The sequence below is a fragment of the Cydia fagiglandana genome, chromosome 3, assembly GCF_963556715.1.
Source record: "Cydia fagiglandana chromosome 3, ilCydFagi1.1, whole genome shotgun sequence".
NCBI classification, from domain to species: Eukaryota; Metazoa; Arthropoda; class Insecta; order Lepidoptera; family Tortricidae; genus Cydia; species Cydia fagiglandana.
In genome coordinates, this window is record NC_085934.1 from 9,775,731 (window position 1) to 9,919,909 (window position 144,179).

At 36.1% G+C, this 144,179-nt stretch overlaps 1 protein-coding gene across 1 annotated transcript; it reads right to left on the reverse strand.

The window, feature by feature from the left end:
- Positions 1–44,261: 44,261 nt before the first annotated feature.
- LOC134680107 (lachesin-like) lies at positions 44,262–96,032 on the reverse strand. Its single transcript, XM_063539155.1, has 8 exons — positions 95,936–96,032; positions 57,897–58,003; positions 55,590–55,775; positions 53,229–53,421; positions 49,392–49,520; positions 45,944–46,063; positions 45,000–45,170; positions 44,262–44,518 (listed from the first exon to the last, which is right to left on the reverse strand). The coding sequence occupies exons 1-8, from the start codon at positions 95,994–95,996 to the stop codon at positions 44,277–44,279; spliced, it is 1,209 nt and encodes a 402-aa protein (XP_063395225.1). The 5' UTR covers positions 95,997–96,032; the 3' UTR covers positions 44,262–44,276.
- Positions 96,033–144,179: the final 48,147 nt, after the last annotated feature.

A 144,179-nucleotide genomic window follows, 5' to 3' on the forward strand; every position in this document is an offset into this window, starting at 1 on the left:
TAAAAACTCAACCCCTAAAAGGGGGGGTAGCCACAACACTCGCTTGATTTAAGTTTGCCCCTGAATCTTATGGCGCTAGTTAGGAAGGAGGGGCAAACTTTTTTCAAATATGTGCTACCACTATTGAGTACCCTGGTAAACTAACAGATGGCGCTGAATTTAATACGTAGTGACATGAATAGCCACCGAGGAAGGTTTTTGCCAAATTAACTCTAAGTTTAGATGAGGGGGTACGGACATCAACAAATTTAATTGAATAATTATGTCGATTAAAAAATATACAACAAAATTAAACGACAGTAAATTAATTACCCCTCATTGCACAGTGACATCTTTTTCACGACTACCCAAAAAAAAGTGAGAGAGAGTGTATTGTGTTTTCAGCGTTCGTGTTTGTATGTAGGTATATATTTATTTATCTGGGTTTCACTCTCTCTCACTCTTTTGCGGTTCGGCGTTAGGTCTTATGCGAGGCCTTCTGCCTTACGGCAAAGTTGATCTTCTGCCTTAATTACACTTGGGCGTGGATCCAAGCTTTCCTCTTCGCAGCTGGGCCTACTGCCTTGCTCACACTTCGCCAATTCAATTCTCTTGGTCAATTCCAAGCTCTGCTTTCTTGTATCTTTTATGCATGAAAACAACCTCGCTGAAATCCTTAAATATCGAGCCCTATGCGAAGCTAGGCTGGTAGAAAACTGTCCCATCCCTTCTTTGTATGAAATCCTGGATTCGCGCCTGGTTGGGACTAAAAGTAAAATTGCGTATATCGATAAATTTTCGCGCTCGCTTCGCTCGCGTTTTTTATATCTTTCTAAGGTATGATAAAGGTGACATTCGGGTGGCGACTGCAGCAGCATTACTCTGTTGCAACGTTACTGTCAATTTTCGTCATAAAATGATGTGACCGATTTCCATACTAAAAGTAAAAATGTACAACTGTCTATCATATTGCGTTTTTATATCGAAAACATTTCGCGCTCGCTTCGCTCGCGTTTTCAAACACTTTCTAAGATATGATAAAGGTGACGTTCGGGTGGCGACTACAGCAGCATTACTCTGTTACAACGTTACTGCTGCAGCACTGTCAATTTTCGTGATAAAATGATGTGACTGATTTCCATACTAAAAGTAAAAATGTACAACCGTCTATCAAATTGCGTTTTTATATCGAAAAATTTTCGCGCTCGCTTCGCTCGCGTTTTCAATTACATTCTAACCTAAGATATGATAAAGGTGACATTCGGGTGGCGACTGCAGCAGCATTAGGTACTCTGTTGCAACATTACTGCTGCGGCACTGTCAATTATCGAGATAAAATAATGTGACTGATTTCCATTCTCAGCTGTAATGCGGCAATGAACTGCACTCATGTTTTCGATATAAAAACGCAATATGATAGACAGTTGTACATTTTTACTTTTAGTATGGAAATCGGTCACATCATTTTATGACGAAAATTGACAGTAACGTTGCAACAGAGTAATGCTGCTGCAGTCGCCACCCGAATGTCACCTTTATCATACCTTAGAAAGATATTAAAAACGCAAGCGAAGCGAGCGCGAAAATTTACCAAAAAAAATAATGTAAACTTAATGACCCTAGGGAGAGGGGGCACCATGGTCTAGAAATGCTTAGGGCATTAAAATATCTTAATCCGGCACTGCTTCGGAGTTAACCCGACGTACGTGTCGCGCTGTACGCGTTCCAAAGCCGGGCGCCTTCGGCGCCCTCATACTAAAAGAATCTGGCGTAGCCCGACAACGTGGCGCGCTGCACGCGGTCCAAAGCCAGGCGACTTTGACTTTCTCATACTAAAAGAGACGTACGTGACACGCTGTATGGTTACCAAAGCCGGGCGCCTTCAGTGCCCTCAAACTCAAAGAGTCGGGCGTAGACCGATGTACTTGACACACCGTGCGTGTTCCAAAGCCGGGCGCCTTCGGCGCCCTCATACTCAAAGCGTCGGGAGTAGACTGACGTACGTGCTGACACGCTGTACGCGTTCCAAAGCAGGGCGCCTTCGGCGCCCTCATACTAAAAGTCAGGCGTAGACCGACGTACGTGACACGCTGTACGCATTCCAAAGCTTGGCGCCTCCGGCGCCCTCATACTCAGAACGTCGGGCGTAACGTACGCGTTTCAAAGCTGGGCGTCTTCGGCGCCCTCATACTAAAAGAGTCGGGCGTAGACCGACGTACGTGACACGCTGTACGCTTACCAAAGTTGGGCGCCGAAGGCACCCTCATACTCAAAGCGTCGGGCTACGCCCGATGCACGTGGCACGCTGTACGCGTTCCAAAGCCGGGCGCCTTCGGCGCCATCATACTAAAAGTGTCGGGCGTAGACCGACCTACGTAATACGCTGTACGCGTTCCAAAGCCGGGCGCCTCCCTCATACTCAAAGCGTCGGGCGTAACCCGACGTACGTGACACGCTGTACGCTTGCCAAAGTCGGGAGCCGAAGGCACCTTCATACTCAAAGCATCGGGCTAAGCCCGACGCACGTGGCGCGCTGAATGCGGTCCAAAGCTAGGCGACTTCGACTTTCTCATACTAAAAGCGTCGGGCGTAATTGGACTACTACAAATCGCGCTCTAAAAAGTATGAAATAATAAGATAGAATTATTTTAAGAAATTATCATGCAGGAAATTATAAATGTTATAATTTTTTGAATAAAAAATACAGCGTAATGTAATTTACAATTTTTTATATATTTAGCAGCTTACTGACACAAACCGAATTCTACGCGGGCGGAGCCGCGGGCACAGCTAGTAGTAGATATGTATAAAATATTTTGAATATAAAATAGGAGAAAGATAGTAGAATCGGTTTATATATTATGTACTTTATCGGTTACATTAAGTACTTCCCATAAAGTCTAAGAATTAACATCAGCAACAACGGCGAGCATCTGACAACGGGAAAAATGTAGTGCATACATGTGCTTGTACAATTGCACAGTTTGTTGAAGTTACTGCGCTGTAAATCGCTGAGAAGTGTTAGTAAAGTTCCAGTTTTTGTTATTACTTCATAAAGTTTTTTTAAAGCTTCCCTGAGACTTTATTTGTGGTCTCTGCACTAGTTTAATACACAATTTTTTTACCTCAGTGTTGAAAAATCAATTGTCAGTCTCATAAAAAAATAGCACCTATAGGTACAGTCAACTGTAAAAATATGGGTGCACAAATCATCTCAATAATATGTTCCGCAGCTCTTCTGTCAGCGAATAAAGAACTATTGGACATATTTTTGAATAAGTTGGCTACACCCATATTTTTACAGTTGACTGTACCAATTCTCGTGATTAGGCAGCCATGTAGACTCTGGGGCGGGACCTGCTTGGCTACTTAATCTAAAATGCTCATGGATATTAATATACATAGTCGTAATAACTAGTAGTCTCGTATTTAATACCTAACTAAATTAAACCAAAGCATAAAATATTTAGGGTTAGTTTATAATAATGTCATGATTTTTTGGAAGATTAATCGATTTTAGTGATAATTTAATATTATTATATATTTCATAATAATATATTTTATATTATAATATAATGATGAACAAACCAAGTGTATAAAACCACTTTTTAATACAATATTAGAATTTTAAGTGTTAGAAATATGAACTAGCTCCTCTGAACGGAATTAGTAATTGATTTGTTTGACCTTGCTCTAGGCAAGGTCAAAAAAGGCTAAGCAATTTATCATAAAAATGTTCCTAATCCCACCGAGCCTCGCGGCTGCCAAAGGATTCGCTCTTTAATTTATATAGACGTACAAAATTGGAACGTTAACGCGATGCACGGCAGTTATACAGCACAATAGGCAGCGAGTATTTGCGAGTGTAAATTGAAACATGTCGAGAGTTAATTGCGTCCAGCCCCGCGAGGGGACGCGGGATTAACCTCAGCCTTCGCCCTCGCCCCTTGCGACCTTCGGGGGTGGTCGAAAATGTAAGCGGCATGCGGTTATGTTTGCGTCAATTTATTTTGTTTTGATTTCCCGGTGTCTGTGAACGGATCCAATTATTTAAATTAATTTAGTATTGTTAAATTTTATTCTTCAATTCAAATAATACAATTCGTCTGATGATAAAGCGTTGTAGGTCTCGTACCTAATCCGTTAATAATAAGAGGTTGTTTTACATTGCACCTAAATTAATTTTAATAAGCATACTTAAAACTATCTTGTATGAAAAAATCTCAAACCGCCATTCGAGCTCTGTACCTACACAAAGTTAACTTTTCGCCGACTTTGACATGACAAAATTCGGGGGTGCCATTATAATACTAGGGGTTGAATAATATTATGATAACATGGCACTCCTACACATCATTGTGAAATCTGTGCAGTTTGATCGGTCCGACTTTAGTTAGGATGGTATTCCACCTGTCCAATTTCTTTGTCCAATGTCATTGCGTCTCACCCTCTCATTAAGCAAAATGTGGACCGCAATACACATTGGATAAAGAAATAGGATAGGTGGAATACCATCCTTAGGTACCACATTTTTCTTTTAGTTTGCAGTATAAGGTACATATTTTTCTAAAGAAGTAAAGATAATACCATAACTAATATACACCCGCTTTCGCTTGCCGCTTAAGACTCAGTACAGGGAAGTATCTGCGCCGCGTGTCAGCGAGGAGTAACATAGGCCTCCTCCAGCACCGGTTGAGTTTGTCATAATTTAAAAACCCTCCGCAAGAAACTAGGCTACAGTTACATGAAATTTTGACGAAAAATGTTGTGGACTTTCTAATATGCTTTCCAGGACTTCTTTCCAGGAAGACGACGATAGAAAATATTCAAAAAATTACTAAATGCTATAATTTTACCAAATTTCTACTAATTTCATACTTAAATATGATTACTTTATTAGCTTCAGTACCTATATAATTTAAGTTTAGGTATTAGCTATTTATATACTTATTTTTTATTGACACAAATTCTAAATGAATTATTTTCATTGTATTTACTCATTGTAAAAATAGTTTGGTACTTATAATGTTCATATTCATATATTCAAATTCTTTTTTTTTGTGTTATATTGGTAGATATTTTAACATTTTAGTTTTCACTGTAATACAATTTTGGGGATAATTATGTGTTGGTATTTACTAATTATATTAAAATAATGTAAACAATCGATTAGTTTAGTAACACATAACACGAGACACGCCGAATCGCAGTCCATAACACCAACATTAATTAAGGGATTTTGTGTTAAGTTGGGAGTGGAAATTGAAACATGTCGGAGTTAATTGTGACTTGACTCCAGTCGTTCGTCGTTTCCCTACAGACCAGCAACACATAACCTTTCAGCCACAACTCACCCTGGCTTAGTTTCTCTATCCCTATTATGTTTAAAGCCCAAATGAGGGATAGAATGATCGAGTGAAGTTAAAGATCAAACGTTACAGAACTTTAAGTTGTGAAGGAGAGGCAGAATTATATATCGAATGTAACAGGGCACAATGCTAACTTTAGTGTAATTAGCAACGGTAATGGCGTATCGTAACTACTGATTTTGATTTCCTGAAGTTCTGATTACTGTGACAATCTTGATGTGATTCAAGAGATCTTATTTATTTACTGATTTGTAACGAAATAGGTATATTTGAAGTAAGTTTAACCTAGTAAACCTGCCTCGAGGCTGGCGGTTCTTGGTTTATACCCTCGTTTATTTCCTTCCATGTATAGACATCGGCTTATGTAAGTTTGTGCTCCGCCCCTGCATTTAACCAGTAACAATAGGTGAACAGAATTTAATTTACCTAAATCTGTTACCGTAACTGTCTAAATTATTTGAGATTGCGCTAAAATGAACGTTAATATTCAGGAATTTTTACTTATGTATGTATTTCTAAACGCTTTTGCAATACCGTGAAATAGGGTGAGTAGGGACAAAACCGACGATACTATACGACGATATTTTACGATAATGGCACTTTGATTTTTATACATATACTTAGATAGTTTTTTAATTTCATAATTTTGAAGATAAGTAGGTACATAATAGTGCGAAATCCTACCTCACCTCGTATTGAGGTAAAGGATAGGGTTATAGAGGATAGCAATGGGGTGAGATGGGAAAGTGTATGGGGAAAAACTTTGTGAATTCCTCCTCCTCCTTCCCACTCTTCGCTCATCCTTATCACTCCCCTTTCCGCATAATAGGTCCCGGCTACCCTGTTGTTATAATTTGGCTACTCAGTGTTGCCACAAGAAATAAATATGTCTAAAAGTACAATTACTCTTAGAGCAGCCTGAAGCAGAAAATCCAGAAAACATGCGCGTCTCTTCTGCCCCCTCAATCCCTATTCCCCCCCTTGTATGGTACATTAATTAGATATGTTACAATATAAAATGTCTAACAGTTGATGACATGCATTGTTTTGATCTGTTTCCCTCCTCCTTAAGTCGTTCCCTCACTGCAGAATCGTGGCTTCGACGGAAACGTTGCAATAGGCTTCTCCATTTATTGCGGTCTTCAGCTTGATGGAGAGCCTGAGTCATCGGCATCTGCATCAACCTTGCCGCTTATAATAAGTTTTTCCCTTAGAGGATATAACCAACGGAGACGCCATGTCTATAATTTTCGGTACAAAATAGTCTGCCGTTTTTTGCGGGAGAGGGGCACATCAAATGTATACGTAACGTCAACATAGCCATGTCAGATAAACGTCAGTCCATACATGTGTTTGACATGTGGTTGACCATTGGCCGCCTTTTTTCGACAGAGGGGAACGCCTGTTAATGACCACTCCGTTGGTTATATTCTCTAAGGTTTTTCCAGATTATTAGTACTCCGACGTGCTGTGTGTGAAGTGAACATTTATAATATTAAATATACCGGGTGTGGCCTGTAATATGAGCAAAAAATTAAACTGTAGGCTGCACTCCTCATACTGACCAACATTTGTTCAGCGACTTTTAAAAATAACTTGTGGTTTGATTTTTAATACACTTTAAAGTGTATTCTAAGACGCAATGTATTGCGAATTTTGTTATGTTTAAGGTGTGACAAGCAATGCCAATCACAATGATATGGCGTGGCGATGGCGGCCATTGAAGATAATATTTATTTTATATGAAAAATAGAGAGTCTTAATACTTCATAATTTTTAAAAGTTGTTGAACAAAATTGTCACCGTTTGAGGAGTACAATCTATGTTTTAATTATTTGCTCAAATCTTACACGCCACACCCGGTATATATATTTACTTAAATATAAACTCTAAAATTGTTGTTAGAGCGCATTGATTAACTAAGTGTAGCATGCATTATACAAGTATGCATTAGATTATTAGTCAAATAAACTCACTGTTAGCAAATCGCACATTTGTAACTTGTCATCATTTTGATTACTGTGGGATTTCCGTGATTATTTCTGGGAATTTTGTATCCATATGAGCCACCCCTTCGCACAACTTAAATGTTAGCACAATTTGGACCGAATGGAATGATATTCATTATCATTAAACAAATTAATAAACATCAAATCTTTAATAATATAAACTGAAGATTTAATAATATAAACTGAAGATCATAAACTGCATAAAGGATTACTCACGTTATACCGGGCCGTGTCCGGGCCGGAGTTTCCGGCGCATCGTTTTCCATAATAATATTTACATAAAACAACAAAAATAAAGCTAAAAAGCATGTAATTTAGATCTTGTTCATTTAAGTTGTATGAATTTTGATTTGGGATTTCGGTACGGAAAATTTCGTAGTACCTACATCCTAATCATTCCCCCATCCTGATGACTTGCGATCTCGCATAATTGTAGTATGTAGGTATCTCAAACATTAGTAGGTAGGTACCTACAATTTGGATTAATTTCTGTAGTAAATTAATAAACACAATTTTATTTTTATTTAAAATACACAATAAGGTGGTGTTACTAGTGCTCGACATGCTGATGCCCAATAGATGACACCCAGTGGTCACCTTTATTGACTATGACTTATACGTTTCAAGGTGACGTACTGGGACCGCGTCGAGCACCAGGGGGCTGATTTTTGATTTTCTATCACTCGATTTCGTCACTCGAAAATCGGTGGAAAACGGCTAAATGCTAATTTTTGAAATACGAGCAATCGAAATTTGGAATCTATTGGTATTGACCACTCGATTTCAATTCTATTAGTAGAATTTAAATGCCTAGTAGTGGAGATATTATTTAAAGAAATACACGAAATCATGTGGTCAAAATTCAAAAATCGCCCCCCAGTACCACCTTAAATCGATCAGGGGAGTCCCGGTAAAGAAGTTTTCGTGGCATCACTAACCACAATCCCGCATCCCAATGACTTGCGATCTCGAACAAGCACAATTCGGACCGATGTCGTTACTCATACATCTGGTGTACGAAACAGTGATTACGAGTTAAAAGCGATTAGTTAGTCGCACATAATTACGCATTCCGTTTGTCCGGTTAATCCGGCCTAATCGGATGACGTTTGATGAAGGTCTAGCCTCGAATAGTCGGATGTCACCTTGAACGCCGGGGGCAATTTGCAGACTATTATCAGCATACTTTAAGTTTGCGGATTTGATATAAATTTTAATCTCTCTTTGGTTAAATCGTTTATTTTGAAGGTGAACTTTTATTTAATCTTAAAGGCTAAGTTAATAGACTTTCTCAACGTTTAGGTCCTTTTGATGCTAAATAAAAACTATTTTTTCACTTTTCCCTTATCAAAGTTTAGATACCTAACTAATTAAGTCTCTTTAATCGTTTTTGTACCATTTCGTTATGTCTCTTGTCAATATTTCATTACAATCATTACCTACTTTAAAATATCCTTTTCTTAATAATTTCTTCTTGTGATATTTCTAATTTTCAAGAGGCCGTAGATATTTGCCTTATTTCTCATAATATTAAGTTTGCATCCAGGCTTCTATTGCTTGAAAACACTTTTATATTATGTAGATAAAAATTAAGTAGCTACTGATAGTAAATACAAAGAAAGAGAAGAAGACAAATTTAGTTATGGTCCCGAGCTTCCGAGGTCCCAGTGACTCAGGTCTCAGGTGACTCTGTCGACGTGTACCAGAAATCAAAACAAGACACAAAATAAATAGATTGGAAATATCAGACTCATGTAGGTGACTGAAAATAAATCTGTGCACATTCGCCCTTTGTGGTTTAACGGTTCATAAACCTTAGGCAGAAAACTCAGGCTTTGAGTAAGTTTTATAAACCTCCACATAGTTATACCCATTTGTCTAGAAAATCTAAAAATCTGATTAAAAATCCGTTTCAAGTCATTAATTATTATAAAGTTTAGAGACATGGTAGAATTCTGTCGGGTATTAAACTTGTAAGTACTGTCAGTATCCATTAATCCATTACGTAAGTAACTATGGTCTTGGCCGTAATTTTAATCGCTTCCCGAAAACACTAGACCTAGCCTAGCCTTAGAACGACCAGTTTAAATTGGACCTCCAACGGTTATAGTTCTCAAGGATCTCTAAGTTACTGTTATACTGGTTTGCTCAAGTCCCAACGCTAGCTCGGTGTGCTACGACAATACGGAGCCAGATGCTGAAAGGTGCCCATATAAAGGTCGGAAATGCCCCGTTACGCGACTTTTACACTCTCGCACCCTTTTATTGTTCAAGTGTGAAACCGGCAATAAGCCGCCCACGCAACGGGAAGTGGCCAAAAAGTGAAATGGGTAAATGTAAAAATAAAGTAGAAAAAAAACTGAAAGCACTTGATAGGTAATGAATTGTTTAGGGGGGAATTTTAATAATCTGAGATTGGAGTAAGCATGTCAAGAAAAAATTACAGGTCTAAAAGGTGAAATTATCACCTTGTAAAGTGGGATAGGATTAATGAAAACATTACTAGGTAATATAACCAACAATAGGAATAATTTTACATGGTATGATTAAAGGTAATATAAAATACATTTAATATAAAAACCGGGCAAGTGCGAGTCGGACTCGCGCACGAAGGGTTCCGTACCACAATGCAAAAAAAAAACAAAAAGAACAAAAAAAAAACGGTCACCCATCCAAGTACTGACCACTCCCGACGTTGCTTAACTTTGGTCAAAAATCACGTTTGTTGTATGGGAGCCCCATTTAAATCTTTATTTTATTCTGTTTTTAGTATTTGTTGTTATAGCGGCAACAGAAATACATCATCTGTGAAAATTTTAACTGTCTAGCTATCACGGTTCGTGAGATACAGCCTGGTGACAGACGGACGGACGGACAGCGAAGTCTTAGTAATAGGGTCCCGTTTTACCCTTTGGGTACGGAACCCTAAAAACGATTACCCAATATAAATTTTATGCAGGTATGACATAAAATATGATATTAAGCACATTAGGAAAATAATTTATAAAAAAAACCATTGAAGACTGAGATGAGCACGGAGATGAGATTATGTAAATGACTGTTTTTTACATTTTATTTATAAGTGTGCTTTTATTTACACGCGTGTATAATTTATCCTGCTATACCCTGTCAGGGTCCATGTGGCACTTCAATAATCTGTAACAACATACATATGTAATACCATGGTTGGCAATAAACGATTATGATTATGATTATATCTTATTATTTTTTTCCCTTGATCGTTTTATTAATACAAATAATGGTATCGATCAATACCTACTATATCATTATAATATAATATAGAATGAAACGTACACTACACAATTATGTTTAAAAGAGTTTCCATCACATGCTGTGAATACATTCAGCACTCATATTATTTTTAGCTTCCCAACTCCCCAAGCATAAATTAAATAATAACCACAACAACCATCATAATTATTTACCTGACACATTAAACATTTCACTTAATATACTGAGCAACCCAGTGCGCCATCATTAGCCGCCCGGGTTCGGGTGAGCCCTGTAATGGTAATGACATTTACACGCACCAAGACACTGGAAAGCTTCTTATGAAGTATCGACGTAAAATATGTATATTTATTCAATAAAGCCTCAAGAAATATTCGCTAAGGCTGCTTGAGAAAAACTGATGCGATTTTGCCTTTTGTTCCCATTTTCCGTCCCATATTTTTGTTTTCAACTTCACTGAATATTTTTATTACTTTTTCTTGTCTCTGAACACATGAGTTATTTTCACGCTGTGCGAGGTTTTTGCGCAGCTTCATGACACGAGGCTCTTTGTATACGGGTGGAACGGGGAGTAATTGACCACATTGTAAAACACACCCACTATACGATACTGTGATTATTGGGTAGGTAGGTAATTTTAGTTTAAAAAAATTGGCAAATTGGCACGACCATTTATTTGCTTTATGGTGGTATTATTTACGATACTTAATTTGATAGAGTTTGTGCGGAAAGAGAAGAGTCGTGAAATGTATGGGCTCTTCTCTTTTCGCGCAGACTTTAGGTAACATTGATTGAAACGGTTGATTGAAATTGATGTCATCATTATATTCAGAATCTTTCCTTTTCAGAGTTTATGACGTAAATTAGAAGATAATTTAATATGACTTATCTTATCATCCATTTTATTGGTTTCAGCAATCAGCCAGATAAGTCAATCAATCTAAAAATTCAATCAGCAATATTGAAAAATATACCAACTTATATATTATGAAGCTACTCTAATTGCTTTTTTATTTACTGTTATATAAAAGGAACACTAAAGTGAACCAAACGAAAATAAAATAAAAGCCACAGCATATACCTATACAGATACGGATATGATGGCAGTGTACAGATATGATGGCAGTGGGTACTTTCAATTTTTAGTAGCTCATATTTTATCTGAGCTAATAGATTCCATTAAGTTGAAAATAAAATATCCATACTAGCTGCGACCATACACGCTGTACGTCTGCAATTTGGCATTGGTGGCATTCGACCCAATTGATGCTGTATAATCCAATTTATTTTAACACTCTCTAGTCAACGGAATATTGGTTGAATAACAGCATAATTTCAGACAACAATCGAACAAACAAAATGTAAAGCACGTCGCAGTCCGCATTGCAACTATTGCAAGCCTTGCATATCGTGAGCGCGGACGCGGGGCGGCCGGCGGCAGATGGCCGCCAATAATTCCCAGTAGAGACGTGAGATTTCTACTGACCAACTAAGTGATTCTTAGACAATTTGTATTGAACGTTTATATACGTATACACCGTGAAATTTTGTTGTTGATACTCGTACACCCAAGAAACTGTACTTATATCTACCCGATTCGAACTTTAAGATAAGTCAAATATTAATTATGTCTACTTATATACGATATGGATTAGATATGTCAGTGTCGAAAGTGTCGCTCTTCAAACAAAAATTGGGCCGAAAAACCATTAAGTAGAAGGGGGTTTTGTATAGGTATTGTATTGTTATTCATTTATTGAGCATAAGGTATAATATAATACTGGTATTGGAAAGGTACCTATTGAAGAAAGGTCATATTAAGATAGAACAGTTCCCTGCAAAACTGTGTCTATAGTTTGAATGCATGTTTAATTTTCTAGACACTTAGGTAGCTAAGTATTCCACTTAATTCAAAATTTAGCCAAGTTTATTTCATTTTATCTAGTTTCCAGGGACCGACATAAGTATCTAGATACGTATATATTATTAAAATGTGCTAAGTGTATAATTGGATTCAGTGAACCAAATACTTTTATACTTAGTTGGTGAAATTGGAATATATATATTAGAATATTTGCGCAAATTGAACGCCTTTGTTGTCTATTTATGGGAAGCTGCTCAAGCTAAAATTTAGTGTGTGTTTTTATTTTCAATACGAAGTTGGATATAGGTAAACATAAGTATGTTCGATTTCATAAAAGTGTGTGTAATACATTTAAAACATAGGTAATTATAATCGTGTTTAATAAATTATATAAAAATATCGGCCGAGTACGTGTCGAACCACGCCATACAACCACAAGGGCGTCTTTGCGATACTTTTAAAGACCTATCTATCGAATGATGTAGGTACCATATACCATACGTTAATTTTCACTGAATTTTACGATTGTTTCTCTGACTACTACTACTAACTAACTTCACTTCAATTCGATGACTAAAATATCACTAATTGGCCTGCGAATTTCCTTGTCCAAATACTATTGCCGCGATTATTTATAGACTTCTTCAGTTTTTTATTCCCTACCTACCCTACCTAGTATACCTACATTTACTACATAATAATACTATATATTCTATATTTTTGTTATTTAGATCTACAAAGAAGGTTTAATAAAATGTATTTATCGATATTTTATGGCTTCTTCTTCTATACTGATTCATTTGATTGTATAGCTTTTGTTAGTCAAGACTTGGCCAGATAATCTGAAGTACGGACGAATTTATCAGTGGTTCAATACGAAGCCAAACATCCGTGACTTGACTATAGTAGTCTACACAGTAGATTAATCTCGATTGTCGTGTAACATCGTCTGATATTGACTTGGAGAATATATTAAATCATCAAGTGGACCAAAGGATCAGCTCTATATGTCAACACACCATGTTGGGCTTTGACATGGGGATATATTTATACAAATACCTTAAATATTAATACGAGAGATATTAATACTATTTATATTTGTATTCATAAATGTAACTAGGTTTGAACGATGTTTGAAAAGTTTCTATTACATCGCTCCGAGAAATATGGTCATAATCATAATTAATACCTATCTAATATGTATTTATTTTTATATAATGTTAATGAGTCAACAATGTTAAAGCAATACTTACACAAAACCTAAAACTAACAACTAAAACTAAATATAAAATATTTCTCCGAGGCTACCCGCTTCTACTACCTATCTAATTAACTTAATCGACAATCAAAAATTATTAAACAGATTTAAGAATAAGTATAAGATAAGAAAATTAGGATTCTCTCCTTATACATCAGAAATATAATTGCCGATGTCAGCATTTCTACCTGATTCTAAACGATGGTTGATAAATATATTTTCTCCTACTATTACAATGCTGCTTTTAATTTGCGGTGTTTTTTCATAACGTTGCCAAGAAATCAGAGAAGATTTATTTGTGCTAAATTAGAAACACTGGTTGTCATGAAGCTAAAGTGATATTATGTAGAATAGTTATCTAGGATATCTACGCTGCAGTCGCGGCCACAAACTGCACCCGTCATCTGGCACACGTGCATCCCCCACCTGCGCTGCGCGATGCAAATTCGCTGGATGTTTTATACGTTCGGTTACGGGCTACTTTCTGGAGTTCTTACGACCGGCACGGAATACGTATTTGTTATAGTACAGGTTTTTTCGAAGGCATCACTTAATAGAATATTGGTATATATTTTTTAATGTATTTTAATTGTGTCTATAAAGCGTGGTACGAGTATCATTTAATATCTTTTTTTGTTGCAACTTATGTATGTACCAGGATAAAAAAAAACTACCGACTTCTTTTAAGTTGCTTAACCACCATGAGAACTAAAACTAGAAAACAAAAATAATGTTGACTGACTCATAACTAAAAATAACTGAATACAGGTTTAAGCATATAATAAGCTTATATTTTCATGATTTGTTAGTAGGCGGTTATTAATTTCAAATCTTGTTTAAGTGAACCATTTAACAAACAAGGTTAGACGTAAGCGTAATTATTTTAAATAATGGTTCTGTTCTAACAGTTATGTGATTAGGGGAGACCAAGGAGAGTTGAAACGAATTTTACTTTGTCGGTTACAACTCTGGTTCATTAGAAGCTAGATTTACGAAATCTGTGTCATCTGACAGCAAATTTTATAACCATTTACCATCCGAAATAGGAACACCATATTGTTCTTTGGAACTATTTAAAAACATTGATTGTCTACTCCATTCGATGATGTTGACAATGTGATGTAAAAATATATTCTTTTGTCCTGACTGGAATCTAGAGTTTTATTTATGGATAATTTTCATACATTATATTTCTGCATCAATCCGATTTGTTTCAACTCTCCTAATACCGAGGTAACTTGAAACAGGTACTGAGGTAAGTTGACACACATTTATAATTTATGGATTTAAACAATAAATTACAAAATAGTGTATTCATTAAAGATGTTCTACAAAAGTTTTTAAAATATAATATGCGGCAGTGCAACCTGAAAATATTCTAATTTTAACTAATATTTTTGTTGAGTAAACTAGTAGTTAATAACGAAGCACATAGACTAGGAATCCTCTAGACCGAGTTTAGAGCTAAGTATTATTTCATGCAATCGATGATGCCAAAAATGCGGGGGTGCGCGGGACGAGGTGAGCGAAGTCCCGTGCCGTGATTGGTCCGTTCTAAGACACGGACGTCACACAAAGATGCTTTCGACTCGAACATGGAGTAAAATTACCGTATGCGTGGCAGAGGGGGTAGCGCGACTATTCTCGGTCTAGAGGATTCGTAGTCTATGCTGAAGCGTTATGAAATACATGTATTTTTCAATATGTTTTCAATTGGTAACCTAGTGCTAGAATAAAATTGAAAAATATGATTTTACCAATCTGATATGTTCATATGAACAGCATCTGAAAAACTCAAACAAAAAATTTACGAGGCTAGTTGCAACAAGGTGTTTCAACCTATCTCACACTTGTATTTTTCAGATGTTAACATTTCTTTGTACGTTTAGTTTACAAAATATGGCTCCAAACATACACGGTGTAACATGAGGAAACCGAATAATTTTAACAGGGTATTCCTGATCATATTTAGTGACAAAAATGTCCTATAAAAACTTTTTTGAAATTCGCCTAGTTTCAGAGATAATATTAATTTAAAAATAAACAAGTTTTTGTTGTTACATAGTGTAAAAGGCCTTTTTGATGGTAATGATGCTGCTATAGGACGTAGTCTAAATATCCTTATTGATAGATGTCAAAAAGTGACAAGTAACACTTTGCATAAAGAAGGTTTTACGAAAAAAAAAATGTAAAAATCAATTTTAAGTAACAAGTTTACCAATAACATTTATTTTTATGTACAAATACATTCAAAAAATTAAAAACACAAAACAAATATTTTTTTTTTGGCGAAATTGACCTAAACTCACGTTAAACTTTTTCCTTCTTTTGAACTCAGAAATGCGTGGTTAAAATTATTCGGTTTCCTCATGTTACACCGTGTATACTAGCAAAATGCCAAAACTGATAAAGAAATTTGCCTTGAAAAAATGTCGAGAAACTTACTTTTAGCAGGCGTGTCTCACTCCGCGATTTCGTCGCTTTGCTACAGGTTGACCCCAATTTTGGGGTTTGCCATAAGCCGCGCGTGGCACTGTCGCCACCTACCGGCCATATCTGTCCTGATCGTAACAGACGCGTTTTCATAGAGAGTGAGTCTTCTGTACCCAGTGGCGTGCAGTGGAGATAAGACTTAAATCGGGCTCTAGAAGAGTCATTCTTGAAGGAATGTAACGCAAACTATAGAAATCGGCAACTTTTTTTTTGGTCATTTTGTATGGACTGCCTACCCTAGTGCCTACCTTTTTTTGTATGCACTGCACGCCACTGTCTGTACCTAGTACTATTATTTATTCTGTGCTTTTAGCAATATTTTGGCTCTAGCCGCTGTAAAACTGCTCATCTGAGCCCTAACCCATGTATGATGAAGTTAGTAGAATGGAAAATGAACAATATTTCTCGGGAGTCTAGAGTATTTAGTTGGCGAGATATACATAAAAACGCTGTGTCAACTCACCATGGTATTAACTTCCCTCGGTCTCCCCTGCATTTACTACGATATTTTTTTTATATGCTGAAATCAGGATTTGATTATATGTTCTAATACTGAAATTTGTGTTTCGAGCCTTCGACCATCACTGTATTAGTAGCTAACCTTCATTCTTTTTTCAAATTCCTGTGTAATTTTCCCCTCAAGAATTATACATATATGTACAGTTTTTTTGTGATCGCTGTACTACGCTGTACCTATCAATTTAACATAATAGCGTACCATCATTGACGTTTATTTATAATATTCGGAGTATTAGTGCACTAAAAGTAGTGCAATTATTGTAATATTGTAAATCTATCCTTTACTAAGCTATTGTGCTTTGAGAACAACCAAACGCCGGGGACTTTAAATTCTGTTTATAGATGGGAATGGCAGTAATTATATAAGTCTATTATTGACAACTTTTAGTCTTACGAACCAAGGTACTTAAAAGAAAAGGCCAATATTCTTTAAATAGATAAAGGTTTCAAACCAGCAAAGGTCGTAAAAGACAGACCCCATGGGAACTATATGCCTCAACCTAGGCTGTTATTATTATTTTAGCCTTTCTTTTTTAATGCAATTCACTTCGCAGCTGGTTCTCTGCTTATATTTTTTTGCCTTATTTAGGAAATCTTCAATAGACGTTGCAGCTAAGGAGATACCTAATTAAAAGAACTTATTGGACTCTAGACAGTCTATGGCATTACGCAACTTATCGTCCCAATAATCGTTGAGAACACGTCCTCGAATGAAGAGGGAAGAACAGGCGCGAGTAATTAAATCTACTCCGATCGCAGCCCTTTTGGCATGACAATGAGTACGGCGGAGCGTCATAAAGGCGAGCTGAACTAATGGCGCGTGCATAATCCGTACAAGTCTCTCTATTCAATAGCAACTGGCAAATTTTTTGAGCGATGATTTACGAAGTGTCTGCAGATGCTCGCTGGCGATGCAGCTTCGACGCTAACTTTATTTTACGACCGTGGCTCAGAAATATTTTAAAGTTCCGTAAATAACCAGCACATATTTACTGCACTTGCTGTTTCTTGAAGAATATTTGTTTAAATGTTATACACTTTTTTGTTAACAGAAAAAGCAAAAACTAAAAAAAAGTAGACAGGCGGAAATATTGTCGTTGCCTCGCTGGCTGAAGCGGAGACCAATGTGAATTTTACTTTGACTTGACAAACACATATTATCAAATTATATAATTGTAAGATAACTAGTATGAATAGGTGACGAATTTGCGACTTTCAATATCATTGTTTCATTCCACCTGCACTTTACTTTCTTATTTTTGGAGACGAAGATTATTTACTCCCATTTAATATATTTGCCATATATATTCCCCGCAAAAGTATGTCAGCAATATTGGAATGTCAGGTGTAATATATTCAATAACAAAACTTATACAAACTATTATTAAAATTAAGTATAGACTAAATAAATTAAAACTAAAACTAATAAAATAAATAAATAAATAAAACTTACCCACCTACCTTAGATCCCCCAGATCTGTCCCCTGCGGTGTAATATGATTGTAATTTTAATATTTAAGAAGCTTACGTTACAGCCACACTTGTAGAAGCGCCGCTTCACTGAGTCAATTAAACGATTCCATCCGAGATTTCTGTTTGTGGAGTGACAGCCAAGCGACGCGTCGCAGCCGCCAACTCCGCCAGAGAAACATATTATTTTCCACCATCCCAACGCGCGAGGTAGCGCAAAGTTATAATTGATGTAGTAAATCTATTATCGTAACGACTTGCACGAAATTGAGTTGTAAAAACAAGTTGTTAAAGATAAATTGGGAAAAAACCTAATGTTGCCCAGTTTTTTATTACCTGTCATAAGCGCGTTATGATTATTTGACCGTTCGAAATATTTTGCAGTAAAATTTTAATGCGCTCTTTCCGACCAACAAAATTGCTCCATGTAAATTTATAAGGATAATGACGTAACTTTATGAAACAAGAAAAAACGTAATACATTCTGATTTATGTTCTCATAGTCGTTATCGAGTTAGTATACGATTATAGTATGTAGTAGGTGTAACAATTAGGTAAGTATAGCCGGGGTCCACTTAGTGGCAAAGCCATCATTTTGCGCGTAGGAGCAACCATAATCGTATCGCATGCCGTAGACCACACAATAGTAATTAAAGGAAACGTAATAGAAACACATAAACACTAGGCCGGCCATATGAGGCTGGCTGCCTACACACAACCCGGAAGCAATTCCTGTCAACACAAATTATGTTATGTGGTTAGATTAAATCGATTATTGACTAATATCATTCATGTTGTTTTTAAAAATAGATTTATAAAGCGAGAAAAGGCTTACTGGGACCAGGAGTCTCATTTGAACTTTAGAAATCTCAAATTAATTTAATATTGCTTTGGCAATGTATGTATACCTAATTATTTGCGAATAGTAGTAATAATATATACCGAGCTTGGAAATTGAAGAGGCGCCTTCCTATGGGCAATATTTAAAAAATGGAAATTACTTTTATTGGGAAAGGCGTATTATATCACATCAAGTTCCAATTAATAAAATCCGAAGCTGAGTTACGTTAATACTTCATAGTCCAATTTTTGATTTAATAATATATTATTGATTTACTAAAGAAAACACCTACATGCGGCTGCTGGAAAAAAATGCGCGTACGAATATTGATTATAAAAAAAATCGAGCGTACCTATATTAAATATAACGCGTCAGGTACACATTTATCACATCATTATTTCAACCAATCCGCATAAAATAACGGCGTTTTACAAATCTTTCGGACGGAATTATGGTTTCAAGCAAATAAATCATTAAAATATGCATCCATAAAGTCGGAGTCGTATTTGCTTTATTAAATTTCACTCGTGAGACTCGAGCAGCAAATTTACTTCATCTCAAAAGGGTGTGTTTGTTTCATTTATCTTAGGCTAAGCCGCGGATTGTATTTTAGCGGCCTCTCGAAGCTTGTTGTCTATTCTTAGTTTATCTATACAATTATCCCATTTAGTTTTCTTTATTGGCTTGTGTTTTATTTATACAACTCATGAACAATATACTTACTCATTTATATACATATTATTGTAATATATAAACACAAGTAGGTATTCTAAATACCTAACACAAATATAAAACAAATATTGCTATGCTAATGTACTATTTATTCAGAATATATTGCTTTATATTTACATTATCAACTGAGATTGTATTTTTAATGTAAATTGTAAGCAATTTTTAAGGTTCCGTACCCAAACTCAAAATGATTTGTCATGTCCGTCTGTCCGTCTCTCAGTCAGTTACGCTCGCAGTACCTAAAAAAAAATTAACATTTTCCTGACCCAGACTTCCGAGATATAAACGATGTAATAGTTTTTCAAGAAGTGATAAAACAGCGACCCGGATTAGCGGACAGTCGTTAAACGGATGACTTCTTAGCACAAATCTGTCCTGGAGATATCCTCAAAATGGGGTGAAATAGAATCGAACGCAAGATCGCTGAAGCGAAAAACGTAATATTCCGTTTCAATTATTCTTGCGGATTTGTAGCAGCCACGTCCCTTCACAATGTGACGAGTGAAGAGCGAAACAAATAAAGCGGAAGACTGTGGCCCGACGTATGACGACGTATGTACACATGGGACGTTACTTTGTAAACAATATCTTGAGTACTGCAGATTTTTTCAGAAATTATTTATTTCGTTCATACCTCACGATTTCAAGGAGCTTTTTTTTGGTTTCAGCTTACATCAATAAATACCTCCATTAGAATTTGAACCTATGGTCAACTATATGGCAGGCAATAACATTACCGGCTAGGTTGTGTAAGTTGGTACTGCGATGAGATGTCACTTTGAACCTGAATAGGAGACTCTCTGAAATTGCCAGCATATATTTCCTATATCGAGAATCGTGGTCGTGTTCGTACACTGATTCACTGTTGCTTCCTGCTCTTAAATATTGGTTATGGTTATTCTAAAATATGCAAACCGTTTGAATCTTTATTGCCTTTGAATGGAAGATTTAATGTTTATTACATAAGAAATTTTGAAATTTTATCCTAAATGATTAGGATTTATTCCAGATTTGCTAAACATGCTACGAACGATGGTGGTTGGTTATACTCGAGGTATCATTATATGTATTAGATTTTCGATCACACCTTGATCTACCCCACATTTTGTAGCAAACCGCTGATAAAGAAGGGATGATGTTAATACAGGGTGATTCAGGAGACGCGAGCAGGACTAACACTGCGCGTTTCGTAAATTATAAGCAACTGTTTCGTATCAGTATTAGTGAGATTAACGTTAATTTTCTAGTCGTGTTGAAAAAAAAAAGTTATTAATTTATTTACGACATGAATGGTCACCCTACAATTAGAATACTTAACTACCGATATTCTGTGTCAAATTGAATGTCATCACGGTCTGCTTACTTTTGAAAACTCGTATCTCACTCAAGTTTGACAGTTTATTTTCTTCGTATTCATAATGCTGTCATTACGGTTAAAGAGGTTTTATGTTTATTAATTAGGTCTTGTAGGGTGACCATGATTGTAGAGAATTAAATTTGCCCTCGCCAAAAAGTTAAAAAATAGGAAAAAGTGTGGTTGTTTCACCTAAATACTGTGGGACTTAGTCAATCTGTGTAAGAATATGTCCTATAATATTTATTTTATTTATTTATTTATTTATTTATTTATTTAAATACGACGGTGATGGATCAATTAACAGTTACTGAGTGTGCAGGATTAGTCCTGCTCACGTCTCATGAATCACCCTGTATAAGTATATTCGGGCATATTACTCGTATGTATGTGTTGTATTATCGTGGACTATAAGCATACACGTCTAGCAGTCTTTCAGCTGTATTAATAAATACTTACCCACATACATTTAAGTAGGTAGCAATGTTGTGATCTTATAATGTCTCAACCTCTCTCATATAATCTCAATATAATGTATCTGGGAGGACGAGCTCAGCTCGGAAAACATACAAAAACTCAATAATGCGCGTTTTTTCAGAGATAAGACCTCGCTACATCTATTCATCGCCCCCGAAAACCCTCATATAGCAAAAATGTCATCGAAATCGTTCGGGCCGCTTCCGAGATCCCCGATATAAATATATACATATAAATAAACAAGAGTGGCTTGTTTAAAGGTACTAGGTTATTTTTCTTACGATTTGTTAAACAACACTACAATTTTTAGATAATTTGAACGCTAGTGTATTGACTCTTTGATCGCGTCAGCAGCAGCGATGTGCGGCGACGAGATAAATTGATCATTCGGGCATTTAAAAGCAAACTTAATTGCATTAACCTGCTTTTAGCACTTGCCTTATTAAATATTTTATTTTCTGATGCAATTTGCGCTGATGCTATTTATTGACGGAAAATTATACAATTATGGAATGGGTTTTTCTTAATTCCAGTAAAAATATTAATAAATGAATTATTATTTTTGTTTGCAATATACAAAATGGCTACAAGTAGGCGTGGCAATATAAATGCGCGTTAAAAATAAGACGTGAGAATATGTATTAAGGGGCCCACTGATTAACAGTCCGCCGCACGGTATCGGCCTGTGAGTTAGAACAAAATTTTGACAGTTCCGAACAACCGACAGGCCGATACCGTCCGGCGGACAGTTAATGAGTGGGCTCCTTTAGGAAGAAACCTATGAATCCGCATAGAGCTCATGATTTAGGATGGAAGGGGTGCCTATGGCGAGCGGTACGGTTGTGGAAAGCAGCTAGGTATCAAACCCATCTTCTGAGCATAATCCATACCAGCGGTAGGAAAAGACGCTATTATTTTTACCTAAGTAAAATAGATAGGTAAACTTTATTTGCTTCATACTGTTAGTCAATTTGGGATCAATAGTTAGACGATTTGTCTTTGTACCGAGCCAAAAGGCCGTAACTTGGTAGGTATGCAAGTGGACATTTCCAAATATGACCGCTAAACTAATACAATTTTAGTTTAGCCATGAAATTGAAACCTAACATATGATTACTAAGAAACAGGAAATTAATCTTTAATGTCAGTAAAACACTTTATAACAACCTTCTGCCCGGTTTGTAATATGCCATTTCGCCATAATCCTGAAAGCGCTGCACTGCAATTTATTCATATTAAAACGTTAATCGACCATTACCAAGGTGATGTTAAGCGCTTAAGTATTAAAACAGAAACGTGATATCATAGTGTTTAGCCCTTTCATGTGTGAATTAATTGTAATTACAGGGTTAACGCCTTGTTTGTGCCGTGTTATTCCCCCAGGGTGCGTCGAGGTGTGACGTACAGGGTAATAGGTTTTGTTACGTGCTTTTGCCGACGCACCGACTTTAAAAAGGAAGATAATCTCAATTACGAGCGTTGGTTTTTTTTTTGGGCTTTTAATCTGTTTTTTTTTGTTTCAATCATTTGTAATTGTAGTGTTTTTATTCAAGCGGATATACCGGGTGTGGCCTGTAACATGAGCAAATAATTAAAACATAGATTGTACTCCTCAAACGGTGACACTTATGTTCAATAACTTTTAAAAATTATGAAGTATTCCCATACAACCATTTCCAGTCGCCGTTACGACACGGTGTAGACACATCTTGTGTCGACACCGTCTGTTTCGGTCACAATTCCAGTCGCAGAGTCGTCGCCGTGTCGACACAGTTACCAGAAATGGGGAAGGGTCGACACATGACACAAAGTGACATAAAGTGTGGTCGCCGTGTGCACACATTGTTTCGGGTTTGCGACTACTTTATGCCAAAATCATTCGTTCATTCGTTCATTTTGTTCCTGTCAAATGGAAACTGTCAGATGGAAAAATAGTTAAATAAAAATAAGTGACATTAATACGCCATCTCTAAAACGGATTACAAGACGTAATTATATATTGTTTGCATTTATATTACAATAGGACTTAAATTATTATGGGGAATTAAACTGCTCGAGTGATTTGATAAACTAAGTGTAATATAATCAACGCGCCACCACATTGTTTTAGTTTAGCCGGAAAGGAAATTGTTTACTTCTCAGTGCTTGTGTTCATAAATATATTATTTGATGCATTTTTAGTACTTCGATGCGTATACTATACTTAAATAACAGAAATAACGCTTTACATATTACGAAACTTGTTAATTATGATGTATAAATATGGTTTAAGGCTGAGAAATATTGCAGTCACAAAGTAGTCGCAAATGTTTCGACTTTGTGTCGACTCTGTGTAGACACATGACACGCGCTGTCAAAAGTAATAACAAAGTTACTGGATTTGCAAAATGGCTCCTTGTGTTCATTTGTTTTCAGATATTCTCAAAGTGTAAAAATGACGTGGTCAGAGATGGGACTTAATAGATTAACTGTTTATTCGACTAATTAATGGAATAAAAAAAGTTAATCCTCAAATTTTAATCACGATTAGTTTAGTCGACCTAACATAGATTGAAATTGAATTAATCTGAACATTAATCGAATAAATTATCGATTAAATCTCGGTTGGAAGTTGACAGGGGGCCATTTTTGTACGTAAAAATAATAGAAATGTCTTGCATGCAGATGGTAGCCAAACACTTTGTCATAAAAGTCGAGATGGGTGTCTATTTATAGGTTTTAGGGAGTGCCGATTTCGAAAATGATGACCATTTTGGAATCCAAAATGGCGGCCATGCACTGTGTCACAAAAGTCGTCATGGATGTCGTTTTATACGTTTTAGGGGGCCCCAATTTTGAAAATGATGACCATTTTGGAATCCAAAATGGCGGCCATGCACTATGCCATAAAAGTCGTCAGGGGTGTCGTTTTATAGGTTTTAGGAGGCGCAGATTTCAAAAATGATGACCATTTTGGATTCCAAGATGGCGGCCATGCACTATGTCATAAAAGTCGTCATGGATGTCGTTTTATAGGTTTTACGGGGCCCCGATTTAGAAAATGATGACCATTTTGAAATCCAAAATGGCGGCCATGCACTATGTCATAAAAGTCGTCATGGGTGTCGTTTTATAGGTTTTAAGGGGCGCAGATTTCGAAAACGATGACCAATTTGGATTCCAAGATGGCGGCCATGCACTATGTCATAAAAGTCGTCATGGATGTCGTTTTATTGGTTTTAGGGGGCCCCGCTTTCGAAAATGATGACCATTTTGGAATCCAGAATGGCGGCCATGCACTGTGTCATAAAAGTCGTCATGGGTGTCGTTTTATAGGTTTTGGGGGGCGCAGATTTCGAAAACGATAACAATTTTCGATTCCAAAATGGCGGCCATGCACTATGTCATAAAAGTCGTCATGGATGTCGTTTTATGGGTTTTAGGGGGCCCCGATTTAGAAAATGATGACCATTTTGAAATCCAAAATGGCGGCCATGCACTATGTCATAAAAGTCGTCATGGATGTCGTTTTATAGGTTTTGGGGGGCGCAGATTTAAAAAATGATGACCATTTTCGATTCCAAAATGGTGGCCATGCACTATGTCATAAAAGTCGTCATGGGTGTCGTTTTATAGGTTTTAGGGGGCGCAGATTACGAAAACGATGACCATTTTGGATTCCAAAATGGCGGCCATGCACTATGTTATAAAAGTCGTCATGGATGTCGTTTTATAGGTTTTAGGGGGCCCCGCTTTCGAAAATGATGACCATTTTGGAATCCAGAATGGCGGCCATGCACTATGTCATGAAAGTTAACATGAGTGTCGTTTTATAGGTTTTGGGGGGCGCAGATTTCGAAAACGATAACCATTTTCGATTCCAAAATGGCGGCCATGCACTATGTCATAAAAGTCGTTTTATAGGTTTTAGGGGGCCCCGATTTAGAAAATGATGACCATTTTGAAATCCAAAATGGCAGCCATGCACTGTCATAAAAGTTGTCATGGGTGTCGTTTTATAGGTTTTGGGGGGCGCAGATTTAGAAAATGATGACCATTTTGGATTCCAAAATGGTGGCCATGCACTATGTCATAAAAGTCGTCATGGGTGTCGTTTTATAGGTATTAGGGGGCGCAGATTTCGAAAACGAAGACCATTTTGGATTCCAAGATGGCGGCCATGCACTATGTCATAAAAGTCGTCATGGATGTCGTTTTGTAGGTTTTAGGGGACGCAGATTTCGAAAATGATGGCCATTTTGGAATCCAAAATGGCGGCCACTCACTATGTCATAAAAGTTGTCATGGGTGTCGTTTTATAGGTTTTGGGGGGCGCAGATTTAGAAAATGATGACCATTTTGGATTCCAAAATGGTGGCCATGCACTATGTCATAAAAGTCATCATGGGTGTCGTTTTATAGGTATTAGGGGGCGCAGATTTCGAAAACGATGACCATTTTGGATTCCAAGATGGCGGCCATGCACTATGTCATAAAAGTCGTCATGGATGTCGTTTTGTAGGTTTTAGGGGACGCAGATTTCGAAAATGATGGCCATTTTGGAATCCAAAATGGCGGCCACGCACTATGTCATAAAAGTTGTCATGGGTGTCGTTTTATAGGTTTTAGGGAGTGCAGAATTCGAAAATGATGACCATTTTGGATTCCAAGATGTCTGCCGTGCACTTTGTCATATAAGCCGTCATAGATGTTGATTTATAGGTGTTAGGAAGAGCAGATTTCGAAAATGATGACCATGACCAACAAAACTTGTCGTTGGTGTCGTTTTATAGGTTTTGGGGAGCGCAGATTTAGAAAATGATGACCATTTTGGATTCCAAAATGGTGGCCATGCACTATGTCATAAAAGTCGTCATGGGTGTCGTTTTATAGGTATTAGGGGGCGCAGATTTCGAAAACGATGACCATTTTGGATTCCAAGATGGCGGCCATGCACTATGTCATAAAAGTCGTCATGGATGTCGTTTTGTAGGTTTTAGGGGACGCAGATTTCGAAAATGATGGCCATTTTGGAATCCAAAATTGCGGCCACGCACTATGTCATAAAAGTTGTCATGGGTGTCGTTTTATAGGTTTTAGGGGGCCCTGATTTCGAAAATGATGACCATTTTGGAATCCAAAATGGCGGCCATGCAGTATGTCATTAAAGTCGTCATGGCTGTCGTTTTATAGGTTTTAGGGAGCGCAGATTTCGAAAATAATAACTATTTGGGAATCGAAGATGGCGGCCATGCACTATGTTAAAAGTCGACATGGATGTCGTTTTGTTGGTCATGGTCATCATTATCGAAATCTGCTCTTCCTAACACCTATAAATCAACATCTATGACGGCTTATATGACAAAGTGCACGGCAGACATCTTGGAATCCGAAATGGTCATCATTTTCGAATTCTGCACTCCCTAAAACCTATAAAACGATATCCATGACGACTTTTATGACAAAGTGCACGGCACACATCTTGGATTCCAAACTGGTCATCATTTTCGAAATCGGCACTTCCTAAAACCTATAAAACGATATTCATGACGACTTTTCTGACAAAATACGTAGCGGCCATCTTGGATTATAAAATGATCATCGTTTTCGAATTCTGCACTCCCTAAAACCTATAAATCGACATCCGTGACGACGCAAGTTATCTTTATTTTCAGATCTAACAAATTGCTACAGCATACAAAGGACAAAAAAAGAAGCGAGGAGGTAATGAAACAAGCAAACATACAGATGATTCCTCGACGCAATTGGATGCTTCTTAAATTGTGTCCAGATTTATTTGTCATAAAAGTTTTTTTTTTTCACGTATTACTCTCACAAGTTCCGTGACATTTCGACCTTGTAATTTTTTAAGTAAATGGTTTTGTTTATCTGTGAGGATCTCACTAGAATAATATAATCAAGGTATGTTTATATTTGATAATTGAAATAGTAACGCAAAAAAAAATTATATTTGTGTCTTATAATCCTACCGAAGACTTTTATTTTTCCTTTTCCTTCTACACAAGTTTGGTCAAGTAATAAGAATTTAGGGCTCTCAATTTTATTTTGACTTCTACAACAGTAAAGCTACGAGGCCATGTTTGGTATCGTTTTCGTATAAATTCGCAGTACCAAATTTAGTTATGGTATCACATTGACACCATTCCAAAGTAAAAACATATAAACTTACTTTCTCTTAAACTCCTCTTCACGCTTAAACTGCTGAACAGTTTTAATTTAAATTTAGTACACATATATTTTGAGTCCCGAGACAGGACATAATAAGTTATCTCAAAAATCATCCTTCAAAGGTGTGAAATGAGGTGTAGGGGGGAATTCAGAATTGACTTCTTGAAGTTAATACTGTTTAAGTTTAGGTTTGAAGTCATGTTTTTTTTTATCATTTTTAACTAAATCAAAGACGTAGACCTTCCCAAATTTAATATAAATCGGTTCAGCGGTTATTGATTTCCCGTACAAATTTCCACGCCACTTTTCACACCTTCAAAAGATGATTTTGGTTATAAGATCTATCCTATGTCCTGTTCCGGGATGCAAACTATTTCTATACCAAATTTCAACGAAATCGGTTCAGCGGTTAAGCGTCAAGAGGAGTTTAAAAAAACCGACCAAGTGCGAGTCGGACTCGCGTATTAAGGGTTCCGTACATTAAGTCCGACTCGCGCTTGACTGCACATTTCTAATAGGTTTTCCTGTCATCTATAGGTAAAGAACTATTTTGTGTATTCAGACAGACAGACATACAGACGCACGAGTGATCCTATAAGGATTCCGTTTTATGCTTTTGAGGTACGGAACCCTAAAAAAGATTTTTTTAATTTTGTGGAATGGTTTCCATGTTAAATGGATTCAGCAACCCAGATTTATACGAAAACGATACCATACACGGCCTAGCACCTTCACTGATGTAGATATATCAAGATAAAATTGAGAGCCCTAACTAAACTTTCAAGAGCGGATATCTCAAAAACTATTCAACATATCGAAAAAATTGACTGAATAAACTTGTAACAAATTAAATTAACTTTCATTTTGTATAAGTGGCCATGTCGCTAAGATGCATAGTTTCCGAGATATAATCGAAAAACCGGAAAATGGGACATTCAAAGCCCCCTCTCTTCCCCCCGCTCAAGGGCTACGGCCGGGGACTTTTGATATGTTCACCTCCTAACTTGTCCAAACCAAGTTACAGAGTCAAAAATTGTGTTCCGAGCATTTCCCTCTACAACTTTTTTGAGCATTCGTTGGCTGACCTAAGTAGCTTATTGCATTTCTTTAAAAACTTTTCTGTAAAAGGTTGACGGGTGTTGGGTGTTTATATGGTTTTGGTCGATTATTATCATTTGCATCGCCCATGATGACTTACTAGAATTACTTACGAGCACACGAGACACTAATAGTAGTTTGACAAACCTTGGTTTTCAAGAGGTATTTTATATTGACATTTGCTGTCACAAATTTGCTGTCAGATTTAGTCGCAAACCGCACGCAAAGTGCACACAAATGTGTCGACACCTTGTTACGGAAAAGTGTACACACGGCGACGACACTTTGTTTCGAAACAATTCTAGACACATTGTGTGGACTCTGTTACGACACATCTGACATTTAGTTACCACTTTGATGATTCTGCGACTGGAATGGTTATATGGGTTTAGACTCCCTATTTTTCAATCAAAATAAATATTATCTTCAATGGACGCCATCGCCACGCCATTATCATTGTGATTGACGTTGCTTGTTATGCCCTAAACATAACAAAATTCGCAATACATTGCGGTTTAGAATAAACTTTAAAGTGTATTAAAAATCAAACCTCAAGTTATTTTTAAAAGTCGCTGAACAAATGTTGGTCAGTATGAGGAGTACAGTACAGCCTACGGTTAAATTTTTTGCTCGTATTACAGGCCACACCCGGTATGGCTTAATATTGTTCCGTTTAGGCGCGATAATAATTATGTCCTTAAATGACTTTACACTGATTTTTTTATTTTCAAAGTAGTTATAATGTTGTATTCCCTTGAACTAGAGTCAGACCGAGAAAAGTTTGCAACGATAAAAATCACTGCAAAATCGCTGCAGACTTTTAATGGTTTAACAATAACATAATAAACTCGGAGAAAGGGATGAAAAATAAGCGTGACGTCGTTCAAGGTCATCTTATCGCGCTTCACTAGAAAGTCTTTTTACAAAAAAAAAATATAATGATAAGACCCCAAGTATAAATATTTATTGAGTGACGACAGTTTTTATTTGATAATCGATAAACAATCCATTCCATCACGTGTTTACCTACATGATTATTTTATGGACAAACACATAGCGCACGATTGTTTTCTCTCTATATACCTATTTATTAACTCACACAGCTTACGGTACTGCTGACGTTGTGATACTAAACTTGGGCCAAATTCGACATGTACAACTGTCAGATTTCGCATCCACGTCAAATCAACAGTTGATTTTATTGGATACTGAGTGTTGATTCCATCAACGGTGGATAATATCATTTGGTACAACCAAAACTAAGGCCCACTTGCACCATTCCACTAACCCGGGATTAAGCGGTTAAACTGTTAACCAAGTGTCAAATTGTACTGGTAACCATGGTAACGCCAGGCTTAACCGGTTAATCCCGGGTTAGTGGAATGGTGCAAGTGAGCCTAAGGGTGGTTCGGTTTGGTTTGCTTGTCACCCTAACTGTGGATTGTTAATGTCAAATTTTGACATTTTACGTATTTGAGAACTTATGATTTTTCCCACATCAACGGGAGATCAACACGATACGTCAAACGTCGCTTGTCGAATAGGGGTCCTTATTACGTCCCAATCGATTTTAGCTCTTGAAGTAATGTAACAATACGTTGTAAACACATATTGTCTGGGTAATTTTTATTTTGCAGCTTATTTTCTAAGGTTTACTCGGCACAATCATTATTATGTAGTAGTTATTATTACGTAGACAATGCACGCTTGGTAAACGAAACACGCGATCTCGTCGGCTTGTTTGGAAAAATGTAAGTACCTACAACATCACTGTTGAAGATTATAACGGTGCGATTCGGGCAATGAATTAGGGATTCACTAGATATGTAATAGTAAAGATATGTGACGTTCCACGTCAAAGGGTACCATTGCCCCGGCTGGATATTGGAGCGGCGTTAATAATATCGTATTTAAGCGCCAGCCGCCATAATGATTTCCCGAATCGCGCCGTAAAACACTACAGTTATTGTATAAATATTATCGTAGTTTTAGTTTTGTAATCATTTAAGCGAAATATTGACTTGCCCTGTCAGCTGCAGAAATAATTTAACCAAACTTCGTATAAAGCATCAGGTTTCATAATTACATGTTTTTTGTGACAGCTTACAAAGCTGGTTTTAATTGTTGTATTTTTATTTATGTAATCTAAATCTACTAGCAAGACGCATGAGACGCGTTTTTAGCTTTGTGAAGGGCAATGTCATAACTGGCTAAAGGATGACTTACGCTAGTTACGCTAGACCGGGCCGTGCCCGGACAGAGGGGCTACCGCGAAAACCGAAATTCGCAAATTGCGGGGATCTTTCTCTTTTGCTCCAATGAAGGCGTAATTAGATTGACTGAGAAAAATGCCCGCAATTTGCGAACTTTGATTTTCGAGGTTAGAGGCGTCCGACATGTCATTTTCTATGACGGCTGATCGGTGATCACGTGGTACTTTCCATAGAAAACGAAGCACCGGAAGCTCCGGCCCGGCCCCGGCCCGGTCTAGTGTGAGTTAACATTAACAGTGCGTTTCCGTGCTTTGAAAGACACGTTACTATTGATCTCGGTATTGTCAAGGACGATAGTCTAGTCAAAGGCCTTTGAATAATATCTTGAGATCCATGATGGTCATTATTTAAGGTAATTATCGTAACTGCACGGTAGGTTACCTTTCTATACACTCAATGAATATTTAGATAAATTTACTTATTTTATTAAAATTTTCTACGTGTTGTCCGACACAAAGGTATCATCAAAATGGTAAAGGATTGTTTGGCTCATTTTGCTTGTCCGATGCTTATCGTGACACACCTTACCTTACCTTACCAACGACCCGAAGTGGATCTTGGCCTCCGACACCAAAGACCGCCATGTTACTTTGTCCAAAGTAGTTTCTGTCCAGTCGACGGCGCCGAGTTCGCTAAGGTCTTTCTGCACTTCGTCTCTCCAGCGGTACCTGGGGCGTCCAGACGGCCAAAGAACGACGACGAAGGGACGGGCAAATAAAAGCTTATCGTAACGTGATAGTTTATATTATTGATGACTGTATTCCGATCCCAATATCTATTTTAAGTAAAAAAAACTCCCTATTTAAAAATCCGTATTACGAGTACCTTACGTAGAGTCGTAGAAAATTATAATATGACAATTTCAATTGTACGAGTAGTACCGAGGTAGTACCCGTTCAATGATCGTCCCCTTACCGATGTGAATATCTATTAGACATTCCGATCGGTTAGTTTAATCGTCTCCTAATCAGTAATCAGCTTCAATAGACCCCACCTGAGTGCCTGTCGTCCTAGAATGTCAATTATCCTACTCCCTTCCGCACAATGAACTCAAATACCCACAGTAGGTTTAAATTAACATATATTTACCAGTGATTACGTTTTTATTTTTTTTATTACCAAATTAAGGTTTATCTCATAGTAGTTATTTATATCGACTAGCATAATAAAATCATATAATAACCTTGGCCTGTAGAATAACTGCTTCGGCTATGCGTATCGAAAATAGACCAATAGGTACAGTCGACGTCAAAGATATGTTTACATTTTTCGCCTTATTACAAAGGATTAAGATCCAAAAGTGTAAACATATCTTTGACGTCGACTGTACCAATGTCAACCAGTATAGTCTCTTGACACCCACCAATCCCACCATACAGGGAAGTTTGAATCTAGTAATCTAGTTGTATTTTTATTTTAATTGAATTTAATTTTTTCATACACTTTACGAGACAAAAAATGGTTGATATCAACCATTAGGTATCGCTTAGTAAAGGAACAGCAGATTGGCTAAAGTAAAACTTTTATTGAAAAGATGAGATAACATACAATTTGCAAAAGACCTCTGTTTAAATTTTTATTGTAGGTAGGTAGATATACAATGTATTTAGCACAATAACAAATAAAACCTATTTGTTTAGGAGCTGGTCGGCCGCTGACTTATCCGCTTTGTCACATGTAGAGACAGTTACCAACGCAGAAGCCGACCGCTTGTAACATAAATGTGTTCAGAGGTAGTCAAATTGTATAAACTGACAGCCTTGTAATTTCGGAAAAGCATGAGGCAATTTGTCTAATGGGTAAACGCCGCGAAGAAATGTTGCCGACTAGTTCCGGAGCAAAGTAAATCTATTTAAATGATTACAAATCTTCAAGGTCGTCTGATGTTCGCTGAACGAACTGAACTCTTACTATTAGAACCGTATTAGGTACCTATACATTTTTAACTTAAGGCTAGGAAGACTAGTTGGTAGTGGCTTCGATTCTCGGTAAGAGTATATTTTATGCACTTATTTTGTGCATAAAAATATTTATTACTACTACATACATAGGTACTACTTAGTATTTTTTATGTGTTTAACTATTAATAGGTATATTATATTTATGTAGGTACATATATCGTACTCTAGTCTAGGACCCACGACAATGTCACATTTTGATAAGTACGTCAAAAATGTTATTACTGTTACCTATTAGATAAAATATTCACAACATACTTACGATAAAAATATGGGCCAAGATTTTTCTATCAGATGGACGAATAGTTTTTGTGGCTTTAAATTAAAAACCTCGCTAGACTAAAGGATGACTCACGTAAGACCGGGTCGTACCCGGGTGACGCGACCGAGGTGTCATTTTTTATCACCGCTGATCGGGGATCACGCGGTGCTTTCCATAGAAAACGAAGCGTCGGAAGCTCCGGCCCGGTCCCGGCCCTGTCTAGCGTGACTCACGCTGCGTGAGTCATCTTTAACTCAACTGTCAGATATTACAAAATTAGCATGCTCCAGTAGCAAATTCGAGTATGTAAAATTTAAAGAATTTTGAACATCCAATTTTTTTTTACTTTTTTGCGCTTAGTATTTTTTTGACATTTAAACATGATTGAAGTGCCTACTGCTTAAGAAGCTTCAGTGCATCGTGGTCCCCTTGTTTGCCGGAATGATATATTGCCCTTTTCGTGATGAAAGTACTTTCACGATAAACTTTTCCTGATCAACTACAATATGTAACTAAATCATACGTATTTAAATCGTTTACTAATTTCAAATGGTACATAATGATTTAGAAATTTAGTGCTTTAAAATAAGATATTTTTGTAAAAAAACAATTTACAAAATGTGCCCATTTTTCTTTGTCCGCGACACTGTTTGGGTAGGATCGGTTAAATTATTTTTCCCCCTCTGTAATTTCGTGCTAAATTTTACTTCCCATTAAACCTTTTTAGGAGATAATTTCCGGGATAAAAATATTTTTTACATTAATTCAAATTATAAGCAGTCTTTATGCAGAAATTCACCCAAATCAACTGAGAACTCCCCCTCAATCCAGGTTTCATCTCCATTTGCGACCTTCTTACCCAGGATCCCGCATAGGACACCTTAGACTCTTATTGAGTTTAGTCCGGGTTCTTCATGAGGTTCACTGAACTGAAGTTTTCCTCCACTGAAGTGTAATAAATAAGTAAATATCAAGTTAAGTAATATTTATATCATATATAAGTTCCATGAAACTTTTACATTCAGGTCCAAACCCACATCCTCAGGTTTGGAAGCTGCACGCCCTAAGGCTTGGCTACCAGCAGTCAATGCTGCTTAAACCAGTTCATCCCTTTATTAATACCTTTTGAAGTGACAAAAAACATAGTTATAACACAAACATTTATTATTGGAGTATTCCAAGAATTGTCTCGTGCATACGTAAGCCTCATTTAATAATAGCTTTTTATTATACTATGTAGGTACTTACTAAATCACGGCGCGATTCGGGAAATGAATTAGAGATTTACTAGATACGATATAGTAAAGATATGTGACGTCCCGCAGCAAAGGTACCTTATGGCGGTTGGTGCTTACTCTATTATTAACGTCGTTCCAATATCATCCCGGCGCTACGCGACGTAAGCGCCAGATGCCATAAGGTACCTTTTGCCGTGGAACGTCACATAACTTTACTATTTCATATCTAGTGCATCTCTAATTCATTTTCCGAATCGCGGCGCCAGTCGCCATAAGGTACCTTTTGCCGTGGAACGTCACATATCTTTACTATTTCATATCTAGTGCATCTCTAATTCGTTTCCCGAATCGAGCCGTCAATAAATGTTTACCCAAAGCCGAACCTGTTTAACAATTTAATATAGAATTCATCTTATTCTGCTACGACCTTGAGCATGAGCGCCAATAAGCGTTACGCCACGCTGATCGGTGCTGATGAAATTCAATCAGGAGTCGTCTCATAAGGCATTTCGCTCAGCCGTATTCGAACAATGAGATACGTCAAATACTAGATATTGAAACGGTATGGATTAAATATGTCAGTGTCAAAGTGTCAAAATTGACATTTCTTCAAACAAAAACGTCACTTTTGACACTTGTTTGACACTGACATATCTATTCCATGTCTTTTCAATATCTAGTATTTGACGTATCTCATTGTTCGAATACGGCTGGCTCGCACTTATGCGGGCGCGTAAGAATAAGATGAAAACTATATCAAATTGCTTAAACAGAATGAGCTTCCTTTGTCACGGAATAACAGGCCTATTTGAGTATTATTTATTAGATCTGTTTCTAATATGATTCGTCAGTGTCAAAAGTGGCGTTTATGGTTGAAGAAATGTCATTTTTGACGTCGTCAGATCAGTATCATATTGGAAACGGATCTAACTCGAATTGGCTTGTAGTTTTTATATCAGAAATGAAATTCTTAATACACATTTTTCCAATTGTATTTTACGCATTCAAACCATGTCAACAGTAGCTCGACTGTATTTCCGGTTATTACTGAAGAGTTCCAATACCCACCTCCTGGCTTCCGGCCCGATCTGAACTTTAAGATACGTCATTTAATATATCTAGAAACGATATGGATTAGATATGCTAGTGTCAAATGTGACGTTTCTTCAAACAAAAACGTCACTTTTAATACTGACACATCTAATCCATATCGTGTCTAGATCTATTAATTGATGTATCCTAAAGTTCGAATCGGGCAGTTCATTATCTAATCAGTGCAATGGTACTGAATTATTGAAATGATGTTAATAAAAATGTGCTATAAAATAGACTACTTACACATAAAATCACATTTTAAACAGTACTAGTTACCGGTAGACAATTCCGTGTGATTAATTTCATTCTTAACTTATTTTTAAATTACACCATGGCACAGAGCTGTGTTGCTATTCGTAGCCGTAGCTTTGTAGTCGTAGCAGGTCTACGTGACTCTACCGTAGCGGACATTGCAGTGACGAGTACGCATAATTAGCTAGCACGCTTGGCCTCCATTCTAAGCGTGTGAAGTTGTCTTAACCAGGACCAGCATTAGAACTTTTAAGATCTTACCTAGATTTGATATTAATCTCGCACCAAGGACCTCTAGGACTAGAAGAAAGTAATAGATGACATAAATACAATCGAGTATTATCAGAATTAAATTTGAACTCCTCGTAAGTCTGCTAGAATAATATTCTAAAACTGAAAGAAAATAAATAAAGGGAATTTAATAAAGCTTTTGTTGGAAACAGCGAAAAATCTAATTACATTATTACAAACTACAAATAAGGGAAATATGTATGTAAAATGTGTATCTTCTTCTTCCTCGCGCTATCCCGGCATTTTGCCACGGCTCATGGGAGCCTGGGGTCCGCTTGACAACTAATCCCATGTAGGCACTAGTTTTTACGAAAGCAACTGCCATCTGACCTTCCAACCCAGAGGGGAAAATAGGCCTTATTGAGATTAGTCCGGTTTCCTCACGATGTTTTCCTTCACCAAAAAGCAACTGGTAAAATATCAAATGATATTTCGTACATAAGTTCCGAAAAGCTCATTGGTACGACCCGGGGTTAGAACCCGCGACCTCCGGATTGAAAGTCGCACCGCTACTACTCTTACCTAGCCTAGCTGGCCTAGCCCACCAGCTATTTTTTAAGGGAAATATATACATATAGTTACGGAAATATAGGGCTTTGAAAGTATTATATGATGTCATTGATATCATTAACAATCGTAGGTCTGATAATCGTTAAAACATACAATTAATTACATGCTTAATAATACCGTCAACTTTGTCTCATGTTGTTATTTTACAATTTATATAACATAACTCACTTCAATAGTTTCCACATGGACTTCAGTGGGTATTGGGTTCAATTCTATTAAAAGTTTCTCAATACCAGACACACTGTTTGCCGGCTACTTCATTCAAACGGAAAACAGACTGCAAACTTGAGCGTACCGTCATTAAAATGTATATTAGTGCTCTTCAACTAAAATTTTTAATTACCTTCCATTTGATTTTTCACAGTTGGAAATATTCGTCAACGATTTCTGATCTTTTTTTTTAACGAAAGACAATTCTTGTTCCTTCTCGCAGAGCCACAACACCCATTACAATTTACCTAGTATTTACTAACTTTAATATAAGCGATGCGATGCCATTGAGGTAACTATACAACTAATTGGGTACTTATTAATTAAATCGTCCTGATTTACAAGGAGGTACCCGAGCTTCCCGACTGTCCAATGGTCCCCTACCTCCTCTACTGGTACTTGTAATTAGCTGAATGAAGTTAGTTTTCTAAATCTCCTTATAATACAATAGCTTGATGACGAGGAACTGGCGTTAGTCTTTTTGTCAACACGTAGAATTTTCATCCCACTATTACGAAGGACGAAAGATGTTGCCATCATCTATGGCAACACAGTTTCGTCGTATGAAGTTGAATATGATCAAAGTGAAATAGATTCTACAAAAAATAGGTAGCTTTTCAAAACCTTTTTTTTGCCTGAGATATAATAGATATATAAAGAATAGAATAATATCTTATATAGATATTATTTACCTATCAACACTAACCTTATTTAGCTTACTTTAGGACTACGTCGATTTTAGCAATATTGTTCCATAAAACTTATTTATTTAGTTTATTTTAACTCTTGTTTAAACAATCTTAGTGTATATTTCAACAATCTTCACACAATTTGTGTGACCCAGTTTGCTGTTGAAGTTATTTATTTACTTTAATTCGGGGCTATGGGTTATCTTCAAGTGACCCGTTATTTCTTTCGCTCTCGATAAAGCTGAGTGGACATAAAAAGTCAAAGTCACGTAGGTTGTTTACGGACGCAATAAAAGATCGGTTGGTTAAAAATTAAACAGCTTTCGGCTCTGTACATTAAAAACGTCTATAATATCCATTAGTATAAGGAGTAGATACATATATTCTATCGTAAAAAAGTTTAAATTCTACTAGAAGTACTAGGGGTGCGAAAGTCTAAAATACAATGTAATAAAACTAATAATGAATCCAAAATTCTACTCTAGACTCAAATAAAAATGTTTACTTGATTTATAAATATCACGTTTTTTACCTTGCAATATTAATTTTGTCGGGCAGTCGTAGAAAAACATAAAAGCTTTTCAGTTTTCATAATAAAGAAACATAGCATAATTAAGCTCTTTATTTAGGTTCGTGGATTTGTTGAGTTTTATTAAGTAGAACTAATGTCATAATTTGTTTTGATGTATTTAAACTAATCATCATTATGTTATTAGAAACATACAACCATACATTTTACATGTAGTTTACAGTAACACCTTTTAGACTGCAGTTAGAGGACGGTAATACAGTAGGTAGACATTTGTAAAAAAAGAAAAGTGGCCCTAATTATCTAAAGAAACATTGTTTTTTTTAAGCATTAGATTTTAAATTAAAATATACTTTTTATGATATTCTTTTTATGACACAGTGTTTATGGAAGCATTCGATTTTAAATAACAATATTTTTTATGATATTCTTATAAATAATTTACACGGCGTCACTCAAGAATAAACTAATTTATTGTTCCTCTCTGCTTTTTCACATCGTAGTTTTAATATGCCACTTTGTTTGATGATATTACTATGCTTGAAAAAAAAACCAATATACTCAATTGTAGGTAGCATTGTTATCATTTTTCATACCTCAAGCCTGTATTGTTATTAACACCGGCACGGTTGGTTACCTCTATAACTCGATTGATAGCAAGGCACTTTGACACCGCGGCGGCCGGAGTGCTGCTCGTAGCCGCAATTAAATTAAATCCTAAAATTGCTACAAGCGCTATGCGACATGGCAAGTGTCCGGTACAGATTGCCTCGCTATTTAAACTATTTGCAGAACAGCAGTATTATTTTGATAATATTGTCTTCAGTTACCACGATTATTAAATGTAAATGAAACGCGTTTTCTGATTATGGAGAAATAGAGACCAAATTTTTACGGTTTACGTAGTGGAGGAATTCATTATCCTAGGCATGTAGAAATTATAAATGATTACTAACCAAATAATAAACAGAAAAGGAAACATGACGCCAATGGATCGAGTCATAATAGGTGCATTTCACCCCCAGATAAACACTCTATTTTTTGGCAATACGAGGAAAATAAAAAACATGACTAAATATAAACTTTTATAGAATTTCTTGAGGGTTCTTTCAATTTAGGCAAAAGGTTATTTACGGAATAAGAAGTAAAATTATGAGAAAACAATTTATAACTAAAAAAAATGCAACCTTTGTCTCTTATCCTCTCCTTTTTTGTAAACAAACTTATACACTTCTTCCTCTTTCTGTGAAAGTAAGTAAATCAGAAAAGAATAAATCCGCTTATCAGCTCCTGGAATAGTCCCTATGCAATATATGTCCCTAATCGTGAATTAATTGGATATTCAGCTCTTGAGCCGATACAATACGAGTCAAGCAGCTATTTCGTACGTCACCCATAATCCCTTTTCCCTTCCCCTTGAATTATACGCCAATTTCCCGTCATAAGTAGAGAAAATCGAGTCTTGATTGCAGTCACGTAAAAACACTTGTTACTCGCGAACGACAGACGGCATCAATCACTCTGCTTTGCCATGTTTAGATTGGCCAAATTAAGGCCGTTTGTGAGAGCACCCGCCTCGAGGAAAAATAATGGCGATTATTCAACTCTTCTGTTCGCTACATTCGTTAGGATTGTTTGAGGAGTACACACGAACATGACACAGCGAATAAATCTTAACGGCAATTTTGACGACGGCTAATAGCCGGGTCCACACAGAGCGAGCGTAAGCGCACGTCTACACTGGCGATTTCCTCGCGCACAAAATGGCCAGGGTAGATGTGGGCGGCGGCGCGCATCGCGTCTACACTGGCCGTTTTGTGCCCGAGGAAATAGCGCGTATGTTCGCTCTGTGTGGACCCGGCTATTCACGTAATATTGTAAAAAAAGAATATTTTATCAAAAAAATCTTATTTTTTGATAAGTAATACTTTAGAGCTATAAGTAGAGTCTGCAGAGAGAGATGAACCTCCGGCATAGAAATTTGTTTACAGGGGGGGTCACCTCTCTCTCAGCTATTAGCTTAGCACTCTTGCATACATTTTTGTATGCACTTGTAATAATCTCTCATAAGGAGTACCTACCTATATCTGTTATATTATTTAAAAAATGTATAAATAGAAACGCTCATGCGATATATCTGGTACCTAATGTTCTCATATTAACATTAAGCTCTCCAATTGATTATTAACACGACTATGAAAGTGTTCACCAATTTTATTAACACTTAAATAATCATTTCTAGGATGATGTACAGGTAATTATGTGGGTCAATCGTTCATACATTATCATCTAAGCCATAAGAAGTCCACTGCTGAACATAGGCCTCCCCCTTGGACCTCCATACGTGCCGGTTGGAAGCGACCCGCATCCAACGTCTTCCGGCGACCTTAACAAGGTCGTCTGTCCATCTTGTGGGTGGACGTCCTACGTTGCGCTTGCTAGTCCGTGGTCTCCACTAGAGCACTTTTCGACACCGATCCCGACTTTTCGATCCTTATACCTAGCTACGAGTATACTGAAAGATTTCCTCGTTATGACTCGATCCATTGCGGTCATATTTTGTAAAATACATTATAAAACGTGAAAAAGTTTCAGAGATAAAGTTTAGCAAGAACGCAGCTGTACATTCAGGTCGAGGGTTGATGCACAGTTACACATTCAAACGGCGTATTTTCGCGTTTCAACGTGAATTCATATTTAACATACAATTAACAGGAAAATCTCAACGAGTATTATAATATGATGTCAAAGTTTTACAGTTAAATATAGGATTTATCCGGATATCAACCTTTATTTGATTCGAGAAAGTGACCTATGTTTTTAGATATTTGAGTCGAGATATATAAATACGAAAGTCAGACTTAATTAAAAATATGAATAGCTTCTAGCACGTTCAAGCTAGTTTAATTTTAAACAGAATATATATTATTTTATGCCAACGTTATATTTAATTACTTAATTAAATGAGCAATAGTAAAACTTTATTGTTCTTTAAGTTGTGTTGTTTCATTTATACAAGCTTGTGTATCTTGTTATATAATTAACAACCAGAAAATGACATGGGCAAAAACATCTACACGGTGTTAATTAATTACCTTACCTTCGGAGGAAACTAAATGGCATAGTTTTTTTTTTCTTAAAAAATGTTGTCAACACAATTTTCACCCCCATTGTGGTAGAATTGAAAAAAGAAAATCTTATTGGAGTGCTATGACACGAAGAAAAATTTCAAGTACCTACCCTAAACCTAGACTGGGCGTTGTCTGTCTGCCAGTATCTGTAGGTATGTATAATCGAACTGTTAAATATGTTTAGATTACTATTGTAATGTCGAGTATCGGCGACAGGAGGCCTTAATATAATGTAATAAAACACATGTCACTTACGGCTTTGATTTAATCATTTGTTTGCAACGATTAGGATTGTAGACTTACATTGTTCATTTCAATTTATACATATCATATGTACCTAGTTACACTATTTAATACTTAGCTCAGATGAATGCGCCCTCAGTGAAGTGCTCGCATTGCTACCAGCTTTGACTTATTACTGTTTAAAGACACAGGAAATAATTCTATGCAAGATTTAACTGGTTCCATTTATATATTTACTGTTTGTAATTTACATAAGCTGTCAACGTTGCAACATGGCTAAGCGGCGGAAACAAAGAACGTTCTGTATAAATCCAATACACTGACTTCAGCATTTCTATATTACAAAATCAAGTCTATATTATTTGAAAGTCTATAATATAGATACGTGTTCACTATTAGGATCTTCTTTTTATTTATACACGGTATTATTCGTAAACAGATTTTAAATTTATTTATTCTTTTGTTATTTTTACTCTCGAATTTTCCGATCACAATGCGTTCTACTGCCGTCGGAAGTAGCGGTATCATTTAAAATTTATTCGGTAACATTTCTATCAGTACCTATATCTCCTGATAATTATGTATATCACGTCGTGGTCACCACTTTAGAAGTACTGGGTTGGGTGAGTAAAAGACACCGTTGACTGGTAATCTTAGACTAATTTATTCAATCATACCTAAGCGTTTTATACATCCTGTTATCTTTACATCACATCTTTAATTTGCGGCGATACACACAATATCTCAACTGGATCAGCGCGTGCTCTAATCTATCCTAAGCTATCGAAACGCGCTGATTATATTTTGCTGACCGCCATAGACACCATTTAGGAAATATATGTAAAATATTGCAAAAATTTCCCATCGCTAGTCGCAACCGTTTTTAGGGTTCCGTACCCAAAGGGTAAAACGGGACCCTATTACTGAGACTTCGCTGTCCGTCCGTCCGTCCGTCCGTCCGTCCGTCCGTCTGTCACCAGGCTGTATCTCACGAACCGTGATAGCTAGACAGTTGAAATTTTCACAGATGATGTATTTCTGTTGCCGCTATAACAACAAATACTAAAAACAGAATAAAATAAAGATTTAAATGGGGCTCCCATACAACAAACGTGATTTTTGACCAAAGTTAAGCAACGTCGGGAGTGGTCAGTACTTGGATGGGTGAGCGTTTTTTTTTGCTTTTTTTGTTTTTTTTTTTTGCATTATGGTACGGAACCCTTCGTGCGCGAGTCCGACTCGCACATGCCCGGTTTTTTTTATAAGAATTTCTCTGTCATTCTCACCGTGATCGTCAGTGTCTTGGATCCGTACAGTGATTACATAATTAGGTATAGGTACATTAATTACATTTCCGACAGTTATCTAATTAGATATTTAGTATTCTTGATTCAATTAAGATATTTAAGAGCCCTTCAACGTGCACACTAGCGCCACTACTAAATTATCGTGATTATTTAAATTTTACGAAAGATATTTAAAAAAGGAGGCGGCTACGGAATGTATTGTGTATTTAAGTACCTTTTAAATACATCAAACTAGTTTTTATGTTGCTGGATTCGTCGATCTAGGAACTCAAAACAAAAACGGCCGTTTTTACTTTGGACGCATAAACTGACAAATCCAGCAACATAAAAACTAGTTTGATGTATTCAAAAGGTACTTAAATACACAATACAGTCCGTAGCGGCCTCCTTTTTTAAATTTCCTTCGTGAAATTTAAATAATCACGATAATTTCGTAGTGGCGCTAGTGTGCACGTTGAAGGGCTCTTAACATTCCCAAAGTATTATAATTGAATTACACGAGTTCCATAAAAAATATTTATCAATCAAATTATAAACTCTACTTAAGATAATGTTCGCAATATACAAGGCCCATTAACATTAATTTATAAACTGCCTAAATTTACACTGCTCCTTTATAATATTTAACAAATATGTAGATATCTGAATAACTATTATAGACAACACTGTAGATATTCCCTTAATATAATTTATATACACATTAAAACTAGTTATTATCACGTTACATGCTGATGGAATTATGACACTGGTATGCAGCTTTTATTGTAAATACATTGTTCCAAAATAAAAAACTTTTTATTAAAACTTAATTTAATCACAAAGCTGCGATGCACAATTTGCGCGAATTTCCTCCGTATTTTAATTACTGATCATCTCCATTTCGCTTGATAGCGATGACTGATTTTTGAGTTATATCTGATGTATTCAATTAATCATACCCTGTTAATGTAAACTTAATTATACTGGTTCAAATAAATTTTACTTCTAAAATATTCTTCGTCGTTATTTCGTTATTTTTATTCGGTTTGGCATTCTTATGTTTAATTATATCAATAATAAACTAGGAAATCGTTTGTAATCGTTAAAGTAGTACATTACCATGCATACAGTTTTTTGAAAATACATATGGGCTTCCGAAGGAAAATTAAAGTAGCTATGAATTGTTTTTTTAGTAACAGGTTATTTGTATATATTCGTAACGATCGCGATTAGCGCTTATCGTCGTAGGTAAGACAAGAGAAAATAATTTCCAATATACGTAAACTATAATGTCTTATCGACGTCGATAAGTGACTAAATTCACGACTTCTAGGCCTATTAAAATAACACAGATAATTACGCATAATTACACCACTAGTGTTTCGAGTAAAGTTAGGAAGACCGCTATCGTGAAAGCGGGTTTGGCCGCGTCGTTAGCCGCCGTAACGATCTTCCCGTCGTTTGCGTACCATTTGTTGGCCCGGTCGGGTACCCGGTTGCTCTTCTCGTCGTGTTCTTCGTCCTCGTACACTTCTGTTCCGTAGTCGTCGTCTGGCACGATCCGCTCGTCCGGGTACTGGTACACGTGCCTGTCGTTTCCAGGTATTTCTGTGTACAAATCGTAATATACAGTTCGCGGAAAGGGGTACGATTCAATTTGGAAATTGATAACTTGTATGAGCAAATTTTTGTGCATGTCAAAATGTAGAAAGATCCATGACTCTATGCTGATCTTAAAGGATATAATATATACTTTATAATGTACACATAGTGGTCACAAACACATCAGTTGCACGTGTGTGAGCAAATGTAACGTCGGCGTTGTGTAAGCAAATTAAACTACATGTTTCGTACCAGAGCATTAATTACACATATGTTCAAGTAATCCTATTTCAAGTTATAATTTATCAAGTCAATTAGGCTGCAAAGCGTTGTACATGTACATGCATAAAAATAAAATTAACATAAAACATACATCCTAAACATCTTCAATTTTTCCGCTCACAGGTAAAGATTAAAGTTATACAGTTAAGTACTTCAAACTGGGAAACGAGGAAAACCTCATTATAAATACATTAAATGCACCTACCATATAATCTAATCTTGCTTTCCACATCGCCGAGTGAATTCTTGGCAACGCAGATGTAGCTGCCCAGGTCGTCGCGTCGGATATTCTTGATCGTCATCGTCATCTCCGCCTCGAACATGGATTTCTGCCTCACCGTCATCTCGTGGTGTTCCGAGGGTATTATCAACTCACCTGCGAAACAATTTATTGCTAAAACACCCGCCTTCAAATTCAATATTAGGATTTCACCTTGCAAAGAACAAGTTTTATGAAAAATGTAAAAACTTGCTTCAGACACCTAGAAGTTTTATGGCTTTCTTGTAATTTGTTTTGCTTTAACGCCGTCTTGTCCGGTACCTTAAGAGAATTCCTGCTAGTTTGCGATTATCTTTTGTGCATTCGACTACTTAATTAACGAGATCCTGCCATGTCTATATTTTCGACATCCACCGAACAACATTATTTCAGATTATTTTTTTATTTTATTACACTAATAGAGTTAACAATATTGTTTATCTATTTTCGAAATGAAATAACGAGGAAGGTTTTATATTTTCAGAATTTTTATAGTTAAAAGTGTCGGAAATCAGATAATTCTGATCTGGATAGTTCGGGCGCTGTTCTCTGAATATTTTTTAAAGAGGACATAGGATAATGTAGCTTATATTGACTGAGTTTTCAGTTTTAAAACTAGTAGTATCTAAGCTATTTTAAATAAATAAAAATATATGGGAACGAATAAACAAACACAACATTTATTTTTTCGAAATGGCCGATAAATAAATGAATAAAAATATTAAAACAAATGTACCTAGTCTTGTACTCGTAGTAAGATTAATGAAGCTTGTGTTGTGGGTAGCAGACAACGATATATAAAATAAATATAAAACTTAGAAAATACTAAAAGATTCTATGGGCAAAAAGTAATCTAAAAATATATCTAAGTATGCAGGAAAAATAGTTACCAGGGTCTTTAACCCAGTAGTTGATAGATTTGGGTGATGACTCCACGTAGCATTCAAGCGTGACGTCAGTGCCGAGCGGAGCGCCTACCAACTGGTTCGGTACTTGAATCACTGGGTGAACTGCATTACAAAGGAAACATTATTTTTTTTTTATTTTTTTTTATTTATTCAGAACACATACAGTCATATAAGATACATATGTTAGAGGTGCGTAATACGCACATAAATCTTAATACTAAAAAGACCTGGAGGTTCATAAAATATACATGTAACTGAAAATTGGTATACAATAGGTACAAGCATAAGCCCAAGGTAGGATACATACAACAAGAAGCAAGAATAACTCATTAATACTTACAGCAAAAAGTCGGAATAATAATAATAATTACAGCGAGGGTCAAGAAAAGAAATATAGAATTCTGAAAATAGGAAGCGTAGTACAGAAAAATAGATAAAAATCAAGGAACAATAGCTATCAAAATAAAATCTCAGAGAGTAGGTAGTTACAGCAATAATATTTTTTCCTTTAACATGATTTTAAGTGTAGTAAGTGATTTATGAAAGGGATCAATCCTGCCTAGATGTCTATTACAATAGTTGGGCAACATGTATTAATGTGGATCAAGCTTTATTAAGGCAACCGATATGGTGATTGTCCGTCAACGTATTTTGCTGAAGCGCTATACTGAAAACAACCCGTGGGGCGAGACTTTATTATAGGCCCGTAACAAATGGACTAAATTGCAACTGTAACTGGTATTGGAATTGCGTACTAACTATGAAGTTGGATATACAATTCACCAGCCTCGACCCATAGTTAATATTCACATACATATTTGTTATATGGTATAGAGATGTGCAACACGCTTCACTGAGTTGAAAAGATTGATTCATATCTTTCGCTCGCGGTGATATATATCACTCATTTCGCTCACTTGTGGATCTGTAGACTATATTTTTCAAGAGTGAGTAGAGGGAAATGTCCTGAGCGAGTTAAATCATCAGTGAGTTGACGAGTGAGTGAGTTCAATCAAAAGATATAGTTCATTTAAAACACTCACTCGTGAACGACACATGTCTAATAGGGTACATAAACACTCAAAAAGTTTTGAGAGAGTAGACACAGGGGTATGTCAAGATCGTCGTTATATGTACTACTAAAGGAGTACATAGCCTCTTTATGTAAGTCTGCGGTAGTGTGGTATTTATATTATGGCTCTCGTTACTCGAGGCATCATGCTCGGCGGGTGCTTGTAGACTAGTTAATCATCTCACATGTAGACTTTGTAGATTACGTTGATGGGGCTAATAAATAAGGGTATCATTATAAAATGTAAGCATAGTATACGCGTATTAGAGTTAACAATGGTTTCTATATCATCTTGCCCATTTTGTACATTTAGAAAGTACTAAAGGGGTCCTGAGTTAGCTCAAGAACCTATTTTCATAAGCTAATCCATTTTTACAGGATGAGTTTGCTGTTACTTGAATACACATCTACAAGTAGAAACAGATAAATAAAAATAACAAAACAAATATAAATTTATTTTACAAGTCATCATATTAATATGTGCGCATATTCATCAATGTAATTTACGTAAATCATCAAATATACCTTTACTGTACCCATCGTATAACACTTAAGCACCAAGGTATTGAATAAACATGAATAAAAAATACGGTTTAAATAATTTCATACAGTACAAAATACAAATTGAGTATTCACAGGTAAACCAAGCTTAATGACCGTTTAGCAAAAACTCCTAAAGCCTCGCGGTTTTCGACCTTTATGTAAATACCGTGTTCACTCCTGTGTACTCGTGTACTCGTGTACTCGTGTTCGAACCTAAGTAGGTTCGAGGTGCAAAATAAATACTACATAAGGCTGTCTGACTCACGACGGGTAAGCTACGGGCGATCGGCTGTTGTTTCTCTTGAACAACAAACAATCTCGGCAATTGTTTGCCTTCGCCTGCAGTGTAAGCAAGTAGTCAATCTTTGAGAGAGTTTGTGGTCGAGAATGGTCTCAAGAAATGGTCATGTATTGACAAATCGAGGAATGGACTTTTGCTCAAAATTGGAATTGTATCGGAAAGTGGACAAGGGTACATTTTATCAAAAGGTAACGGCAATTTAATTGTAAATAGGTTATGAAAAGCATTTAACTAGCAATGTTTTACTTTAGTCGCTCGTAAACTGATATTTTATTGGCGGAAAGGGGCAGACTGGTAAATAAATTGACGCTGACTGGCAAACAGATCGAAGCATGCTTAAGGCACACATAAATGTGCATATTTCGGTGTAGTAGTCAAAATATGAAAATATGTTCAATCGCCTCGTCGTTGAATCGACCCCGGTCTACCCTAGCATTAATATACAAGTACAGAACACTATAGGATAAATTTATAGTAGGCGGACTATGAGAGTCCGCAGTGCAGTTAGTAATTAAATAGTTTGATTTCTTGAATCTAACTAAATTATATTAAGACGGCCGTTAGATGTAGGTTTTATTTATCAGTTAATAATTATTAACATATGGTAAAATGGAGAAATCTTAAGTTTAAAATATTTTTTGCATTTTTTATACTGATATATTGAACAGAAATAATAGAGCGCAATCCTATTTACCTAATAGGTATTACGAATATTGCTTCTTAATCTTGTAAGAATTCGCTAAGAATCATTATTTTTCATTTTTCCTTGATGAGTTAGATCGTAATAGTCCTTCGCTTATAACTTAATCTCCGTATGTGAGTCAGATGCCTTAGCTAAGTGAGCGGGTACTTACTTCACATCGGTGCCTTGTGCAATCTCTATTTTGTACGTTATTATCAAACCACTACTTTCTGCACTGGCAAGATACACTGCACTAACATCATATCAAGATCGTATTTTTTTTTATTTGGATGCGTCTGCAAGTATCCATCGTAAGTACAAATTCATGACTAAGATGCATAGATTCATGGACAATATATGATAAGTATAAGACGAATCCTTGTCTAACAAAATATATTGCGCCGCACAGCGCCATTTATTTCAGCTATCAAACTTGGGGCACGATTATTTCTTTCTTAGACTACTCACCTCACACGGTCTCTTTGATTATAGTTATAATTATAAAGATGAATCTTTCTTTATAATTACGAGTATACCATCTTTGTACAGGTCTACCTAATCTACTTCATTGGAGCATTCCATGAAATTGTCTACCGTTGTCCCGTACAAACGCGAAGTTTCTGAAGATTTAAAAGTATAAGAGTTTCCTTTTCTATATATGACAAATGGTCAAAAATATGCACAGAAAAATAATCGCCTGCTTTAAATGCCGAGAAAAAAGTCGCAACACCGGAAATACAGAGCGTTTGTACGGGACAGCCCGTGGAATGCTCCTATTTCTCTTGAAAGGTTCATAAAAATAATAACAACCACAGTTAAAATATGAACTTACAGTGTACGCTGATGTGAATTCTCTTGCTGACCGTAGGTGGGACGCCATTGCCCGCGATGCACAAGTACGTGCCCATTTCCGAACGGGATATCTTCGTAAGCTTGAGTACCTCGCCGTTGTATGTGAGTACTGAGAAAACAATAAAATAGTTAGTAAAAATTACATAATGGGGAAGACATATATTATATTATGTCCCTGTTAAAAAATAATGTTTTGAAACATTGCTACCACGGATTTAATTTACGTCATTTTATTATAGGTAAGTAGTTCCCAAATTCACCGTGTTATTTTCGCTGCCATTACTACCAACAAGCTTTACATTTCCTAAAATGTGACATGAAGTTTGTATTTTGGACTAAGAAAGTCACCAACTCTCCTCTTCATCGGGTTGGCTGGAAAAGTAAGGTAAAGTTGCATATCTAGAATATGTTCACAAACGTGACAGATACGAGTTCGTGCTACTGAAAATAATGGAAAAAGTTACCGGGAAAAGAAATACTGGCGCTCGAAAGAAATTGTGTTTGACCGTAAACATCGGGAAAACACATTGTTACTGAATAATAAAAATCGTTGCACAAATAATTAATGCTATCCATAATCTTACTAGACTGTAATTTATTAAATAAAATTGTAATAAGTTTTGTATATTACATAACACATATACGAGTAAGTACTAGTTTCATAATAATTTAAAAATAATTATCAGTACTTGATTTAATTGTTAAGTTTACTCTACGTAGGTAAAAGTATTAAGTATGTGAAAAGGTTTGTAAGAATTTCATAAAAAAATTGTGTATACACCAGGACTTAGTCAATCTCGAGCAGTGGCGGGTCTAGCGATAAATAATGGAGTTTTCGCGAAGTAATACTGTCAGTTCTGGTACCGCGTACATGTGTTCTCGCGCAGACAGTGCTTGATTCGCTTTACTTTAAGCACAATAAATCATTGTTTAGCTTAAATAATAGGCTGTCACTGTCTCGTACGCAACCTGCTTAAAATACTTGACGGAGATACCCTGCCTCAAGTAATTAGAAGGAAAAACAGAATTCAAAAGTTCCAACGGTTTCGATGGCGCTTCAAATTTTTTCAATTAACCATTAAAATGGTTTCAGAGTTCACACAATGAGACCTAGGACTCTATTCAGCACGGAACTCTACTAATTACGACAAACTTTAAACAATACTGGACGAAACTCATCCCGAGAATAGTCGTCGCGGTTCATTGTGCCTTGAATGCGGTCACATAGACGTTTTATTATACATATTCCTGAAAAACAATGCCCTACTCGCAGCTCGAATAAACAACGACAAATGAAATATTTTTGTTTTGCGTGTTTTAATGGTATATTGATTATACTGCGATTTTGTGAAACAATTATATATCGCTTCTAATTCGATATCTAAGAACAGATAATCAAATCGTAAACGTTGTGATACAGTTGGTATACTATAACAGTGTATGGTTTTTATTGTTTTTCATTCTGGATGACCAAAATTATGATTACAGTATTAGGTATCGGATGACAAAATTCTTAATTAGCTGAAAGATGGAATAAATGGACGTCGGACTTTCAATCCGGAGGTCGTGGGTTCTTCCTGGCTCATACCAATGACTTTTTTCGGAACTTATGTACGAAATGTCATTTGATATTTACCACTAGCTTTTCGGTGAAGGATAACACCGTGAGGAGACCTGCATACATCTGCGAAGAAATTTAAATGTGTATGTGAAGTCCCCAATCCGCATTGGGCTAGCGTGGGGACTATAGCCTAAGCCCTGAGGCATGAGAGGAGGCCTGTGCCCAGAAGTGGGACGAATATAGGCTGAATTATTACTATTATTATAGCTGAAAATTTATGAAAGTAATATTAACACTATGCTGGACAATACTCCAGACACAATGGAACGAACAATGCCATTAAGCCTACATATAAGCGTCCAGTGTCCACATATGTGTTAAATATTTAAATAGTTACCTATACCTATATATTTAGTAACAAGTAGTAAGTTTAGTTTAGTTTAGTTTAGGTTAGGTTAGTTTAGGACATGTAGGTAAGTTACTTAAAAATCTGCATTAATATTATGTTCGATGATATCTTACATAACTACTAGGTTTTCTCTCCTATATTTCAAAATTTTCACTGTAAGCACTGCGCCGTATGTTTACCAAGCAGCAATTTATTTCCTTACATGTAATATTGTGCTCTCGCAGACTTCGTAATTTATGGTAACTATGTTAATATATGTATCTGTAATATGTATTGTGAGGTTGTCATCATATATGAGGTTTCAATTCAATTTATTATTCTGAGGTCGCATGCCCCAGTGTTGATTTTATCGGGGATGTTTTCTGCTTATTTACGATGAGTCGGATTGCTATTTTGGCACCAATTATTTATGCTTCGAAATCATTTCTAAACGAAATCCCGATCAGCGCTTTAAAGCCTAAAAAAAACAAGTAATTGTAATTTTAGTCACATCAAAACCTCAATGAACTTGATGAAACTTGGAATAATATCTTCATCGACTCTAAAAACATTGTGGCTTCCAAATGACTAACATAATTACTTAATTCACACATTTTACACTGTTTGAAATGGTGTGTATATGTATTTTAAGTATAACACAATTACACATTATTATACATTGAGTTTATCTATTAGGTTTAAAATAAGGTCACCCGTGGCCAACTAGTAAATTTTTTGATACCTATAACGTTTCTTGGATGTTTAGCACATTAACTAACAAAACAAATCAACTACACATTAAAATATCTACTTACATAAAAATACGCTTAACCTGGCATATCATTTGAATTTATTATTTCTTAGAAATCGCACACTGTGGATTCATCAAGTTTATCATGCAGGAACGCTCGCATTAGGTGAAATGAGTAGGTACTACGGACATCGACATACTTAACGTAATCAATTGGGTAATATATTTTGTTCCCACGTTTCAGCCCACGGTTGTATTGTATTGCGGTATCTCATATCTATTGGTTTGGCTGATTTTATTAGCATCCAGACACTTTAATATCAATTGGTAAACATAAATGTGCTGTTAACATTCTTTGTTTATATAGATAAAAATATCTGTATTTATTACAGTGGCAAAAGTAGTTATCGTAAGATATTCGATCATATACATATATAGTTAAATTTAATCTTAATCTAAAACTAGAAAATTAAGACAAATTCGATCGCATCCAATTTAAACTAACTAAAGTCAACAAGAAATTAATATACAGCTAATATAAGAGTATCGAATACACATATATTTCTTGAAACAAGAGAGATAACACAGTTTTAGCTTCAGCTTAGGATTAAATACGTAACTGAAAGAAGCTTTGTATTAATATACGACATCTTTGAAAATTCGCTTTTGTGCCACTTTTTTACTTAAATCAAATATAATCGCTAATGTAATGTAAAAGTTGTACCTACGTACTACAAAGAAACGAAATAAATCTAAATGTGATGTACTAAAGTGAATTGAAAATATACGTAGATAGCTTAGACCGATATTCATTACCCAAACACGAGAAGCTAGCCACTCTTTCAATAGGGCTTTCACTTAACTTAAAAAATAATAAATTCATTTACTGACCCAAAAAAAAAACATAATAATAACAGCTGGTACTTATCCTTCAGATCCACAGTGCAGGCTTCGTCATCATACTCATCCACCTCAGGTTTCGTCAAAATAAAGCGTATTACATTTTCACATAATAATATATTATGTCATCCGCAACACGCATCGTCAAATTTAAATGTACTCTTTATTTTGTCATAAAAAGTAAGTACTAGTAGTATACATCTCTAAAATGTTATACCTTTAGTCTTAGACCCCGTATGGTCTCGTACTACGATTTCCTGGCCATCCTCGCGTTTCCACATGACCCGCGGCAGCGGCACCCCGCGAGCCTTGCACGCCACTCGGGCGGTACCACCTTCCGGCACCATCGTGTCACCAGATGTCTCCTCTGGCACGAAGTCTGGTGGTATCACCACCTCTAGGAAGCCCATCTGTAAAGTGACTTGTGTTAGTTCAAATGTTACTGTAGCCGTACATACAACTTGACGTTTACGTTAGCGACTGCGTAAACTCGAACGCAGTCCATCTCGCTCGAACTGATGTAGTGGTTATGTAGTTATGTACCTATAGTTATAGACGTTATAGTACATTTGTAAGTTATTTTTATAGAATGCACTTCTTGCTTAATTTTAATGATGAAAAGTATATGTAAAATAATGCATTTTAAATATAGAATAGTAATGTACCTATTATAATATGACGTGTAAAATTATATTGATTTTATGAATAAATAATTGAATTAAATTGAATTGAATTGAATAGTAAAAAATACCCACACCCACACACAAATATCTAATACTACAATCAAAATGATTACTGAATATCGTTTGGTTAGGCTGCGTTTCCACCGGAGATGTGCGAGGATGCGTAGCGAGGGAAGTGTTTTTTAAGAACCAATGGAAAATTGCAGACTAGAGCTGCGCTGAGCAAGGATACGTAAATCAAGTATATCTATTGGTTCTTAACAAACACATCTCTCGCTACTCATCCTCGCACATCTCTGGTGGAGACACAGCCTTAACATATCGTAACAAAATTGTCGCATCACTGATACTCATTATTTGAAAATAAAAATGTATGTACAATGTATACCTAGTATTAAATGTCTAATATTGAATGGAAAATGCTCGCTACAAGTGCCAAAGAGCCGTCATACACGACATTACGAGATACGAAATTCTTTTAAAGTAGGTAATGAGCATATGTGTATGTAGTAGTTAATGGACTTAACTGAGAGCACAGGCGTTTCCTTTGTGAACCTGCTTGCGCGCGCATGTTGGTAGACAATTAAGGGAAAATATAATGTTACTTCTAACATGTAATTGGGAAAGTCTATTATCAGAATGAACATACCCGCTTCGCAAATAAGCATCAAAAATATGGTTAAGACTAACTGCCGGATTCGAATTTTAAGATACGTCAATTAATAGATCTGGATACGATATGGATTAGATGTGTCAGTGTCAAAAGTGACGTATTTGTTTGAAGAAACGTCACATTTGACACTGACATATCTAATCCATATCGTTTCTAGATCTATTAGTTGACGTATCTTAAAGTTAGAATCGGGCCGTATGGCTACTATAGTAAGTTTCATCTTTCATCCCCCATTTCATCCCCTTAGGATATAACCCTGCAGTCACAATTAGCCGACTCTGAAATACCGGAGAGAGCTCTTTCCTCTCGTTAATAGACACCTAAACGATTCATGCATCGAAGCAAAATGATGAATAGCGAAAAAGACCCAATTTGCTCCACAGCGCTTGAATACGGCTTCATTTTCGCATTTTTGGAATATGAATTTCATGTTAAACTTCTGACGTTTATCAGTACCGTTTTACTAGTATACTCGTGCACCTACAAGTACTTATATTAGAAGTACGGAAAGGAATATTTTTGTGAAATTACTCAAAATCCTTAATTCAGCGTTTATGATTGATTTTTAGGGCAGGTGTCTTATGCTTTGTATTTAAACGTAAGTGATAATGATGATTAGATCAATTACAAGGGCACATAAAACTAAAATCAAATCTCAATAGATGTAAAGTTATTTCTATTAGGTACCGTCTACCGCATAGACAGTGTACATTTTGAGATCTAACATTTAACCAACAAAAAATCACAACGGACAGGCAGGGAACAGCCAAAATTTACTTTTAATTGGCGAGTTTTAGTGAAAAAATTAAAAACAACTTATTTTTCGGTTGAACTTCAAAATAGCGAAGACGTCACGGAAATGTTTTTTAGATTTTTGCCGTTAAATGTTGTTCAAACTGTAAATTCATAGCTTATATTATGCAGTAAATTAGTCTGTGCGGAAAGAGAAGAATCGTGAAATGCATGGGCCCCCTTACATTCTACGACTTCTCTTTCCGCACAGACTCTAACGTGGATGCGTGCACCAAAAGAAAAATTAGTCTTGAAGCGCGTTTAACCACTCTTGAGTCAACAACCGGCAATCCATCGTGGCTATTAAAGACCAGCTATCATTTTACTACAAGCAACTACCGAACAACGTCATGTTCTAAGAGCATACTTTTTTGCGAAATCATCATAAATTTGATGAAAACCCATTTAAAAGAAGAAGAATATATCTCACTTGACTCTTCATAGGATCCGTGTTGATCTGACACATGTATTGCCCCCGATCTTCCTCTTGTACACTCTTGATGTGCAGATACCACGTCGAGTGGTCCGCGTGCGACACGGATACGCGGGGGTTGTGTGTGATGACGTGCTCGTGGATGGCTTGGATGGCTTTCGTGTCTGCTTTCACCCAGCCGACCTAAGAGAACAACACAAATGAAATATGATACATGTGTACATGACCACACGCAGCGTCTATTCTTAGAAGGACCACACTAAGTATTTATTAGCCCTTGAAAACTTATATCTGGTTCTGGGTAAAAAAAAGCCACTCAATTTTAACTTTAATATTTTTTTGTAGTCATTTTAGCAGCTATTAGAGCTTTAACAGTATTACTTTATTAGTACTTTTAAAGTAGATAGTTAATTTACACGCACCCAAAATACCACTATATTGGATGCATCACTTATAACTTTCAAAAGAACTTTCTAAATAATTTAAAGAACTAATGTTTCTTTAAATTATTTTCAAAGTTCGTTTGAAAGTTATAAGTGCGGCGTGAAAAAATCTGAAACAAAATAATAAATATCTACATTTATGTTCCAGAAATGTTTTAGTTAAAACAGTTTTAATTAAGTACTTATTGGAAATGTACCGCATAAATAATATTTCTTTGAGGTGAAACTTATTATCAATTGTTTTTTTTTTTAGGGAGCGAAGGAGACACCGAGAAATGAGAAATACATACCTTAATTTTGGTTCCTACAAGTGTATTAGTTCGACATCAAGACTTTTTTTAACTGTATTACATTTACTTAAAGAATATCTTTTCTCATTCGCTCTTTTTCATCACAGACTGTTTTCTCATATTTTATTATCTTTAAAAAATATCTTATATGTGATATTTTTTGCTAAGAGAGACTATGAAATATATATGTAGTTTTCCAGTCACTCTTAGCAACAGATAGCAGAAAGTGTTCGAGGAAAGGAAATATGTAATAATCCCTTATAAATGGTAAAAAATAAAACAAAGGCCTGATAAAAAGTGCTAAGTATAAAGCTGATGCAATATTAATTATATGCTCTCTATACGATTAATAGCTACAGTGCTACATACAACTGGGGCCAAATTCGACACGTACAACTGTCAGATTTCGCATCCACGTCAAATCAACAGTTGATTTTATTGCATACTAAGAGTTGATTCCATCAACGGTGGATATTAATCATTTGGTACAACCAAAACTCAACTCTAAACTACGGGTGGTTCGGTTTGGTTTGCTTGTCACCCTAACTGTGGATTGTTAATGTCAAATTTTGACATTGTACGTATTCGAGAACTTATGATTTTTTCCACATCAACGGGAGATCAACACGATACGTCAAACGTCGCTTGTCGAATAGGGGTCCTGTAGAAATGTACTGCGGGCACCGCTATCAACCTTCTAAATGGTCTTTAGTTTACGTTTGTTGTTTGACATTTAATTTTGACGTTTGTATCCGACTAAAATCCGCTACGAATAACTCTAAAATTTTGGCCAAACGCCTTTAAAACATGTTCTATGTTAATTATGTTACCTTCCGATTTAACTTGAATCTGTCAAAAATGTGATTGTTTTGAGTTGTGACAATTCAACTGGTATTGCTACTATGTTTCGCCTTTGAGGGCCACTAATTGCGCCATGTGCATCCGGGGTTAGCCACTAACTCGGGGTTAACCGGTTAAACCGGAGTTACTAGTACAATTTAACCCTGTGTTAACGGTCCGAGTAGATTGAAAATGTTACATTCATTGCCACAAACGGCAAAAGGATAATGTAATAAATAATTTATCATGTCTCAAATAAGTATAAAAATACATAAGGCTTAAGCATATTCAATGGCATAGAGTTAATCCCGACAAAATACAGTTATTTCGTAGCTTTACAATTTACTGTTTTATGAAACCAATAAATTATGAATGACTACACATTGAAACGAGTGCTTGATATTAAGGTGAGCTATTTCTGTAACTTGAAACATGTAATTATATTGAGGCAATAAATTACGACTACGTACGTGGGAGGTGATCGGGCGGTGAAAAGAGCGTTTGAGGGAAAACCGATAGGACGCCGCCCGGTCGGTCGACCTAGGTATCGATGGGCGGATGTGGTGGACGCTGATCTCCGCGAGCTCCGGGTTGAGAACTGGCGAGAAACGGCACAGGACCGGGGTCAGTGGCGAGCAGTCGTGTTGGAGGCCAAGACACACTTTGGGTCGCTGCGCCAGAGGAGTAAGTAGTGAGTAAGTAGTAATAAATTTATTATAACTTGTACTTACTCTATAGTTGCCAAGGTTGACGACAATACATTTGAAAGTAGCGTCGCGCCCTATTGGTATCGTTAGATTTGTGATCGGCTCTCCAAATTCTGGCACTTCTACTCCCCCTGTAAACAAAAATCTAGGATGAGATATGTGCATAAAAATATTAAATAAGTAGGTATATTTGGCAAGAGTCACTTGTCAGTGGAACAGAGGCAGAGATAATCATATTTTTATCTCTGGTAAATAAATATAAAAATCGAGCGTGCTCACGAAAAAAAATAGACAGTTTTAAGACTTATGAGTATAAAAAGGCAAAATTAAGAAAGTTTCGTCTCGCTTTACCGGTAGAAAAGCACCATTAACGTATTTAAAGTTTTCTTTCTACACTGGATACTTAGTGAGAGTCTAGTCATAGCCCCTTCAATTAACTACCAACGGAACTTGCTAATGTTTTATTAGTTTTTGCACTGGCCAGGCTAGAGAGCGTTCTGCCGCTTAATTTCAGTTTTACATAAATAATCCGGTTTGGGTTAGCCAGAACTGGAATGTTCATACGCTAGTAGTGTAAAAGGACTGGTTCAATTAAAAATGTAATACTTAATTTACAACTGAAGTGAACGCATTCATAGAGGCATAAAGTTAAAGTGATTGTAAATCATAATATCTTTGTTTTAAATCGTGTTGTAGGTTGTTAAGTATTTTGAATACTTAATTTATATTAGGTACCTTCTAAACATAATTTTAGGTTAAAATGTAAAACGAAACGTGATTTATCTTTAAATACAATTCGCTAATATTTAATCGCTACAGACTGACTTATAGAGGAAGCAAGTTCAACAGAAATGGTATAACATGCTTCTTCACATGACTATTTTATGAAAGCACATAGGTACTATTCTGCATTATATTTGCTGCTCATGTTCGCGACTGCATATCAAACATTATGCGCTATGCGGCGCGAATTAGTTCGCAAGACAATCGTTTAAATTGCACGCCCGCAGAGACTGATGAGCGACGAACTAAGTTTGCCTGACATTAGTTTGTGGGGCGTACGCTAGTGGGGCTTATCGCGAGAAAACCGCCAAGTTGCCACGAGCTCGTTGTCGGCGCTCGCGATACTGTCAACCACAGTTGCACCTCACTGCTAAAACCTTGCAACAAAGTGTCAACTATCCACTTCAACTTGGACTACTAGCGCAACTTCAGAAATGTGACACGAATATCTTCAAAGATCGTAAGTAGGCCGGGCGCCGCGCTTGTAATTATTGTGCTGCTTATTTACATATCAATTATTCAACTGTTAAAAGCTGTGCTCCATTAATGTCTAAAAATAGTCCAATTTGTGTATGGTTGAGTTGTACCTACATTTCGATTACAGACATTATATTGTTTGGTTTGTCAAATGGAAAAGTTGTTCCGTTATCAAACTAGATTAGATACCTACCTATAGATGCGCTTCGACTTGATTATATTAGTTATTGACATAGAGTTATATATTTGACAGAGGGAATGTCATTTAAGACAAACTGTGACACTGCAATGGCGGACGGTTTGAAAATGTGCGTGTAGACGAGTGATACCATGTAACACAAATTCTCCCCTAATGGTGAGACAATCTTTTCAATATCGTCCTTGTTTTCAAATATTAAAATAGGGCAGTTTTACGTTAGACAATAAAAAAAGTGTGTACCTAACTGATTTTATAGGTCTTGAAAATGCGAATTGTTGCACAATTACTTTGTGCAAATATTATTTTCAATACCTAATGACATTTAACTTGTAACATATCTGGTTTCAAACAAAAAATAAATATAAGGTAAATGTACTAGTGCTCGACATGTTAATGCCCAATAGATGACACCTTGCTGTCACCTCTATTGAAAATGACTTAAGTTTCAAGATGACATGTACTGGACTGGGACCGCGTCGAGCACCATGAGTATGTTTACCTTACATAACAAATAAACGTTAACTATCAAACATTATTCATGTAAACGTCTTTAATCTCCTTATTATCGTGAAATTACCATACCGACCTAGTTTGAAATGCAAAATCAATAATTTAGCTATTTACCTAAATATCCTAAATCTCTTATAATACATAATGATTTAATAAGAAGGGAATCAATTACCCTACTTTCGGGAAATTACCCTATTCAACTTACTGGTCACACTCCTGTTTCACATTTATAAACAATGAAATATGGAGATTTTATGTACTATACCGTGATAATTGATAAAATTAGCTATGAAAAGTTATTCCGTCACTTTTTTTCTTTCGATCGGTACAATTCTTGCAGGATTTAACTACGCATGCCGGCATATTTAACATTTTATTTGGACAAATTTACTTCACTGACGTTTCGAACCGACTGACGGCAAATTGGTGGATGAGGGCATTGAGATAAGTGTCAATGTGTGTGTGTCACGCGTAAATAATAGAAAATTGGTGGATGATGGAATCACAGTTTTTGTCTTAGCAAAACTACGTCCGTAGTATTCTAGGTCCATGGTTATTGATTGTATTAGAGAAGTAAAGTCTAAGAAATAAACGTGCCCCGTAGTTTGACAGTGGAAACAGTTGACGTTGTATTGCGCCATACGTTTTGTAGTCATTGAATTGTCAAACGTCAGTTTTTGTCAGCTGCATAATGTTCTGAGCCGTGTAGCACCATCTAATGTAGCTGTCAAATTAAAAACTCAAAAAACTGTTTTAAACTTTACTCCTCTAGTAGAATTAATGAGTATTTTATTATATTAAAACCTATAGGTACTTATCTTGATAACTGCGTAGGTATGTGTATACGTAATCAATTGACCTCTATACAAAACGACGTTTTAAATAGGTATCGTGCATAATGCATAAGCCTGTGTATTTAATCAGATGAATTGCATCTACTTAATACAATAAATGTTCATCACACTTTAATAAGATATTAAGTATCAGAAGAATGATAGTGTTACTTTATATTGGCACTTTGTTCCCAAGTGCAGTATGCTAAGAACATGACCATATCGGCCATAATATAACGTGGCTAAGTAATTTTGCAGCTGTGTCCGAAATATGGTGAGAGGAAACTAGATATGGCGCTTTGTCGCTTTTATGACCGTCCAGAGGCAGCGAAATAGCGCACCTCGTGTGCCACCATTCATTCCGCATTTTTCAGACATTCATAAGGCATGTTCTAGAGTTCCCTCCAAAACGGAAGAAGCTTATAAATCTTGTTAGTCGACTTTAAAGTGATCGACTGCATTCTTACAGGTATATTCCAAGTTCAGAAACGTGGCATGTGTAATAAACTATATGGCTGAGCAGTAAATACCCAACGGTGAACCTCATCGTATCGAAAAATAAATATTTTCAGTGCAAAGCGAAAAAAGAGAAGCCATATGTTTTTACGATATTTCGGAGGTATGTTATAGAGAGATTTTTTTCATTTTTTATTCGGCAAACGGCCCGTTTTATAACAACTACCAAGATGTGAGGTTAGTGAACGGTCATGGAGGGCAGTAAAAAGTGTCGTTTTGCCCCGACAGCGTTCACAATATCGTCGCAGTCTGGGACGCAGTAAAATGTTTACAAAATACCTCGCTTTGTTGGTGCCTCTGGAAGTGTTTCATATTGCTTTAGTATTACCATTTTAGTGTAAACTGAGTCAGCCACTTCCCGCACCTGCCGGTAATCTCTATTTTGGACGGCAAGTATTTACGTGTATTTGCTTGTTGCCCTTGTGTAGGTAATCCCATCAAAAACATAAATGTAAAAAAGGAGAGCCAAGTTCAATACAAAAATTATGCTTGGCTGTGGGGTTCGCCGCAAAAAGAATGGAGATTTAAATGAGTGCCAAGTTCTATGCAAAATCCAAATATGTATTTATAGGAACAAAATAACATTATAACAAAGTATTAAACTCTATTTCTTTGCTTTATTGGATACCTATAACAATTGCTGTTATTTAAAAAAAATGCGAGATCTTAAAGCAGGTTAGATTTGACTTGGCCAGTTTTCATTACATCAGTCATTTTATAAAGTTATTCAACATATATATTTTGTAATTCTGATAAAAACTGGCCAAGCCAAATCTAACCTACTTATTAAACTCTATTTCTTTGCTTTATTGGATACCTATAACAATTGCTGTTATTTAAAAAAAATGCGAGATCTTAAAGCAGGTTAGATTTGACTTGGCCAGTTTTCATTACATCAGTCATTTTATAAAGTTATTCAACATATATATTTTGTAATTCTGATAAAAACTGGCCAAGCCAAATCTAACCTACTTTAAGATCTCACATTCTTTTTAAATAACAGCAATTGTTATAGGTATCCAATAAAGCAAAGAAATAGAGTTTAATACTTGTTTATAATGTTATTTTGTTCCTATAAATACATATTTGGATTTTGCATAGAACTTGGCACTCATTTAAATCTCCATTCTTTTTGCGGCGAACCCCACAGCCAAGCATAATTTTTGTATTGAACTTGGCTCTCCTTTTTTACATTTATGTTTTTGATGGGATATCAATACTTTTTGTAAAGAAAACTAGGCAGGTATTGAGATTTAATGTTTTTTCTTGTGTTTCCGCTGCATGTTTTTTACTTCTGTTCTTTGTATTAATTATGTGGTGCCGCGCGCCGCCAACGACACACCGTTGGCCGGTTGTTTAGCGCGTATTACAGGTTTTTTGTATGGGGACCCCCCCCTATTTTTTAACTTTTTTTATTTTTAGATTTTTTCCTACGCTTACACACAATTACCGAGCTGGATTCCAAATTTCATCCTTCTAGGTCATCTGGAAGTAGGTTAGGTTTAGGTACTATATGTCAGTCACAATAAAAAAGAAATTTGTATGGGAACCCCCCCTATTTATTAACTTTTTTTTGTTTTTAGATTTTTTCCTACGCTTACACACAATTACCGAGCTGGATTCCAAATTTCATCCTTCTAGGTCATCTGGAAGTAGGTTAGGTTTAGGTACTATATGTCAGTCACAATAAAAAAGAAATTTGTATGGGAACCCCCCCTATTTATTAACTTTTTTTTGTTTTTAGATTTTTTCCTACGCTTACACACAATAACCGAGCTGGATTCCAAATTTCATCCTTCTAGGTCATCTGGAAGTAGGTTAGGTTTAGGTACTTATATGTCAGTCACAATAAAAAATGGTTTTTTGTATGGGGACCCCCCCTATTTTATAACTTTTTTTAATTTTTTGATTTTTTCCTACGGTTTCACACAATAACTGAGCTGGATTCCAAATTTCATCCTTCTAGGTCATCTGGAAGTAGGTAAGGTTTAGGTACTTATATGTCAGTCACAATAAAAAATGGTTTTTTTGTATGGGGACCCCCCCCTATTTTATAACTTTTTTTAATTTTTAGATTTTTTCCTACGCTTTCACACAATAACTGAGCTGGATTCCAAATTTCATCCTTCTAGGTCATCTGGAAGTAGGTTAGGTTTAGGTACTATAGGTATGTCAGTCAGTCTTAAAATTTACGACTTTTTGACCTTCATATCTTTATAACCGTTTGAGCTAGCTTCATGAAATTTGGGCTTCTAGATGTCCTTATGGATATAATTAAACACACGTAGTTTTATGTGTTTACGTTAAAGATGTTTTGAGTTATAGAAGGGTCAAAAGTGGCACCAAGTGGTTCGTGTAATATTACACTTGGCGCTGGCTAGCCAGTTCCTTTGCTCGAACTTGGCTTGACACGCTGCCGCGTGTCTAGATTGTTAAAAGTTTAGGTATTTTAACCAATATTTAGTAGCAGATATAGAGGCCAGTTCGAACGTAGGTACAATTGATAGTATTGATACGTTGACCTCAAAACGATATCTGAATGACGTCAGTTAGAGTGGGACCAAGAAAAGTCTGCAACGATTTTGATAGCCCACGCAGTGCAAATAGAAGTTTGACGTTTAAAATAACCCTTGCACTGCGTGGGCTCTCAAAATCGCAACAGACTTCTTGGTCTAACTCTAGTATTCAATCCAACGTGGCAGGTTAGTACACTGACGTCCGAATGATGTCGTTTAGTTATCGTGCATTTTGCGTCATTCAGATATCGTTTTGATGTCACATGAACGTTCGAATTGGCCCACCTTTTGATTAAGGCATCTGAACCTAATCAACGGTTTGGATTGTTTTAATGATTATCCTAGAAAAGTTGTTTAAACTTTAAATAATACCTCTAAGTTTTCACTTATTGAAGTATTTGCAATTGCATACACCTAAAAGTTTATAAGTACTTCAACTAGCTTATACAGGGTGGCTAAAAAATAAGTGCATGAAACAGACTCTAGTTTTTTAGGGTTCCGTACCCAAAGGGTAAAACGGGACCCTATTAATAAGACTCCGCTGTCCGTCCGTCCGTCCGTCTGTCACCAGGCTGTATCTCACGAATCGTGATAGCTAGACAGTTGAGATTTTCACAGATGATGCATTTCTGTTGCCGCTATAACATCAAATACTAAAAAGTACGGAACCCTCGGTGGGCGAGTCCGACTCGCACTTTTCCGGTTTTTTAATTCCTAATATAATTCTAAGTACCTACCTGCCCCAATTAAAAATTGTCTTTTTAAATCAACAACATCATATTACTTGTATTTGGTAAGCACAATCGGCGAAAAAACTTTAATGTATCAAAAATTACATCCCTATATGCCAAAAAATCTTAGTTGTTATATTTTAACAAATGACCTAGCACAAATTAACCTAGCTTTGTTACACAAATTGGATGTTCCGACGCTAAGAAAACAGTAGATAAGCGAAACCTAAAGTCGTAATTCTAACCTCATAATGTAATAGAGGTTTAGAGGTCGGCTGGTTTACTAGCTTCTGAGACGAAGATCGAGTAAAGTTTGGCTTGCCAATGTGCTGTTACTGCCAGATGGCTGAACATTTACATTAAGAACTTTCTATTATTGGACTTGTATGTTCGGTTGTTCCTACTAAGTGGGTATGGTGTATGTACAAAGAGTATGGCGAGTACCTAAGCATAATATGTGTATTATAAATCATCATCATCATCATCTCAGCCATAAGACGTCCACTGCTGAACATAGGCCTCCCCCTTGGACCTCCATACGTGCCGGTTGGAAGCGAGGTATTATAAATACCTATCATAGAAATGTAAAATATAAAATCACAAAACAATGAAAAAACATATAAACACATTATACCTCTAAAAAAAACCTAGCCTAGGGTGCTGTCAGCAGCGGGGTAAGGTCCATGCTGACGGTGGTCAGGGCCGCAGAGAGCGGAACCGGCGGACTATCCGCGCCGTGTCCAAGATCACCGCCTTCTAATTCTGACCCCTTGATCCAACCACCTAACGAGAGACCCTCAAGATGTTGGTCGAGATTTTTCGCTATTAGATAATTATTATGGTTAATTGCAATAAGTATGGGCATATTTTTCATCTAGTGGATATACTTCACTGAGGTACTGCAACTGAAAGATACTCGTATAGGTATGTACTTATGTAAATGAAAAGGATTAGGTAATATGTACCAGGTGTGGCTCATTCCGCGTTTTACACTTCTAAGTACTGACTAGTTGTAGCGAGTGAACCTTATATACTTTATGGTGGGCGAGCCGAAGATGTTAAATTTGGAGTTACTCGAGCGTCGTAGAGGTATTGGTCGTCGGTATTGGAATCGTAAAATCATATGATAGGAAGGTTATAAAATGTTTTCTTTTCCAGTGGTCAGGGAAGCGTTTACAGATTTTTTAAATTTGCGGGGGGTTGGACAATGTTGAAACCCTGTTTTCACATTTTCAATGTGAAAATCGGGCATCGAACTTGTGATTGTTAAATTAAGAAATGCGTACAAATAATTGTCAGACTAAGCAATAGCACAATTAAAGCATTAACTTGGACCAAAGTGACCAAATTCACAATCTACTTAACAATGTTTTCAACCCTCTACCAACCCCTATCACCCGACGGATCAACAATATCAACATAGACGGCTAAAAGTGGTTCAGCTAGACTCCACGGGTAACAAGGTATCATTCATATCTTAATCTGATACGCACGAGTAACTACAAAAATCACCTCTTGGGCTCCCCCTACCATTAATTTTATTACCTACTTATTGTGTTACGCTAGTGAGGACAACAGGGCAATTTCTTAAAGCACCCACTAAGAGAAATCTGAATCACAATACAGGTATGTTACATTAGATGACTTGTGTGAGTGAATCCGCGTGGGGACTACCCTCTCGCGCATGAGAGGAGGCCTGTGCCCAGCAGTGGGACGTATATAGTCTGAATTATTATTATTATATTTATATGAGTGAGACGCTACTGGTGTTGCATTATTTATTTGGTATGAAATAAGTCAGCTTGGGACTATTATGTACTTCAGAGTGATCAGTGTGGTACGCGTAGATATGTTGAATGTTTATTGCTTAATATGTTACATTGTTAAGCATTATTATTTTACAATGTTTCACATCCAAGTTTTGAAAATAATTTTAGCGTTGATACGTTCATAAATTCAATGAAATTACCCATCTTTTTGTGCTTCAAAGGGGCCATATATTTCCCGGAGGAGACAGCGCCTAGCTATATATAGGGCATCACGTGAATGATAAATCAGTATGGCAAGCAATATTAAGCAGAGAGCTTACAACTAGGTACACGTTGTGGATAGATGGATATCTATATATTAATATCTATCCATACTATGTAGAAATATCGGATATAATCGGTTTGGGTCTATAACACAAAAATGCTATTATACCTACTAGTAAACACAACTTCCAACGTATTTTTTATGAACCGCATAATCGTATTACATCGGTCGCATACATTCAATGCTTTAGACATAAAAGTGAAAATCTACCAGGAAAAATTCCTTGGAAATGTAAGAGTCTGAAACCGAATAGGTATTAGCTAAAAATCCAAGAATTGCTGACAAAAGCAACTTAAATGTCACTGTAGGCTACACACAGTTTAAAATTTAAATTTTGAAGCGAAACACAGCAAAATAAAAACTCATCGACTGACTGGACTGATTTTACACACATTGCAAACCTCAAACCATGGCAGTTAATCGGTTGGTCAATAGAATGTACAGTCAAGTCAATAGCTAATAGTTTTGCTGTCTGTACAATTGCGCAATACTTTTAAATATAAAGAGGTTTTCGAATGAGGTAGCATTTTTACTATTGCTTTAGGAATCTTTAAAAGAAGGAAAAAATTGGACTTTCTGAAAAAAACAAGCATTCTCATACTTAACTAGTTCTAACCGAGCATAATCGTTTAAACCAGAATATCGTTTGTAGATTACCTACTAATTTGATATAAATACATACATACCTTCTTACTCTAGTAAAATTAACTGCGATATTAGTTCAAATTATCGAAACTAATGCCGTTTATTGTATCAACTGTATGTATTCAACTACTGGTCATTAATTCATAACAATGAATGTTCCAATTTAGAATCAGAGATTTCCAGCTTAATTCACGTAAAATAGCGAAACATGCAGTATCGGGCCGTTTCCTTTTGCAGCGGAACAGCCTGCGCTACCACATTAATAATTTATCAGCCAAGTGACGGTTGTTTGCTAATAAAGCCCGGATTCGCTGGAAATATTAATAAAAGCTTGCACCGGCGTCGCCAGACCAATGACAAATGACCAGCTGGAAACTACCCTTTAATTTTCAGTTAAGCACACAAAATACTGAGTTAGCTTAGAATTTATTTATTTAAATTTTATTGCACAATAAATATAAATACAAATGGCGGACTTAATGCCTTAAGGCGTTCTCTACCAGTCAACCATAGGGCGAACCGGAGAATCTCGAACGTGGGTGCAGTGAGAAAAATATTTAAGAAAACTGTAACTATTTAAAATTAGGACATGAACAACATTATTCACAATGTTATCTACACAAATATAACTATATTACTACCTACATATATAGTAATTCAAAGCTATACACAACATATACATATAGTAGTAGACCCTATAATGGACGTGGAACCAGTAATGGGACAAAAAAACATACTTCCTCTAAAATAATTATCTAAAAGTAGTTTATAAACACTGGCTGTATATTATCATAAATAAGAGTCCTAGAGCTGTTTCAGTTTGAAGTTTCATTAAATTTGGTTGCTTTTTAAGAAATTGGCGGCAACCCAAAAGTTGTCGTGTCACTGAAAAAAAATACCACTGCGAATTCTTAACAACTTCGCTAAGAGAGGTGAGTTAATTTATTAAATTTCAATTAATTAATACTTGATGAAAACTAGAATGTGTTTTGTTAATTGCATTTACCATGAGATAAGGTATACAACACACTTATGTTGTGACTCCACAGATGTAAAAAAATAGTGGTATTTGGCCCAATCCCATTATAGGAGCTGTAAAACTGCGTACCTCCTATGATGGGACAATTGACAGAATGATGCTTGCCATGCCATAATTTCATGTTTAAACAATACAGATGTAAAATGTAGTTACGAAATATGTCAATCAGGAGGTATTCTCGGACTTCGGATAAATTAATATCGTTTTTCCAAACTTTTATTTAACTTGCCCTGTTAGTTAGTGTGGGTCCAATCTTGGTAGTTGAATTTGAGCCACTTTTCGATTTCCGATTCAGTTGAAATTTTGTGTAAGTACGTAATTAAGTATGCAAATCGGATGATAATGCAATATTATGATAACATGGACCTAATCTGATGATGGAGACAGGAGGTGGCCATGGGAACTTTATCGCAATAAACCCTAACTAATTGTGTTTGGGTATATTAGAATTGTCTCGATGGATCTAATACAATAATAATTGACTGTGGAAAGAAAAATACATTCAGCGATAAAAGCTTATACCAAAAATTGATTTTTTTGCCGTAACTTATTCCCCATTTCAATATTTTATACTGATAGAGCAATGTCCATTATAGGGGGCCCATTACTGGATCCACGTCCATTACCGGGGGCCCATTACTGGAGCTTTGGTGTCCATGACTGGAGAAAAAAGGCATAGTTTTAATTTGTTAAATATGTGGAAACTAATTGCAGTATCTTTGATACAACATGCCTAAAACATGAAAGACGGATAGGACTTTCATCTTTTAACACGCTAAGCGGTAGACCATTTACATGTATACGGGAAATATCATAAATACTCCAAATTTCCTCTTAAATGTCCCATGACTGGTGCTGTTACTATATTACATTATTTATTCTAGCTTTCGACTTCATAAAGATAATTATTTTACTTACAAATATAAAGTACCTATTGTAGTAATTTAGTCGTTTTGATTGTAAATGTCAGATGTGCAATTAGAGAAAGCTTGAATGGCTAAGGATAAAATGAGAATATTAATATTTCAATAAAGTTGCAGTTGAATTCACTTTCTTGAGATTAAAAAGCTCTCAATTTTTGCAAATGAAGTTTTCATCTTAAAAGTATTGTATTGAAAACTTTTTTTATTGAGCACTTTTCGAGAGAAATAAACAAAACAATAAATCGGCCAAGTGGGAGCCGAACTCGCACCCTGAGACGTTTTACAATTTCTCGTAATTCTATTAGTACGTTTGATCAGTTTTTAATGACGATAATACTATAATAATATGATCTACCGAGTTCGGGGTTAATATTATGTTTAATCATTATACCTAGTGATACATAAAAGCAATAAAAAGGTTTCATTTTAATTTTTCATTTAATTTCATTTTAGTAGGTATACCTAGGTATTTTCGATGTAGTAGCGGCAATAGAAATACATAAATACACGTCATACACGCCGCTCTGTATAAATTTCAACCGTTTACCTAGTTATTATAAACCATGAGATAAAACCTACTATAGGTCACTTTTTAAAATTCACCAGAAACCAAGTTTTTGTGTAAGTATGTATGTCACTACATACATACACAAAAACTTGGTATGCTGTGTATTTTCTTATAATCGAATTTTGTATAGGCACCCAAGTGTTTATTATGTCCAGCGCAACATTTTAAAAAACTGGGTCAAGGACGCACGCTAGCTACGCTAGGTTGATTGAACCGCACGTTTTGCCTTCAATATTACTAGGTATTATTTCATACCTGTCAGGGTTTTTGTCTGGAGAGGTGAATACATGCCGGCAATATGCGTATGTCAGAATCAATGACGAGGGTTTAACACAACGTAGCGTTAGTGATTACAATAAGGCTTACATGTAAAGGTTGCATGATACGCCAGTATAAATGTAGCTTAAGAAAATATTTTGTGAGGAGCGTATACGTGCGGTGGTAATGTGATCACCCGCTTTTGTGTAAAGTAGGATAAGACCGCAGAGAGCAAGCGGAGGTAAATTTTATCCTCGTGTCATAATTTATTTTTACATGGCGAAATAATTTTCCTGTTCTGCGGGTGAAACCCAGCGCGTAATAAAACAAGAAAGTAAAAAAATGGCAAAAAGTGTGTTGTCGTGTTGTTTAAGTGCTTTATGTTGTTTAGATTCCGTGCGTATAATATTAAATAATGATTACGCTTTCACATTAAGGCGACAATCCGACAAAAGGCTCGACATAATAATATTATTAATGGTTTATCTGGATAACACTAAAATAGAAGAAGCGATTAGTGTAATGTAGTGATGTACCGACTATTGATTTGGCCGACTAGCCGACTAATCGGCGCTCGGATGGCCGATTAGTCGGCCGACTAGTCGGCTAGTCGGCCGGATCATTAGTTTCGTCTAAGTTTGGTTCAGATACACTTAAAACAACCGTTTTATCCCTTTCTATTCGTCATATTATAAATATACATATAGTAACGCTGAAAAATGAAATGAACAAAAAATTCTTAAGGCTATAGGTATGTCATACGACAATTCGAACAAAAGTTTTCGTAAATAGGAATGTGGGTAAAATAGGTGAAAAGCTTATGGTAAATATTTGCTGTTTATATCTTTTTGCCCCGTTTTTCTGTCATTTATAAAGTGCCGACTAATCGGCCATTTTTGCCGACTAGTCGCCGACTAATCGCCGACTACAAATGAGGCCGGATAGTCGGCTTTCCCGACTAGTCGGCGACTAGTCGGTACATCCCTAGTGTAATGATAAAATGTCAAAAATGTTTCTAGCTGTTTAGTACCTAACTATAAGCTAAATTCTGTTGCGTTTTCATACAAATTGTAGAAAAATTAAATGGTAATTTACGTGTGATAAACTATCATATGTTCTTCTCCGAGACTAAAAATATCTCCACACCGAAGTTTTCATCTAAATCCGTTCAGTGGTTTAACGGTGAAAGGTAATAAACGTTTCATAATGTTTTCACCACACCAGCTCGGAAAGGCTTACTTTGCACTTCAAAAACTGATAGCAAAGTTGCATTTTATTCACATGTGAGGCAAAGTAATCATATGCAAATTTTGAGTTGTTTTCTTATGTTTGCTGGTGGAATTAACATTTAAATGATGATTTTGGATGTTAAATATTTAATAACATTCATTTGTATATGATTTGGTTTGATTTTGTTTCATATTTTTCATTTAATATTTGCTTCGGGTTGGTGTGGTGAAAAATTTTGTGTTTCACTCGGGGGCAAATTTTGTTTAACCCTCGTGCTTTGAAACCCTCGCAACGCTCAAGATTCCATTTTTCGAACCACTCGCTACGCTCGTGGTTCTATTTTGGAATCTTTCGCTTGCTCGGGTATCAATATTAGCACGAGCGGTTAAACAACAACTTTACCCCCCTGTAAAACAAATAACTATTTCTCTTTCTAGCGTTGTCCCGGTATTTCACAGATATCAATAAGGAGGTCAGGGTCTGCTTAGCGACTTAATAAGACCTACCAATGTCAATTCTATACATATAATTACCTATACTATTGATTGATGAGGCCATGAGGCCAAATACTTAAAAATGGAACATAGAAAGGCCGAGTATTATTATTTCACAGTGTAACCTTCTAAAGTCTAAAGCATTTGTATAGCCTCCTGAGTCCCCCTTGTGATTATTGCAGTTTTGAATTTGGAACCTTCTTGTATTCCATTTTAATTTAAAATTCCTTTTGGATTCAATCCTTTATAAAGGCCTCAGGGACTCAGGAGGATAGGTTGCTAACTACTAATTAATATATTTGAACTGACTTATATCTTCTCTTTACATACTGTTACCTAAAACTCTATTAAAATTCAAAATCATTAGGTTTTTCATCTTCTATCTTCGTGAAAATTGGGTATCAAAAGCTAATATAATTTAGACATTCGTGCTCTGGTTTTAAACTTGCAAAATTAATTATCAATTTAACATAACTTCTGAAATGTACTGTATGTTCAATGTTCATAAAGAAACGTAACTTCTCAATGATTACTATTACAATAATAAAATGAAAATCAATAAGAACAATTAAAATCGATGTACAATGCATACCTTCATCAGCAATGACGTCTGTTATGTAACAGTCTTTCTGAGTTTCCGCAAACTTGAGCCGATTATTGTCGCCGCCCGTGACATAATTTACTGTACGCGTTAGTTATTTAGTTGAGTTGAGTTATAGACGCCTGAGTTTCCCTCGTTATCGACTATCAGTTCGGTTGTCTGGTTCCTGTTGTCTAGCATGAACTAAGTTCGCGAGTCGATAGTTTATGCGGTGTGAAGGCAACTTAAAGCGGTGAATTTCCGCGACTGGATCGCGATAGTACACGTTCCAGGTCATATTTTTAAATTCGATAACAATGTGCTTTGGGATCGGAAAAACTAGTTCAGCAAAACATAAAAGGCGATAGTCATCAAAGTAAAAAAATATGTTAGAAAAACCGTATAAGTCCCTACAATGTTTTTGATTTTAAAATAGGTAACAAGTGTTTACTGGCAAAAGTAGAAACACACACCAAGTTATGTTAGTCTGAATCTAGTGTAGACTATACCTATACGACTTAGGCCCACTTGCACCATCCCACTGACCTGGGGTTAAGCAGTTAAATCATTAAACCAGTGTCATATTGTTCCGGTAACCATGGTAACTTCAGGATTAACTTGATAATCCCGGGTTAGGAGATTGTTGCAAGTGGCGCTTAAACATACAATAAGTAATAATAGCCCGAGCGATTGCCACTCAAAAATGTCATTGTCGCAGCAACTATCGAAAGTAGCGTAAAGTACATAAATGTAAAGCTTCTTCATGTAATTAGGGTTCCGTACCCAAAGGGTAAAACGGGACCCTATTACTAAGACTTCGCTGTCCGTCCGTCCGTCCGTCCGTCCGTCCGTCTGTCACCAGGCTGTATCTCACGAACCGTGATAGCTAGACAGTTGAAATTTTCACAGATGATGTATTTCTGTTGCCGCTATAACAACAAATACTAAAAACAGAATAAAATAAAGATTTAAATGGGGCTCCCATACAACAAACGTGATTTTTGACCAAAGTTAAGCAACGTCGGGAGAGGTCAGTACTTGGATGGGTGACCGTTTTCTTTTTGCTTTTTTTTTGTTTTTTTTTTTGCATTATGGTACGGAACCCTTCGTGCGCGAGTCCGACTCGCACTTGCCCGGTTTTTTTTTAGTAAACGACCTACACAAACATTACATAAAATTATTAAAGAAAAGCTCATTGTGATATATTTAACAGTGTAAGACCCCTCTCCCGAGATCAATGGCGCTGGGAGGAAAGCCTATTTGTACAGTTAATTACGCTTGCCAAGGAAAGGAGATTATAAAAAAAAACCTGATCGCGTCTCAGTCAATGATTGAACGATTATGTTTTTAGGCAGAATATTCCTAAACTTTTGTCAATGTTGGTAACAGTGTTGGGCGTAATTAATTACTCGTGTAATTTAATTACATGTAATTGAATTACAATGTAATTGAATTACAAAAAATTTAATTACATGTAATTAAATTTTCTATGTAATTTGCAATTGTAATTACATTAATTAGTAATTAAATTACTCAATTACTTTTCACTTACCTTTTTAATAATATGCAAATATGAACAAATTTACTTGGAGTAATTATAAAGAAAAACTTTTATGAATTCCATTATACGCTGGATAACGTTATAACATACTTTTTATCCCTGGAATCATACCTTTACGGGGTACTATGTGACAAACCACGTTGAATATGGCGGTCGGCGCTTACGTCGCGTAGCACCGCATTAGTATTGGGGCGCCGCTAATAATGACGTAAGCGCCGACCTAAGGGGCCTTTCGGGTTGGACTGTAGCAAAGGGGGGGCTGGGACTTTTTCTCTAAAATAAAAAATGGCTGAGTTAGACGCCTCCAAAGATTGATGTTTTTAAAGGGAGCTGGGACTTAGAAAATTTTCATCGCGAGTGGTGTCATTATGACATATATTTTAAATGATTGTAACTTATAGAACACGTCAAAATAAGCTACTTTTACTTGAAAAACTTTTTTCTAAAACTTTATTAAGAACTGTTTTAAAACCCCTGTTTTTTTCATTTTCTCAGTCCCAGTCCCAGAAACGGCCCCCCTTTGATACAGTCCGCTATTTTGAATTTTAGAAAAAAGTTTTTCAAGTAAAAGTAGCCTATTTTAACGTGTTCTATACGTTACAATCATTTAAAATATATGTCATAATGACACCACTCGCGATGAAAATTTTCCAAGTCCAAGCTCCCTTTAAAAACATCAATCTTTGGAGGCGTCTAACTCAGCTATTTTTTATTTTAGAGTAAAGTTTTTTTAGTAAAAGATGCTTATTTTGACGTGATCTACACATTACAATCATTTAAAAATAGTATCATAATGACACCACCTAATCAGAAAAAAAATCTAAGTCCCAGCCCTCCCTTTGCTACAGTCCAACCAAATCAACCAAAGTCAACATTGACAATGTTGCTTAGTCAAATTTAAAACCATTCAAAATGTTCATCTGATTTTGGAAATAAAGATGATCAAATACTTGCATTCTATAAAAGTAATTGTAATTCAAAAAAGTAATTAAATTAAAAAATTTAATTACAAAATGTAATTAATAATTTAATTACTAATTACATTTTGCAATTGTAATTAGTAATTAAAATTTTAATTACTTTCCACATGTAATGGAAATTATTTGTTGGAATTACATTTTGTAATTGCAATTGTTAATTAGTAATTCAATTACTTTTTGCCCAACACTGGTTGGTAAGTACCCAACTGAGGATAAAAAAGGACCCCAGAGGATTTAATGAAAAACCTTTGTAACCTTTTTAACAATATCTAGTTAAAGATAAATTATAAAGTCCTACTATTATTTATCTTGACGATAGATATTTTATATTGTAGAGTGACGGCACCAATCATGGACATGTTAAGCGCACTAAATTAGAATTTCGTTTAAAAATGGGATGTTTTTTGACGATACAAAAATGGTGATTTTTATTTCGGCACTTAAATACATGAGGAACATTTAAACAAAACCAAAAATTCTGTATGTTTAATACATAATTAATAAAAAATATATAAATAGAAATTTACGAAATCACCATTGATGGACATCAAAAATTCAGTAATGGACACCCAGTCATGGACATGGACCCAATTATGAACATCCATTAATGGACACTTTTGTATTGAACACATAAATGAAACAAATGATGTCACAAATCAACTTTTATTAACGCTATTTGAACTTTCATTTAGATTTCTAAGTTATACTATAAGAGTTTTAGTCCGGTTGCCGGCTGCATGAAACAAACCTGATCAAAAAATAGAATATACCTACCCTGTAGAGGTACCTGACATTTAGTACCTTCCAACGCACTTGGTCGGCCTAGGCTTAACCTGACAGATTTTGTACAAATGGCAAAAACGTTGGACAAAAAAACATCAAAAAAATACCTCATCGAAAAATGGAATGAAACTTGTATGGTAGGATACCTGACCTTGGGGACAGTAAAAAAAAAGTGGTCGGCCTCACCTTAGCCTGGCAGTTTTTGCAGTCCGACCAGATTTATTGGATCACATGACACCTACAATTTACCTCATAGCAAAATAGAATTGTTGACGTATGTCTTGGTCGGCCTCACCTTAACCTGGCAGCTTTTGGAGTCCGACCAAATTTATAAAAAAAAACATGAAAAAGACCTATCGAAAAATCGTATGAAACTTGTAACTAGCTGCCTTTGAGGACAGTAAAAAAAAATGGTCGGCCAAATCCTGTATTGGCCGGCCGATTGGCGATTGGGTCGATCAAATTTGTGGTACCACGTGAGAGCTACAATTTACCTCATCAACAAATAGAATTGGCAGTTTTTGCTGCCAGGCTACGAGTTTTTGCAGTCCAACCAAATTTGTGGTACCACGTGACAGCTATAATTTACCTTGTCGAAAAATAGGATGAAAAAAACGGATTATAATAGCTAAAATAAACCTGTTGACGTATGGTTTGGTCGGCCTCACCTTAGCCTGGCAGTTTTTGCAGTCCGACTAAATTTGTGGTACCACGTGACAACTATTATTTGCCTCATCGAAAAATAGGATGAATAAAAAACGGATTATAATAGCAAAATAAACCTGTTGACGTATGGCTTGGTCGGCCTCGCCTTAGCCTGGCAGTTTTTGCAGTCCGACCACATTTATCCATCCATCTAAGACAAAACAAAGAGCCCAATTATGGACAACTAAAAATACCCAGTTATGGACATCGTCCATTATTGGAAAATAAAGAGCAATCACAAAATCAACCCAACTCAAATGTTTAGTGCAATAAATTAAATAATTTAACACAATAAACTAAAAAAGTAATAAAAAGCTTAAGCTTGGACACTTGTCCATTACTGAATTTCATAAAATATCGAATCCAGTAATGAACAAACCCCACAAAAAACTTAATTGCTGTGATTGGACATATTCAACTTAGCTCAATTTACTTGCAATATAGTATTATTCAGTAAAAATAACATTAAATCTCATTACAACATAACACAAGATAACACCATGCACAAATATGTACTCACCTCCTTAACGATTTCAACAACAATAACGGATTTTTATGACCACCGCCCGCAACGAGATTTTACTTTGCAGCCATCTTAGAACAAAACGGCTGATTTTGGTGACATGTGTCAAAATGACAGCTCAAACGTCTATTGGTTATGCTTTAGTGTTGCCAGTTGAAAAATGTTGGGACAGTTGCTTAATAAATTCGATCAACGTAAAAAATGTCCATAATTGGTGCCGTGTCCATTACTGGTGCCGTCACCCTATAGAAATATTTTAAACCTACTGCAGTATTCGAACTTCAAGATATTCACAAGAGACGACACGTACTAGATCCATTCTAGATACGTTATAGTTTAGATATCAACTAGTTCTCTTTTGCAGCGCAATTCGGGCAACCAATGTCACTTTTACGTTAGGTAGAGTAAGATATCTATTAGACGTGAATTGGATCTCTAAGTCATAATCCTGTGGAAATCGTTCAAGAGTATCTCCAGAATCGCGCAAATGTCAAATTTGACAGGTTAGATCTTAAATATATTGTTATCGTATCTTGGTGATGTCTAAAATATATCTATTTGAAAATCCGAATCGGGCCCCTAGTTTATATACATATTACTTAATTATCTACAGGCTCCGCCGAACAGATATTAAATCATTAAAGTCCATATAGGTACTCGTTGAGGTTGGATAAAATAAGGAGACCCACACATAAGTATGTTTATAAGTGTGAGGAAGCGTATGTGGATAATCTGTATAGATTTATAAGTTATGATTAGGTAGAGTAGGTATTTGTAATCCCGATAAGATGTATACTGGGTCAAGCAAATCTTGTCAGTAGCAAACGGCGGCAAATTTGAAAAATCGCGGGTTAGCAACACTGTGATCTAATAATTCGAAAATCGCGTATTATCTGTGTTTTATCTGTGGAATGTGGATCGCGAATGACAGCCATCATCTTGTTTGTTTACAAATGGTTTACAATGTTTACATTCTGAATCGATTCTATTTCAAGAGATATTTCTGCTGTGTCACCATTAAATACCAATATATTAAATAAGACTGTGCTTAATTAAAGCTAAGGTGCCTACAATGCCTACAGTGCCAACTGAGAAATCTAATAAAATATGAAAATCCAGTATGACATGTACCTGCTGAAGCAATGATTTTATTCATACATTCTTGTTTAACGGCATAGTCCACTTACAATTTTATTTTGAGATCTTCAAATTAGTTAATAATTTTTATCAACATCACACACTGCTTTTAAATTGTCCGTCCATACGTATTAATAACAATTTCAAACATTTTCAATAGAGAATCCGCGAGTGACAATTTGAATTGACGTACGTGACAAGGCGCGCTCAGCGGAAAAAAAAGTTTTGTTTCGATGTACATTGTACATTGCTGCTTTTCTTAGCGCAATACTACTCTTTGAGTGTTGCCCTACTTTAGTTTGCTTTACATTGCTACTGACAAGATTTGCTTGACGCACTATATATTGAAGATCAAAACGGCAAGTTCCAATATCAGACCAAAGTAGGGTCATTCTCACGCGGTTCAATCCAATGCGATCCAATGCAGAAGCGAAGAAAATTAAGTTAATTCATGGTTCGGAACCATGAATTAACTTAATTTTCTTAGCGGTAATAACCTGTTCTGTCATATCAAAGGTACAAAATTAATGTTAGCTCACGCGTAAATATCTACATAAATCGTAGGAATCGAATTTTGTCGTTATTCGTCTTTTGATCATGAATTTACTCGCCGCCATTGGTTTCTGTAATATCATAACGTGGGTGTGTGCAAATAAAAATTTCCGTTCATTGATACAATTCCTAAATAAGATGTAATTGTAGATATGCTGAATAGAATCACTTTATTTAACACGATTACATTTCGTTAGCCTTTGAAATGTAAATATGATGATAAACACAAAAGATACACGCTATGGAAGTCTCTACCACCTTCAGTAACCTTTGCGTAATTGAGTAGCAAATTGGAAATAATAACATGAACATGTAGGTATATAAATAATGTACATACCGGGTGTGGCCTGTAATATGAGCAAAAAATTTAACTGTAGGCTGTACTCCTCATACTGACCAACATTTTGTTCAGCGACTTTAAAAAACCTTTGGGTTTGATTTTAATACACTTTAAAGTTTATTCTAAGACGCAATGGATTGCGAAATTTGTTATGTTTAAGGCGTGACAAGCAACGTCAATCACAATGATAATATGGCGTCGCGATGGCGTCCATTGAAGATAATATTTATTTTGTATGAAAAATAGGGAGTCTAAATACTTCATAATTTTTAAAAGTTGTTTATGAAAAGTGTCACCGTTTGAGGAGTACAATCTATGTTTTAATTATTTGCTCGTGTTACAGGCCACACCCGGTATAGTCAGCAAACAGTAAACATTAAAGCAAAAATTTACTAGGAAATTACATTAATAATATTGCTTGTATTACGAATCTACATACATACGTTACGAGTAAATAAGGTGGTTTCATTGAAGTGCCTAACAAAAACAATGTACGATTTTATAAAGCTCACGCGATTAAATATTTAGGAAAATTACCTACTTTACGATCGTAACAACATGTATTGCTGTTTCTGATTGCGGCACAGTAAGGGTTGGAGCTCCCATTTTGTTTACACCATAAACTTTTTCTAACAAATTCGGAATAAAGAGGCGAATTAATTTTTCATGTCAAAAAAATGACAGCCAGCCAGCCGTTTCAAGCTTCATTAAAAAATTTTGGCCACAACTCGATGCCGCCGGAATTAACTTTTCTCATTTCTCATTTCCGTAATGACTCCTAATTGAAGAAAAGATAAAAGTGGTTTAGCTCGACTAAGCTAGACGGAGCGATAGAACTGAACTGTGGCGCCAGTCCGGATTTGCAAATTACCGCTGTACTTAAAATCGAATTAGTTTTTATCTAATTCATATGTGACAAAATTAATGTTTGTCTGATTAAGAAAAAATGTCTTTACCTACATCATATTTGAATTATCAAGAACGAAGAACAGTTTATTTTAATAAATGTCATTGTTTTATTTTAGCCGCCTAGCGGGTGCCACTATCATGTGCAATATCAATACAGTCAGCGGCAGAACTTGCCAAGTGAACTAAGTATGTCCATGGTCTGTATACGATTCTATTTCTTATAAAATCGTCGAAAGGCTACTTCTGCTGACTGCTTTAAGAGAGAGCGCATGTCCGATCTACCTTTTCGGTTTCGTCAGTTTCTGGTCAGTCATCTGCCACAGTCTAACGTCTGAGATAGGTCTTGACCACTAAACAAGCCATGTGAGGAAAAACATCACAACAACTAAAGCTTGTAAATCAGCATAAAATCACTATTAATGGACGAGACTTTTTATTAAGTTACAGTGCTTCAAAATACTAAAATGAAGCAATTATTTAATTACGACCTTCTCTAAAGAAGACGAAAATCAAAATTATTAATTAGGCAGCTTGTACTCTGATTTCTGTCAGAAGTTGTTGGAAGTAATAAAAATATATAACTACATTTATTTTGTTATACATAATATTAATCTTAACTTCGAGCTTCAACTCGTAGCGAAATTATATATATGTATACAATTATATAAGATCGTCTTGTAAACTTTTGCTGTTAAGATTTGGTATAAAGTAAGCATCACGTACCAGTGAGTGATATCACGTCTACGGCTCATCAGTGGGTGCACGTGACGACTTAGCACAAACAGATTTTGCAACATGACCATTTTAGCGAGATCTCTGCGAGTTCACTGCCCCCCCTTTTTTTCTCCCCAGGGTTAAGGTAAAAGGGGAGGGCGGAGAGCTGTTATTATAATGGTGATGTTATACGCAAAAGAGCGGCCCGCTACGGTGGCGCTACAAAGTTTTCTTTCTCCCAACTTTATTAGCCCATTAAGAGATCCCATGACTCGCAATTGTGCTTTTTCGTACTTTTTTTATGTCTTTATTACGAACAATTTTAGTGGTTGGTAAAAGATTTAATACAATATCTGTATAAATTATGAACATATTTTTTTAATTACTGGGATTAGCAAATTGGTGTAAGCCGGCGGGGATTATCAACTTCTAATTCGATTGAAAATCAATTCAGTGAATCATTTTATGAGCTGCGCAGAACAGTCTGCTCTCGTGAGACTTGGACGTATATTAGCTAAAGCATAAAACACTATTCATTATTAGAAGCAACCTTGTAAATTATCATCGTTTGATTTCACGTACAAATATAAGTACATTTCCATGTTATCAAATTAACGCACATTTTAAAATTAAAAAAGGAAATAATTACAGGAATTACAAAGGAATCTTGAATTCATTATAATACAAAGAACTGGAAGTTGTATTCGGATACAAATACAGTGGAAAACGAAGATACGAGGATACGAGAATATACAATCAACCAGACTAACGAGAACTGACGTTGATTATATCAAAAATCTAGCAACATGTCATTTTATAATTAATATTGATTTCAGCTAATACTTTTGCTAATATTAAACGTACCCATAGGCAAGAACCGACGTTTGTTTTTTTATGTAGGTATTTTTAGTAACTGTAGACGCTTTGGCTTTCATTTTCTGTAGCAAAACAGTATGCCGATTTTTGCGAGGAAGGGGCATGGGCACATCAAATGTATGGCTATTTGTAATATGATTTGTACGTAACGTACCTACAAATAGCCATGTCAGATAAACGTCAGTCCAAACAAAAGTTTGCACAATTGTGAAGGTTTTCGGCTTATTAAATGCTGTAAGAATTCACTATACAATTGAAAGCTTATTAATAACAATCTAGTGCGTAACTCTGCACTAAATGAATCTGAACTTCTCCGAACATACCTGAATAGTCTTTATAAAAAGTTGAATCAATAGGCAGTAAGAGTAAGCAACTTAAGCGTTGAATTTTCGAGATTTTATTATTTTTCTCTCAAGGGGTGTAGTTACCTTATAATATTCAAAGTTCGCGAACAAGCTAAGGGAATTGAAATAAAAGAAGTCTGGTGTCGTCCCCCGCGGCACGAGTTTATTACAGAGGTGATGCATTCCAGTCGGCTTCCCCTGTTTACTTTAATGTTGCCAACCGCCAACTTTCCTACGGATTTTCGTAAATGAGATTTCACACGGGCACATCGTGTTTGGTTTGAATAAACTTAGCCAAGTTCCTTGTGTTTTGAACCGAAATTTCCCAATTCAAGTTTATGAATGGCGCAATGTTTGTTCTAGGTATTTATTTTGAGCTCATGTGTACCTAATTGTTATGTCTTCTGTGGGTTGGAATTTTGTGTCACTACCATATTAAATGGCGTTCAAATTCGTCAGACAGAATAAGGGTTGTTATTAATTAATGTCGAACAAAGATGCATACTTTTTATTTTACTCATATTGCCGCTATTTGAACTACCTAATTCTTGCCATTTGGACTTCTTTTATGAAATGACTATCTATCAGACGTTGCATCAATATCGATTCACGAAAATATTAATAATGATCAAAACTTAAAATAATACTGACAAAAGATAATATGTATCTATGTAATATTTATTCTCGCGATGACGAGTTTGTTGTTTACAGTAAGTAGATACTGTCGGTCGAATAGTGAGTACAAAGTAATTAGTTTTGAGGTAACCTCAAAATCACTAAAGCGACCTAGCGAGATTTTTAATTTATAAGTTGATTTATATGATTGTTTTATGTTTTATATTAAATTCCATGTAGTTTAGTATTATTATTGTTTAGTTTGTATTTTTTGGCACCAATAAAATCACTAAACTGATCTCAATTATGTATGTATTCAGAATTGGTCAAGTACTCTAGGTTTGCTCTAGGCTAATGTATTTCACCTGGAAATATTACTTTTTACATCAACAAATCATAAACTTACAGCTCAGAAATCTTTATTATATTTTTGATAATACGTACTGTAGACGTTTTCATGCAATAACACGTGCCCAAGTGATTACCGTATATAATCCCCGTGTTTCTAAAAGCTCCGAATCGATTTACAATGTTTGTATTTGCTACAGACACAACCTTTAAGATCCGTATTGATTTCCCGTTCAGACAGTAAGAAGTAACAAGTGGAAAGGAAAGGTTTAGGTTTGTATGCGTCATTAGTGAGCTTCCGGTGCCTAATTGCGATAGCGCTTCGGCCGGAACTCAAAAGATTGCGTTCAAATAGCAAAACGTTTTCGCTCCGATTCGCCAACGGACAAGCCCGTTCATTCACACTCATTCCCAATCGTATCCTATGATTAGATGTCTCTATCTCTTTCATACCAATTTAAAAAGATCAGTTTGGTGAAGGATAGCTCTAAATAAATAAATAAATAAATAAATATTTTAGGACATTCTTACACAGATTGACTAAGTCCCACAGTAAGCTCAAGAAGGCTTGTGTTGTGGGTACTCAGACAACGATATATATAATATACAAATACATACTTAAATACATAGAAAACACCCATGACTCAGGAACAAATATCTGTATCATCATACAAATAAATGCCCTTACTGGGATTCGAACCCAGGACCATCGGCTTCGCAGGCAGGGTCACTACCCACTAGGCCAGACCGGTCGTCAAAAGCTCTAGCATTCGTATAGGCGCCAGCCAAATGAGATTCGAGCCTAGATAGGTACCAATCTATTTGAAAATATGTATTGGTTTTCAGTATCCTTTGTCAGTAACGACTGCTCATTTGAATTCAGTTCGATTGATTTGAATTTATACAGTTGAAAATATCAGTAGATACATAAGTATATTATATGTCAATATTTCTCTTTAAAATTTTGCTTTGTTTGTTAGGTTCTTTGTGTAGAAGCTGTTCACACGAATACATTTTCGATTTCCAATTACGAAAGAAAATAGCTTTACTGTTAACAAATAGTTTTAGTTGTCAATAACACTAACGTGATACGTCGTATATTTTATAAACGTATTAATAAAGGTTAGGATAACTGAGTTTTGTATTTCATTCATTAAGTGTCTAACGAAATCATGGCTGCTACCCTTCTCAATGAGACCGGTAAATTGTTTCAAGAGTTTTTCTACTTTCTGTTGGTGTCCAGTAACAATGTGAATGACGTTGGGTTCAGAGGGAACGTGGCAATGATTGATGACGATATTAATTAATACGCCACTTTCCTCTTCGCCCTTTCAAAGTTACTAGGAATACGGTATTAAATAGTGATTGCCTTGTTATAACTTCTTGTGATTTTTTGTCGAAAAGCTAAAGAGCGATAACAGATATCTGCCGTGCTAAAAACATATGCAGTAATCGCAGTTGAAAAGTCATGCAATTGTCTATCTTGTTCTCTTTCAATAAGTTCTTTATTTAAACGATGTTTTTCGTGCAAGTACTGCACAAACGATAAGCAGGGCAGATATATGTTTGGCTTGTTAATATACATTATGCTATTTAATCATTATTATATTTAAAATATTTAATGAAATTCAAATGCAATTCACATTAATTATTACGCAGTAAATTTCATTATGAATACTCTGCAAACAAGAATAATAAACAGCATTAATAAACGTTGCAAAATGGGGTCGATTTCAATATTGTAATTTTAAGGAAAACAAGATCTGAGGGAATTTTAACAAACCCACAGAGTCATTACTATCCGCCGAATGCCATATTTCTCTACCCTTTTTCTCCAAAGTTTTAATTAGTGCCCAAGGACATTATCCAAGCTCTTGTCTTAACTATTCAGGCCTGCGCCCAAATCCCTTCTTACTTTAACTTTAGAGAATTTCAGCGTGATCTTAAACTTTTTAGATTTAATCTAGACACGCGGCAGCGTGTCAAGCCAAGTTCAAGCAAAGGAACTGGCTAGCCAGCGCCGAGTGTAATATTACACGAACCACTTGGTGCCACTTTTGACCCTTCTATAACTCAAAACATCTTTGACGTAAACACATAAAACTACGTGTGTTTAGTTATATCCATAAGGATATCTAGAAGCCCAAATTTCATGAAGCTAGCTCAAACGGTTATAAAGGTATGAAGGTCAAAAAGTCGTAAATTTTAAGACTGACTTATGACTTATAGTACCTAAACCTAACCTACTTCCAGATGACCTAGAAGGATGAAATTTGGAATCCAGCTTGGTTATTGTGTGTAACCGTAGGAAAAACTCTAAAAATAAAATAAAGTTAAAAAATAGGGGGGGTCCCCATACAAAAAAACCACTTTTTATTGGGACTGACATATAAGTACCTAAACCTAACCTACTTCCAGATGACCTAGAAGGATGAAATTTGGAATCCAGGTCGGTTATTGTGTGTAACCGTAGGAAAAAATCTAAAAATAAAATAAAGTTTGAAAATAGGGGGGGTCCCCATACAAAAAAACCATTTTTTATTGGGACTGATATAAGTACCTAAACCTAACCTACTTCCAGATGACCTAGAAGGATGAAATTTGGAATCCAGCTCGGTTATTGTGTGTAAGCGTAGGAAAAAATCAAAAAATAAAAAAAAGTTAAAAAATAGGGGGGGTCCCCATACAAAAAAATATTTTTTTATTGTAGCGTTGGAACCGTTACAAGCAGATATTTGAACTACCCCAATATGTGTATTATTATATTTGCTATATTAAAATAATGTTTAGTCAAAAAAATAAGTGGTGTCCCCATACAAAAAACTTTTAATACGCTCTAAACAACCGGCCAACGGTGTGTCGTCGGCGGCGCGCGGTACCACATAATTATACAAAGAACAGAAGTAAAAACCATACAGCGGAAACACAAGAAAAAACATTAAATCTCAATACCTGCCTAGTTTTCTTTACAAAAAGTATTGATATCCCACCAAAAACATAAATGTAAAAAAGGAGAGCCAAGTTCAATACAAAAATTATGCTTGGCTGTGGGGCTCGCCGCAAAAAGAATGGAGATCTAAATGAGTGCCACTGCCAAGTTCTATGCAAAATCCAAATATGTATTTATAGGAACAAAATAACATTATAAACAAGTATTAAACTCTATTTCTTTGCTTTATTGGATACCTATAACAATTGCTGTTATTTAAAAAAATGTGAGATCTTAAAGTAGGTTAGATTTGGCTTGGCCAGGTTTTATCAGAATTACAATATATATAAAATGATTGATATAATGAAAACTGGCCAAGTCAAATCTAACCTACTTTAAGATCTCACATTTATTTAAATAACAGCAATTGTTATAGGTATCCAATAAAGCAAAGAAATAGAGTTTAATACTTGTTTATAATGTTATTTTGTTCCTATAAATACATATTTGGATTTTGCATAGAACTTGGCAGTGGCACTCATTTAGATCTCCATTCTTTTTGCGGCGAGCCCCACAGCCAAGCATAATTTTTGTATTGAACTTGGCTCTCCTTTTTTACATTTATGTTTTTGGTGGGATCACAATATAAGCTAATTGTTACGTATTATATATTGAAGTTGATGTTATTTCTTAATCGAAGAATGAATATAAATAAATAAATAATAAATAAATATTATAGGACATTCTTACACAGATTGACTAAGTCCCACAGTAAGCTCAAGAAGGCTTGTGTTGTGGGTACTCAGACAACGATATATATAATATACAAATACTTAAATACATAGAAAACACCCATGACTCAGGAACAAATATCTGTATCTTCATACAAATAAATGCCCTTACTGGGATTCGAACCCAGGACCATCGGCTTCGCAGGCAGGGTCACTACCCACTAGGCCAGACCGGTCGTCGAATATAAATATTATAGCCATCATTGATTGTTTCAAGCCAGCTCGCCTAGCCGGTTTTTACTACCTCGCTTTTCAACTAAATAAATTCGTTTACTTCTTTATCTTTGTTTAGATATTCTTTTCGATTAGATATGCGTCAGAAGACTCAGAAGTAGTAAAAGAACGGAGCCGAGCGGAGCCGTTTTATAAAACAAAACAGTTTTAATTACGTACTTTCTTGGCGTAATTACCTATTTATCAATTGGCTGCTAATGATCCATTATTTTCTAAATACATAAGTGGATCAGCCGTTCTTTGTATAAGTTCTAGACGTTCTAGTTCACTCTTTAAAACAGTGGTTTAATAGAATTGTTTTAGAACATAATATAATTTGTGAGAACTATAAGCCCATAAAATCATGGGCAATTTACTAAACATGTTATTAGGCTTCCTACAAAACTATATAATTGTCGCAAGCATTTAATTTCGATTTAAACGACGGAATATAAATAACAAATAGGTGATTAATTATATACTCCCCTCCAATAAATAAAAGATAATTTTAATAGTTATATTTACGCAAAAATAGTTTGCCAAATATCCCTCTCATTATTGTAATTAGCAAGGATTAAAGTTCATAGAATGCCAAGCTCGCTGGAATAAGAGCCTTAAACGGTGTCGTCTGACTCGTCTGTCGTGAGCGCGCAGTCACTAGATGCGCCCTCTTCCGCTTAATCCCCGCCTCCGTAGGATGAATGGACATAATTTTCTGTACTTGACACCGACTCCAGAGCTGTCATCGTGAGGCTCAACTACTCTGCTGCTTTGTTCCTTTTTATCGCTGTCACTTGTTACGTTTATCCCACCCACATAATGTTCATGTTAAACTATTGTTGTCCTTAGTTAAGTACAATGTATTCGCTCAATCATAAGATTCATAAGTATTATTTGTTATTTGATAACAGGCAGGTGAATTGTAGCGGGCAATAATATTGCGGTTATTAACGTAACATGGACTTAAGTTATAGATAGTAATGACATAATTATGTTTTGTGTGTAATGTTTTATTTCGTTTTTGTTTGTATACATATTTATACCTATATGGAAAATATGCTCCTAATTAAAGCAAAATATTACTAAGACGGTAGTGATCTATTACCTACTTAAATATTTAAGAGTTAGTTAAAAATGCATTTTAATTAAAGGTAACTAGAAGTAAGGTATAGGCAACGTTGTATAATTATGTACTTAATTCAAAATATAATTGTATGGTTCACTTTGACTGCGGCTTCATCAGCTTACCTGGTAGCCTCTCTTATAACTGTTACATAAAACACGATATTTTTTTAGAAGAGATAAGTAAAACAACGTCCAAGTTCGCAATTCTCATCTAAAATAAGCCTTCACATTTCATACCACAGGTTACACAGGAAGGTAAGCGTTTCTTTTCAACTGAGCAAGTGACCAGACCGCTTAGAACTGAGTACCTACATATAATGCGAGGGCAGTTTTACAAAATGGAGTGGCCTGAATGGTTACTGGGAACAATGATGGGAACTAGTCGCCAGTCGCACTAAGTCAAGACTAGTCGTTCTCCGTATTTTGCATCATTGAGTGTTCTTCATGTTTTTCTTTTGAGTTAATATTATTCTGATTAATAGGGTCTGGGTTTGTTACAAAAATTAATGGGCATCGTTAAAATGCATATTCAGTGTCGTGTTTCTGATTTAAAAAAAACTAGAAATTTGTGGCGAGAATTTCTTTCTATGGGGCAGATTGTCCGAGTCGGCCAGCTCCATAAAAAGGCCAAAAAATTTTGCGCCAAAAATGTTTCTTCTACTTTTTCCTAATCAGAATGTGATATCAAACATGAGTATAACCTTAAACCTATCCCCACTTTTTCTATAAAACCTTGTATATCTTTAAAAAAAGACAACGTACCTAAGACCCAAAAAAGAAAAACAAATATAATATGAATGCAAATAAAATTCCTACATCATAAGAATTAATTAAAACATTACAATAGACAACTAGTCATTTTGGGGTTGCGTTGTGTGAGAAAAGTCCTAGCTTGTGTGTTTGGGTCCGTATTGTACTTGTGAAAATTGTGAATAAACATACCGAAAAGTCGTTGTTTTAGGCACGTGATATCGTGCACTGTTATATGATACAGTTGAATAAATTAGCGAGGGCAAGATAAATTCCGTTCTTACTAAAATTCTAAAACGCTGAAAGAGTATCTCATTGTTTTTATTCGGAGAGAATTGGCTTATGAAAGCGATTCAAATTTGCAAGAGATTCAATTTACATAACGAGCGATTTGTACCTCTCAGAGATTAAACCTTCTGCTCCCGTTTTGTTTGCAGATATGCCTTCGTTTTTCCTTTATGTAGAAACGGCGTTTTTAAGTGAAACCTTCCTACTAAGAAAGGCCAAATTTGCAATCGGGCTCAATAGCCTCGGCTCGTTTTCTATTGATATTATAATATAAGATTTGCTTTGTTGGAAATAATAAGATTATAAAATGGAATAACTTTATTTGAAATGATTTTATACACCGTGGTAAACAAATGAGATGGAAACCACCGCTCAGCGGTATATACACGGTGAACGCGTTAAAATCATTGTACCTTCATTAACATTAAAAGGTTCGGCATTTCTCAGTTATCGGCAGTGCTCATTTTCTAATGGAGTTTATAATCCTACAAGGTTCTAATTAAAATAATGCACATGCAGTTTTTGTAGTACCTGTGGGAAAATATTACTTTATTTACACAACTGTACATGGTAAGATTGTATGTACGTATCTTTGTGCGACACATTTGTTTTTATTTATGCCTTATGAATTAGCAAATAACAATATAGGTATATTTTCAAATACATAATAAAAAGGCATTTCAAACCAGTTTCTTTGATTATTTTTTTTATTTACTTGTAATAATAGAAAGCATAAAAAAATAATTAAAAATAAAAATAAACTGGTACTTTGTTTTGAGTTTTGCACTAACCGTGTTCGATATTATTTGTCCATGTTTTTATGATACTTGAAACTTTCATGTGAAATAAACTAAGCCTAGATAGTATGTCAATTTTAGAATCGCGCTCAAAGGAATAAATTGACGCTTCCCAACTGGCACGCTGAAAATAAAGGTGGACACACACAACGACATGCAAAGCTGGAGCAAGCCATGCTGCGTTAACAGTTTTTAATGGACTTCGCGAAAAGGTGTTTTTGCAGTTCAGGTATTTGTACCAGGGTGTTGGCAAGTCCAACAGAAGTAATTCCTTTTTTACATTTTCTATGCTCTTGTTCTTTGAATTCGGTTGCCATGTGACGAGATAAACATTTTACATTATCACCTAAATACCTATGTGCTTAACTATCATAATTGTGCTTTTATATTCACTATATTATTGTGACTACAAGTCAGGTTTACTTCTACGCCCCTACGGAACCTGCTCACTCCACCTCACCGCCGAACACCAGGGTATATATTTAATTACACAAATGGTCTACCGCGATATACCTAATTTCATTGTTTTTACCTTTAATTCCGACGTTTCAGCTGAGTTGCACCAGCTCACCTGAAACTCAACTCAACTGAAACGTCGGAATTAAAGGTAAAAACAATGAAATTAGGTATATCGCGGTAGACCCGTTTGTGTAATTAAATATGTGTACAAAACGCGAGAGTAGTAAAGTGTTATAATACCAGGGGTAAGACCACCAGTGAATGAACACTTAAGCAATTATCCAAGTTTGAAAAATCATTGCTCAGCATTCATTAATAATTAGAATAGTTAACTGCAATTTAATCAATCCTCATTTAATAAATAATAAAGTAATTTCTGCGATTTTTAATTACTGTCATAGTTTTTGAGTTATACCAGAATTTACGAAAAACTCCCCAAAAACCTAATGAATGAACATAAAAACTAGTGAATGAACACCGAAAAACCCAGTGAATGAACATTATTTAACTCTTTTTAATTAGCATAATATAATCATTTTTATCACAAACACCGTTTCCGGCTCTATTTTAATAGGTATAGCGATAGCGTTTATATCTTTTTATCCCTCCATATTGACTTCGAATCGATTAGAATGTAATAAAATGATGGTTAAACACCAATAACATAGAAACCCGTTACATATTAAAAGGAAAAAATAAAATCAATCATTAAAACAAGAACCAACGTGCATATTTTGATGAAAAGGGGTCATGCTCACCAAATAATGCTTAAAATAATAAACTTGTCACTGAATTGTTCGTGGTTACACTGTTCATACATAGAATTAGTAGAAATCCAATAAATGAACAAGCCAAATTTTGTATTGTTCATACATAGGCATGACAAATCTAGTAAATGGACTATAGAAATTTGGTTTGTTCCAATACTGGCTAAATGAATCAGAATTGTTTTCTATGCAGAATCACAAAAAACAAGCTCAATACGATTGCATTTACATATACATTTGGGAAAAAAACGAAATCTACGCGACACCAGTAAATGAACACACTGTTCATTTACTGGTTTCAGAACATTTGATGAGCCAGTAATGGAACTCTAAAAAATAAAGACTTAATCGCATAATACGCCGACAAAGTGTACATAAATAGAAGGTTCAACTCTTAATCTAACCAAATAACTACACTTTGTACAAGTAAACATTAAATAAGCACTTCATATGTTGCTCCAAACGTACACTGTTCTTATCTGGGATCTAATATTTCCATACAAAACTTCAAATCCAGAAATACGTAAACTTCAAACGCCAGTCACATCCTAACTGGTTGAAAATAAATTTATTATGGGTTGTCATCGCATAGGAAATACAGTTGTTAATAAGAAAAAAAATAAGACAAGTGGAAGAAATTGCTATATTTCTTATTTTAGACAAAAAACGTGAATTTGTTCATTCACTGGGGGGTGTTCATTCACTGGAGGGTTTACCCTATATGTACTTTAGGTATGAAAGCTACATTATAAGCCGAGTAGTTAAGTAGGAATATAAAGGCTGTAAGAAATGGTGATGTGAAAGTAAGATCGAGGAAAACGTAAAAATAGATTTAGATATTGTGACAAAGAAATACAAATAGGCAAGTCACCCATTCTGTCAAGATGTGCTATCTATTTTTTATGGACAATAAATTTAATAAAAATATATCCTTTTGCACACCTAAGAAACAGAAAACAATAATATTAGAAATATTTATTGCCGAATGTATTTTAAGGCTATTCATTACGATTACGCGAAAACCATGAATCAATTAGAATCATCACGAGCTTTATTAGCTTTCGAAGAGTTACTGATGAGCTATTTTCGTTAAAATATATTTTTTAATATTCATAATTTAAATTAAACGGTCTTGATCCGATATAATCATAACCTTACATCCCTTATTCTATTCTATTCTTATATAAGTATTCTTATTATGTCTGACGTCAGTGACGTCACACCAAGTGATTCATTTTTTTATATTTATACGATAGGTATTGATGATCCAAAGTTTGATTAGACTTTTTTTTCAATTAGGTACTCACAACACAAGCCTTATCAAGCTTACTGTGGGACTATGTTTGATACTTATTTATTTTATATATTTTTATAAAACAGTAATTAAACGATTGTCACGTAGGGAGCTATAATGGTTTACCGTAGAACGCCCAGATTTACAATAGGATGTCGGTTTCAGGCCGATGCGAAATCAAGCGACAACAACAGTAATAAATATTACAGAAATGTGATGTTATTAAGTACGCACAAAGTATTTGAATCTCGTTACAACAGACATTCACATAGAATTTTCTCAAATAAAAACATTTGCTGAGACAAAAAAAATAGACAGAAGATGTTATTATGATGAAAGACGTTATTTTAACGGGGTTCTTTCCTTTACTACTTTCATAACGATTCCTTGGAATTTTCCGCTCGGCGAGGCTCGCTACAATCAGCGTTTATAGGTTGATGTGGCGGCGAAAATTAAATTTAGACTGCAACGACTACAACGAGGCAGTTTTCTTTAAGCATCTATGTTAACAAATAGAAGTAGGCATGGAGTCAGACTGATTATTGTGGATTACTAAACACATTTATTGCCAGGGGCGTGACGTACCTTTTCCATTCGCATCCGAGGTGCTCTATTGTTACTACGTTGAAAAATGTAGGAATAATTTGAATCGCAGACAATCTGAATACAATTATAAAACTAGTTTAAAATTAAGTTTGCTGCATTGCGTTATTACTAAATACCTATTATCTATTATTGGTATTTTCTCAGATGTCTAAACATATAAACCTATTAAAGACAAGATGTATTCCTAATTAAAAACCCTTATTACGCCATGACTAAACTTGGACGTCTGTAGGTAGGTACTGTGTTATTAATTTGAATGCGAAATTGATTTATTTATGCAGAATAATTTATTTTGTTTCACATTTATTGAGCATACTCTCAAATGTACGTGGTCCGACAAAATTGGAAACAAATGGAATATTGATACGATTACATAGGTAATATATTTCCGAATTCTACACAGATTTGTTTAAATACAATCAATATTTGTATTGAAAATTGAGTTAAGTCGAAGATAATATTATGCGGAAGCAATGTCATACAATATATATCAGCAAATTTTTATGTCTGTTTTCCTGGACCCGAATATAAATCACAGTCAAATTAAACAATCATTTCCCAGCAGCAATTAGTCAAAAAAGGCTTCACCATTGTTAGATCTCACTGTGCCTAATTGAAAGGAAAATGTCAGTATTAAATCCACAAAATCATTGTCATTTTCTCGTCAACGCATTGGCGTTGACTGCCAGCTGATAAAGCATCCATGCAACAGTGCGCTCGAATCGGCCCGTGGGATAATTTGAATTTTAAACCATGACAGGCGGTTGTCAAACTCACTCGTGCGAGTGGAAAACGCGCGTCATCGATTGCCACTAATTGGGTGTAACTTTTTACGGCGCCGCCTAGCTGCCCGCCGATGGACACCATCCATGCGCGTGAATGTTTCATACGCCACTGCCTCGCATCATTCAGCCCGAATACGATGAATATTGTATTAACTCAGTCATGATCGGCCAATTAATTTAATTTTTGCTCCCTTTTAATTTTCCGTACCTGACTCGAACGCTTAACATAAAACTGTATAACGTGAACGTGGCTGTTTATTTTGAGTGGTTTTAAAAGCATATCGGATCGGATCGAACATCTATATTGTATTTACTAAAACAAAACGATGGGGCAATTCAAATTGGAAATACAGCAGTAACACAAATAAAATAAAATAAAACTTTTTGTTTTCTGTAATGTGTAATCCGTAACCGTAATTATAATATTTAATATAATCTTTGTACCATTATTGTTTATGTTGTTGTAATATGGATATCTTCTCCGAAATATGTAAAAGCTTTTTAATTAATATAATTTAACTTTATAAAGCTATTTCAAATGTAAGTAGTTTAGATGCCAATGTACACATTCATAGCAACTTCATAAGTAGTTTCATAAAGACTCACTTATTTAAAGTTTGCGCTAAAAATCCCTCTGCTCAGCTCAGGTATTTAGAAATTTGTGCCTAATGGTCATACATAAAGAGAATTTCAAATTAACTCAAAATAACTCAAATAATTTACTTCCCAAATAATTTAATCCCGTTCTAAGGTCTTATTTTAATTTCAGCCAAAACATTGCCATTTTTATAAGTTACTGCCCGAAATAAGACGTAATTTGCCATTTTTGTATGTTTGTTATGAAAACAAAAATACCCCTAGCACGTCCGTTATTTGCCTCTGGGATAAAGCGGAGCTACTCGGCGCTGTCCTTTGATATTTATATTTACGAAGCAGGATTATTTCTCAACAGAAATATAGAGGTAACGAAATAACATTTTTGTTTTTTTTTCGTCGCATCGACTTATCACCTGCGTCCAGCCGGCATGTGAGACTAAGGTAAACTTGGGGTGTTATTTCATAAAGTAAATATTTATGAGGGAAAGGAGTCTTCCGCGCGCCTGTGCCGGTAAGCCGCCTGATCCGAAAAGACATAAACCTCAAGGGATTCAGTTCTTAGTTCACATACAACGCTTCTTTGTTTTGACGTTTTTAGAATGTTCATGTGTGTAGCAAAATCGTCATATTGTGGAATTCAAATGCAAGCGGAGCCTTTGATTTCAATATCCGTGGGTACCTACGTAATTTTTACATGTTTACGCAACGCACTTAATCTCTTTATAAGTTATGTTATGAATCTCTCCTGCACCAACTTTTATGTCTCTGTTCGGACCCGATCTCGGATCTAAATTAAGGATCCTGCCACGTTTGACATATCGTGTTAATCTCCCTGGTGATTTGATTTGGGAAAAATCATATTTTATTTAAGTTTTCGAATACGTATAATGTCGAAATTTGATATTAGCAACCGCAGTCCACCACAATCCACAGTTAGGTGACAACCAAACTAAACTGAACCATCTACAGGTCAGAGTTGAGTTTTGATTGTACCAAATGATAGTATCCACAGTTGATCGAATCAACACTTGATATAATCAACATGCAATAAAAGCAACTGATGATTTGACGTGGATGCGAAATCTGACAGTTGTACAATGTCGAATTTGACCCCTGAACATGGACATGGACCTGGACCTGAACCTGGATCTGGACTTATCTAGAAATCAAGCATTTTTCATTGACATAGTACTATTTGGTAAAATGGAACTGCGCAGGAAGACCAGAATGGAGCTCCTCTATAACAAAAGTTTATTTCTACTCGTAAGTCTTCAGATTAATTTAAATTAATTAAATTAATATGAAATGCACTACAATGATTAGAACTTATTTAATGGCATTTCAAACTGTTATGACTGTTATGAGAAGTCGGGTTTTTTCTATTAAAGATTATTCGAGTTACAGCCAATTATTAAAAGTTTCAAGATAGCTTTGCCTATAGTGTACTTTAAAACTAAACAAATTATTGTTTTCGACAAGTTATTATTAACGATTAACAACATTATTATGTAATTGTGCTCAAGTCTTTGCTTTCATTTGATTTAATAAAAAACAGGTGAGACGAAGAAACGTTTCCTTTTAATAAATTGAGTTACGGCCTAACCGCGTAAGGGATAATCTAAAGAAAAGTCAGAAAAAGTGAACAAGCTCCGCAAGGTTTACGCAAATTTTACACAAAAATTTTCTCAACTTACCAACTTGGTATTATTATTACGCAAACAGGGGCAGAGTTCGACTTTATCCAGCCCACGCCTTGGAGATGTTAAATTTGATGATAACGATTTATGGTGTAAAGTTACGTTGTGCTGTTTATATCTGACTTCCTTCATGGAGCCAAACATTTGGGCGGGTGTGTGATAAAAGGTCGATAGGGACTCACCGTGCTTCCCTGTGGTAGCGGCCGCGAGGGCGGTGCTAAGTACCAAGAGGTGCAGCAGCATGCTCCCTCCCCCCTTTCCGGACGCGCATCGAGCTGTCACAGCTGACACAGACCACTGAAACAATATTAATATCCTTAAAACATACGTCCCGCTTCACTAAGATTATAACAATTTCACAATTTAAATGTTTCGTTTAAGCGATCTGAGAAATGACTCAAATTGGACAGTTGTTAATAGGTTCCCACGCCTTCCCCGTTGCGAAATCGTAAAACTGGAGCCGAGTAAAACCAGAAACAAGTTTCGCGTTGCGAAATAAAATATAATTCCACCGAGGAACCGGAAGCGGTTTGAATAACAACTCTTTAATTGAAAGTTTAGCAATTTGCTGTACCCTCTCGAATGGACCCGAAGGCGCGAGGGGCAACTTTCATCCACCGCGTTTCAAAATTGAACGTAGGCAGATGCGCTTAATTACCGGCCCAGATGCTAGCCTCCGCGCCCGCGCCGCGCTCATCTTGGAATGAACCTCCACCTTAGACCCCGCCGACAATATTTGCCCGCTTAGACGCCTCCAAATGCTTTTTTCAGACTTTAATTCTCTGCTCTGTTGTTAGCAAAATTGCTAAAACTAATTATGGAATGAGTAGCAAAGTACCTACCTGAGTATTAAAACGGAAAATTTATCATCATAATCTAGCAAGTAAACCTCTGAAATAAATTTAAGTTTAATTTAAGTTTATTTCTGTTTATGTAGTCTATGTAAACCTAATAATTATATTGATGTTCACGGAGCATGATTTTGTTTACAATATTGGGACTTTATTTGTATAACGTTGATAACATTCGCGAGTATCATTGTACCTGCACATTGAACGGAATTTGATCTTTGGAAACCTGAAGAGAGGTTGAGTTTTCCAATATCGTGCCACTAAGTACCCTCTACGCCGAGATATGTGATATAAGATGAGTCGTAGTCAAATAGAGAGATAGCTGGCATAAAGACGTCGTTTCGGAGGTCTGTTGCGGATCGAGCGTGGGGCCCGAGCGGCTGGGGAAGGACGCAGAGTGTCACACGAGTGAATCAAACTTCCCTTTACATTTTATCTAACTGCAAGGGCGGTCGAGTTTATGTTCCTCGCCCTACTTGATTTAGTTTTGATGACAGAGGGGAGCGGCTTTTAGATAAATGATTTCGAACCGCCTCATACCCGTCGACACTGAGAAGTAATTTCGAGCACGGATTTGCAACAATGTTTTAGTTTATAGGTTCTCGATGCTCTGGTGGATTTAATGCAGCGTTTATAAAAGAAGTAATGAAATGGATTTTGTCGATAAGGGACGGTTAAGTGGATTAGATATTATTGCTTATACATCTAGGACATTAGGTAAATAATAATAGAAGAACAAGGGCCTTTTGTTATAATACAAATATTGCCTAAAATAATAATTATATAAGCTACACACCTAGCTTATGGATGCAAAACGAAGGTGAAATCACGAGGTACAGAGTTTTTCTGTTGTGCCAGTACTAGATGGATTTAAGCTCACTTGCTTAAGTTTTAGATTTTAATTAACATAGATTCGTGCTGTAGATATTTCAAGCTAAAATTATCTTTAATAATTATCTACTGCGTGATATATTAATAAACCCATATAATTCATAATATAGGGATGGACTACAGTCACACATTTTTCATCATTATAAAAAAATCTTAAAAAAAATGTACATTTAGCTCCTAAGATAGTCGATATAGCGGTCGGTCACATCCGTTCCAAAGGACTGGTTTCATAAATCTTTTAACCTATGCCACTCCAACTGAGCTAATACAGCAGCAAGGTAACTAGACAATGGCTCTCGAAACAACAAAGTTCGAACATTCTATTGTGCAATAAAACAGTTTCAAGATTTCGATGACACAAATAGATACGTACATATATACATAAGGTCGCCTTCCCTGAAGCTAACCGCACATACTCGTAGCTTAAGCGAACCGTAATGAAGATTAATGACGATGAAACACATATTTGTTACTGTAGACACTATTACCCTTACTAAATGCCACACTTGATGTGTGACTGCGAATTGTTTAAGGTGCAGTGAGTTCAGAAAACTGAGTTTTTTAAAAGCCGTAGCTCTTTTTTGGATCACGATACAGCTGCCATACATTCAATTAGCAAACTTGAGGGCTTTTTCTAGTGAGTGGAGCGATTAGAATCCTAAGTTTTTGACTTTTGCTCGATAGAAAACGATCACGAACATAGGTCTAAAACGGACTTTCAAGATTCGTAACAATTTGTGCACAAAAGATAAAAATATGAAAACTGCTTATAATAACGCGCAATTGTATGCTTGAGCGACTACCAGGATTACTTTTTTTTTTAATTTCACATTCAATAAATAAGTTCGAAAATATGATATCAGCGGTTCCGTGCACGCAACTTCTTTGATCAGATGCCCGCTGGGCTCGGATCAAAGCACACGTATCGCGAATTTAATTAAAATGACAGTTGTTTTTGGCATTTATTTCGACATTAAATCATATACATATACGAAAAAGTATACCAGTAGACAAATAGTATTTAAAAAAACAGGGTAAATAATTATCATCACATGGAGCTCGAGTCTCATCTTAGATTTTATTTGTTGGGGCATAATGGTTGAAAAACGCAGTAAACTATCTTAAAACAATACGATTCCAATATCATTTAAGTAATTTGCTCCTTGAAACCCGGCTTAGAATGAAAAAAGTTTGAAGACTCATACTTACTGATTGGAATTAATTTTCATTATGCTGGTATTAATATTGCATACCTATTTGACGTACTTTTGTACGTCAACGTCAATGAACTGTTATGACAATGTTGTGATCATGTATTTATGTTAGAGAACTTTTGATCTTCAAATATTACCTATTAATACGGAACATTATGTAAATATTTCGTGTACTACTTGAAAATCGTGCAGTGGTAAACCTGTTTTGTTGCTGTGAGGTCCGTCTAAGATAGATGTATAATGCGGTTACGTGCTGTTCTGCAAACCTTCATGAAATCAAGCATAAATAAACGGCTATGGTCTAGACTCAGTCCTAGCGAGTTTTTGCGGCTTGTGAGGCCGAGATATACCTACTGGCCTACGAGGCTTACAGCCCAAAACCTGGATTGTGATTGCCTGTGTATCGAGTGTTATACTAATTTACTATAAAATAAAACAAAGTTTTTAATTCAATGATATTCTGTGCATATTTAATTTTATTTTTTATACCTTGTCGCTGACAAACAAGCATACGGCCCGTCTGATGATAAGCAATCTTCGTAGCCTTGGGACGCCTGCAACTCCATGCGCGTTGCCGAGTCTAACACTCCGCACCTCTCGTTGATAACTGGCAACCATACTCACCGGCAGGAAGGACACTATGAGTAGGGTCTAGTGCTAGTGTTATTTGGCTGCAGATTTCTGTAAGGTTGAGCTCTGCTCTAGATCTGGAATGACATCCGCTGTGCTGTGCCCTACCACACAAAGCGAGATGTCATTCTCAGTTCCCATTCCCATACCTCTCTTCGGACGTAGTTCAAGGACCAGAGGTATGTCCATATATCTTAAATATTTTCGTCTTAAATTAGGGTAAAAGTGGGATAGTTGCCCCACTTTTTCAAATGTCCAATTATTTTGCAGAAGATAAGCTTTGAATAGCCTCGAACATTTTTTTATTATTAGTCTATGTATTAACGAAGAAACATATTAAGATAATTTGACTCTGCGGATGTTCGTTGTTAAATAATGAATGTAACAAAAAAACCTCACGTGAGAGGATAGATGCCTACTGTATGGGTTAGATGCCCCAGACATATTTTGATCCGGGGGAGAGTTGCCCTAAGAAATAAATGAAAGAATATTTTGATTTTTTAATACTTTATTCAACGTTAGCTGAATGGCACCATTAAAAACTTTTTTCGTGAAAGGTCTTAAAGTCCTAGATGGAATTCCGTAACTCTCAGCGTTACTTCTGGCTGCCTACTTCATTTATGGGACATTTTTTATCTTTAAGGTCCTGAAAGACTCTGTCCACAGTCCGTGGGGTCGCACCCCGGCTTTTTTCACGTACTTTCGTGGCATCTGTATAGAAAAAGAAAATATTTTTTATTACAATACAATGAGGGATAGATGCCCTTAAGAGTAGGATAGATTTCCTTAAGGGCATCTATACTCACAAAAATGGTGTTAAAAAGTAATTAATTAACATTAGAAAATAAATATTCAAGAGATATACAGACCACAATAACAAAAATATAAATACTTACCCTATCACATCAAAAGTTCCGAGCGCGCAAAGATTTAACGTAATGCAAATCCACGAAATTTTCGTCGTGTAATATATTTCCCACGTCATAGCTAGCAATACGTCCCTCCGCTCGGAGCGCTCGGCACTGACCGGCGGGAGGGAGGGGGCAAGCTTGCATTTTAACTAAAAATCGCAGACCTATTGTTCGCACAGGTTGCTACGTGTAAAGTGAGGCATGTATCCCCCTTCGGCATCTATCCCACTTTTACCCTACTATAGAGATTCAGAGTCTGAACATATAACCGTAAGTTTACCAAAAAATTGCCGTAATAGCTGTAGGTACAGTCAGATGCAGAGAGAAAGAATCCGCCAAAATGAAAGTTCCACCTTGCCAGGACTTAATTTATTGATAAAGATAACCATATATTTATTTGCAAAAAATACATATAGTGATGCTGATGAACATAGGTGGACAGTAATTTTGGATGCGTAGGGTAGAGCGGGGAGAAACGTAACACTTTGTACTTTGACCTTAGTTTCTGGTTAACCCTTATTATTTTGATGAGTTTAATGTAGTCATATATAACGTCAGTGCATGTTCTGTACATTAACGTCTTGACTAACATTATAACTGTGTATTTTGTTTTTAAAAAATCGTCTTTTGTTACTAATGGACCGTAGTTCTGTAGAAAGCGACCAACTTTTTATTTTTGTCAAAGTGACTTACACCCTAACTCAGTAGCTTTGGTCGCTTTCTGCATTGATAAAAAAATTGAGTTGGTCGTTTTCTGCATAACTACGGTCATTATGACCCCGTTGGTGTGCAGAAAGTAGCACGTTGTGGGTCAAAAGTAACAAGACAGAGTGGGCTGTAATTTAATATAATATGACATATCAAATCAAAATAAAAACCGGTCAAGTGCGAGTCGAACTCACGTCCCAAGGGTTCCGTACTGCACACATTTTTGAACGAGCGAGCAAAGCGAAGTTCTTAAGTACATTCAACTGTTTATTCAATTGTCCACACACAGCTGGCTATCTTAGGATAGTTAGTTACCCATTTTTTTTTGTTCAAGTATTATGTTAAGCACCTACATTTTTTTTTCATTGTTAGGCGTATCTCTGTTAATTCAAGATAACAGGGCTATAACCGCGGAAATCGAAGCTCGAAGTTCGCAAATTGCTGGCATTTCTCTCTGTCACTCTAATTACCTACGGTTTCATTGGTGTAATAGAAAAATCCCCGCAATTTGCGAAATTCGATGGTCGCGATATACGGCAGTTCAGCCTTCTCACTTAGCTACTCGTACTTAAACCAATTATTTGTTCTGTTTGAGCACTAACCTCCTAAAGGTCATGCTTCGACCTTGCGTGGAGGTGCACCTCTCTCGGATGCGTCAGGCCTTCGGCCCAACGCAGAGCTTGGCCATCAACCTTCGCACTATCTGTCCGCACCACGTTTCACGTAAATAATTGCGGTTGTGGCCCTGACAGAGCTTATCTACAATTCTTATTATCAAGACCGGCTTACGCTTAGTTGCAGACTTCTTACGCGTTTTTCCAGTAATCTGTAGGTATTGGGCCCAATCGCTTGGCAAAAGATAGAACAAAATCGACAATCTCCTTTCAGGGGAGCATGCACTTGTCGGAGGCTCCGGGCCTTCAGGGCTTTCGACCTTTGCATTCAGACAATTGAACTATAATTGTTCTGTGTTTGAGCACTAACCTCCCGCAACTCGGCCTTCGGCCGTGCGTTTTAAAAAGCCTCTGAGGGATGCTTGGGCCTACGGCCCTACGCGTAGCTCGGCCATCGGCTTTCGAAAAAGCTGTCCACAGCTAGTTTCACGTAAACCATTACGGCTGTGTCCTTAAAACAGCCCAACCGCGTTTTCTTTCTTAAGTCCGACTCACGCTTGACTCTAAATTTCTAATAGGTTTTCCTGTCATCTAGAAGTAGAAGGTTGTGTATTTTTTTTTCAAAATTTTAGACCCAATATTATCGGAGATAAGGGGGGAGCGGCGGTCATTTGTTGCCTATTTTCCTAAATAATTTCTAAACTGTTTCATATAAAATTATAAAAAAAATATATATTTGAGATCCTCAAAATAAGCCCTTTTAATATGTAACACGATATGGTTTGCAAAACTTGGTTTTCTAATTTTCTCATATTCCCCTTAAAATAGCCCCCTATACTTAAAATTCATTTGTTTATATTACATGTCCGTCTTTGAGTAGCAGACTTCCATATGTGTACCAAATTTCAACTTAATTGGTCCAGTAGTTTTGGAGCAAATTGGCTGTGACAGACGGATAGACAGACGCACGAGTGATCCTATAAGGGTTCCGTTTTTTCTTTTTGAGTTACGGAACCCTAAAAGTACCTACTAATCATGTAAATTATTATTGATAACACACTTTAATATTTGCATTTCAACTACATAAACATTAGTATTTTAAGAAAACAAATCAATATTAATTCCTCGTTAGAAATTGTTTTTATTTCAAGTGATGAGATCAATTATTGTCTTATAGTTAGGGAGGCGAATAGGGGAATTTTTTGCAATATTCGAGCGTGGCAGTTTAAGATATGAGAGATACCTTAGACCTAATAGAACAACCTTGTAAAGTATTTAGCTCCATATGTAGTGCCGCGCGCCTAGGATAGACGATCAGATTAGTAAAAAAAAATGGATAGTCTGAAATACTCGAGCGCGTCAGATTAAGATATTGGGGGTTGATTTTAGTGTTTAAAGACTAAATTTAACTAATCTGACGATAAGTCCTTGACGCCGCCGAGTTATAGGGTCGCGAACTTGTAAAAAAAAAACGTTAATCCGGTATTCTCGAGCGCGATTTTTTTATTTTTTATTTTGAAGAATATAATCTAAAACTTACTAAAAATACAAAATCTGCCGGTTTCCGCATGACCGGAAGTGTGGAGGAGCCATTTCGTCTTCCTAAGAACGCGTTGCGGCATATAAGTCGCGAACGATACATTTTACAAAAAAAAAGTTTAAATAAACAAAAAAGGTAATTTTATTTTACACAAAAAAGGTCTCTTTACATTTTTGTCCAAAGTTAAAACTTTTTGACTTGAAGCATCATAAAATCGGTCAGATTAAGAGAACCCACCAACATTTTTGTCAGATTAAAAAAATATGCTTTCAGGATACCGAGATAAACCTCCCCTATGAAAATCTGACGCGCTCGAGTATTTCAAAAAAACTTTTTTTTTTGCATTTTCAAAAATTCATCGTAACTTATCGTCACGCCGAAATCGTCAGTTTTTTTAAAGGAAGCTTCCTTGGGGCCTACTTAACACCCCTTCCGAAAATCTGACGCGCCCGAGTAATTTTTTTTTTTTTGCATTTTTGATTACTTTATGACTTGTGTTCTGGTTGAGTACTAAGTATTTTTTTTTTTATTAAATTGTGATAGTGTATATATATTTATATTTATGTGTGTATCTTTATTAATATGTATTATATATGTGTATAATATGTAGGTATATATTATTATATTATAGGCTATAGGTTTTAATTATTTACTTGCGTAATAATTGAACCTTAGTTTACTTTTTTGTACATAGTGTTCGTTTGTCTATCATGTTTGTTTTAATTTACTCTCAATTGCTCAAAGGTTGACTGGAAGAGATCCCTTATAGGGATAAGTTCGCCTTTGTACATTACATATATTTTTTGTTCCATTGTAATTTAACCTGTCTTATGTACAATAAAGTGTTTACATACATACATACATACTTTATATGCCTACCCCCACCACGCAAACCGGCAGATTAGTATACCGTTGTTATCAGAGGCACTCGGGGCATACGTAGTATGAATATCTGACGCGCTCGAAAATGCCCAAGTAACTGTTTTTTTTAACATTTTTGAAAAACCGTACACGCCAAACCCACCGCTAAAATGGTTTTTGCCATACGAGCTTTTCTTTTCGAAATTATTTTATCTTTCGATTTTGATAGGTCTCGACGGCGCCGTTGAATTACGCCATTTAGCTACCTCGCCTCCCTAACTATTATAAACATGTTATCTTATCAGATAATTCAGGAGTCAGAGTTTTTTCACTTACAAATATGGCATACATCGTTTACTAATATGGCATAGATCCAATAGGTATATTGTATGGGATGTAAATGTTACTTTTGTACCCGACCACATTTTTCTGAAAACATGAAAGATATCTTTGAATTTGAAACGCAACGTGTGCGAGAAAAATTGCAATCAATCTAATCAATATCCCTTCGGGTGGCAGGGCCTCCGGTTGAACGGTAGGAAAAATGGCGCGGCCATTTTTAAAACATGCCCCTGCGTGGCAGAGGCCGGGAGCCAGACACTCCCCAATTAGCGGTGAACCGGGAGACGGTTCCGTCACATCAAGCCCGTGTGTGGCAGAGACCGTCTCCCGGCCTCTGCGCGACGCCGTATTTTGCGCCTAAAATAAAACCGTTAAAACTATGCCTTGCTTGCTCATTTTTGCAAGATGCATTCTTCATTATACAAGGATGGTATTCCTTAAAAGTTGAATTCCCGCGTAAAATAATGTTTTTTAGAAATGGCGTGATGTTCACGCCCCACCAGACCTCGTACGCACCGACCGTCGAGCCGTGAACATTCAGAAACCAGAAATTTATTTGCTAAAAACATTGTCCTTACAAAGGTATACAAATGGAATACGCAGTGATAAAAAGTGAAATAAACTGTGTGAATCGTGTTAAATGTAATGTTTTGTCATAAAGACTGTTTTTGTTTCAATCAATTGTTTTATTTCCTAATTATACATATTTTTATACATGAAAGAAAAAAAAATTGGTAATATGAGATTTGATCAAGTCCAGCATAATTGAAATAAATATAATGAAATTTATTGGTATACAATCAAATAAGCTATTTTATGCTGAATTCAATGATACATAGTTAATATCATTCATACATATTTTTGAGAAATGGTCATTGAGGCCCCGCCACTTGACGTATATTTTTCTAAATTGGCCGCACCACTCAACCTCAAGCCACCGTTAAATCTAAGGCGCCGCCATTCAACGGCTTGTTATATCTGTCCATCTCCCGGCTCCCCGCCACCATAGAGACCTAGCCAGACAATGCCACTCTAGGGGATATGCAAATATTCAGAAAATGTATGAATTTTAATACAACATAAACATCAAATAACTAAAAGTCAAAAAACGTACTTTTGATTCGAAAAATCACGTTGCGTCCTCTCACACAACCTAATAGCACGTGGCGCCCGTTTCGACTGAATGCGCTGACTGAGTGAAGGGGGCACCACTGTCTATCACTTAATAGCAGCGGAGTGGTATTTTGTCTATTAGATAAACCTACAGAGCAATAGTTACTTTCCACCCGCAGTTACCTTTGTCCCCGCTCTCCCCTATATTTCACTTGAAGAAGCATGCAAATTTTGCTTAGTAGCTAGGTAGTATAACTAAATATATACAAATTGAAGCTAAGCTAAGGTAAGTTATATAATAATAACATCATCGGAATACACATATGATTTTAATGAAATTGTCATTGAATTGATTTGTGCCTTATCGAAAGCCCTATTGATTAGAGAAGTACCTAAATAACGTTTTTCATTTGACGACTTCTGTATTTATTCGGTTTATTTAGTTCGAGTATCTAATGAATTCGATTATTTAGTTAATTTACATTTAAGTACGTCACATGTGACATGAACAGACAAGGAGAGCAAGATAAAATATATTGTTTTGTCTTCCTTCTTTCAATGGAACTTTTTTAGAGTTTCTCTTCCTCAAAGGAGGCTAGTGGTTAAGACGAAACTCAAAATACTCTCATTTGCATCTTAAAAAAAACAGGATGGGTCACTGACCTGTCCCGGTAAAGTGAGGTAGTGTGAGTGACGTTTGCTTGTGTGTGAAATGGGGTAATTTGACAGAATCTGAAAATTTTCCCCGGGCATACCTCACCTTAAAGACAATTATTAGCATTTAATTGAATTCTTATTCTATGTAAAGCTTAACTTTATCTCTTAAGTATCAGTGCTAAATCACGGATTGACATAATAAAAGTTCTTTCGCATTGTTATAAAATAAAAATAAGCAAATGTTTACTGTAATATGAGTACTGTTAGGATATATTTTCTATTATAACCTAGTACATATAATATATCTGACACTGTAAGATTGTGAACCCGTTAGTTTATAATCTAACGTAGATTAGGTTTGGTTAGATTATACATATTATAATCTCCCTAGCGTCAGTTTATAATTTAACTAGCGAGATTATAAACTGACGAGTGTTTACAATTTTACGGTGACATATCCAATTATTAGACTATAATTGGATATACTGTGCACTGATAAGAATCACTGATCACTACAACAGAACTGACCAGGTAGTCGAAATCAAAACGGTTTTAAGTCTAAGAGGGCATTGGCAATAAAAAACAACTTAAATGTAAGTTAAATAAGAATCATACTTTTCATTAGTCCTTGACTCTACATATATAAAAAAAAACCAATCCACAAAATCTTAAGACAATTTATACGAAACCCCTACTGGGCTTAATGGAAAAGGACAACAATTCAAAGTTACATCAACTAAGCATTTGTATTCTTACGGCGTTCTTACACGAAATCAACGAAGTCATAGCAAACTATCCTTATCCCTCGGAAGTGTCGCGTGTCCCTTTGTATCCCGTAACAGTCGTAATCGAGTGCCGAGTCCGCGGCTAACGACTGCTTGATTAGAAGTAAGCATTAACGAGGCCCGTTGCTGGAGCCAAAGCTAAGTTAAGTATGCGACGGGCCTTTTGGGAATAAAGTATTCAAGTAGTACATTTGCAAGTTATTTGGTTATTTGTAAGTTATTTGTGTTATTAATTACATACGTTTAAAAAAATACTGTCCGATTCGAACTTTAAGATACGTCAATTATTATTAGAGCAAGAAACGATATGGATTAGATGTGTCAGTCAAAAGTGACTTTTTTGTTTGAAGAACAGACGTATCTTAAAGTTCAAATCTGACCCATAGGCTCTGCAAGGACATAATACTCGTATATGGACAGAGATAAGTGATTCGGAATTAGGAAGATTAAACTGACAGTTTAAAATTAATATTTATATCATCGCGCGTATTTAATAAAACATAATGTGGTTTTCCATAGAGAAGTGTTCTTATGCTTCAAGTGCATTACTTAAGGATTGCCAGCTCAAGAAGAAACGTCCTTATATTGCAGATGAATTATAAGATCTATACCCTTTTCTATGGAAAGCTTCATATTATGTAAATGTAAATGACTTCTTTACCTTCGTATTACCTTCGTATTTAAAATTATTCAATAAAGAACTACGAGTATAGTAGTAGTAGGGTAACTACTACTATATATTATTATACTAGTAGTTACCTCGCAGCAGCGAGGATGTTAGCACAAGTTTCTTGATTATCAATCAGCCGTTATATTGGTTGAGAGATTTCACATCCTACCCACACTGTAGCTTCGTTTCCGCTGATTGCTAATGGAATATTATAATTGTCTAATAGTGCCTGGCGCAGGATGCAAAAATGTAAGTTTGTTTTTGTGTATTAATGTACTGTGTATAATTATGTCTATATTTATTTCTTTGGTATACTTTTGCCTACTCTATGTTTTAATTAAATCGCCCAATGTTCTACAGTAATTAGACTAATTGGGTTGGTGCCTTGTATATAATACGAGGTAGGTATCAACTATTAGGATGCTTTGATTAAAAATTGATAAGAAAATACTATCACACATGCTATACTGATAAAACATAAGTAAGCGAGGCTAATTAATAACAGAAAGTGTTCGCACTGTTAGTGCTTGAAAAAGAAGACCCGCTCTCCGAAACATCTCGTGTGAGTGACTAAAAACAAGTGAGGCTAAACCATAAAATTATTTAATATCAGGAAGTCTATTCAAACTTATAAAATCCGAACTTGATTTAGGGTGCGTTGGGGTAAGTTGAAAACAGGAGTAACACAAATACCTAATACTCCGTTATTCAGAATCACGTATAATATTTTAAGTGCTGGTAACATTGTTTCAATTGCCATTTAGTTGTGCCCGTCTCTCAGAGGTCAATTCCTATTTGAAACTTGTTTTTTTTACGAGCTAATTTGTCAGTCGGTATTATTCGATTTTCACTACTCTCTATCTTGTAACTTCTAATAAGAAAAAAAGAGGTGTTATAACCGAATATTAACGTAATGTACCTATTGTGCTTTTACCTTCATGACAAAATGGATCGATGGAACTATTTTATTGATACTGAAATTAAAAATAAGAGTGCGTTTATTTAAAATAAATAGCTTGATAACCGCTGCATTTAGTTTTATTGGAAATCGAAGCTTGGGTATCCCGTCTTGTCCCGCCATCCCCTGAAATGCCAGCATACCTGGTAGGTACCTTATTAGCTTTCCTTCACTTTGACGCCACTATGAATAAACTTCAAACAGAGGCAAATTAAATGCTGCAAAGATAGTTTAATAACTCGAATTAGTTAGTGATAACAAGCGTAGTAATAGTATACTAATTACTGCTTTGCGCAGGGTTTAATTTACGGCAATGTTTTGCACTTCATCGGAGCTCAGAACTTACATTAATTTCGACTCAATCCTAACTACAACTATTTAAGCGAAAATCCACGAAGCGTGTTTGTTATAAATGTGAAATTAATTCAAAACGGCCAGCTATAAATCTCAAGAGATTTAGGGTAATAAAACAAAAAAATGAGATTTACCAATTTGATAAAACAAAAAGTTTGTTTGGCAAGTGCCCCATAGGACAGGCAGCAAACGAGCCATGATTTTGTCTATCTTTGGTGCTGGTATCTGCTTTTCGATGGTCCTGTTTTTTGTTTCTTAGCAACACATTACATAATACATGTTCTTGGATATATAATATGAATACAATGCGTTAGATGTTAATGCAATTTGAGCAGCAAATGATTTTTTGAATTCACGCAATTCGGCGCTCGCAACTTTTCATGTCCGTAGTTTGACTGTTCTAAAAATACATATTGTTCGTAAGCAAATTCTATTTATCTACAGACTTATTTACCTAATTCCAATTGGTGCCATAAAATATTAATTACTAAAAGTAAATGGTAATGTACCTACTAAATCTTTGAATAGGTATTCAGGTAGGTATAAACGGCGCTACCTCTTGTGAATCATACTTATTGTATGATTAAGATTTCGTTATTATATTATACTGTTTTACTATAAGCAAAAAAAAATACATATAATGCTTGATATATGCTCACAGAAACAAAGTAAAATATAAAAGCCATGTATTACGCATAAAACCTGTCACCACGTTGCAAGTAATGCAAGTCGTATAACGTCGCTGTGCCTACAAAAGTCGCCATGTGTTTTTAACCTACTTTACAGGAGACACAAAAAACTGTTTATTTCGATAACTATTGAACATATTCAAATCATAATTTTTATGATAAAAGTATTTGCACTTTAACATATATTACGGAATTACCTGAAATGATATTTTAGTTTCAATAGTGTGAAAAAAATATTTTTTTATAAATATGTTACATAGCGATTTTTGTTTTAGTCGTAAAAACCGCTAAGTGTCTTAACCAGTTCATAGGTAGATTTAAATAAAATGTAGGGGTGTTCAATAAAACAGAAAAAAAAACTTTTAAGTCGATATAATGGAAATTTAATTATGATTGAATAGTCTACGTACTTTTTTATTATAAGTAGATATCACTACATATTAATATTTACTTGTTTGTAGGCAACACAAGGGTCACTGCGGTATTTGCGTGGCTTGTAAATTTAAATTTTGTTGTCTTCTAATATTTCTTTAAACTTCTTTCTCCCAACACAGCATACGAAAAAATAATTCAATCGACTCTTTTACATATATTCTGGTACTTATTATTTTCCTTTGAAAAGACATGAATAATTAATAATGTATTTGTCTGATGTTTACTGCTTTTTTTTTTCATTTATTATCTAAGTTTGTGTTACAATATTAAACACGACACGATATTGCCTAGCTGAGTTGAAAAGAAACCATTTGTATTTAAGATATTGACCCTGCCTGTGAAGGCGATGGCCCTGGATTCCAATCGGGTCCATATTGGGTCGCATAATAATTGATTGTCCTAATGTAATGTTACGCATAAAACTCATTTCGCATTATTGTTATTGTGCTGGAAATATTAACATTTCTGAAAAAATATAACGCAAACCATTTGCAATGCAAAATATTTTCGAAAATACTTTCTGTTTCAGTTGGAGAAAAAATATGCGAAAAGAGATTTATGCGTAACATTACATTATGACAATCAATTATTATGCGATGAGACCTTAGGACCCCGTTCGAATCCCAGTAAGGACATTTATTTGTGTGATGACACAAATATTTGTTTCTGAGTCATGGCTTGGTCATGGTTGTATGTAAATATTTACATATTATATATATCCTTGTCTGAGTACTCACAACACAAGCCTTCTTGAGCTTACTGTTGGACTTAGTCAATCTGTGTAAGAATGTCCTATAAAATAACATGATTTTTTTTCTTTAAGTAATGCATAAATGCACTACATGTTCATGTTATAAAGTACATTGCGCTAACTTTATTATTTTTTTTTATCAGAGATAAATCAAAATTACATAATTTTTTGATCCAAAAGCATCGGTAAACCAGAATGGTTTGTCTCGATACTCCATTCCGCAGTACTTAAATAAGTAAATATACAATAGACAAAACATATTTCTATTTGTTATGTAATTTTTCATTCACTTGTTACCTTTAAAACTGCCAACAACTTGTAACGAAAACTCACAAAACTCAATTATTTGTACACACACGTAATAACATACGGTAGACTGGATACTGAATTGTTATAAGAAAATTCCGCCATGTGTCGTAATAGGCACGGTCTGGGAACATAGCATCGACTCCAACTTGTACAAAAATTATCGCTATGTGTACTTATTAAGTTTTTACGAAGTTTCATTTTTACTTTTTAACGGCTAAAATAGCAATTAACCACCGTAGTTGTAATCAAATAATATTTAAAATATTATAACAGACCAAATGACTCTTTTGTCAAGGAGGTTTGTGGTACCAACGTAAAATACGAGTTGGGTACTCGTACCTACATATAGCGTGTAACTAAATATTTATGTTCTGAAACCAAAACTTATTAGTCAAATACAATCAAGAAATTAATCAGTTTATTTCTTAAATAGTTAAAGTACCCTATTCTATGTAAAAATATTGATACTTACTAAGAGTAGTACGAGTTATACTTCTACCACGCGCGAAGGCCATTGCAATGGAAGTTTTCTTAAGCAACCATATTTTAATAATTTCTCTAAAAAGGCACTACAGTCATTTTAATAGGAACTTATTGCTACTACTTAAACTGTTGAGAATTAGGAAGGTAATTGAAAACAACGACTTGGAAGGTAGCGCTGGGGGCTAATTTTTGAATATCCAGCGCTCGACTTCGTGATTTTTCCTTCAATATATCTCCACTACTAGTCATTTAAATTCTACCAATAGAATTGAAAACGAGTGATAAATACCACTAGATTCCGAATATCCATTCCTCGTATTTCAAAATTTGGAATTCGCCGTTTTCCACAGACTTTCTAGTGACGAAATCAAACGCACGAAATTCAAATCGGCTTCTTAGAAGTGGCTTGGAACGCATCGTTCGTATAGGTTGTTAATGAATGACCGTCGTCGCGGCGCTCCCTCTCAAATGGGCCCCATAAAATTTTACGGAGACTACGTTTTGTAAAATAAAGTAACACCCCGACCCATCCCTTCACACTCCAAAATAACCATGAATTCTAAGTACGAGCTGCTAGTTTTCATTAAATTTCATTTAAACAAATTGTCAATTAAGCAGTGCGGATTATTTAAAGGTAAAAGGATTAATTTAAATGTTCCGAAACTGGTAGATACTATTTATTTATACGAAGCTTTTACCGCAGATTGACTATTCTATAACTAGGGTTCGCAACCCTATTATCGTATTTCAGTAGTTGGTGGGAAGTCGCATTCATAAGCCGCCAAGTTCCTAATTGGGCCGGAGCATTGGCAAGTTTCGTTTCAATTCATTCGTACTTATTTACGCAAAAGAAACTAACTAAGATTTCCTTCGTTCAGAAAATGTCATTTTTTAATCTCGCCCCTCTTTTAAATATATTGTATAGGTATAAGTACTTGTTTATAATAAGTACGCAGTATTCTAGGGCCATTTGCCCTGCCATAAACATGAATGGCGCCAAAACGTCTCTCTTATCTTGGGCATTTCTCGGAAGGGCGGAAGCGGGGCCCTAAAGGCGGTTTGCCGTTCTTCAAGTATGGCCCTAAAGGATCTCGAAATAAGGGCCGAACAGATCCCTTTGAGGAAGAACTACGTTCTCGGAGTAAATGGATTGTGAAAAAGAAACTCGCCATCGATTCCGTTATTGATTTTTATTTACTTGATAGCTTTTCCAAAGCCTTAATTTAAACCTTGAAATACTTTTCTGCAAAGGTTATTTATTCAGTTTTTATATTTTATAAAATAGATCCAGTGTGGGGTGCGGGATTAGTAAAAGTAGAACAATTTCTAATTGTTCCAGGTGGGGAGATAGGACAATATTTTTTCATTTGCTTCCACCTAGTACCTATAGGGATAGGGACACAGAGGATTACACCACTTTTCAGCCCTTGACCATAAACGTTCACTTTCAGCCCGCATCATAGACAAACAAGTAATATGACCTATTAAGAAACTATTTAAGAAAATAAGTTATTTTTGTAAGTCAGGTCAGCTCGGGACTTCACCTAGCAATGGTAAGCGATTTTTTGCAAAATATATAATATTATATAAACGACACATAACTAAAGTTAGACCAAGAAAAGTCTGCAGCGATTTTGATAGTCCACGCAGTGCAAGTGGTATTTTAAACGTCAAACTTCTATGAAAATATGACGTATTAATATATATATATAACACTTGCACCGCGTGGGCTGTCAAAATCGTACCATACAGACTTTTTTTGGTCTAACTCTACTCACTAGTGTATCCTCGTGCTCGTACCTGCACCAGGCGTGGCTCACTCTGCGATTTGGTCGCTTTGCTACAGGTAGCTAAAAGTACATCCGTTCGACCCCAATTTTGGGGTTTGCCATAAGCCGCGCGTGGCGCTGTCGCCACCTAGCGGCCGTATCTGTGCTGATCGTGACAGACGCGTTTTATTAGAGAGTGAGTCTTCTGTACCTAGTACTATTATTTATTCTGTGCCTGCACGTATTAGTATTGTTTAATCTCCGAGTATTTAATAGATGCACTGTAAACCTGCTTATGCTAGACGCAGAGATGCACTTTTCCGTCGAATTACTAATACAGACTTTTACTAAATTAATAAACGAGAAAATGCTGATACAGAGGGTAAAATTTAATAAAGTCCGCTTATTGTTTGCATAGGTTAAACAAAAATATTGTGTTTTCATATTATTAACCGTCCAACGCCGTGTTGGAATTAAAAATATTTTGTTAACATTTTAGTGAAAAGATCATTAAATTTACAACAACGTTTAATATTTTATTTATTAAGTCACGGATTAAAAAAAAGAATCATTATATCGTGTGAACTACCAAGATTACAGAGTTGGCGAGACAAATCCTTGCTAAACGGCTAACTAACTAATTAACAGTCTATTTGGATATGTAAATAAAAACATTTGCGTGTGCATACACAAAACATCAAAGGAACATCGATCCTTCTATGAATGTAAAAGCCTATATTGTCTTAAAGAAATCTACAAGCATTTTACGACCACCCAAAAACTAAAATCAAAATGGCCTTAGTAGGTATTCACGCTGACAAAATGCGGCTTTTAAACCACACATATTTCAAAATATCTTTTCTAACGTACGAGTAATGCGTACTACATAGGTACAGGTTTCTTGACCGAAACGCTACTGAATTTTAAATATTGAACTCATTTCAAAGACACATAATTTATAAGAGACTAATTTGTAGGCAGTTTGAAAGCAACGACTAAATTTAATTCGCCCGCCTGTTCATCTCGACAACAGTCCTAAACTTAGTGAAAAACTTGTCATCATCATCATCATCTCAACCATAAGACGTCCACTGCTGAACAAAGGCCTCCCCCTTGAACCTCCATTCGTACCGGTTGGAAGCGGTCGCATCCAGCGTCTTCCAAAACTTGTGATCTCATAATTTTATTATACCTCATATCAGAACCGTTTTAAGTCTGCCGGCAAAGATGGCGCTCTCGCATGACTACATATTCATGGAAAACTCGATGCGGCTAAGTCGGAATTCGTCACCCGTTTCACTTGCGAAACTTTGTGGCTCATGAATATTAAGCAGATAATGCAGTTATAATATACGCGGTGCCAATATTAATGTTGAATTTATGCTCACTTGGCTTCATTTTCGGTGTCTGATTTATGCAGTGAAGTTAAGACAAGGGAACCCACCTGCTTAATTAAATTGATAACGCTTTAAGTTTTTCGTAGCTTTGATAAAGTGGATTACTCGTAAACTTATTTGGGAGTGTTTTTCTTTTATTTAATTACGAGTATGTAGGTACATATTACGGTCACATAGCTGACCATGGTTATCTTGATCACAATGGTAAAAAGGCAATAGTAAAATTACGTTGTCTTTTTACAACTAGGGAACAAATCAAACTATTTTGTTACGTTATTTTTGATTTGTGTTTTTAAGTAGTCAAACATAATTTTTCAGTGTTACTCTCATTAAAAAAAATGTTTATAAACCGTGTTAATTCTGTGAATTCACGTGAGAGTTCGTGTAATAATGTGTAGGCACTTGATTTAAAAGATAATAAAACCGAGGAATTGTAAAAACAGGACTTAATTATGAAAATACACAAATATGTAAAATAGGTACATGCTTAGTACATTACGGTCATATGATTATATCTACTAGTATCTTACTTGAAATACATATACCTCATTTATACAAAAAAATACACTGTATGTGTAAAAAATATATTTCCATTCGTAAAAGAAGATCATTGTAGGAACTTTTTCATAGTATCATTTCAAATGGAAAAGAGCGAATACTGAACGCGGATTGCTAGAATTATTTCTAATATTCGTGATATTGGGGTTCCATTTTGAAACTCTAGTGGCCACCACGGTGCCGTAATGCACTTAACCGCGACTGTTATTGGAAAATGCCATTTAAACGTATTCATTTTCACATATTTGTTGACTTGGTTGTTTTTCCAGTCGATATTAACATTTCAGAATGTTGTAGAATAGTTTACCATATCATATTTTTTAGCATATAAAACACACAAACTCCATAATAAAAAACTAGTTTAACATGCCCGTATATTAACTTAAATAACATACCATAGGTACCATATTAAATGAAATTAAATCGATCATTTTTTGGAAAGAGGTATTGATAAAACATATACCCTTGTTGTTTCCCTCCTCCTACCTTCTGGTATTGTAGGTATATAAGACAAAGTAAAGAGTAATATTTTCAGTGAGTTTTGTGTCATTTGTATGTAATATAGGTAACATGTAGGTAGTTTATTTGTGTAGGTTTATCATTTCCTCCGATATCAGAATAATTTATCAGTACGCAGTTTGTGTACCTACACATGTTTAACAGTTTATTTTGTTATTTTTCATTGTAAACTTAATGATATCCAGAACGCATTCACATCAGACAATGTAAGATATTTACATTATTTTTGAATTTTGATAGTGTAGTGTAATTGTAGTGTAATATTTAGAAAATATTTTGTAGATAGGTAGTGTTTGATATGTCGGCGGCCAATCGTAAGATCAGGCAGATCGTAATGTTCCTGTGTAATGTTTTGACGATAGTCACATGAAACCAATATATAGATAGGATAGGTTCGTTAGGATGCTTCAGATGCCCGAAGGGCAAACTGCCCAGAAATAGGAGCCTCGCGTAGCGGGGATCCGTCGACTCAGGGAACGAGTTAAAGATTTTCACTTTTCACGACATGCCTAGCTAGGAATTTCACGATATGCCTGATCTTACGATCGCGCGGCCGCCGACAGATACATCACTTTCGAAGGGGATGAGATTACAGAGAAAAAATGTAATACATTCAGTATTCAAATTTGAAAGACTATTCGTTTCATTACCCGACAGAAAAACACTAAGGAGGGTAATGTGTCAGTCTATATTTTGTAGGTATGTTTGATCCTTTGTAGCACTCTATACAACAAAGTTAGTAAAGAAAAACATGAAAATAAATAAAAATATATCACAGCGGCCGTCAGACACCATAATTATTATATTGTACAAAAAGAAAAAAATCTACGTATAATGTCGAGTAGGTAGGGTCAGGCGTGGCTCACTCCGCCATTTCGTCGCTTTGCTACAGGTAGCTAAAAGTACATCCGTTCCACCCCAATTTTGGGAAAAGCCATAAGCCGCGCGTGGCGCTGTCGCCACCTGGCAGCCATATCTGTGCTGATCGTAACAGTACTATTATTTATTCTGTGGTAGGGTATCAATTTGTAGATATTTGAAAATTATATTTAATTAACAGTTAACTTTTTTTTTAATTTATGAATGACCATTTACAATCTAGAACGATTAATGTTTAGCTGTCTGATTTTTTTATATATTAAAGTATGTACCTATATGTCCATTTAATTTATTTTTATTATTGAGAGCCATAATACTACCTTTATATTAAAGGAAAAATGTGTAGGTACTTGCTTCTTCGTATTAAAGGCACTATGTTTTTCAATATAATAAGTCGTTTATTACTTATTTACCCGGATACAAGTATAAAATTACGGACCAGCACGAGATTGTTTGCAAACAAGCAGTGTCCGCTTATTAGAAGGGCCAGTGTAATAAAAACATCGCCTTATTACAACCAGGGTCTCGCGCCCTTTAGGGAACTCGAGAATTTAAATTTGAACATAAAACGATTTGTTTTTGTTTCGGCAATAAACGTTATATAAAGTTTAACGGCATGAGATTTTATGCGACAAATAACTGCTCAATGTAACGGAATTTGAGATTGTCACTGACATGCCATTTTTTTTCACCCCCGACATGAACAGAGGGGTGTTGATTAAAGCGTGTGTGTATCTGTGGCATCGTTATTTCCAAGCGGATGTATTGAATTTGATTATAATTGTTTTTTCTCAAACATGCAATGAAATGTTGATGTTATGTTCCTTATAATAGGCTGCGAAGTATGACGTTTCAGGTGCGGCTAGGACAAAAGGTCGTTAATGGAATTTCATACACATCTTGCAGGCCTAGGCCGGCAAAGTCCTCTTTTTTAATTTTCATTTCACAGATATTTGTGACACAGCATCGTGGCATTCATCCATTAAAAAAAACTAGAGGCAGTATTTGCTTTATGGTTCGTAATGACACTCTGCCACTACGCCTATAAAAAAAAACAAAAAACAATGTTTGCTATAATTTGCAGTTATATTTGTATAAAATCAACATGAACTCAATAAATAATACATTCTATAATTTTATAATTTTAAATTTAACTACACAAATAAAAACATTTCAAATATTTCATCTTTTAAACGTTAGCGGCAAAAAGGTCTACTCAAACACGCGTAGTTATATTTTTTAAATTGGAGGTAAAGTTGAAAAATATTCATTCTGTTTTATTGGATTTATGGTGCGTTATTGTTGATTTTTTGACTTTAATATGAGTTCCGACGAAATAATGAAATTAATATTAATTGTAATCGTAGGTTTTGGAATTGGCAGCGTAAGCAGAATTGATTTTAAATAACTTGCTGCCTCTGCCGCCAAGTCAAAGACGAAGTATGTATATGGTTGCTTATGGCAATTTTATTATTTGAGAAACTAAGAAAAATGGCTTACAGTTTATTAGAAACAGTTTTGTGGCATATTTTAAATGAATGTAACTACAAATTCGTCAACACTGTGGAAATTATACTTATTTACTCCATGCATAAAGCAACGATGTATATGAAACATGATATCAACATGAAAGACTATGTAAACTTATGTGACGAAAACGACAGTCAGACGGATACAAGGCTAAAAAATCAAAAATACATGAAAATATACGGGTAGTAAAAATACACGACTCGTGTAAAACATACGCGTGATAATGATATAGGTACGTGTTGGTTATATTTTGGGTGTAGTTTACTTTTAGTTTTTTCTATAAATAAAACTTGGGTTTCGTGGATTTTTTATTTTATTTATTTCATTGCATGTTTGAGAAAAGCACTATACATACCTCGGCGGGAAATGGGGTTGCCCGCGCTCAGACCTATCCGTCTATATGTCTTCGGCCGGCAACCCCTTTCGTCCCGGCCTCTGTAGTAATGTACTATTAACAGAGCGCGCCGTAAGCCCTTAAGGAATTGTATACTTATATTAGGAAATCGACCTATGCTTCTATGACTCGGGTGGCCTAGCGGTTCTGCCGCAATTGGAGAGGACGCTGGTTCGATTCCAACCCTGGGCACTGGAGGATTAGGTCACTTTTTCTTTCGTATATATTTCAACTATTTCAGTTTAAAATTGTTTTGAAAAGTAAGATTGTCCAGTATTTTGGTTTAAAACTTAAATTAAAGATTAAATATGTACCAATTATTCCTTCAAGTATTTAATAAAATACATTTATTAATAATTAGAACCATAACCAACAATTTCAAATCTGCGTATGCATGTTAATTTCATCAGCGGGTTCTAGTTAAAACGTATAACGAAAATTTGCCTTAGACCCCGGACTTATAAATATTAATATTTCCTATCTCAGCTGTTAATTACCCAGACAACTACGGATGAACACCGCCCTGTATTCATTAGGCCAACCTAATTAGCACAAACAAACTCTTGTTATACAAGGGAGGCATTTCTTTGTCACCCTCTACCATTGAACGTTGTTCGTAATTCCTGCTTCCTTGAATGCGGATTAATGCGACTCATTTTTTAACTTTTCCAAAAGAAAGAGATGAATCTCTTCTTTGGAATAAAGTAATATACAGATTCATTTGTTTAAAAGGGGTTATAGATTCATAGTGGCAGCTGAGTTAAAATTTTTTTTTATGTTTGATGCAGCATTCCGTTATCCTGTTTGGCCAAACACTCATATCACTGAAACGTTTTGCGCCTCGGATATGACATCAGGTACAAGCATATAAAAAATACGGTCGAATTGATAACCTCTTCCTGTTTATGCTATGTGATAAGCCCAGTATTTAAGCTCATCGCTTTCTTTCTCCCAATAGCTCAGTTCAATTTAGATTCATCTCATTAGTCTTTACACCCTGGCAGGTGCCGCCTTTACGCGTGTCCCTTGACACGGGCAAGGGCAGAATCCGCTTGGTGTATAGTCCGTAGTTTTGTAACTGAGCCCGAGCTAATCCTATTGTCTATTGTTAAGTAAAACCGCTCGTGCCACGTGCCAAAACCACCTGCATAAAAACCTGCGTAATTCGGTTACTGAGTGCCGGCGAGTCGAACACTACAGAACCAGTCTAAAATGTGTCATCGAGATGCGTAACAAAGGCGCGTTATAGGAGAGCGCACCTACACTGGTTTTTTGAGCGTTGGACTAGCCCGCGCTCAGGTGCCAAATAGAATGAGTATGACCTTTTTTTTGCAGGTAAGTAGCACGTGCGGTTTTACTTAACAATAGACAATAGAATTAGCCGCCGGGCTCAGTTACGAATCTACGGACTATACCCCCTACATTTCATTGGTATCAAAAGGGCATCTACGTGTTGGCTACGGCTCCTCGCACGCGTCCCAAATGTCCGGTACACCATTGTTACATGATGAGAAAAATATATACTTATTTCTAATAATAATACATATAAGTATTAAATAGTTTAGTCGTCCTTTTCACTGACAGCGACACAAAATTTTATCATAAAAATATGTATAGGTACAATGTTTTGTTTTTATTAATAGAGATATTATTTTTGCCGAGCATTTGTAATATAATAAATTGAAATGATACCTGAGGGACGAATTTCGCATTTCACAAAAGAGAAGGTAAGTCCGCAGCTGTGGCTTCAATAAAATTACGATTCGTTGGGTTTCTGTCAAACAGCCATCAATCCTGGCGTACGATTTGGACTTTTAATAAAGTAGGAAGGGTTGCTCTTTCCTTCATAAGCTGTTTAATTAAATCATATTTTGTGCCCGACCTTTGCGTACCTACCCTTGCCCATGCGTTATTTTTAGACGATATATTGAAATCTACAATTATCGGCATACGCGTGCTAACTCGGGGCACGTTCTAGGGATTTGATGTCGATTAAAAATATGTCGATGTATACATTTGCTCACTTAAAAAATATCGACTAATTAGTATGAAGAGGTTCGATATCATGTATTGTTTTATATCGAGCATTACCATCTAGAAATTCTAGAATATTACAATCGTGTTAATTTTTTTTTCTGAATTAATATACCATGTTATTGAAAAGTTTATAAAAGTGATTTGGGACACTGACATATGTCCGTTATTTGTAGTTGCGATAAGAATCCATTTGTAGGTGTTACCTGCTGAAAGATTTCACACATACGAAACTGTTACCTCAAAGCAAGTGAACACACGTACTTAAACAATAATTTGATGTCACGAAGGATACTTTGTGACATCATAATTTGATGTCACAAAGGATACTTTGTGACATCAAATTATTATTAAAAATAAGAAAATAAAGACCGCATTTAAAGTTGTAATTTGCGATTATGTGAGGTAAGAAATATCATTGACCGTCCAATCACTCCAATATCGAGGTTTTCTTTTCTGTTTCATTTAGAAAATGCGCGAGATATTCCACTCAGTTTCCTTATAATTCGATCCTGCCCCATTAAACTGTCACTTCAGGGTCATGGTGTATCATTTTGCATAATTTACATAACGATTATAATTCTGTCTCCGAAAATTATTAAGGAAAACATTGAATAAATATTTTTGAGAGTTTGAAAAGTGGATTTGGTAAATATAATTTTGAGACGCTTAAACGTAAGATTGGCGTTATGCAATAAAGTGATGTGTTTAACCGTCAAAAGAAGAAAGAAATCTAACGTGGAATATATGTGTGTTACTTATACTTATTTATAATGCTGCATATAGCATTGATTAGCATGAAACTTTTAGGCAGTTATTTTATTTTAGATTATTGAGGCCTACTAATAGTTATCACATCTAATATATTTACTTACCTACATGTACGTAAAAAACCAGTAAAATGAAACATTCAGTGATGCTCAACTAATTAGAGGTAAAAACAGCATTCAAAAGAAAAACAGTATAAAGCAAAAGTTTATGGATAAATAAGAAAATTAAATGAAGGATAGGATATTTATAAATTTCAGGAACTACGGAAATTTTTCAAGTGATCACACAGTTAAACAATTATCTATAATATAGGTAGTTAGGTATCTAAATCAATGTGTGAAATCGTTCAGCTTTAGTTATTTGATTTAGTCGACGGCTAAGGTAATCCTCCATTAGGCCAAAAAGCCTCCCGCTTATCTGTGACATCTGGACGATGTTTATATTTTAGGGATTCCGACAACCTTTATAACGACTACTCTTATAGTTGACATGTCTACGAATAGGCAATCTTCCTTATCCTTCGACACAGTAAAATATACTCTAACGTACTCGAAAGAAAATTCACAGTATTTCACAAAAAGCTCAATTTTGCTCAAGTATCCGAGCGGAGTCATCAACGAATGATGAAATGATATTCATTCTTGTGACTCGTCAGTAAGGTCGTTTTTTCTTTGGGTGGGTTTTGACGACCCTTTAGCATTTGCTTTTGAAAAAGCAAGCGTAATACGATGGTATTAAAATTGAATTTTGTTTGAACAGATAACACGACAAATAGAAACATGTCAAACATAGCACTGTTTAATGTCAGACCTGTCGGTAGAATTTAGAATTTGAACCCTTCCTCGGTGATTCTGTGAATTTGGCTCTGCAGCGAAATAATTCTGCAGGCTTTACAATGGCGTACTTGTAATTAGAAGGGTTTAGAATGTTTTCATTGAGGAATCCATTCCAAAGAATCACTTTTACTTTAAAGTAGGGGCGAGTAGAGTAGAAGAATAAATCCTTTATTTGTTAATATAACTTGTGACCAAAATGGTTCTTGATATTATATTAAAACAGTATATTCTGGAGTTAAGACAACTGACCTAAAACTCCTCTAGAGCGTGTCATTAAGGTATAAATACAAACTGTATACCGACCAGCGACAATTTAACGACTGCACGTGCTGTGGAAAGTGAGTTAGGGTCGGGGTGTTCATCATGTGAACTTTCCCCGACCTTATTTATTCCCCGACTCTTCCCCTTAATGGCGCCTCAAGCGCTAATGTGTGGCTATAAATTAAACGATAATAAGTTGGGACAACAACACTGTCCATTAATGACTGCCTTAAGCGCGTGATCCATTGGCGATAACTCGATTTCAAAAAGGTCACGATTGGAAGTGAGTTTTTGTTTCGTCAAAAGTCCAACTTAATTTTTATACGATGAACATTGTAGCCAGTAATTGTGTAGGTAATGGCACGCTGAGTAGAATTTAATGTTTGGCTCATCTGCGATGGAACGCGGGCCTTATAGTTAGCGCCCGGCACGTACCGTGGACACTTTAATAGGGATTGCTTTCTTAATTAATTCTGAAGTTAGTGGTGTAACCGATAGTGCGCATGGTTATTAAATTTCAGGTTGGTTACCTACTAAATATTGACCAATGACCAACCATACGTAAACTTTATAAACAATGGCTTTTTTAAACAGTTGTTCAATCGAGCTTTATTCCTCGTTAGTCGGTTACTGAAACATTATTATTGAATTATTAATGAATTGATCTAACTTCTATTCAAAATTTTATTGCACATATCAAACTTTCTACTATAAATACCATACTGAGACTTGTTGGTCATGAGAAACAGCAAAAAAGTGCTATATATTTTGAGAAGTGTAAAGAAATAGGGTAAGGTTCTGATGTTATGTGTAAAAATAGTTCTATTATAGGTATTATAGGTATTATAGGTAAGTAATTATTATAATTTCAAATAATAAAAAATCCTACACCTACAATAATTATATTCGGGCTTGCTTTATGCCATTTTACAGGTAAATTGAAATTATTCAGTTCACAATGCAAATTCTTTGGCCTGTTGGCGCGCAACGCGCGCATGCGCATTACGCAGCGCGCTCATTGGTCGACAGTTCTATAGTCAAATACTCTTCTATTATATATCTTGTCAATATGTAACGTCAAACTTATTATATGTATTTGTTCAAGAAATGAATAAAATACAATATTCAATAAAGTGAACAAGTGTCACCCTATACTTGAGAATAACAGTGCCCTCTTGACAATGATCATATTTATTACTGGTGAGGCTTTATCTACTTAGTGTTATAGGACATCGTTACATAGCGTGTTGTGTATAGGGAGGTCCCGGGTTCGAATCCTGGTAAGGGCATTTATTTGGGCGTTTATCACAAATATTTATTCCTGAGTTATGGATGGTATATATATTTATATAAGTCTTAATATATTATTTATACATTATAGTTGTTTGAGTGCCCACAACAAGTATAAGTATTTTGATTGTAAATATGGCATATACTTTAATCATGTAGGTATAACTATTTATAACAATTCGATCCCCTAATATTTAGTAGGCAAGTGTGTAATATCGTTCCTTCTAGTTCTATTATGTATAAAAATCATTTAAGAAATGTCATAAGTACTCCTTTAAATTTTCATAAATGAGATTCCGTGGTGACTTACTGATATGCGAAGGCACATTTTCATTCATAACGAGTACCTACCTACTAATAACCTACCAATAATTTTATATAGGTACCATTGAACCTTGAAGGAACCCGTACAATATTATGTGGTCAAATAAATCCGGGTTGTTCCGGACACGGTCCGACGGGCGGATGTTTTGTCGAACCCCACAATTCTGTCCGCAGTAAACTCTGCCAACTTTTTAGGGTTCTGCAGACCATAAAATACGGTACGTAACGTATTATACACATACGGCGTTCCGGTATCTACGGGCGAGGTTAATATCGATGGTAGAAAGGCAGATGTCGCCACATTTTGGTCGAAATTGAGTTATATTTTCTGTAGATAGAGACACTATCGGCGCGATTCGGGAAATGAATTAGAGATTAACTAGATACGATATAGTAAAGATATGTGACGTCTCACGGGTAAAGGTACCTTATGGCGGTTGGTGCTTAGGTACGCTATTATTAACGCCGCTCCAGTATTATTGCAGCGCTATGCGACGTAAGCGCCGGCCGCCATAAGGTACCTACCTTTTTCCGTGGAATGTCACATAACTTCACTATTTCATATCTAGTGAATTTCTAATTCATTTCCCGAATCGCGGCACCGGCCGCCATAAGGTACCTTTTGCAGTGGAACGTCACATAGCTTTACTATTTCATATCTAGTGAGTCTCAAATTCATTTCCCGAATCGAGCCGTATAGTTAGATTAGTAATTAGAATACATTTTATTGCACACCTCAATAAAATACAAAAATGTAAAAAAAAGGAAAGACAGAACGCGGTTTTTGCAAATTGCTAAAAACCGTTCTATTTCACACATATATTTTACACAATATTTCTGTTGCAAAATCAAATATCGTCCGCCTTAATCCCTAATATCGTTTGTTGGAAAAATCACTTGGTTTACCCTTTTGTCCTTGTGTATTAGACGTAATGATGAATTGTCTAAATAGTCCGGGAGCCGGCTGCATGAAACAAACCTCATCAAAAAATAGAATATACCTACCCTGTAGAGGTACCTGACATTTAGTAGATTCCAACGCACTTGGTCGGCCTAGGCTTAACCTGGCAGATTTTGTACAAATGGCAAAAACGTTGGACAAAAAATCATCAAAAAAAACCTCATCGAAAAATAGGATGAAACTTGTATGGTAGGATACCTGACCTTGAGGACAGTAAAAAAAAAGTGGTCGGCCTCACCTTAGCCTGGCAGTTTTTGCAGTCCGACCAGATTTATTGGGTCACGTGAGAGCTACAATTTACCTCATCGAAAAATAGAACGAAACAAACGGATTATAATAGCTAAAATAAGCCTGTTGACGTATGTCTTGGTCGGCCTCACCTTAACCTGGCAGTTTTTGCAGTCCGACCAGATTTATAAAAAAATCATCAAAAAATTTTTATCGATAAATCGTATGAAACTTGTATGGTACGATAGCTGCCTTTGAGGACAGTAAAAAAAAATGGTCGGCCAAATCCTGTGTTTGCAGGTTCCTGTGTCCGACCAATTTTGTGGTACCACGTGAGAGCTACAATTTACCTCATCGAAAAATAGAATGAAACAAACGGATTATAATAGCTTAAATAAGCCTGTTGACGTATGTCTTGGTTGGCCTCACCTTAACCTGGCAGATTTTGCAGTCCGGCCAAATTTATAAAAAAATCATCAAAAATTTTTTATCGAAAAATCGTGTGAAACTTGTATGGTACGATAGCTGCCTTTGAGGACAGTAATAAAAAAATGGTCGGCCAAATCCTGTGTTTGCAGGTTCCTGTGTCCGACCAATTTTGTGGTACCACGTGAGAGGTACAATTTACCTCATCGAAAAATAGAATGAAACAAACGGATTATAATAGCTTAAATAATATGTACTGGGTAAATGTGAGAAAAATATTAATATTCTTCGAGCATTGTCAGGTGTCTGGTGGGGCTCCCATCCTTATTGCCAGAAGCTACTATACAATGCCATCATACGTAGCCATATAGACTATGGGTCATTTTTAATGGAACCCTGTAATAAGGATGGCCTAGATAAATTAGATCTTATACAGGCTAAATGTTTAAGGATCATACGTCAACAGGCTTATTTTAGCTATTATAATCCGTTTGTTTCATTCTATTTTTCGATGAGGTAAATTGTAGCTCTTACGTGGTACCACAAAATTGGTCGGACACAGGAACCTGCCAACACAGGATTTGGCCGACCACTTTTTTTTTACTGTTCTCAAAGGCAGCTATCGTACCATACAAGTTTCATACGATTTTTCGATAGAAAATTTTTGATGATTTTTTTATAAATCTGGTCGGACTGCAAAAACTGCCAGGTTAAGGTGAGGCCGACCAAGACATACGTCGACAGGCTTATTTTAGCTATTATAATCCGTTTGTTTCATTCTATTTTTCGATGAGGTAAATTGTAGCTCTCACGTGATCCAATATATCTGGTCGGACTGCAAAAACTGCCAGGCTAAGGTGAGGCCGACCACTTTTTTTTTACTGTCCTCAAGGTCAGGTATCCTACCATACAAGTTTCATTCTATTTTTCGATGAGGTTTTTTTTGATGAATTTTTGTCCAACGTTTTTGCCATTTGTACAAAATCTGCCAGGTTAAGCCTAGGCCGACCAAGTGCGTTGGAAGGTACTAAATGTCAGGCTCCCGGTCCGGGAGCCGGCTGCATGAAACAAACCTCATCAAAAAATAGAATATACCTACCCTGTAGAAGTACCTGACATTTAGTAGATTCCAACGCACTTGGTCGGCCTAGGCTTAACCTGGCAGATTTTGTACAAATGGCAAAAACGTTGGACAAAAATTCATCAAAAAAAACCTCATCGAAAAATAGAATGAAACTTGTATGGTAGGATACCTGACCTTGAGGACAGTAAAAAAAAAGTGGTCGGCCTCACCTTAGCCTGGCAGTTTTTGCAGTCCGACCAGATATATTGGATCACGTGAGAGCTACAATTTACCTCATCGAAAAATAGAATGAAACAAACGGATTATAATAGCTAAAATAAGCCTGTCGACGTATGTCTTGGTCGGCCTCACCTTAACCTGGCAGTTTTTGCAGTCCGACCAGATTTATAAAAAAATCATCAAAAATTTTTTATCGAAAAATCGTATGAAACTTGTATGGTACGATAGCTGCCTTTGAGAACAGTAAAAAAAAAGTGGTCGGCCAAATCCTGTGTTGGCAGGTTCCTGTGTCCGACCAATTTTGTGGTACCACGTAAGAGCTACAATTTACCTCATCGAAAAATAGAATGAAACAAACGGATTATAATAGCTAAAATAAGCCTGTTGACGTATGTCTTGGTCGGCCTCACCTTAACTTGGCAGTTTTTGCAGTCCGACCAAATTTATGAAAAAATCATCAAAAATTTTTTATCGAAAAATCGTATGAAACTTGTATGGTACGATAGCTGCCTTTGAGGACAGTAAAAAAAAATGGTCGGCCAAATCCTGTGTTTGCAGGTTCCTGTGTCCGACCAATTTTGTGGTACCACGTGAGAGCTACAATTTACCTCATCGAAAAATAGAATGAAACAAACGGATTATAATAGCTTAAATAATATGTACTGGGTAAATGTGAGAAAAATATTAATATTCTTCGAGCATTGTCAGGTGTCTGGTGGGGCTCCCATCCTTATTGCCAGAAGCTACTATACAATGCCATCATACGTAGCCATATAGACTATGGGTCATTTTTAATGGAACCCTGTAATAAGGATGGCCTAGATAAATTAGATCTTATACAGGCTAAATGTTTAAGGATCATACTAGGTGCTATGCTTCCCTCTCCCAAAAATGGCATGCAGGTGGAAGGTGTTGAACCGCCGTTGTCTCTACGCAGACAATACCTAGCCGACAGGTTCTTGATCAAAGCCAGCTCTTACAACAACCACTTGCTGCTTCCACGCTTGCAGGCGCTGGCACTGGAGGTCACTGAAAGCAGATATTGGACATATAAAGCTTTTCCCAGAATAGTAATTTCTTTTTCAAAATTAATTAATATCCACCCCAGTTTATATCAATCTGGTGCTAACCCTTTATTTGAAGTGGCGTTTGAGACCCTAATATACTCACCAAAGGTCATATTAGATATAGGAATTTTCAAAGATGATCCAGGAGCAAACAACAAATTTAATACATTTTTAGATAAATGGCAACATTACTTACCAGTTTTTACTGACGCTTCTAAGGTGGATCCTGCAAGATGTGTGGGAGCAGCGGTGTGGATTCCACGGTACAATATTGTTCTTCCATTTAAATGTCCTCCTCAAGCGTCCATTTTCACAGGTGAAGCAGTTGCTATTCTTGAGGCTGTCAAATATGCAGAAACACATAACATTAAAAAAACAATTATCTTCTCTGACAGTAGGAGTTGCCTGCAGGCAATAGTAGGCAATCAATTAAAATTTAAAGCCAAATTCCCATTGATTCTCGAAATTAAAGCTGTGCTACGTAGGTGTGAATCGAGGGGCCTACATATTGTTCTCGGATGGGTTCCAAGCCACTGTGGTATTAGAGGCAATGAGATGGCTGATATATGGGCAAAACGGGCGATTGAGATAGGTTCACTAAAACAGGAAATTTACAGTACTGACCTATTGAGTTGGGCGCTATCTGATATGTTTAATACATGGCAGAGGCAATGGGATATCTCTAGATTGGAGACTGGTAAACATTATGGCTGTGTACAACCTCGAATTACTCGAAAACCGTGGTTCTATCGATTCCGTACTTCTCCGAAGTGGGTAATATCCACCATTTGCCGTTTACGCTTAGTATGTATGTATGTATGTATGTATGTAAGTATGTACCCCCGTTATTTCTGGCTATGATTGGTGTCCGTGCGAACTCATTGTGTGAATGTGGGTTGGATGAGGGCAACTTGGACCACATCTTCTTTGCTTGTACAAAATGTAGCTACTCGCTGTACGATGTATTACCCGAAAATGTTCCACGACCTATATGCTTTAGCTCGCTACTTTGCCACATGGATACTAAGCTAACTTCTATTCTAATTAAATATTTACAAACAAATAACATTAAACTCTAAATAATGTCTTGTCTTTTCTAATTTAATTCTTATAATTCATGTCAATCTACACTCGTTTTATTCTATACTCTATATTTCTATATTATATATATCGTTTTCTTCTCTTCCACTTCCTTCATGTTGGCACTACTAACGTTCTGTCATCCGCTTCCCGCTTCTTTGCTAATCGTTGTATTTGTCATGTGTTTGTCTGTGATGTTCATAACAATTATTTGTTTTTAGGTTTCCCCAACTACATCCTCCCAAAAATGCAAAATTATTATACCGAACATTCTCCTCACGTGTGAAAGTCAACACCGACATTGGCAAATTCACCCTGTGCAAAATTGAAGGGAGTAAGCAAGAAAAAAAAAAAATCCGTTTGTTTCATTCTATTTTTCGATGAGGTAAATTGTAGCTCTCACGTGGTACCACAAAATTGGTCGGACACAGGAACCTGCAAACACAGGATTTGGCCGACCATTTTTTTATTACTGTCCTCAAAGGCAGCTATCGTACCATACAAGTTTCACACGATTTTTCGATAAAAATTTTTTCATGATTTTTTTATAAATTTGGCCGGACTGCAAAATCTGCCAGGTTAAGGTGAGGCCAACCAAGACATACGTCAACAGGCTTATTTAAGCTATTATAATCCGTTTGTTTCATTCTATTTTTCGATGAGGTAAATTGTAGCTCTCACGTGGTACCACAAAATTGGTCGGACACAGGAACCTGCAAACACAGGATTTGGCCGACCATTTTTTTTTTACTGTCCTCAAAGGCAGCTATCGTACCATACAAGTTTCATACGATTTATCGATAAAAATTTTTTGATGATTTTTTTATAAATCTGGTCGGACTGCAAAAACTGCCAGGTTAAGGTGAGGCCGACCAAGACATACGTCAACAGGCTTATTTTAGCTATTATAATCCGTTTGTTTCGTTCTATTTTTCGATGAGGTAAATTGTAGCTCTCACGTGACCCAATAAATCTGGTCGGACTGCAAAAACTGCCAGGCTAAGGTGAGGCCGACCACTTTTTTTTACTGTCCTCAAGGTCAGGTATCCTACCATACAAGTTTCATCCTATTTTTCGATGAGGTTTTTTTTGATGATTTTTTGTCCAACGTTTTTGCCATTTGTACAAAATCTGCCAGGTTAAGCCTAGGCCGACCAAGTGCGTTGGAATCTACTAAATGTCAGGTACCTCTACAGGGTAGGTATATTCTATTTTTTGATGAGGTTTGTTTCATGCAGCCGGCTCCCGGACTAAAAGAAAAGATTGCTCTAAAACTGATTTGTCCTTACCAGTAAGATCAATACCAAATTGTAAATATTGGATCGGAGTTTGATGTGTTACTATTAGATTAATTATTGGTTTTCGAGTTCTTAGTTGTGGAGATAAAATGATAAAGAGCAAGAAAAAGAACAAGCATAGTAAATAGTAAAATTGGTAAAAAAATCATAAAAATAAAAACATTACGGAAGCATCAGCTACAAATGTCAGTTGTCCGTGCGTAGCGCTTATATGCCAATAAATGTACGGACAAGTACGAGCATAATCGCTGAAATCATTTAGATATCATTTTTATGTCACTATATGTACGTTAAAATCGGCATCGGGATGTCGCGAATTTCCTTACTAAGTTTAATGAAATAAAAAATTATGTACTGGTTTATGACGATAATTTTACTTCCGCTCTTATTTAATAACCGAGGACGGACAAACGGACAGAATCTGTCTGTCATACCTATACATAAATGTACGACTTATCTGTACCTAAGTATTCAACATGTATTTAAGGTGTCGATTATTAATAACTTAAATAATATAAAAATACAAATCTCTTTATTTTCCAAATTGACATGACATGAAACCTTAGTAGGTAATTTAATTAAAAATAACTATAGAATATGTACCTACAACAACTATATAGAACAATCAATAGCCCTCACACTAGGTCGAGCCTGTATCGTGAGGACTGTGGGGCATTGAACATATGAATAAATATTTAACAAATTGTTAAAATTGTTAGAATAACTAAAAGGTAACAATGCAGGTATATAAACCGCTGTCTTAAGTTATTTAATCTAACAAAAAACTGAATGGCTGTCACATTTACCATCAAAATACGTCGGCCATCAATTATCTGTGTTTATAATACCCGTTGCAGTTGCATTCGTAACAGTTGACCTCAAACGGACGTCTGTGTTCACCGTTAGGAAATAATTACCTTTTATTTGATTTTTAACTTGAGCTTCGAGCTTCATGCTTAAATAATGTAAAATGTAAAAAACGAATCTATATATAATTTGCTTTTTGTTGAATATTATCCTTTTAAAATGCCTTTTTTCGTTCGTTTCTACACGAAAAACTTGTTCAAGATTCAAGATATATTCTAGCTGACAAACCTAATAGAGCCGCCTTCAAATATATCGGAGCGGCCAGGATGCTCAAAAATATCTAAAAACGCACTCTAACACCTGAACACAAGAGGAATGTTCATTGGCCGCTACGATAGGTATATCTGATTGCAACTGTCCTACGGCGCGATTCGGAAAGTGAATTAGAGATTAACTAGATATCATATAGTAAAGATATGTGACGTCCCACGGATAAAGGTACCTTATGGCGGTTAGCGCTTACGATTATTAACGTCGCTCCAATATTATTGCGGTGCTATGCGACGTAAGCTCCAGCCGCCATAAGGTACCTTTTGTCGTGGAACGTCACATAACTTTACTATTTCAATCAATCAATCAATCAATTTATTTTTCTATAATAAGGGTTGGTTTACAGGTGTTATTATATTACAATATTTTAATGTACATTCCTTAATTAGCCATAATCTATAGCATGCAAAATTCATATCTAGTGAATCTCTAATTGATTTCCCGAATCGCGGCGCCAGCCGCCATAAGGTACCTTTTGCCATGGAACGTCACATATCTTTACTATTGCATATCTAGCTCTTATTCATATCCCGAATCGAACCGCTAGATTTTTTAATGTTGCTTTTATTCTGACAAGCTCAACGCTCAGACATCTGAAAAAAGATTTCACGGCGGGAAAATTAAGTGTTGTTATTATGATTTCTTACTAAGAACAGTTGAATTGAAGGCTCAATAACCAGCATAAATACGGATCATGATTGCTTACAGTTTATTACACAAACGAGATCTTGTTATATTGGATATCCAAGCTGGCTGCTACGAGCTTAAGCGTAGCACACGTAGCGTTGCTTGGCAATAAAAGCGTTGCCCGTCGGCACGCGAGTTGGCACATACGGCCCTATTCGAACTTTAAGATACTTACGTTAATTAATAGATCTACTGCCGTATTCGAACTTCAAGATATTCACAAGAGACGACACGTACTAGATCCATTCTAGATACGTTATAGTTTAGATATCAACTAGTTCTCTTTCGCAGCGCAATTCGGGCGACCAATGTCACTTTTACGTTAGATAGAGTAAGATATCTATTAGATATGAATTGGATCTCTAAAGTCCTATATATCCTGTGGAAATCGTTCAAGAGTATCTCCAGGTTAATTTGACAGGTTATATCTTAAACATATCGTTATCGTATCTTGGTGATGTCTAAAAGATATCTAATAGATGTCTATTTCAAAATCCGAATCGGGCCTCTAGAAACGATTGTTTCTTCAAAAAAAAATGTCACTTTTGACACTGATACATCTAATCCATATCGTTTCTAGATCTATTAATTCACGTGTCTTTAAGTTAGAATTGGGCTGATAGTACTGCGCATTTGGCTTGATCGGCTATCACAAACAAGCATTCGAAATTAAAAATTACAGTTTAGTGTTATTTATAAATTTGACATGGGTGCGGGCGTCCCAGATACCGCTGGAGTGACGAAGCCCTATAAGACCTGTCCGCTCTCGGAGTACCCAACTGGCTTGAAGTGGTGCAGAATATGGAAGCGTGGCGTTCTCTTGTGTCGGAGACCAAGTTTTTGGGTCACTAAGCGTCACTTGCACCATCTCACAAACCCTGGCTTAACAGGTTAAACCTGGAGTTACCATGGTTACCAGTACAATTTGACACTGGGTTAACAGTTTAACCGGTTAACCCCGGGTTAGTGGGATGGTGCAAGTAGCGCTAGGCCAGTGAAGGACATTAGTAAGTACCTTAGTTAAGACGAAACAGGAGCTGAGTTTTAAATATTTTAGGTAAATATACCCATCTCGCTAACGGAAGCGGCAGCACCTAAAAGTAGTGCGATAAGGACAAGGCGAAAAATCCTGCGTAAAAATCTCAAAAATCGAGGTTTCGTACTCCTCTGTTTCCTCCTCCAAAACTTAACCAATCGTAACCAAATTTGGAAATCTAAATGATTATGAAATTATCTGTGTCGGACCGTTTTGCTTTTTTGGCTAACTGATATCAGTTTTGAATGCCACGCCTCTCATTGCGGCATAGTCAATTAGGCCATTTTGGCCATTTTTGAAGGGCTCTAGCGCCTTAAAAAACAAAAATATCAAAAAAAGCAAAACGGTCCGACACAGATATTGACAATATTAACCTGTGTTGAAAAAAATCATTGCTCTAGCTTCAAAAACCACGGAGGAAAACGAGGAGTACGTTTGTATGGAGAAATGACCACTCCTGTTGGCTCTTAAGTATAGATTTGACATTAAACCAATTGCAGTGGCGATCTAGTAAGGCTCATAATGTCTTCTTGATCGGGCTATTTTCTGGATTGATTGAACGCAAGATCTTCTTTACTTTCTAGATGGTCCCCAATTGACAATACTGGGAGCCATCCTCACGGCGTAAGTCTAACGGGACTCTTGCAAGTTATTGTATAATATTCTGCTTTCTTTTGGAGCACAATGTTTAATAATGTTCATAAAAGCAGCAGATTATTTTAATAACAATCCCTTATGTGAATTTTCCTTCAATGAAAAAAAACGACCTGAAAAATAATTTTCTAAAACGCAGAAATTATTTTAATCGTATATCAGTAAAATTTTTTTTTTATGAGGGGGGGGACGTCTTTTATACTATAATTGTTTCAACTGCTCATGAGTTTTTCAGAAACATGGAAGTTCACCAAATCAACCGGGTTAGTTATATGTTTCAGAAGGATACAATTAGAGACCTCCTAAAAGCTTTATATGACAGGTGACGAAAAAATTGCAGGAGAAGCATTAGGTAGGGGAGACCGAGGTGAGTTTTGACAGAGGAGAGTAGTGACATTGTCCATTTTTTGGAATCTAATGACTCTTAGTGAGCTCGCAACGGTATGCGTTTGTTAGCTCGTAACTTGAACTAACAGACGCGCGCTATTGCGACCTTGTTTTTAGTTAATAGATTCGAAAAAATCAACGATGTCACAACTCTCCTCTGTCACATCTCACCTCGGTCTCCCCTACGCTTCTGCAGTCTTCATTCAAATGTAACGTAGGTAAGTACTTATAGTTACTAATTGTCATTAAATTCCATTAAAATAGCAATCGGTGCAACAATGAAAACATAAAACCCAATGAGACGAACCTAGAATTTAATTTTAAAATTAATGATTGGGTGAACGCAATTTCATTAAAATGTTTCAAGCCAGAAACGGAGCTGGAGGTATTCTGCAATAATATTTCAAGCTTATAATTGGCTTACCCGTATTTTACTAGAATCGCTGTTTATTTTTTAGTTCAACGTAAAATGATACTCTTTAGAACAAAAATACGTTTTATAGTAAGTAACTAAAATCCAGTGAAATCTCAAAAACATGGATTTTACATTAATTTTATAAATGATCTGAAACTGACTGTACCTCACTTAAGCGGCCAAGAGTTTACACCATGACTAATTATTTTTTCTCTTTCATCTTCGACAAACTGGCAACATAAAGCGATTTCGACAATAGCCAGGGCCTCTGTATAAAACAAAAGATCCCAAAAGGAAAATTAAGAGGGTTCAATGTAGACGTCATTGTCGTAATTCTCTTTGTTATGCTGACTTTGCCCTGGAAGTATTGGAGACGAATTTGGAGGGTCTCGTATAGAAATAAACCAACTGCGGGTAATGATATATTTGCCATCCGGCTCGGATATTTGCTTATCAGAATTACTGAGTAGGTATTTGCGCTAGCTAATAATATTCGACTGGCATTTAGGACATAGGTATCTACGTTTTTAACGAACGGAATATTGAAATTGATTGTTAATAAAGTTTACTCGTAACATTTTCCTCTTTCGCGTATAAGTGATACCCAAAATAAACCAGTGAAGCATTAATAACGGTATAAAAACAAAAAAGGAGAGGTGAAGCGAAATTAATATTGAAAGCTTGGCAAACATCGAAACGCCAATCAATTTTTGTAATTGAATAATAAATACGAAATAAACGACACTTTATTAACGAGTACTTACCTTGCACAGTTGACGTAGAAAGCTAAATATTTACTTTAGACATTCACATTTCATCAAAAATCTTTCAAAATCGTATCCGAAACTATCTAATATCCATTAACGTTCACTATATTGTGTCCTCAAAGTCAAACATCAACGTATCATATCAGAGTTGTTCATTCGGAAAAAAGTATTTGAGTTTGGAAACTTTTTGTTCGAGTATCGGATACGTCAGAGGAGCGTGGGCGGCATCGACGCGGCGTGGGGCGTCCGTCCTGTACCGCGGGGCGCGTTGCACTGAGCTCTCGGGCTCTTGACAATACAATCTTTGCCTGAATACTGTACATAGTGGCCCTCGACATAACAGCAACTTGTGTGCTTTCATACGGATAACGCCCGTAACGGGAGCTTTGTCTTTCGTCTGGTTGCCGAGTGTCGTCTAATTGGCGACATTTAACAACGTAAATGGAATATCAATAGTAATCTGCGCTCAGTTAAATTCAGAGACGTCCAATTTATAATTTGTTTTTGAACGGGTCTCACAGTTTATACAGTCAAAGGTCAGTCCTAGCGATTTCAAAGTTCATTAGGTACTTACCTATAATAAATAATACGTAAGTAAGTGTTACATACGTATATAAAAAAAGAAAGAAATAAGAGATACAGAAGCTCTAATGTTTTTTAAATCATGGTAGCATCTCACATATTACTTTTAATCGTTATTAAGTTATTGAGGATGTTAAAATAAATAGAAATAGAATGCTGAAGGAACTGTCTAACCACTCACATGATTGATATTTTATAGTGACCTCTACTATTATGTGAAAATATGGGTGACAGCTTGCAACTACAGTTGCATAAAGAATGTTAGTGGCTAATAATATATTAATTTTAGAACTGTAATGTGGAAAGGGATTAAGTATTTATTGAATGGAAGAGGAATAAGTATTCATTAATATTTATTGTCGGAAATACAATCATTTTAGCAAGATATTAAAATGTTTAGTATAAAGAAGACATATCATGTTAAGATAAAAACCCAAAAATACACGGTGTAACATGAGGAAACCGAATAATTTTAACCACGCATTTCTGAGGTCAAAAGAAGTAAAAAATGTAATATGAGTTTAGGTCAATTTCGCCAAAAAAATATTTTTTTTGTTTTGTTTTTTAAATGTTTTGAATGTATTTGTACATAAAAAATCAATGTTATTGGTAAACTTGTCACTTAAAATTGATTTTTACATTTTTTTTTCGTAGACCCTACTTTTTGCAAAGTGTATCTTGTCACTTTTTGACATCTATCAATAAGGATATTTAGACTACGTCCCAAAGCAGCAACATCATCATCAAAAAGGCCTTTTACACTATGTAACAATAAACTCTTTTTTTTTTATTAATAATATCTCTGAAACTAGGCGAATTTTAAAAAAGTTTATAGGACATTTTTGTCTCTAAATATGATCAGGAATACGCTGTTAAAATTATTCGGTTTACTCATGTTACACCGTGTATATTATAAGTACCTGTACTACTGTGTCATTATGGTTCCGAAACTTCTAAACATATTAGGGCCACTTGCACCATTCCACTAACCCGGGGTTAAATGATTAAACCTGGAGTTACTATGGTTACCAGTACAATTTGACACAGAGTTAACGGTTTAACTGCATAACCCCGTGTTAGTGGAATGGTGCAAGTGGGCCTTAGAGTCATATATTAACTCCTAAAATCATAACATTTCCCCGGTAATCAGTTAAAAACCTGAATAAGCTTTTCTAAATGTTTCATTAGTAAAAATCTTCTGAAATCCTTATCAATCCATGGATAAGAGTAAAGCTAATAAAAGAGTAAATACTTTTAAAATCTATTCTTAGACATATTTTTAGTAAAGACTAGAAGGCAAGCTTAAGCGTAGGTACCTTAGGGTTGAAACAATAGGCATGTATGTATACTGTACCTCTCCAACATTTGTTACTAAAGGCAGCTACAGTTAATTTTGCATGTCGCACGAGAAAATATATTATAATTAATATTTGTTTTTTTACGAGTATTTATAAGTAGGTACATTGTGCAAAGGTTGCACGGTCATGTTTTTAAAATCTGTAATTAAATAATTATGAGTAGCTAAGTATTAAATTAAGTAAAGTCGCTTTAAAGCGCTCCTTGTGTGATCGTCTGTAGTCCTGAATAAAATAACTGCATAAACACAGTATTTCACTGTCCTAAAATAAATTGGCTACAAATACCCAAATGAACACATGCAAAGTATCGGAAAAAAAACTTTGTGATCCAAAAGGGACCCTTTCTCTAAAATACGTTTATTTCCCGGGAGCGTATATAAAAACAGGCAAATCACAAAACAAGATAACATTCGCTAGGTCTTCCACTGCGGGAATCTCATTTTCAATATGTTTTTTATAACTTTCAGCGAGGAAATGAGGTGCTGCTCCCGGGCGTTCGCGGCGGCATTGTCATCATAAACCAACCGAGGCCTTCCCCATAAATCCGCTACAAATGTACCTTTATACGCATTACGCCATAACTGAAAGGGTTCTTTTTTGTCGAACAATGCCTTATAACTTAACAAACAATTCGCATTCTCAATATTCAATTTTTTTACTTTCGGTTCTTTAAGATTCTTAAATCTTCTACTTAAATACACACATTTCTAAATTCATATATCTCGTGATAACATACAGGTTTTAATTCAAAGTTATACACTTTTTCTGCAATTATAAGATCATTATATAAATATTCAGATTTAAAAATTAATTTCGCCAGGCAGCATGATATTATACGATCTTAGTAACTTTTTGTTCCCGACAACAAAGAAGGATGCAGTCTTTTCGCTCATTTTTCGCCAGTCTCAACATAATAACCTCTTGTTGACTACGCTGGCCCGCACGGCCCCAAGCACTCCACAAGCAATAAGACGTAATAAATGCTCAGAACCAAAGGATTAAAAAACGAATATAATAAGTAGATAACGTTTAGAGCTCTGGCGGCGCTCAATATCTCTTGGTAATAGTCGGGCAGTAGTATATGAAATGGATTTGAGTATCTTTGATGGTTGTTTAACGGACTATACTCAAATTTGCTGCATTACCTACCTACATAATCTACATATGTTGTTTATGAATTATATGGTTTGTTTGTTGAATCAAAGAAAGAAATTTTAAGAAATGCTGGTGGCCGTGGGTTCGTACTTAGACTCGTACACACACGTATCTTGGAACCTATGTACAAAATATTATGCGATATTTGCTAGTTTGTCTTAGATAAATTAAAACATTAAAATATTTCGGTACAAAAAAGAAATAAATATTTTAGGACATAAAACACAAACTGACTAAGCCCCTCAATAACCTCAACAAACAGCACTGAAAAACAAAATAATAATGTCGTTCCATTGAAATGAATCTAACGATACCTGTAATGCGTAGGTGCGTAGTACATTTTAACTTAATAATAGGTATGAGATTATTTCTACAGTAGGCAACTATAAAAGAAACGCTTAATATTTTTGTCTTTTATTCGGTCTAAACCTAATATGTTGCTAAAGAGGAACTCGAAAGATTTAAAGAGCGCAGCAGCGGAGGGCGGGAGGCAGTTAAACTAGCTAAACATAACCTGGGCAAAACAAGTTTGGGCTGAGGACAAAATTTGGCCCAAGACTAGGTTTGGGTGCAATAACATACACTAGAAAACTCTTATTTATCTTGTCCTTCTAGAAATGATTCAAATAATAAATATTGATTACTATTAAATACTCCACTTAATATTGACATTTATATATCGATTCTGTTACAAAGGACTACAATTCACAAACCACATAAACCACGTAAGTATTTAATATTAGTTATTAAATTTTGTACTCCGTAAATTTAAAATTGTGTCATATCATAAACATGAGTTTGCAATGAATAAATAATTTTCAAGTTGGCTGCACGGCGGAGTGATTCTACGTAGCCTCATTCCGAGCTAGCTGGATTATCCTAAAATCTCCGAACGGCAGCTTGCACGCTACAATGATCTCAGTTCATACAAAATTAGCTACTTACTTAAATTTTAGATTGTTACTTTTTAATCCTAAATTAATGTCGAGTTATTGCGTCGTAAGGTTTACTCTGCAGACAATACTTACTGCGTCATTTTATTAAAATGTCTTTAAATCAGAATTCTTTTTTTTTTGTTTGGTGGTTTTCATTTCATTTATTAATAGCAAATAGAATCACAAATGGTAGATATTAAATATACATACATAAGCAAGCAGCCGGCGCATTATGGATGGCTTTATCCATCTTTATCCACGTGATAAAATAACTGTCACTTTTTAACACCGTAGGATAAAAAGTGACGGACACCGTTTTATCACGCTGTCACGTCGACAAGAACGACCATCATATCCGTACAGGTACGCGTTTAGGTCGCGACTGTCGCGAGATACACGCTCGGCTTCTATGGTTTATTGTCAAAACAACATCAAATCATGGCGTAAAACACTGGTTCTCTGTGCCGATTCTGTACTTAGTAATAATAGTTCAATATATGGTAGCTACTATTGTATTAGCACGTGAATCCCAACACGAGGGCGGGGCGTTAAGGTGTAACGGCTAAAGGATTTTTTGCCAGTTAAATGGAAGTTCTTTGTACGGATATTCCGAGTGGACGAACGTGTGCGACTAGAAATCGGATTAGCAATATCGAGCATAGAACACGGATATATATCTATGTAGATACCGCACCGTTGTCATTGGAAGAGGTTTCAACACTTTTAACCTTAAACCTTAGAACCTAAATGGTCGCTTAGGGCCACCCCACATCTAGCGTCCCTCGAGCGTCGGCGTCTGGTCAGCGCCACTCAGCGCTATGGAAAATGACGTCGCTGCGCAGTTGCGTCGAGGTTGCGTCGATGTTGCGTCGAGCAGCGGCTATAGAATTGTAGACGCCGACGCTCGAAAGACGCCAGATGTGGAGTGGCCCTTAGGCACCTAATAGGGATTGATAAATCGAAAAATAGACGGATAAAATTTGCTTAAATTCTCTAGCTATTGGCTTTTGCAAAAGCTCTTGACGAAGATCAGAGGGCCTACCGCGAAGCACGTTCGACGTGTTGCCTCTCTGTCGCACTTGTAAATTCGTACGTAAATGTCACATGGAGGCAACACGTCGAACGTGGTTCGCGGTAGACCCTCAGTACAGATGTATTGAACAATCCTTTGCCACCGTATTTACTCGGAAACGTTCGTATTTGTCATTTACACAGTAAATCATAAAATGAGTTGTCGAATAAAACGAATGGTTCCTATGCGTTACATTTCAGGTAAGTACATAGTCAATATAATTCTATTGAATATTAAATCTTACATCTAATGAAAAAGTACTTAATTTTGATCTTAACCCTAATATGTTTTTATTAAATTTATCTAACTTTATATTTTAATGCTAATTTAAATAAATAAAGCAAGAACCAATTTAAAATAAGTTTATGTTTCAATCACGAGTGCGTTTCAATTTAAATCGCGGTCAATGCGACATCTATTAATATACACATCTGTGAACATAGAACACTGCTAGAATCGCCGGAGCATTATCTTTCGCTGCTGGCTTTCGCGGCACGAAAGAACAAGAAATGAAATAGAATAAGTTAAAGTCAAATTGCTTGCTCGGTGAGTTAAATCGTTTTATAACGGGGTTATTTTAAGTAGCAAAAAATAGCAATTCAAACTTGTATTCTAAAATTTTATAAATAAAAGGCAACATCAAGTAGCATTCATTTTTGATAGGTAATGAGCGTGCGAACACTATTTATTTTACACGATCCTCATTGTTACAGTACGGACGGATACGGATTGGGTGGGACGGTATTTACGCGGTCTGTCAGGATAAGATTCAAGACATGTAACAAAATTGGTCAAATTACCATGTTATTATGAATACTAATGCAAGTGGCCGCACCCTGGTGATGAATTCGACATGTTTTTTTGGCCGCTAGTTAAATGGCTCTAATTGTAAATATAAATAGGTGTACGTGTTTCAATCTTTAAAAAATAATCTGGAGTATTCGCCTCGTATACGATCAAATCTTACATGTTACATACCTATGCTAGTCATATGCCTTATGGGAATATAGTTCAGAGCCGGAAACCGCTACCAACTTTTAGTATGTTGTTGGGCATGGCATTGGGTCTCCAAAACTGCCGGGAGACGGCGGCGCCGGCCATCTACTTCAGCGGAATGACGTCATGAAAATGACTCCCGCTTCCTTGCGAATATTGCATACTGCACCCAAACTATGCATGGCACATACACGTGTGGGGTATTAAATGAAAGCCAATTAAATACACTATATTTTATTTATACAGTGTGTACCAAAATATGCAACAGTTTAAGAGAAATTTACAAAAAAATAAAAATGACGTAAAAAAATATTCGATTATTTGGGTTTTACAACCAAACCAAAAGTCGGACGATAAAGCAATGTACTACAACATTAAAGATGACGTCTCAAGCCATACACTGATATCAATAAAATCAAAATTGGACCAAATATGTGGAAATTATGCATAAAAATGTAGATATTTGCCCATACAGATACAGTGCCTTTGGGGGATGATTTGCTGTCAGTTGTGTTGCATAATGCCGGTTTTTGGATCCTTGAGTGACGTCGGGCCGAGCAGCTCTCGCTGGAGGGTAGCGGGATCCGAGGCACGGTCTTGCCGGTGGCCGACCGCAGGAAGTTGGGGGCCCAATTGTGCGACAGCCACGTGCGAGAGGCTGCCCCGCCACCTAGCGAAAAATCCTGGAATAGCTCCACCGTGCCAGTTGGCGACTGGACGGGAGGACCCGGTGGGTTATTTCAGGGGGGCTCGGGCGTCCCCGCAGTCTCCAAGTGAGCTCCTCATTGTCCGGATTAGCTCAAGTGATCCAATTGGTAAACGCAACACCTCGACAGGCATTTTTTCACCCATCCCACACTCCACAAATATGAAAACAAAAAGAAAAAAGAATAGGGTTAAACACCGGCTGCACTTCCTCCCATTGAAAGTGCACCTCACCAACATCAGGGGGTTGCACTCAAATATCGATCCGGTCCACCACCATCTTGAAACCGAAAAACCGCACCTATTCTTTTTGACGGAGACGCAAATCAAAACCCCAGCGGACGCGTCGTACCTCAACTACCCAGGCTACTCACTGGAACATAAGTTCAGAGCACGTGCTGGGGTCTGTGTGTACGTCCGCGACGACATTTGCTGCAAGCGTCTCCGTTGCTTTGAGGCTGCCGGGTTTTCCACTTTGTGGATTATGGTCGACTCGGGCTCAGAGAAAACTCTGTATGCCTGTGTCTACCGATCGCACAGCGGAAACCAGGAGACAACTAGGCTCTTTGACCACCTTACTGAGATGGCAGATAAAGCCCAACAGCGGTACCCCGCGGCTCAACTCGTATTCCTTGGGGACTTTAACGCCCACCACGAGGAGTGGCTGTTCCCGTACAAGAATACTTGCCACGCTGGGAGGGAAGCGCGCAAATTTGCTGTATCCCTAAACCTTACCCAGCTGGTAAATGTTGCGACGCGGATACCGGATGTTACTGACCATACACCCAATTGCCTTGACCTTCTGCTGACAACTGATCCAGACAGGCACTCGGTTTCGGTCTCAGCTCCGCTAGGATCGTCCGATCACTGTCTGGTGAAATCCGTGTCGATCCACTCTCCTCCTGATCTCTGCCCTAGGGGCACGAGGAGAGTATGGCGATACGAGTCAGCGGACTGGGATGAGATGCGGCATTTCTTTGCGTCTTTCCCCTGGCAGCAGGTCTGTTTTTCTTCGGGTGACCCCTCGTGTTCTGCTGAGGCTGTTGCGGATGTGATTCGGCAGGGAATGGAATATTTCATTCCGTTCTCCGACCTATCGCTCGATCACAAGACCCGAGCATGGTACAATTCGGACTGTGCTCGAGCCGAGGCTCTTAAGCAGTCTGCATACCAGGCTTGGGTACTAGCACAGAGGGTTCGCGCGAAGAAAAAAGCCTTTAACTCAGCTGCCAAGTCCTGCAAACGGGTGCTTCGAAAGGCTCGATTCGACCACGTCAGTCGAATAGGGGCCAAACTCGCCTCCTACCCTCCTGGTAGCAAGCGGTTCTGGTCCCTGTCGAAAGCGGTCGAATCCAACTTCTGCAGACCCACATTGCCACCTCTGCAGAAACCTGATGGGACACTGGCCCACTCCGCGACAGAGAAAGCTAACTTGTTTGCTTCTCTGTTTGCGAGCAATTCACGTCTAGATGCAGGCTCAAAACTTCCACCTACGCTACCTCATTGCAGTTCCTCTATGCAGAGAATTGCTATACATCAAAAAGAGGTACGCCGAGCTCTGCTGAATCTTGACGTGAATAAGGCCAATGGACCAGACGGTATACCTGCACGTGTACTAAAGCAGTGTGCGCCTGAGTTGTCTCCTGTACTGACACGCCTGTACCGCCTCTCTCTCCAAACAAGAACGGTGCCCAAATCCTGGAAGCTTGCAAACGTGCAGCCAGTACCCAAGAAGGGTAGTCGTGCTGATCCCTGCAATTACCGACCAATCGCCGTTACCTCCATGCTCTGTAAAGTCATGGAAAGGGTACTTAACGGCAAACTGCTGGCGTATGCCAGCAGCAAATGA

Coding starts and splice junctions, on each gene's coding strand:
- LOC134680107 (XM_063539155.1), bottom strand. CDS start 95,996: ATGCTGCTGCACCTCTTGGTACTTAGCACCGCCCTCGCGGCCGCTACC. Junction 55,776..57,896: donor TCAACCTTGGCAACTATAGA/GTAAGTACAAGT, acceptor TTGTTCTCTTAG/GTCGGCTGGGTGAAAGCAGA. Junction 44,519..44,999: donor AAGCAAGATTAGATTATATG/GTAGGTGCATTT, acceptor ATTTGTACACAG/AAATACCTGGAAACGACAGG.